The 140,954-nt window shown below is 43.2% G+C and overlaps 7 protein-coding genes and 3 long non-coding RNA genes across 46 annotated transcripts in view; all 10 read left to right on the top strand.

Moving 5' to 3' along the window:
- Positions 1 to 15,554, top strand: part of LOC115148712 (uncharacterized) — a 229,906-nt gene extending 214,352 nt beyond the window's left edge. For 2 of the 6 annotated variants that reach the window (XM_029690856.1, XM_029690855.1), the window contains exons 3-12: positions 5,594 to 5,679; positions 12,049 to 12,110; positions 12,188 to 12,262; positions 12,395 to 12,433; positions 12,545 to 12,619; positions 12,928 to 13,029; positions 13,120 to 13,254; positions 13,445 to 13,732; positions 13,889 to 14,031; positions 14,747 to 15,554. In XM_029690856.1, the coding sequence (XP_029546716.1) occupies positions 5,658 to 5,679; positions 12,049 to 12,110; positions 12,188 to 12,262; positions 12,395 to 12,433; positions 12,545 to 12,619; positions 12,928 to 13,029; positions 13,120 to 13,254; positions 13,445 to 13,732; positions 13,889 to 14,031; positions 14,747 to 14,792 (987 nt within the window). In that variant the 5' untranslated portion in view covers positions 5,594 to 5,657 and the 3' untranslated portion in view covers positions 14,793 to 15,554. Of the gene's footprint in view, positions 1 to 5,593; positions 5,680 to 5,914; positions 5,949 to 11,970; positions 12,111 to 12,187; positions 12,263 to 12,394; positions 12,434 to 12,544; positions 12,620 to 12,927; positions 13,030 to 13,119; positions 13,255 to 13,444; positions 13,733 to 13,888; positions 14,032 to 14,746 lie in introns of those variants that run through there. The other 4 variants (XM_029690859.1, XM_029690854.1, XM_029690858.1 and 1 more) reach the window with 4 other exon arrangements.
- Positions 15,555 to 15,841: 287 nt separating this feature from the next.
- Positions 15,842 to 33,247, top strand: LOC115148732 (Meckel syndrome type 1 protein-like). 5 transcript variants are annotated; one of them, XR_003866737.1, is made up of 12 exons: positions 15,842 to 15,982; positions 16,191 to 16,312; positions 16,471 to 16,529; positions 16,658 to 16,792; positions 17,209 to 17,306; positions 17,473 to 17,601; positions 17,730 to 18,007; positions 18,241 to 18,295; positions 25,258 to 25,343; positions 31,760 to 31,821; positions 31,899 to 31,973; positions 32,106 to 32,136. XR_003866737.1 is itself a non-coding variant. In XM_029690918.1 (7 exons), exons 1-7 carry the CDS (start codon positions 15,906 to 15,908, stop codon positions 17,854 to 17,856), a joined length of 747 nt encoding a protein of 248 aa, XP_029546778.1. In that variant the 5' UTR covers positions 15,842 to 15,905; the 3' UTR covers positions 17,857 to 18,224. The 5 variants fall into 5 exon arrangements, 1 of the variants encoding a protein (XP_029546778.1); XR_003866739.1 differs by lacking the exons at positions 31,760 to 31,821; positions 31,899 to 31,973; positions 32,106 to 32,136 and adding an exon at positions 25,514 to 25,553; XR_003866738.1 differs by lacking the exons at positions 31,760 to 31,821; positions 31,899 to 31,973; positions 32,106 to 32,136 and adding an exon at positions 25,507 to 25,543.
- Positions 33,248 to 35,444: 2,197 nt separating this feature from the next.
- On the top strand, positions 35,445 to 44,648 carry LOC115148730 (Meckel syndrome type 1 protein-like). Of its 9 annotated transcripts, none has more exons than XM_029690912.1 (13): positions 35,445 to 35,746; positions 35,955 to 36,076; positions 36,238 to 36,296; positions 36,429 to 36,563; positions 36,980 to 37,077; positions 37,237 to 37,365; positions 37,494 to 37,599; positions 41,793 to 41,856; positions 41,994 to 42,177; positions 42,909 to 42,942; positions 43,411 to 43,471; positions 43,705 to 43,823; positions 43,973 to 44,648. In XM_029690912.1, the coding sequence occupies exons 1-8, from the start codon at positions 35,670 to 35,672 to the stop codon at positions 41,817 to 41,819; spliced, it is 753 nt and encodes a 250-aa protein (XP_029546772.1). In that variant the 5' UTR covers positions 35,445 to 35,669; the 3' UTR covers positions 41,820 to 41,856; positions 41,994 to 42,177; positions 42,909 to 42,942; positions 43,411 to 43,471; positions 43,705 to 43,823; positions 43,973 to 44,648. The 9 variants fall into 9 exon arrangements, with proteins under 9 accessions (XP_029546772.1, XP_029546771.1, XP_029546773.1 ...); XM_029690911.1 differs by lacking the exon at positions 42,909 to 42,942 and adding an exon at positions 42,782 to 42,849; XM_029690913.1 differs by lacking the exons at positions 42,909 to 42,942; positions 43,411 to 43,471.
- A 12,140-nt stretch (positions 44,649 to 56,788) lies between these two features.
- LOC115148717 (uncharacterized) lies at positions 56,789 to 70,069 on the top strand. Of its 3 annotated transcripts, XM_029690876.1 has the most exons (9): positions 56,790 to 57,222; positions 61,545 to 61,605; positions 61,683 to 61,757; positions 61,839 to 61,913; positions 62,222 to 62,323; positions 62,414 to 62,548; positions 62,732 to 62,835; positions 67,714 to 67,916; positions 69,295 to 70,069. In XM_029690876.1, the coding sequence occupies exons 1-9, from the start codon at positions 57,179 to 57,181 to the stop codon at positions 69,321 to 69,323; spliced, it is 828 nt and encodes a 275-aa protein (XP_029546736.1). In that variant the 5' UTR covers positions 56,790 to 57,178; the 3' UTR covers positions 69,324 to 70,069. The 3 variants fall into 3 exon arrangements, with proteins under 3 accessions (XP_029546734.1, XP_029546736.1, XP_029546735.1); XM_029690874.1 differs by lacking the exon at positions 69,295 to 70,069 and having other exon boundaries at positions 56,789 to 57,222; positions 67,714 to 68,822; XM_029690875.1 differs by lacking the exon at positions 69,295 to 70,069 and having other exon boundaries at positions 62,747 to 62,835; positions 67,714 to 68,822.
- A 7,244-nt stretch (positions 70,070 to 77,313) lies between these two features.
- Positions 77,314 to 80,275, top strand: LOC115148736 (uncharacterized). Its single transcript, XM_029690921.1, has 9 exons — positions 77,314 to 77,345; positions 77,423 to 77,497; positions 77,630 to 77,668; positions 77,780 to 77,854; positions 78,163 to 78,264; positions 78,355 to 78,489; positions 78,680 to 78,967; positions 79,124 to 79,266; positions 79,980 to 80,275. The coding sequence occupies exons 5-9, from the start codon at positions 78,184 to 78,186 to the stop codon at positions 80,023 to 80,025; spliced, it is 693 nt and encodes a 230-aa protein (XP_029546781.1). The 5' UTR covers positions 77,314 to 77,345; positions 77,423 to 77,497; positions 77,630 to 77,668; positions 77,780 to 77,854; positions 78,163 to 78,183; the 3' UTR covers positions 80,026 to 80,275.
- An 819-nt stretch (positions 80,276 to 81,094) lies between these two features.
- Positions 81,095 to 138,695, top strand: mks1 (MKS transition zone complex subunit 1). 10 transcript variants are annotated; one of them, XM_029690848.1, is made up of 19 exons: positions 113,555 to 113,869; positions 114,078 to 114,199; positions 114,333 to 114,388; positions 114,520 to 114,654; positions 115,087 to 115,184; positions 115,351 to 115,479; positions 115,608 to 115,654; positions 132,736 to 132,793; positions 132,923 to 133,031; positions 134,941 to 134,997; positions 135,199 to 135,241; positions 135,348 to 135,410; positions 135,584 to 135,654; positions 135,745 to 135,814; positions 137,398 to 137,505; positions 137,612 to 137,745; positions 137,845 to 137,927; positions 138,150 to 138,247; positions 138,380 to 138,695. In XM_029690848.1, exons 1-19 carry the CDS (start codon positions 113,793 to 113,795, stop codon positions 138,481 to 138,483), a joined length of 1,662 nt encoding a protein of 553 aa, XP_029546708.1. In that variant the 5' UTR covers positions 113,555 to 113,792; the 3' UTR covers positions 138,484 to 138,695. The 10 variants fall into 10 exon arrangements, with proteins under 10 accessions (XP_029546707.1, XP_029546708.1, XP_029546706.1 ...); XM_029690847.1 differs by lacking the exons at positions 113,555 to 113,869; positions 115,351 to 115,479; positions 115,608 to 115,654 and adding exons at positions 81,095 to 81,263; positions 132,457 to 132,585 and having other exon boundaries at positions 132,689 to 132,793; XM_029690846.1 differs by lacking the exons at positions 115,351 to 115,479; positions 115,608 to 115,654 and adding an exon at positions 132,457 to 132,585 and having other exon boundaries at positions 132,689 to 132,793.
- LOC115148740 (Meckel syndrome type 1 protein-like) lies at positions 81,977 to 111,425 on the top strand. 8 transcript variants are annotated; one of them, XR_003866744.1, is made up of 9 exons: positions 81,977 to 82,091; positions 82,508 to 82,605; positions 82,765 to 82,893; positions 83,022 to 83,127; positions 87,196 to 87,259; positions 87,388 to 87,572; positions 88,177 to 88,244; positions 89,118 to 89,236; positions 89,386 to 90,009. XR_003866744.1 is itself a non-coding variant. In XM_029690931.1 (7 exons), exons 1-5 carry the CDS (start codon positions 82,008 to 82,010, stop codon positions 89,136 to 89,138), a joined length of 438 nt encoding a protein of 145 aa, XP_029546791.1. In that variant the 5' UTR covers positions 81,977 to 82,007; the 3' UTR covers positions 89,139 to 89,156; positions 89,189 to 89,236; positions 89,386 to 90,009. The 8 variants fall into 8 exon arrangements, 4 of the variants coding, with proteins under 4 accessions (XP_029546791.1, XP_029546789.1, XP_029546788.1 ...); XR_003866743.1 differs by having other exon boundaries at positions 87,378 to 87,572; XR_003866745.1 differs by adding an exon at positions 88,825 to 88,884 and having other exon boundaries at positions 87,196 to 87,572.
- Positions 111,441 to 111,962, top strand: LOC115148745 (uncharacterized). Its single transcript, XR_003866749.1, has 2 exons — positions 111,441 to 111,611; positions 111,768 to 111,962. It is a non-coding gene; the product is annotated as an uncharacterized LOC115148745 (long non-coding RNA).
- On the top strand, positions 120,475 to 122,436 carry LOC115148744 (uncharacterized). 2 transcript variants are annotated; one of them, XR_003866747.1, is made up of 4 exons: positions 120,475 to 120,832; positions 121,394 to 121,454; positions 121,688 to 121,806; positions 121,956 to 122,436. It is a non-coding gene; the product is annotated as an uncharacterized LOC115148744 (long non-coding RNA). The 2 variants fall into 2 exon arrangements; XR_003866748.1 differs by lacking the exon at positions 121,394 to 121,454 and having other exon boundaries at positions 120,481 to 120,832.
- LOC115148743 (uncharacterized) lies at positions 127,709 to 129,468 on the top strand. The gene is made up of 6 exons (XR_003866746.1): positions 127,709 to 127,767; positions 127,872 to 127,910; positions 128,022 to 128,096; positions 128,405 to 128,731; positions 128,913 to 129,200; positions 129,357 to 129,468. It is a non-coding gene; the product is annotated as an uncharacterized LOC115148743 (long non-coding RNA).
- Positions 138,696 to 140,954: the final 2,259 nt, after the last annotated feature.

The following is a 140,954-nucleotide window of genomic DNA, read 5'->3' as shown; positions in this document are numbered from 1 at the left end:
GTAAGGGGTCAGACTTGACCCCGTCGACCATGACGGCCTGAGTTCTATCTTTAAGATAGTCATAAAACCATCGGCAGGCATCAGTGCCCACTCCTATCGATGACAGCTTACTCAAAAGGATAGCATGGTCTACAGTGTCAAAAGCTTTTGACAAATCTACAAACAACGCAGCACAGTGCTTTCTATCATCTAAGGCATTTGCAATATCATTTACAACAAGCATAGTGGCCGATGTGGTACTGTGTTTAGATCTAAAACCAGAATGATTGGTGCTAAGAATACTGTTAGCAGAAAGAAAAGACTGTAACTGTTTGTTGACTATAGATTCTAGGATCTTTGCCAGACAAGGGAGCCTAGAGATGGGTCGATAGTTATCCAAATCACTACCGTCACCTCCCTTATGTAATGGCAGAAGAAAAACTGCTTTCCACACCTTAGGGATATTTCCTGTGCTTAATGTTAGATTAAAAATGTGTGTCACTGAACCAGCAATGATAGGTGCAGCACACTTAAGTAAGAACGGGTCTAAATTGTCAGCGCCTAAGGATTTCTTAGTATCAATGGCACACAGGGCAGCTAGAACCTCTGCTTCGGTTATTTTCTGGAAACTAAAAACAGGGTTACCATTTTTCAGAATAACGGTTGAAAAGCAAGACGAAAAATCAACTAACTGGCCAGTACCACAGTGGCCACTTTTCCTTTCAAATAAAAAACCAGCAGAGATGAAATGCTTATTAAAAGCATCACAAATATAATTTTTTTCACTTAGGATACAGGAATCTGAGGTATTTGCTTAGGAAGAGAAACAGCAGAATTCCCCCGTTTCAGTGAATTAACGGTTTTCCAGAATTTTGCAGGATCTCCTGCAGAATCTGTCATAGCATTAAGGAAGTAATTTGATTTTGCCTTTTTGACAGCTGCAGTACATTTATTTCTCAATTGCCTAAAAAACAGCCAATCAGCTGGAGTACCTGTTTTCCTCGCCAAGGCCCAGGCCCGATTCTTTTGCAGGAAATGACCTGACAATTCAGGAGAGAACCAAGAACTGGTTCGGTTTCTTACTCTGTGATTCTTAAGCGGGGCATGTTTATCAGACATAGAGGTAACAACGGAAGAGAAAAAAGCAAGGGCTAAAACCGGGTCCAGAAAGCAGCAAGTGTTAGTCGAGGTAAAAGAGGTAATATGTACATGTAGGTGGAGGTAAAGTGACTATGCATAGATAATAAACAGAGAGTAGCAGCAGCTTAAAACAGTGGGGGGGGGGGGGGGCAAAAAGTCTGGGTAGCCATTTGATTAGCTGTTAAGGAGTCTTATGGGTTCGGGGTAGAAGCTGTTAAGAAGTCTTTTGGACCTAAACTTGGTGCTCCAGTACCGCTTGCCGTGCAGTAGCAGAGAGGACATTCTATGACAAGGGTGGCTGGAGTCTTTGATCGTTTTTAGGGCCTTCTTCTGACACCGCCTGATATAGAGGTCCTGGATGGCAGGAAGCTTGGCTCCAGTGATGTACTGGGCCGTACGCACTACCCTCTGTAGTGCCTTGCGGTCAAAGTCAGAGCAGTTGCCATACCAGGCAGTGATTCAACCAGTCAGGATGCTCTCGATGGTGCAGCTGTAGAATTCTTTGAGGATCTGAGGACCCATGCCAAATCTTTTCAGTCTCTTGTGGGGGAATAGGCTTTGTTGTGCCCTCTTCACGACTCTTGGTGTGTTTGGACCATGATAGTTTGGTGATGTGGACACCAAGGAACTTGAAGCTCTCAACCTGCTCCACTACAGCCCTGTCGATGAGAATGGGGGCGTGCTTGGTCCTCCATTTCCTGTAGTCCACGATCATCTCCTTTGTCTTGATCACATTAAGGGAGAGGTTGTTGTCCTTGCACCACATGGCCAGGTCTCTGACCTCCCAATAGGCTGTCTTGTCGGTGATCAGGCCTACCACTGTTGTGTCATTGGCATACTTAATGATGGTGTTGGTGTCATGCCTGGCCATGCAGTCATTAGTGAAAAGGGAGTACAGGAGGGGTGGTATGCAAATTGGAGTGGGTCTTGGGTTTCTGGGATAGTGGTATTGATGTGAGCCATGACCAGCCTTGCAAAACACTTCATGGCTACAGACGTAAGTGCTACGGGTCGGTAGTCATTTAGGCAGGTTACCTTAGTGTTCTTGGGCACAGGAACTATGGTGGTCTGCTTGAAACATGTTGGTATTACAAACTCAGTCAGGCACAGGTTGAAAATGTCAATGAAGACACTTGCCAGTTGGTCAGCACATGCTCAGACTACACGTCCTGGTAATCCGTCTGGCTCTGTGGCCTTGTTTAATGGTCTTACTCACATCGGCTACAGAGGGCGTGATCACACAGTCGTCTGGAAGAGCTGATGCTGTCATGCATGTTTCAGTGTTGCTTGCCTCGACGCGAGCATAGAAGTAATTTAGCTTGTCTGGTAAGCTCGTGTCACTGGGCAGCTCGCGGCTGTGCATCTCTTTGTAGTCTGTAATAGTTTGCAAGCCCTGCCGCATCCGACGAGTGTCGGAGCCAGTGTAGTACGATTCAATCTTAGTCCTGTATTGATGCTTTGCCTGTTTGATGGTTCATCATAGGGCATAGCAGGAGTTCTTATAAGCTTCCGGGTTATAGTCTCGCTCCTTGAAAGCGGAAGTTCTACCCTTTCAGCTCAGTGCGGATGTTGCCTGTAATCAATGGCATCTGGAAAGGGTATGTACGCACAGTCACTTTGGGGACGATTGCCTCGATGCACTTATTGATGAAGTCAGTGACTAATGTGGTGTGCTCCTCAATGCCATCGGAAGAATCCTGGAACATATTCCAGTCTGTGGAAGCAGAACAGTCCTGTAGCTTAGCATCAGCTTCATCTGACCACTTTGTTTACTGACCGAGTCACTGGTGCTTCCTGATTTAGTTTTTGCTAGTAAGCAGGAACCAGGAGAATAGAATTATGGTCAAATTTGCCAAATGGAGGGAGAGTTTTGTACGCGTCTCAGTGTGTGGAGTAAAGGTGGTCTAGAGTTTTTTTCCCCTCTGGTTGCACATGTGACATGCTGGTATAAATTAGGTAAGACGGATTTAAGTTTCCCTGCATTAAAATCCCCTGGCCACTAGGAGCACCGCCTCTGGATGAGCGTTTTCCTGTTTGGTTATGGCCGTGTTTAGCTCATTGAGTGCGTTCTTCGTGCCAGCATCGGTTTGTGGTGGTAAATAGACAGCTACGAAGAATATAGATGAAAACTCTCTTGGTAAATAGTGTGGTCTACAGCTTATCATGAGATACTCTACTTCAGGTGAGAAAAACCTTGAGACTTCCTTAGATTTCGTGCACCAGCTGTTGTTTACAAATACACATAGACCGCCACCCCTTGTCTTACCAGAGGCGGCTGTTCTATCCTGCCGAATAAGCGTAAAACCCGCCAGTTGTATGTTATTCATGTCATTGTTCAACCACGTCTCGATGAAACATAAGATATTACAGTTTTTAATGTCCCGTTGGTAGGATATATGTGCTCGTAGTTTGGCTATTTTATTATCCAATGATTGTACGTTGGCTAATAGGACCGATGGTAAAGGCAGATTACCCACTCGCCATCAGATCCTTACAAGGGACCAAGACCTACATCCCTTATATCGCTGTCTCTTTCTCCTGCGAATGATGGGGATGAGGGCCTTGTCGGGTTTCTGGAGTAAATCCTTCGCGTCCAACTCGTTAAAGAAAAAATCTTCTTCCAGTACGGGATGAGTAAACGCTGTCCTGATATCGAGAAGCTCTTTTCGGTCATAAGAGACGGTGGCAGAAACATTATGTACAAAATAAGTTACAAATAACGCGACAAAACACACACAATAGCAGCCATCTCCTCCAGCGCCATTATTGTTGAGTTTGTGGTGGTTCTTTGGTTCTTTGACTTTTCTATAGGCGACTACTTGGACTAGACGCTGTCCTATCTGTTGGACTATGGTACTTATCTGGCCTATTAGCACTGCATCATCATTGGGTTTAGGAGTGGAGGTGCTAACAACCTGGGGCCTAGGTGAGTTGACTGCATGATGACCATGAGAAGCTGCATTGTCCCCACTGACTAAAGGAACTTCCCGTGCAATTTCACTACCATTGACATCACCACACACACTAGGACTACCAGTTGGGAAAGGAATAGGTAACCCCAACACACCCCTTCCCCTACCAACTTTGACAGTTGTAAGCAGATCTGAACAACCAATACGGTCGAAACTCATTGTAGTAGCTCAAAATGAAAGTAAAAAAAAAAATGTATAGTACGACAGAAATAACTGAGACAGAGGACAGTGTTGCATCAACGTTACAGCTTGTTGCGTTTCTTCTCGCCAACTAACAAAATGTGGAACAAGGGAAGCGGTCTGAATACTTTCCGAATGCACTGTACACAATCCATGTCTCAATGCTTAAAAATCCTTCTTTAATCTGTCTCCTCCCCTTCATCTACACTGATTTGAAGTGGATTTAACAAGTGACATCAATAAGGGACCCTAGCTTTCAACTGGATTCACCTGGTCCCGTGTGGCTCAGTTGGTAGTGCATGATGTTTGCAATGCCAGGGTTGTGGGTTCGATTCCCACGGGGGACCAGTACGGAGAAAAAATGTATGCATTCACTACTGTAAGTCGCTCTGGATAAGAGCGTCTGCTAAACGACTAAAATGTAAATGTCATGGAAAGAGCATGTGTTCTTAATGTTTTGTATACTCAGTGTATGTTCAGACTAAACAAGAGATTTACTGCTCACTAAGTTCACTGCTACCTCCAGCAGCATTATTTATTTCCTGACCAGTCATGTGAAAAGTCTGAGTTTTGGAGAAATCTTTTGCAATAGCGCTCAGGTTTACTTAACCATTGGAACGATTCATTTCCATTATCTGATAGAATCAGCCCCATAAGGAATTCATTTGACTGATTTCCTTATATGAACTGTAACTCAGTAAAATCTTTGAAATTATTGCGTGTTGCGTTTATTTTTGTTCAGTATCCATTAATGTAGAAGTGTTCAGAAACATATTCTATTCTCATTTACAATAAAAGTGACTCCAAAATGGCACAATACATTATTTACCATTCATTTCTATTGGGCACAACATCATCTGAAACAACCAAAACAAGCTTGATGTAGTCATTGCATGCTAGGAATATGGGTCCAAATACTAAACTTTTGACTACTTTAATACACATAAGTGAATTTGTCCAAATACTTATGACTCCTTGAAATGGGGGGACTAGATACATAAAGTGCTTTCATTTCTAAACGGTTAAACAGATATGCATGAAAAAGATGACATTTTGTACTTTCAACTCATATGAAACATTTGATCTCAAATCCAAAAAAGCTTGAGTATAGAGCCAAATTAAAAGTTTTAGCTTCACTGTCCAAATAAATACGTAGGGGAGTGTATCTATGACTTTGATAAGGTCCAATATTTGATACTGCCAGTGCCTATAATTCGTATTGCCTTGAGAACCTGCAGACTTGAAGAGAATGTATTTTGTATCAGTTAAATTATTCAAATGAATTGTTTAGTCAGGCTAATAGTTATATTTTTCATGCTCAGGTGTATGTGCAGCATCTCCTGAAGAAGAACAAGGAACATCTGTGGAAGCTGATCCATACTGACAATGCTCACATCTACATTTGTGGGTAAGAACCATTTCAGACCACCTGCATATTGTGGTGACGAGCTTAAAGTTTTCTTTACTGAACATCGTTTTCACTTGTCTGACCGCTTGCATGATGACGAGTTTCTCACACTTCTGGCCTAACTGGGTGATGTTTTTTCTTACCTGAATGATCTGAATCTAAGATTACAGGGACTCTCTGTAACTATTTTCTGGGTGCTGGACAAAATTGAGGCTATGATTAAGAAGTTGGCGCTCTTCTCTGTCTGCATTAACAAGGACAACACACAGGTATTTCCATCATTGTATGATTTTTTTGTGTGCAAATGAACTCAAGCTTACGGACAATGTCAAATGTGATATAGCGAAGCACCTGAGTGAGTTGGGTGCGCAATTATGCAGGTACTTTCCCGAAACGGATGACACAAACAACTGGATTCGTTATCCCTTTCATGCCCTGCCTCCAGTCCACTTACCGATATCTGAACAAGAGAAATTGCAACAACCGGTTCTGTGAAAATTGAATTTAATCGGAAGCCACTGCCAGATTTCTGGATTGGGCAGTGCTCAGTGTATCCTGCCTTGGCAAATCGCGCTGTTAAGACACTGATGCACTTTGCAACCACGTACCTATGTGAGATTGGATTCTCGGCCCTCACTAGCATGAAAAGTAAATACAGGCACAGACTGTGTGTGGAAAATTAAGACAGATTCTCCAATACAACCCAACATTGTAGAATTATGTGCATCCTTTGAAGCACACCTCATTAACCTGTGGTGAGTTATTCACAATTTTCAATGAACAAATAAAGAGCAAAATGATTTATTATTATTATATTATTATTTGTGCCCTGGTTCTATAAGAGCTCTTTGTCACTTCCCACGAGCCAGGTTGTGACAAACTCACACTCATTCTTATGTTTAATAAATATATCGTATAGTGTGTGTGTGGCAGGCTTACAGTGATGGCAAAAAAAAAACATTTGAGAGTGCGCTGACCCTGGTGCTAGAGGGGGTACGCAGCTGGAGGTTGAATGTTTGAAGGGGTACGGGACTATAAAAAGTTTGGGAACCACTGCCCAAGATGTTAACCTATTTCATTTGGGTGAGGGGTGGAGGAGGGTGAGATTTGGTCCACATTCTCCTTTAAGGTTATAGGAAAAAAATGTATCTCTATTTTGGAATAAACCAATAGATTTTTTTTATCAAATTAAGAGTGGAGGCAGACCTTTGTTGTTTCCCATCAGATTAGAAAAGTTGGAGATAATATACATTAAATGTTACACATTGCTTTTGTAGACCCACTCCAATTTGCATACCCCCCAAACAGATCCACAGATGATGAAATCTCTATTGCACTCCACACTGCCCTTTCCCACCTGGACAAAAGGAACACCTACGTGAGAATGCTATTCATTGACAACAGCTCAGCGTTCAACACCATAGTACCCTCAAAGCTCATCACTAAGCTAAGGATCTTGGGACTAAACACCTCCCTCTGCAACTGGATCCTGGACTTCCTAACAGGCCGCCCCCAGGTGGTGAGGGTAGGTAGCAACACATCTGCCACGCTGATCCTCAACACTGGAGCCCCTCAGGGGTGCGTGCTCAGTCCCCTCCTGTACTCCCTGTTCAACCACGACTGCGTGGCCATGCACGACTCCAACACCATCATTAAGTTTGCAGTGGTAGGCCAAATCACCGACAACGACGAGACAGCCTATAGGGAAGAGGTCAGAGACCTGGCCGGAGTGGTGCCAGAATAACAACCTATCCCTCAACGTAACCAAGACTAAGGAGATGATTGTGGACTAGAGGAAAAGGAGGATCGAGCACGCCCCCATTCTCATCAATAGGGCTGTAGTGGAGCAAGTTGAGAGCTTCAAGTTCCTTGGTGTCCACATCACCAACAAACTAGAATGGTCCAAACACACCAAGACAGTCATGAAGAGGGCACGACAAAGCCTATTCCCCTTCAGGAAACTAAAAAATTTTGGCATGGGTCCTGAGATCCTCAAAAGGTTCTACAACTGCAACTTCGAGAGCATCCTGACTGGTTGCATCACTGCCTGGTACGGCAATTGCTCGGCCTCCAACCGCAAGGCACTACAGAGGGTACTGCGCACGGCCCAGTACATCACTGGGGTTAAGCTGCCTGCCATCCAGGACCTCTATACCAGGCGGTGTCAGAGGAAGGCCCTAAAAATTGTCAGAGACCCCAGCCACCCCAGTCATTGACTGTTCTCTCTACTACCGCATGGTAAGCGGTACCGGAGCGCCAAGTCTTGGACCAAAAGGCTTCTCAACAGTTTTTTCCCCCAAGCCATAAGACTCTTGAACAGGTAATCAAATGGCTACCTGGACTATTTGCATTGTGTGCCCCCCCCAACCCCTCTATTACACTGCTGCTACTCTCCGTCTCTCATCATATATGCATACCTTCATATACATACCACCTCAATCAGCCCGACTAACCGGTGCCTGTATATAGCCTCACTACTCTATATAGCTTCGCTACTGTTATTTTTCACTGTTGTTTTATTTCTTTACTAATCTATTGTTCACCTAATACCTTTTTTTTTACTTAAAAATTGCACTGTTGGTTAGAGCCTGTAAGTAAGCATTTCACTGTAAGGTCTACTACACCTGTTGTATTCGGCACACGTGACAAACTTATTTGATTTGTAAGTGGAAGTAGGCAAAAACAGAGGTGATTATGATATGAAATATTGCTTCAGGACATCTTTCATGCTGTGAAGAGCCGTCTTGTATATTAACTCATTTCAAATGTAAGGTATTGAAAGCATTCCATATTTGCTGTCTGTAAATGTATTTACAAAATTCAACGTGGCTGCATATTCAGATGCTCTAGGAAGGATGTGTAAATACAGACAGCAGAGTAAGATTAGAGTAAAATATACATACTTGTAGCACATTCATATTGTACAATGTATTGTTCAATTTGTACATTTAAATTGCAGTAACTATTCAGTCATTGAGCCTTGTTTTTCATTGGTTCATTAAAGTATAGGTCTTTGATTAAGTGGTGGTAAACTGTAAAAATGGTGTTCCTTTGAACTTTTTCTCTTGCATTACTGATATCGAATGACGTGTTCCATCATGACCTGTTACGTGACTCTTACCACTTGATCCAGTTGTTTATGCAAAATAGCTATTTGTATATAAACGGTATAACTTAAACATGCATTTGTAAAGAAATAATAATCATTGATTTGCTATACTTAGTCTTGGTTGTAATTTATAGCTTCTCTTTACTGTGCACAACGACCAATTATTATTTATATATTTTTTTGTACTTTTATCAATTTTTCTCCCCAATTTTCAATTGGTAGTTACAGTCTTGTCCCATCGCTGCAACTCCCCTATGGACTCGGGAGAGGTGAAGGTCAAGAGCCATGCATCCTCCGAAATAGGACCATGCTAAGCTGCACTGCTTCTTGCTACACTGCTCGCTTAACCCGGAAGCCGCACCAATGTGTTGGAGGAAAAACCGTCCAGCTGGTGACCAAACTCAGCGGGGCCATTTGTGCGCCGCCTCATGGGACTCCCAGTCACGGCCGGCTGTGACACAGCCTGAGATCGAACTTGGGTCTGTAGTGACACCTCAAGCACTGCGATGCAGTGCCTTAGACCGCTGCGCCACTCGGGAGGCCCAGCTACCTAATTTTCTAAAGATTACATCCTAATCTGCTCTTGTAGCCCACACTCTTGATAAACTCAACTACTGCTCCCTGCTCCAGAATTTGACTTTACCCAAATCTATGCTTGAGGCCATATCCATGGTTGTGAACATAATGACCTGAGAACTAAACAGGGCTCCCCTGTGTATATGTAACAGTATACCTTCCTCGCCTCTACCTGGGCTCAAACCAGGGACACTCTGCACACATCGACAACAGCCACCCTTGAAGCATCGTTACCCATCACTCCACAAAAGCCGCGGACCCTGCAGAGCAAGGGGAACAACTACTTCAAGGTCTCAGAGCGAGTGACATCACCGATTGAAACGCTATTAGCGCGCACCACCACTAACTAGCTAGCCATTTCACATCGGTTACATATAGTAGGAGTGGGCCCAGCCTTCAAATGTCTTTGGTGTGGTATCGGTAGCCTGTAGTTTGGAGGAAACTGGAGCGTAGGCTTGGACTGGGTAGGAATGATTCTGCAACCAAAGAGAATGTGGAGAGATTACAGAGAGCTTATCTAACTAAACAGTGATTCTCTATCTAATCATGGGGACCACTAGGTGCCTATTGTACAGTATTCAATTACAGCTGAGGATCATCTATTGAAACTGCTCCTCATTATACTGTAGTACATCATGTACTCTGGCTTGCACCCAGCAATCATGTTAATTTAATGACCTCTCGTCTTATAGGATAAATGATGCGTCTAGTGCTTTCTCAGTTCTCTTCCTTCTCTATTGATGCAGGGTCATACAGGACATCAATGTTCAGGGGCACAACTTTCACTGGGAACAGGGAGACATGCCCCCCTCCCCCACATTCTGAAATTGCATTTTTGCCCCCCCCCGATTTATCATTGAAAGGTGATACAAAACGAGGCAAAAGTGTGCTTTAGGGCCATGAGGACGCGGTTGGGAAGGCTGTTTGGAGTATTTGTCCAACCGGATGAAAAAAGAAAAACACTTCTAAAACCAAAGTTGTCCCTCAGCAGCCTGAAAGGCATCTTCTTGTCCAGCACTGATGCCCTAGCATCAGACATGTCTAGAAGTGGGTGCCAGCCCTTTCCATGTTTCCCCAGAGCAAGATAAGGAGAATGTGTGACACAGTGATGGTAGATTTTCCTAACCAAACATCCCATTATGTACAGCATGATGACTCAACACAAATTTCAAGTATATCATTTATTTTTATTTAAACTTTATTTAACTAGGCAAGTCAGTTAAGAACAAATTCTTATTTACAATGACGGCCTACCCTGGCCAAACCCGGACAGCGCCGGGCCGATTGTGCACCGTCCGATGGGATTCCCAATCACGGCCGGATGTGATACAGCCTGGATTCGAACCAGGGACTGTAGACTGAGATGCAGTGCCTTAGACCACAGCGCCGCACATAAACATATTACAACTTAACTACACTACTAAGCACCCTTAAAGCTGTGACATACTGCAGTGTATCATGGTTATTTTCAACCACAATAAGGTTGGAGTAAGGATAGAGATCCCCCCTGCGATGATGGGGTTGCAGAGGAAGACAGTGTGTGGATTAAAACTGAAATGATCGGGTTGACAGACATCAGCGGCATTGATGTGTTCTGCTCTAGCTTGCTGCTGTAGCCTACTGGCACCATATGTTACGTCATTAACGTTAACTACAAGTTGTAGCAAGCTAGATAACGTTACAACAGTCCCATTCAAAGTAGCTAGCTAGCTACCGAGCATATGATTCTTAAATCACTCAGTCCCTCCTTGCTAACGTACCATGCCCATTGGCAAAAACTGTAGTTCCAAGACTTTAGACATTCTCTGATAAACCGAAATATGTAGTGACAGTAAACAAAACAAATGATACTATAATGACAGCAACAATGCCACTTTTTAACCAAAACAAATGTACTGGACTTCCGCATTTGGATGAATCACTTTCACAACCACAAAGTTACTGTTGCGCAGATCATGAAGTGCGCTAAGGCAGTGCTGCATTTAAAGACACTTCCACCTGCTGGCTTGTGCCTGAAATGTGATGACCAAAGAGTCCTCAACAGCTCATTTGAGTTAGATAGAAAGCTAGATAGATATATTTGATTTGACAGTTTAATAAAATAATAAAACCGTTTAATTAAATAAAACGTGTCAGGCCAGGGACAACACAATAAAGTAAACGGCTTCCATTGTGGTCCCTTAATGTTACTCAAAGTAAAACAATAATAAAAAAATATTTGGCAAGGAATGGTTTCTTCCTATTGATATCATGTTGGCCTATCTATGTAAAACGTCCAACCAACCATCGATACAACCATTACTCAGTCATTAGGATATAATAAGCACATCACGTTCGTTATTGAGCTACAACCAGTGAGAAGATGCGACCACCAGTCCGGCTCCAAACAAGCTTTTTTCTTGTGACGTATTATGCGCGGTCATAAAGCTGTGACATAAAATGACGTAGCCATGCATTAATTCACTACATAAACTGTGTTCAGATTTGATTTAATCTACAATCGTTTTCTTCACTCAGGTTGTTGCAGGTAATCTTTGGCCTTTTGGGGCACCTCCTTCCAAACATATATATATATATATATATATATATAGGGAATAGGGCGCCATTTGGAATGCCATCTTTGTGTGTGTGTGTGAGTCAGGATGTGTTTTGTGTCAATCAATTGATGGAAATGTTTCCCTCAGAAAGAAAGATGGACCGTAATGATGAGAGAATCAAAAGAGCTTTAAGACGCCGCCCTTATGTGGTAAATATCAAATATTTGTTTGTTTTGTCCTGTTTTTGTTATATTATCACATTCTAAATTGAGTGTTGTGTTGACAGTTGAAACCAGTGAGGGTGAACACCCCTGATTCCGTGTTGTGGCCAACCGGCAAGGTGCACAGAAGGCCAAAGCCTGTAAGTCATATCCGACCTGAAACAATAACACATACACATTAGTTATGCATTCTGCATGTACAAACTGCAGTTATCAGAATGAAAGCAAATGCAGAAATCCCTATCTAACCACATTGAATGCTGTCTTGACAGTCTACTTCAGTGCAGACCCCTCAGATCCACAAAAGGCCTGTAAGTCACATTCATATTCAACCACATAACAGTACTTATATTATTTATTGATACACAATTCAAGGCCAAAATGAGCAAAGCAGTGTTGAATTCATTCTTTACTGTTAACAGCCAATCATTGTGAGCTATGGGCAGGACCAAACATCTGGGGATGGATGGAGCATCAATCCAGAGCCTCTCAGCCAGGTCATCTCTGCTGTTCCCATAGAGACACAACAGATAGATCAATCTGTTGATTCATATGGCCATTTTGGGTGGCTTGGTTGAATTGACAATCATCCATTCTAGATGCTAAAGAATCCTATACTATGGAAGGTCTTTAGACCCACCCCTAATGTTATGGGAGTTGCATTTATTGCATTTTCAGTTACCCATGTATTACTCACTACTTGTAAAACCATGTTGGATTGCCTACATATTCTACATTTCCTTGAGGGTCAATGCCAGTGTATTCTATGGCTGCCATGAGTACATGCCTTTCTCTGTCTCCTCAGTCTGGAAGGGTGACTCGGCTGATGGAGAGAAAATATGATGTGACCTCATCCTCCAGTTCTGATGACTTTTCCATCTACTCCTTCACTGACTGTGAATCGGAGGTAAAAGAGTTGTACCCTACCGTCCATGTCTTTGTTCAGTGACATCACTGTGAGGAGGATGGTCTCTGACTAGTTGACTCTGATACACAGTGTGATGATGAGGATCATGAAAGGAGGACACCACCGCTGAAAGTTGAGGATGGAAAGGTGACCAAGCTTGACGTGAAGGTTATGGACGAGGATGATGATCTGTCTCTCCACTCCTTCGATGAGTCAGACTTCCTGGTAAGTTCTGCATATTATTTTTTTTTATATATAGATATATATACATGGGGGATTGGAAATGATGCAGACAATTACTTATTGAGTGTAGTCATGTATCTGCAATATGTATAGAGTAGTTATAAAGTATTTCTACAGATTGTGTTGAACATAGCACTTTCCTGATATGTTACTTTACTTTCTGGTCCTACAGAGCCCAGGGAAGGACTCAGGTCCTGTATCTGTCAAGAATGGTCTCTCTCCTCTTGTGACCTCAGCACACCGGACCCTGGCTGAAGCCCTACGGGCCCTGCCCTCTGCTGTAGGCTCTCCCTACCCAGTAAATGTCCCAAGGCCTCTGACTCCTCTCAGCCCTGTCATTATCGCTCCGCCCCGAACAGAGAACTTCCCATACCGCCACAGCCCTCGCCTGGCTCCCATCACCAACCTGAGCGAGTCCGGCAGGAAGCTGCTCCAGGAAATGGCTGGAGTGGCCCCACAGGTGAGAGGAAATACAAGAAGGGAATATTGGCTGTAAGTCCTTCTATAGTATAGCATAAGTCCTTCTATAGTATAGCATAGCTCTAGGTATCGTAGCTCAAGAGAAGAGAAAACCTATAAGCTTACATTACTTTATCTCCTTGTCCAAAATATTCAGGAAGGGAAGGTCAATAAGAAAAACAAGGGCAAGGCCAAAAAAGTAGTGAAGCAAGAGAAGGCCAGTAAGATGCAACAGATGGGAAATGTTGGAGAAAGTAAGGAGGAGGACAAGAAAGAGGAAAAGAAGAGTCTGGGGAAGAGGTGAGGAAATAGAGGAGGGAGAAGTGGAACATAACCAGGGAATACTAGACTAGAGAATTAGAGAAATAGAATGAGGTAGCAGAGAAAGAGCAGATATCTGATGTGTAAGTGCAAACTTACGCAATAAGGCACGAGGAGGTGTGGTATATGGCCAATATATCATGGCTAAGGGCTGTTCTTATGCACAACGCAACACGGAGTACCTGGATACAGCCCTTAGCCGTGGTATATTGGCCATATACCACAAACCCCCGAGGTGCCTTATTGCTATTATTAGCTGGTTACCAACGTAATTAGAGCAGTAAAAATACATGTTTTTGTCACACCCGTGGTATATGGTCTGTTATAAACTGGGTGGTTCGAGCCCTGAATGCTGATTGGCTGACAGCCGTGGTGTATCAGACCGTATACCACAGGTATGACAAAGCATTTATTTTTACTGCTCTAATTACGTTGGTAACCAGTTCATAATAGCAAAAAGAAACCTTGGGGGTTTGTGGTATATGGCCATTATACCACGGCTAAGGGCTGTATCCAGGCACTCCGTGTCGTGTTGTACCTAAGAACAGCCCTTAGGTGTGGTATATTGACCATATAACACACCCCCTCGTGCCTTATTGCTTAAATATACCACGGCTGTCAGCCAATCAGCATTCAGGGATCGAACCACCCAGTTTATAATACTATTTATTCTCCTGTGGTTTTTGATTGACAGGTTTCTTCAGTGGCTGCTGCCCAAACTGAGATGTTCAAAGAAATAATGGCCAACTATTACTTCTACCACACACACACACACACACACACACACACACACACACACACACACAGATTTTGAGTATTGGTTATTCCTACAACACACACTAACATAATTTCAGAGAGAGGAACTATGATTAGCAAAATACATATATTGGTCTCATTCTTATATTTTGAGACATGCAGCATTATAAAAAAAAAAACGATATTGGTCTCCATCCAGCCTATGATAATGAGTTGGATTTACATGCTTAGGCTTGGAAATATATCCAGGAGAAGCAGGGTCAACACCTCTACTCATGTCATAAGTGCCATGACATCTTTAGTAACCACAGAGAGATAAGACCTCTGTCTCCACAGTCTCATCCAAAGAACAGCACCAACCTTAGGGCAGTGTCACTGGTATCCTTGGACCAAAGTGAAGAGGTGAGGGCCCCTTACTGGTCTCCTTGCAATATCTGGTCTCCCACACAGAGATGGAAATCTACACCTGTTTAGACCCTGGAGGATATGGCTTCAGATGAAAGACAGCAGAGAGATGCAGAACGTAGAAGCTTCAAACACTGTGATATGCAAATTCAGGACCATTGTACACTGAAGTGGAGCATGCATCTGGTCTGAAGCATGTCAAAAGAGTGCAAATGAACTGGGACTGGAGGACTGCATCACATTTAAACTAAATTAGCATGTATCTGATTTAGCTACACTCATCTGTACTTGAATTGTGCTGTTTGAAACGTGTATTTCCAATAAAGCTTTTTAAATTGCAATTATTTGTGTCAGACAGATTTTTCTCTTAATTAAATACATCAGGGGTTCTTAAACTTTTTACAGCAAGGGAATATTATTGTACTGATATTACCTTACCTGTTATCAGTGGGGGGGTTTATTCTGCTGCTCTGGACTGGATCCCACGGTAGGTGGCGGTAGTGAACCAATAAATAGTTGGATTGCTCGCCAGAAACCCAACCAGGCAGGCAGACTGTTGTTACCATGCAACGAGCAGACGCTTGTGAAAAGTACTAGCTACAAAATTGTCTCAATTGCTTGCTGCGCGTTTGTGTGTATGTTGCTAATCTAGCTAGTTAGCTAGCCATCAATAAAGTTCCTAACGTTACAACATGGCAGATGGCTGGAGCACCGACACCGGAGAGGCTGCCTATCGTTCCCGAGATGCTGTCAAAAACCTTACAATTAAGTAAGTTGCAGTTGGCCTTTGTGTGGCTTTTATTCCTTGCATTGCCATAAAAGCAAGACAATGTCGTTAGCTAACGTTAGCTCTCAAAGCAGATGATGATAAACACCCAGTATATTGCTTGACCTGATCCCTGAGTTTGCCATGAAAACATGTTATTTAGCTAGCTAGAATCCTGTTTACCTTGTTTATATTTACAATGGTGTTACAGGATCCATATTCAGAGATTCACCTCCACAGCAGCCCTCTCCCAACACCTTCAGCAGCAGGTTTTGACTCAACAGGAGAGGAGAGGCATTGAGCTGGACACCCTCAACTCACAGGCTCAATCAGGTATTAACACTGTTTTGAAACAGAAAGATGTTAGATGTTTTGAAACAGAAAGATGTTAGATGTTTTGATACAGAAAGATGTTAGATGCTTCTTAGTTGAGTAGATGTTATTTTCGTGGTGGCTAGATATGGACCAGAACATCTTGGTTTTGTTTTCAGCCGGAGATGATGATGAGGAGGAGTTGGTGGTAGGCTGGCAGGAGAAGCTGTTCAGTCAGGTAGGTCCTCTACCAGTGTCCTTATAACAAATAAGACTTTACTGTTTAGGATAGTTTGATTTTGCATAGTAAGTTGTGTGTGTGTGTGTGTGTGTGTGTGTGTGTAATATGAAGTGGTTTTGTTCCAGAGTGAGTCAGTATACCAGACTCCACTGGAGAGACAGTACCACACAGAGATCATGGCTCTGGGGCGGACCAGGGGCAGACGGAACCGCAGGATTTTCACCTACACCGATTCTGACTGCTACACCAATTGGGAAGGGGTGGGTTTCTACTGAATCTCCATTTCTGTAACGGTTCCATAACCACAGACGCTGGGAGACAGGAAGCAAGTACAGGGTGAGGATTTATTAATAAATAGACATGAAACTAAAGAAGAACAGAGTCTGGACAAGAGAAATAAAACGACATCAATGTAGACAAGGGAATGAAACTGAGGAAGTGACAGATATAGGGGAGGCAATCAATGACGTGATCCAGGTGAGTCCGATGAAGCGCTGGTGCGCGTAACGATGGTGACAGGTGTGCGTAATGATGAGCAGCCTGGCGACCTCGTGCTCCAGAGAGGGGGAGCGGGAGCAGACGTGACAATTTCATTATTCAAAACAAAGAATTTACCTTGTTTCTGTCCCAAAGAAACGTTAGTGTTTTAAACTTGTTTTTGATATACTCATTACAGGATTCCCAGAGTATGGTGAGGCAGGTCAAGTCCAACCCTACCTTCCTGGCACATAGGATGGCCAATGTCAGACACAGACGACAGGACAGACAGCCAGTGTAGGTCCCTGTTACTCACCAAAGTGAATTATTATTAAAGTGAATGTAATTGAAGCAACATTGATGTGTGATGTGCTGCTTTGAAGACAAACAGTGTACCGGTATGTTCATATTACACCATACCCTTTTATGCAAAACGTGTTTGTGGTATTCTGTTGGTCTGCAGTGACAGCACCTTCCCCAAGTCCAGGCTGATTTCCTGGGAGCCCTCGGAGGACTTTGTGAAGACCAGCCACGTGGTCAACACACCTGTACAGACCATGCACATCATGGGGGACCTGGGACCACCGGGCAAGTGAGTAGCACAAGGGGAAAAACCACTATGTAGCCTATGCACTTATTACACTGCTTTGTATGTAATAACTTTGAAGTACATTCCAATTCAGGAATTGAAAAGTGGCATTGTATTCTTGTATTCCTCAGACTTGGCCAAAAGGAGAAGGAATGCTTGTTGTGCACGATAAGAGCAGATGGAAATGAAGTGGTTACCATCAAACCAGACTTCAACAAAGGCAAGGAGCCCTGCAGGCCAGTGACCCGCACCCGCTGAAGTCAAAATGCTTTACCCCTAGCTCAAATAAGGGTCACTGACTTGGTAGCAGAATTCATACAGTACAAGCCATTTACTGTGTTATGATGCTGTGTGTTTGCACTCAAGGTTGAGACGGAGGGGGAGGAATAGCAACAGTGCATATATAGACGTGAGTGACTGAGTGTGTAGTGTTATTCACTGTTGGTGCACTGTAATAATACTTGTATTGTAGTTCACCCCAAAATCAAAACTTGGCAGATGTTTTTGTAACCCAAAGTGGCCTAATGTCAGATTTGTCCTTATGCATGTACATACAGTAAACTGATGAAATATTATTATAGCCTTTCAGGCAGGTTAGTCTTTTCTATGATGATGACCTCTCCTCTGTTTTTCTCCTTTCAGCATTATGTACGTCATAAAGACTACCTCAACAGCTTGTTTGGCCAGGACTGAAATGGTATGTATGTAGTTTGTGACAGATCCTTAACACAAGTTGTTTAATCAGAAAAGGTCATCTCAAATACAATTTTATTTGTCACATGCACCGAATACAACAGGTGTAGTAGACCTTACAGTGAAATGCTTATTTACAAGCCCTTAACCAACAATGCAGTTTAAGAAAAATAAGTGTTAAGTAAAAAATAGATAATTAAAATAAAAGTAACAAATAATTAGAGAGCAGCAGTAAAATAACAATTGCGAGGCTATATACAGGCTTTACCGGTACAGAACCAATGTATGGGGGCACCGTTTTTTTTTTTTATATCTTTATTTTAACAGGGAAAACAGACTGAGACCTGGATCTCTTTTACGGCTGTGCCCTGTGTAAACATGTTGACATGTACAGTTTTAGGCATACAGACAAGAACATTTCAAACATACAAAACAAAGACACAATTCAACAGAAACAATCACAGACAACATCATATTGATCCTCCATAACATTTTTGAAATGGGTAAGGGACACCAGAGTGTCTAACTTAAGTTGGATCTGCAGTTTGTTCCATAAATAAGGTGCAAAGGAACTAAAGGCAGTCCTACCCAACTCTGTGGAGACCGCAGGAGTCTCTAATGTAATCCACATCTGTGATCTGGTTTTAAAATGTGTATATCTAGTGGAAATTAATGATGATATATATGGAGGTAGTTTTAAAAGAAGTGCTTTATAAATAAACAAGAGAGCATGTTGCTCTCGCCTCACAGATAGAGAGGCCCAACCCACATGTGTATATAGGATACAGTGATGAGTTTTGTAACTATCACCTGTGATAAACCTGAGTGCACAATGGTAAATAGCATCCAGTGGTTTTAATGTGTTTGCCGATGCATGCATATAGATAATATCACCATAATCTAAAACGGACATAAAAGTAGCCTGCACAATTTGTTTTCTATTTACGGAGGACAGACAAGCCCTGTTTCTGTAAAGGAACCCTATCTTGAATTTGAGCTTTTTTCCCAATTCAGTAACATGTTTTTTAAAAGAAAGCCTATCATCTAACCATACCCCTAAATATTTATATGCAGAGACCTGTTTTGATTTGAGTACCATCCAAGCTAGTGATTACAAAAGTGTTTCTAACTGAGAGTTTAGACCTAGAAAAAAACATGACATTTGTTTTCTTAGCGTTTAAAACAAGTTTAAGCTGTAAAAGAGACCCCTGTAGTATCCTAAAATCAGACTCCAACTGCATTAAAGCTTGGTCCGCTGTTGGAGCAATAGAGTACATCACTGTGTCATCTGCATATAAATGGAATTTACAATATCTGACATCATCACCAATGTTGTTTATATAAAGTGAGAACAATAGTGGGCCAATTATTGAATCCTGAGGGACCCCTTTAAGTAACTGTAAGGGGTCAGACTTGACCCCGTCGACCATGACGGCCTGAGTTCTATCTTTAAGATAGTCATAAAACCATCGGCAGGCATCAGTGCCCACTCCTATAGATGACAGCTTACTCAAAAGGATAGCATGGTCTACAGTGTCAAAAGCTTTTGACAAATCTACAAACAACGCAGCACAGTGCTTTCTATCATCTAAGGCATTTGCAATATCATTTACAACAAGCATAGTGGCCGATGTGGTACTGTGTTTAGATCTAAAACCAGAATGATTGGTGCTAAGAATACTGTTAGCAGAAAGAAAAGACTGTAACTGTTTGTTGACTATAGATTCTAGGATCTTTGCCAGACAAGGGAGCCTAGAGATGGGTCGATAGTTATCCAAATCACTACCGTCACCTCCCTTATGTAATGGCAGAAGAAAAACTGCTTTCCACACCTTAGGGATATTTCCTGTGCTTAATGTTAGATTAAAAATGTGTGTCACTGAACCAGCAATGATAGGTGCAGCACACTTAAGTAAGAACGGGTCTAAATTGTCAGCGCCTAAGGATTTCTTAGTATCAATGGCACACAGGGCAGCTAGAACCTCTGCTTCGGTTATTTTCTGGAAACTAAAAACAGGGTTACCATTTTTCAGAATAACGGTTGAAAAGCAAGACGAAAAATCAACTAACTGGCCAGTACCACAGTGGCCACTTTTCCTTTCAAATAAAAAACCAGCAGAGATGAAATGCTTATTAAAAGCATCACAAATATAATTTTTTTCACTTAGGATACAGGAATCTGAGGTATTTGCTTAGGAAGAGAAACAGCAGAATTCCCCCGTTTCAGTGAATTAACGGTTTTCCAGAATTTTGCAGGATCTCCTGCAGAATCTGTCATAGCATTAAGGAAGTAATTTGATTTTGCCTTTTTGACAGCTGCAGTACATTTATTTCTCAATTGCCTAAAAAACAGCCAATCAGCTGGAGTACCTGTTTTCCTCGCCAAGGCCCAGGCCCGATTCTTTTGCAGGAAATGACCTGACAATTCAGGAGAGAACCAAGAACTGGTTCGGTTTCTTACTCTGTGATTCTTAAGCGGGGCATGTTTATCAGACATAGAGGTAACAACGGAAGAGAAAAAAGCAAGGGCTAAAACCGGGTCCAGAAAGCAGCAAGTGTTAGTCGAGGTAAAAGAGGTAATATGTACATGTAGGTGGAGGTAAAGTGACTATGCATAGATAATAAACAGAGAGTAGCAGCAGCTTAAAACAGTGGGGGGGGGGGGGTGCAAAAAGTCTGGGTAGCCATTTGATTAGCTGTTAAGGAGTCTTATGGGTTCGGGGTAGAAGCTGTTAAGAAGTCTTTTGGACCTAAACTTGGTGCTCCAGTACCGCTTGCCGTGCAGTAGCAGAGAGGACATTCTATGACAAGGGTGGCTGGAGTCTTTGATCGTTTTTAGGGCCTTCTTCTGACACCGCCTGATATAGAGGTCCTGGATGGCAGGAAGCTTGGCTCCAGTGATGTACTGGGCCGTACGCACTACCCTCTGTAGTGCCTTGCGGTCAAAGTCAGAGCAGTTGCCATACCAGGCAGTGATTCAACCAGTCAGGATGCTCTCGATGGTGCAGCTGTAGAATTCTTTGAGGATCTGAGGACCCATGCCAAATCTTTTCAGTCTCTTGTGGGGGAATAGGCTTTGTTGTGCCCTCTTCACGACTCTTGGTGTGTTTGGACCATGATAGTTTGGTGATGTGGACACCAAGGAACTTGAAGCTCTCAACCTGCTCCACTACAGCCCTGTCGATGAGAATGGGGGCGTGCTTGGTCCTCCATTTCCTGTAGTCCACGATCATCTCCTTTGTCTTGATCACATTAAGGGAGAGGTTGTTGTCCTTGCACCACATGGCCAGGTCTCTGACCTCCCAATAGGCTGTCTTGTCGGTGATCAGGCCTACCACTGTTGTGTCATTGGCATACTTAATGATGGTGTTGGTGTCATGCCTGGCCATGCAGTCATTAGTGAAAAGGGAGTACAGGAGGGGTGGTATGCAAATTGGAGTGGGTCTTGGGTTTCTGGGATAGTGGTATTGATGTGAGCCATGACCAGCCTTGCAAAACACTTCATGGCTACAGACGTAAGTGCTACGGGTCGGTAGTCATTTAGGCAGGTTACCTTAGTGTTCTTGGGCACAGGAACTATGGTGGTCTGCTTGAAACATGTTGGTATTACAAACTCAGTCAGGCACAGGTTGAAAATGTCAATGAAGACACTTGCCAGTTGGTCAGCACATGCTCAGACTACACGTCCTGGTAATCCGTCTGGCTCTGTGGCCTTGTTTAATGGTCTTACTCACATCGGCTACAGAGGGCGTGATCACACAGTCGTCTGGAAGAGCTGATGCTGTCATGCATGTTTCAGTGTTGCTTGCCTCGACGCGAGCATAGAAGTAATTTAGCTTGTCTGGTAAGCTCGTGTCACTGGGCAGCTCGCGGCTGTGCATCTCTTTGTAGTCTGTAATAGTTTGCAAGCCCTGCCGCATCCGACGAGTGTCGGAGCCAGTGTAGTACGATTCAATCTTAGTCCTGTATTGATGCTTTGCCTGTTTGATGGTTCATCATAGGGCATAGCAGGAGTTCTTATAAGCTTCCGGGTTATAGTCTCGCTCCTTGAAAGCGGAAGTTCTACCCTTTCAGCTCAGTGCGGATGTTGCCTGTAATCAATGGCATCTGGAAAGGGTATGTACGCACAGTCACTTTGGGGACGATTGCCTCGATGCACTTATTGATGAAGTCAGTGACTAATGTGGTGTGCTCCTCAATGCCATCGGAAGAATCCTGGAACATATTCCAGTCTGTGGAAGCAGAACAGTCCTGTAGCTTAGCATCAGCTTCATCTGACCACTTTGTTTACTGACCGAGTCACTGGTGCTTCCTGATTTAGTTTTTGCTAGTAAGCAGGAACCAGGAGAATAGAATTATGGTCAAATTTGCCAAATGGAGGGAGAGTTTTGTACGCGTCTCAGTGTGTGGAGTAAAGGTGGTCTAGAGTTTTTTTCCCCTCTGGTTGCACATGTGACATGCTGGTATAAATTAGGTAAGACGGATTTAAGTTTCCCTGCATTAAAATCCCCTGGCCACTAGGAGCACCGCCTCTGGATGAGCGTTTTCCTGTTTGGTTATGGCCGTGTTTAGCTCATTGAGTGCGTTCTTCGTGCCAGCATCGGTTTGTGGTGGTAAATAGACAGCTACGAAGAATATAGATGAAAACTCTCTTGGTAAATAGTGTGGTCTACAGCTTATCATGAGATACTCTACTTCAGGTGAGAAAAACCTTGAGACTTCCTTAGATTTCGTGCACCAGCTGTTGTTTACAAATACACATAGACCGCCACCCCTTGTCTTACCAGAGGCGGCTGTTCTATCCTGCCGAATAAGCGTAAAACCCGCCAGTTGTATGTTATTCATGTCGTTGTTCAACCACGTCTCGATGAAACATAAGATATTACAGTTTTTAATGCCGTTGGTAGGATATATGTGCTCGTAGTTTGGCTATTTTATTATCCAATGATTGTACGTTGGCTAATAGGACCGATGGTAAAGGCAGATTACCCACTCGCCATCAGATCCTTACAAGGGACCAAGACCTACATCCCTTATATCGCTGTCTCTTTCTCCTGCGAATGATGGGGATGAGGGCCTTGTCGGGTTTCTGGAGTAAATCCTTCGCGTCCAACTCGTTAAAGAAAAAATCTTCTTCCAGTACGGGATGAGTAAACGCTGTCCTGATATCGAGAAGCTCTTTTCGGTCATAAGAGACGGTGGCAGAAACATTATGTACAAAATAAGTTACAAATAACGCGACAAAACACACACAATAGCAGCCATCTCCTCCAGCGCCATTATTGTTGAGTTTGTGGTGGTTCTTTGGTTCTTTGACTTTTCTATAGGCGACTACTTGGACTAGACGCTGTCCTATCTGTTGGACTATGGTACTTATCTGGCCTATTAGCACTGCATCATCATTGGGTTTAGGAGTGGAGGTGCTAACAACCTGGGGCCTAGGTGAGTTGACTGCATGATGACCATGAGAAGCTGCATTGTCCCCACTGACTAAAGGAACTTCCCGTGCAATTTCACTACCATTGACATCACCACACACACTAGGACTACCAGTTGGGAAAGGAATAGGTAACCCCAACACACCCCTTCCCCTACCAACTTTGACAGTTGTAAGCAGATCTGAACAACCAATACGGTCGAAACTCATTGTAGTAGCTCAAAATGAAAGTAAAAAAAAAAGTATAGTACGACAGAAATAACTGAGACAGAGGACAGTGTTGCATCAACGTTACAGCTTGTTGCGTTTCTTCTCGCCAATTAACAAAATGTGGAACAAGGGAAGCGGTCTGAATACTTTCCGAATGCACTGTACACAATCCATGTCTCAATGCTTAAAAATCCTTCTTTAATCTGTCTCCTCCCCTTCATCTACACTGATTTGAAGTGGATTTAACAAGTGACATCAATAAGGGACCCTAGCTTTCAACTGGATTCACCTGGTCCCGTGTGGCTCAGTTGGTAGTGCATGATGTTTGCAATGCCAGGGTTGTGGGTTCGATTCCCACGGGGGACCAGTACGGAGAAAAAATGTATGCATTCACTACTGTAAGTCGCTCTGGATAAGAGCGTCTGCTAAACGACTAAAATGTAAATGTCATGGAAAGAGCATGTGTTCTTAATGTTTTGTATACTCAGTGTATGTTCAGACTAAACAAGAGATTTACTGCTCACAGCATTATTTATTTCCTGACCAGTCATGTGAAAAGTCTGAGTTTTGGAGAAATCTTTTGCAATAGCGCTCAGGTTTACTTAACCATTGGAACGATTCATTTCCATTATCTGATAGAATCAGCCCCATAAGGAATTCATTTGACTGATTTCCTTATATGAACTGTAACTCAGTAAAATCTTTGAAATTATTGCGTGTTGCGTTTATTTTTGTTCAGTATCCATTAATGTAGAAGTGTTCAGAAACATATTCTATTCTCATTTACAATAAAAGTGACTCCAAAATGGCACAATACATTATTTACCATTCATTTCTATTGGGCACAACATCATCTGAAACAACCAAAACAAGCTTGATGTAGTCATTGCATGCTAGGAATATGGGTCCAAATACTAAACTTTTGACTACTTTAATACACATAAGTGAATTTGTCCAAATACTTATGACTCCTTGAAATGGGGGGACTAGATACATAAAGTGCTTTCATTTCTAAACGGTTAAACAGATATGCATGAAAAAGATGACATTTTGTACTTTCAACTCATATGAAACATTTGATCTCAAATCCAAAAAAGCTTGAGTATAGAGCCAAATTAAAAGTTTTAGCTTCACTGTCCAAATAAATACGTAGGGGAGTGTATCTATGACTTTGATAAGGTCCAATATTTGATACTGCCAGTGCCTATAATTCGTATTGCCTTGAGAACCTGCAGACTTGAAGAGAATGTATTTTGTATCAGTTAAATTATTCAAATGAATTGTTTAGTCAGGCTAATAGTTATATTTTTCATGCTCAGGTGTATGTGCAGCATCTCCTGAAGAAGAACAAGGAACATCTGTGGAAGCTGATCCATACTGACAATGCTCACATCTACATTTGTGGGTAAGAACCATTTCAGACCACCTGCATATTGTGGTGACGAGCTTAAAGTTTTCTTTACTGAACATCGTTTTCACTTGTCTGACCGCTTGCATGATGACGAGTTTCTCACACTTCTGGCCTAACTGGGTGATGTTTTTTCTTACCTGAATGATCTGAATCTAAGATTACAGGGACTCTCTGTAACTATTTTCTGGGTGCTGGACAAAATTGAGGCTATGATTAAGAAGTTGGCGCTCTTCTCTGTCTGCATTAACAAGGACAACACACAGGTATTTCCATCATTGTATGATTTTTTTGTGTGCAAATGAACTCAAGCTTACGGACAATGTCAAATGTGATATAGCGAAGCACCTGAGTGAGTTGGGTGCGCAATTATGCAGGTACTTTCCCGAAACGGATGACACAAACAACTGGATTCGTTATCCCTTTCATGCCCTGCCTCCAGTCCACTTACCGATATCTGAACAAGAGAAATTGCAACAACCGGTTCTGTGAAAATTGAATTTAATCGGAAGCCACTGCCAGATTTCTGGATTGGGCAGTGCTCAGTGTATCCTGCCTTGGCAAATCGCGCTGTTAAGACACTGATGCACTTTGCAACCACGTACCTATGTGAGATTGGATTCTCGGCCCTCACTAGCATGAATAGTAAATACAGGCACAGACTGTGTGTGGAAAATTAAGACAGATTCTCCAATACAACCCAACATTGTAGAATTATGTGCATCCTTTGAAGCACACCTCATTAACCTGTGGTGAGTTATTCACAATTTTCAATGAACAAATAAAGAGAAAAATGATTTATTATTATTATATTATTATTTGTGCCCTGGTTCTATAAGAGCTCTTTGTCACTTCCCACGAGCCAGGTTGTGACAAACTCACACTCATTCTTATGTTTAATAAATATATCGTATAGTGTGTGTGTGGCAGGCTTACAGTGATGGCAAAAAAAAAACATTTGAGAGTGCGCTGACCCTGGTGCTAGAGGGGGTACGCAGCTGGAGGTTGAATGTTTGAAGGGGTACGGGACTATAAAAAGTTTGGGAACCACTGCCCAAGATGTTAACCTATTTCATTTGGGTGAGGGGTGGAGGAGGGTGAGATTTGGTCCACATTCTCCTTTAAGGTTATAGGAAAAAAATGTATCTCTATTTTGGAATAAACCAATAGATTTTTTTTATCAAATTAAGAGTGGAGGCAGACCTTTGTTGTTTCCCATCAGATTAGAAAAGTTGGAGATAATATACATTAAATGTTACACATTGCTTTTGTAGACCCACTCCAATTTGCATACCCCCCAAACAGATCCACAGATGATGAAATCTCTATTGCACTCCACACTGCCCTTTCCCACCTGGACAAAAGGAACACCTACGTGAGAATGCTATTCATTGACAACAGCTCAGCGTTCAACACCATAGTACCCTCAAAGCTCATCACTAAGCTAAGGATCTTGGGACTAAACACCTCCCTCTGCAACTGGATCCTGGACTTCCTAACAGGCCGCCCCCAGGTGGTGAGGGTAGGTAGCAACACATCTGCCACGCTGATCCTCAACACTGGAGCCCCTCAGGGGTGCGTGCTCAGTCCCCTCCTGTACTCCCTGTTCAACCACGACTGCGTGGCCATGCACGACTCCAACACCATCATTAAGTTTGCAGTGGTAGGCCAAATCACCGACAACGACGAGACAGCCTATAGGGAAGAGGTCAGAGACCTGGCCGGAGTGGTGCCAGAATAACAACCTATCCCTCAACGTAACCAAGACTAAGGAGATGATTGTGGACTAGAGGAAAAGGAGGATCGAGCACGCCCCCATTCTCATCAATAGGGCTGTAGTGGAGCAAGTTGAGAGCTTCAAGTTCCTTGGTGTCCACATCACCAACAAACTAGAATGGTCCAAACACACCAAGACAGTCATGAAGAGGGCACGACAAAGCCTATTCCCCTTCAGGAAACTAAAAAATTTTGGCATGGGTCCTGAGATCCTCAAAAGGTTCTACAACTGCAACTTCGAGAGCATCCTGACTGGTTGCATCACTGCCTGGTACGGCAATTGCTCGGCCTCCAACCGCAAGGCACTACAGAGGGTACTGCGCACGGCCCAGTACATCACTGGGGTTAAGCTGCCTGCCATCCAGGACCTCTATACCAGGCGGTGTCAGAGGAAGGCCCTAAAAATTGTCAGAGACCCCAGCCACCCCAGTCATTGACTGTTCTCTCTACTACCGCATGGTAAGCGGTACCGGAGCGCCAAGTCTTGGACCAAAAGGCTTCTCAACAGTTTTTTCCCCCAAGCCATAAGACTCTTGAACAGGTAATCAAATGGCTACCTGGACTATTTGCATTGTGTGCCCCCCCCAACCCCTCTATTACACTGCTGCTACTCTCCGTCTCTCATCATATATGCATACCTTCATATACATACCACCTCAATCAGCCCGACTAACCGGTGCCTGTATATAGCCTCACTACTCTATATAGCTTCGCTACTGTTATTTTTCACTGTTGTTTTATTTCTTTACTAATCTATTGTTCACCTAATACCTTTTTTTTTACTTAAAAATTGCACTGTTGGTTAGAGCCTGTAAGTAAGCATTTCACTGTAAGGTCTACTACACCTGTTGTATTCGGCACACGTGACAAACTTATTTGATTTGTAAGTGGAAGTAGGCAAAAACAGAGGTGATTATGATATGAAATATTGCTTCAGGACATCTTTCATGCTGTGAAGAGCCGTCTTGTATATTAACTCATTTCAAATGTAAGGTATTGAAAGCATTCCATATTTGCTGTCTGTAAATGTATTTACAAAATTCAACGTGGCTGCATATTCAGATGCTCTAGGAAGGATGTGTAAATACAGACAGCAGAGTAAGATTAGAGTAAAATATACATACTTGTAGCACATTCATATTGTACAATGTATTGTTCAATTTGTACATTTAAATTGCAGTAACTATTCAGTCATTGAGCCTTGTTTTTCATTGGTTCATTAAAGTATAGGTCTTTGATTAAGTGGTGGTAAACTGTAAAAATGGTGTTCCTTTGAACTTTTTCTCTTGCATTACTGATATCGAATGACGTGTTCCATCATGACCTGTTACGTGACTCTTACCACTTGATCCAGTTGTTTATGCAAAATAGCTATTTGTATATAAACGGTATAACTTAAACATGCATTTGTAAAGAAATAATAATCATTGATTTGCTATACTTAGTCTTGGTTGTAATTTATAGCTTCTCTTTACTGTGCACAACGACCAATTATTATTTATATATTTTTTTGTACTTTTATCAATTTTTCTCCCCAATTTTCAATTGGTAGTTACAGTCTTGTCCCATCGCTGCAACTCCCCTATGGACTCGGGAGAGGTGAAGGTCAAGAGCCATGCATCCTCCGAAATAGGACCATGCTAAGCTGCACTGCTTCTTGCTACACTGCTCGCTTAACCCGGAAGCCGCACCAATGTGTTGGAGGAAAAACCGTCCAGCTGGTGACCAAACTCAGCGGGGCCATTTGTGCGCCGCCTCATGGGACTCCCAGTCACGGCCGGCTGTGACACAGCCTGAGATCGAACTTGGGTCTGTAGTGACACCTCAAGCACTGCGATGCAGTGCCTTAGACCGCTGCGCCACTCGGGAGGCCCAGCTACCTAATTTTCTAAAGATTACATCCTAATCTGCTCTTGTAGCCCACACTCTTGATAAACTCAACTACTGCTCCCTGCTCCAGAATTTGACTTTACCCAAATCTATGCTTGAGGCCATATCCATGGTTGTGAACATAATGACCTGAGAACTAAACAGGGCTCCCCTGTGTATATGTAACAGTATACCTTCCTCGCCTCTACCTGGGCTCAAACCAGGGACACTCTGCACACATCGACAACAGCCACCCTTGAAGCATCGTTACCCATCACTCCACAAAAGCCGCGGACCCTGCAGAGCAAGGGGAACAACTACTTCAAGGTCTCAGAGCGAGTGACATCACCGATTGAAACGCTATTAGCGCGCACCACCACTAACTAGCTAGCCATTTCACATCGGTTACATATAGTAGGAGTGGGCCCAGCCTTCAAATGTCTTTGGTGTGGTATCGGTAGCCTGTAGTTTGGAGGAAACTGGAGCGTAGGCTTGGACTGGGTAGGAATGATTCTGCAACCAAAGAGAATGTGGAGAGATTACAGAGAGCTTATCTAACTAAACAGTGATTCTCTATCTAATCATGGGGACCACTAGGTGCCTATTGTACAGTATTCAATTACAGCTGAGGATCATCTATTGAAACTGCTCCTCATTATACTGTAGTACATCATGTACTCTGGCTTGCACCCAGCAATCATGTTAATTTAATGACCTCTCGTCTTATAGGATAAATGATGCGTCTAGTGCTTTCTCAGTTCTCTTCCTTCTCTATTGATGCAGGGTCATACAGGACATCAATGTTCAGGGGCACAACTTTCACTGGGAACAGGGAGACATGCCCCCCTCCCCCACATTCTGAAATTGCATTTTTGCCCCCCCCAGATTTATCATTGAAAGGTGATACAAAACGAGGCAAAAGTGTGCTTTAGGGCCATGAGGACGCGGTTGGGAAGGCTGTTTGGAGTATTTGTCCAACCGGATGAAAAAAGAAAAACACTTCTAAAACCAAAGTTGTCCCTCAGCAGCCTGAAAGGCATCTTCTTGTCCAGCACTGATGCCCTAGCATCAGACATGTCTAGAAGTGGGTGCCAGCCCTTTCCATGTTTCCCCAGAGCAAGATAAGGAGAATGTGTGACACAGTGATGGTAGATTTTCCTAACCAAACATCCCATTATGTACAGCATGATGACTCAACACAAATTTCAAGTATATCATTTATTTTTATTTAAACTTTATTTAACTAGGCAAGTCAGTTAAGAACAAATTCTTATTTACAATGACGGCCTACCCTGGCCAAACCCGGACAGCGCCGGGCCGATTGTGCACCGTCCGATGGGATTCCCAATCACGGCCGGATGTGATACAGCCTGGATTCGAACCAGGGACTGTAGACTGAGATGCAGTGCCTTAGACCACAGCGCCGCACATAAACATATTACAACTTAACTACACTACTAAGCACCCTTAAAGCTGTGACATACTGCAGTGTATCATGGTTATTTTCAACCACAATAAGGTTGGAGTAAGGATAGAGATCCCCCCTGCGATGATGGGGTTGCAGAGGAAGACAGTGTGTGGATTAAAACTGAAATGATCGGGTTGACAGACATCAGCGGCATTGATGTGTTCTGCTCTAGCTTGCTGCTGTAGCCTACTGGCACCATATGTTACGTCATTAACGTTAACTACAAGTTGTAGCAAGCTAGATAACGTTACAACAGTCCCATTCAAAGTAGCTAGCTAGCTACCGAGCATATGATTCTTAAATCACTCAGTCCCTCCTTGCTAACGTACCATGCCCATTGGCAAAAACTGTAGTTCCAAGACTTTAGACATTCTCTGATAAACCGAAATATGTAGTGACAGTAAACAAAACAAATGATACTATAATGACAGCAACAATGCCACTTTTTAACCAAAACAAATGTACTGGACTTCCGCATTTGGATGAATCACTTTCACAACCACAAAGTTACTGTTGCGCAGATCATGAAGTGCGCTAAGGCAGTGCTGCATTTAAAGACACTTCCACCTGCTGGCTTGTGCCTGAAATGTGATGACCAAAGAGTCCTCAACAGCTCATTTGAGTTAGATAGAAAGCTAGATAGATATATTTGATTTGACAGTTTAATAAATAATAAAACCGTTTAATTAAATAAAACGTGTCAGGCCAGGGACAACACAATAAAGTAAACGGCTTCCATTGTGGTCCCTTAATGTTACTCAAAGTAAAACAATAATAAAAAAATATTTGGCAAGGAATGGTTTCTTCCTATTGATATCATGTTGGCCTATCTATGTAAAACGTCCAACCAACCATCGATACAACCATTACTCAGTCATTAGGATATAATAAGCACATCACGTTCGTTATTGAGCTACAACCAGTGAGAAGATGCGACCACCAGTCCGGCTCCAAACAAGCTTTTTTCTTGTGACGTATTATGCGCGGTCATAAAGCTGTGACATAAAATGACGTAGCCATGCATTAATTCACTACATAAACTGTGTTCAGATTTGATTTAATCTACAATCGTTTTCTTCACTCAGGTTGTTGCAGGTAATCTTTGGCCTTTTGGGGCACCTCCTTCCAAACATATATATATATATATATATATATATATATATATATATATATATATATATATATATATATATATATATATATATAGGGAATAGGGCGCCATTTGGAATGCCATCTTTGTGTGTGTGTGTGAGTCAGGATGTGTTTTGTGTCAATCAATTGATGGAAATGTTTCCCTCAGAAAGAAAGATGGACCGTAATGATGAGAGAATCAAAAGAGCTTTAAGACGCCGCCCTTATGTGGTAAATATCAAATATTTGTTTGTTTTGTCCTGTTTTTGTTATATTATCACATTCTAAATTGAGTGTTGTGTTGACAGTTGAAACCAGTGAGGGTGAACACCCCTGATTCCGTGTTGTGGCCAACCGGCAAGGTGCACAGAAGGCCAAAGCCTGTAAGTCATATCCGACCTGAAACAATAACACATACACATTAGTTATGCATTCTGCATGTACAAACTGCAGTTATCAGAATGAAAGCAAATGCAGAAATCCCTATCTAACCACATTGAATGCTGTCTTGACAGTCTACTTCAGTGCAGACCCCTCAGATCCACAAAGGCCTGTAAGTCACATTCAAATTCAACCACATAACAGTACTTATATTATTTATTGATACACAAATCAAGGCCAAAATGAGCAAAGCAGTGTTGAATGCATTCTTTACTGTTAACAGCCAATCATTGTGAGCTATGGGCAGGACCAAACATCTGGGGATGGATGGAGCATCAATCCAGAGCCTCTCAGCCAGGTCATCTCTGCTGTTCCCATAGAGACACAACAGATAGATCAATCTGTTGATTCATATGGCCATTTTGGGTGGCTTGGTTGAATTGACAATCCATTCTAGATGCTAAAGAATCCTATACTATGGAAGGTCTTTAGACCCACCCCTAATGTTATGGGAGTTGCATTTATTGCATTTTCAGTTACCCATGTATTACTCACTACTTGTAAAACCATGTTGGATTGCCTACATATTCTACATTTCCTTGAGGGTCAATGCCAGTGTATTCTATGGCTGCCATGAGTACATGCCTTTCTCTGTCTCCTCAGTCTGGAAGGGTGACTCGGCTGATGGAGAGAAAATATGATGTGACCTCATCCTCCAGTTCTGATGACTTTTCCATCTACTCCTTCACTGACTGTGAATCGGAGGTAAAAGAGTTGTACCCTACCGTCCATGTCTTTGTTGAGTGACATCACTGTGAGGAGGATGGTCTCTGACTAGTTGACTCTGATACACAGTGTGATGATGAGGATCATGAAAGGAGGACACCACCGCTGAAAGTTGAGGATGGAAAGGTGACCAAGCTTGACGTGAAGGTTATGGACGAGGATGATGATCTGTCTCTCCACTCCTTCGATGAGTCAGACTTCCTGGTAAGTTCTGCATATTATTTTTTTATATATATATATATATATATATATATACATGGGGGATTGGAAATGATGCAGACAATTACTTATTGAGTGTAGTCATGTATCTGCAATATGTATAGAGTAGTTATAAAGTATTTCTACAGATTGTGTTGAACATAGCACTTTCCTGATATGTTACTTTACTTTCTGGTCCTACAGAGCCCAGGGAAGGACTCAGGTCCTGTATCTGTCAAGAATGGTCTCTCTCCTCTTGTGACCTCAGCACACCGGACCCTGGCTGAAGCCTACGGGCCCTGCCCTCTGCTGTAGGCTCTCCCTACCCAGTAAATGTCCCAAGGCCTCTGACTCCTCTCAGCCCTGTCATTATCGCTCCGCCCCGAACAGAGAACTTCCCATACCGCCACAGCCCTCGCCTGGCTCCCATCACCAACCTGAGCGAGTCCGGCAGGAAGCTGCTCCAGGAAATGGCTGGAGTGGCCCCACAGGTGAGAGGAAATACAAGAAGGGAATATTGGCTGTAAGTCCTTCTATAGTATAGCATAAGTCCTTCTATAGTATAGCATAGCTCTAGGTATCGTAGCTCAAGAGAAGAGAAAACCTATAAGCTTACATTACTTTATCTCCTTGTCCAAAATATTCAGGAAGGGAAGGTCAATAAGAAAAACAAGGGCAAGGCCAAAAAAGTAGTGAAGCAAGAGAAGGCCAGTAAGATACAACAGATGGGAAATGTTGGAGAAAGGAAGGAGGAGGACAAGAAAGAGGAAAAGAAGAGTCTGGGGAAGAGGTGAGGAAATAGAGGAGGGAGAAGTGGAACATAACCAGGGAATACTAGACTAGAGAATTAGAGAAATAGAATGAGGTAGCAGAGAAAGAGCAGATATCTGATGTGTAAGTGCAAACTTACGCAATAAGGCACGAGGAGGTGTGGTATATGGCCAATATATCATGGCTAAGGGCTGTTCTTATGCACAACGCAACACGGAGTACCTGGATACAGCCCTTAGCCGTGGTATATTGGCCATATACCACAAACCCCCGAGGTGCCTTATTGCTATTATTAGCTGGTTACCAACGTAATTAGAGCAGTAAAAATACATGTTTTTGTCACACCCGTGGTATATGGTCTGTTATAAACTGGGTGGTTCGAGCCCTGAATGCTGATTGGCTGACAGCCGTGGTGTATCAGACCGTATACCACAGGTATGACAAAGCATTTATTTTTACTGCTCTAATTACGTTGGTAACCAGTTCATAATAGCAAAAAGAAACCTTGGGGGTTTGTGGTATATGGCCATTATACCACGGCTAAGGGCTGTATCCAGGCACTCCGTGTCGTGTTGTACATAAGAACAGCCCTTAGGTGTGGTATATTGACCATATAACACACCCCCTCGTGCCTTATTGCTTAAATATACCACGGCTGTCAGCCAATCAGCATTCAGGATCGAACCACCCAGTTTATAATACTATTTATTCTCCTGTGGTTTTTGATTGACAGGTTTCTTCAGTGGCTGCTGCCCAAACTGAGATGTTCAAAGAAATAATGGCCAACTATTACTTCTACCACACACACACACACACACACACACACACACACACACACACACACACACACACACACACACACACACACACACACACACACACACACCACACACAGATTTTGAGTATTGGTTATTCCTACAACACACACAAACGTAATTTCAGAGACAGGAATTATGATTAGCAAAATACATATATTGGTCTCATTCTTATATTTTGAGACATGCAGCAATATAAAAAAAAAAAAACGATATTGGTCTCCATCCAGCCTATGATAATGAGTTGTATTTACATGCTTAGGCTTGGAAATATATCCAGGAGAAGCAGGGTCAACACCTCTACTCATGTCATAAGTGCCATGACATCTTTAGTAACCACAGAGAGATAAGACCTCTGTCTCCACAGTCTCATCCAAAGAACAGCACCAACCTTAGGGCAGTGTCACTGGTATCCTTGGGCCAAAGTGAAGAGGTGAGGGCCCCTTACTGGTCTCCTTGCAATATCTGGTCTCCCACACAGAGATGGAAACCTACACCTGTTTAGACCCTGGAGGATATGGCTTCAGGTGAAAGACAGCAGAGAGATGCAGAATGTAGAAGCTTCAAACACTGTGATATGCAAATTCAGGACCATTGTACACTGAAGTGGAGCATGCATCTGGTCTGAAGCATGTCAAAAGAGTGCAAATGAACTGGGACTGGAGGACTGCATCACATTTAAACTAAATTAGCATGTATCTGATTTAGCTACACTCATCTGTACTTGAATTGTGCTGTTTGAAACGTGTATTTCCAATAAAGCTTTTTAAATTGCAATTATTTGTGTCAGACAGATTTTTCTCTTAATTAATTACATCAGGGGTTCTTAAACTTTTTACAGCAAGGGAATATTATTGTACTGATATTACCTTACCTGTTATCAGTGGGGGGGTTTATTCTGCTGCTCTGGACTGGATCCCACGGTAGGTGGCGGTAGTGAACCAATGAATAGTTGGATTGCTCGCCAGAAACCCAACCAGGCAGGCAGACTGTTGTTACCATGCAACGAGCAGACGCTTGTGAAAAGTACTAGCTACAAAATTGTCTCAATTGCTTGCTGCGCGTTTGTGTGTATGTTGCTAATCTAGCTAGTTAGCTAGCCATCAATAAAGTTCCTAACGTTACAACATGGCAGACGGCTGCAGCACCGACACCGGAGAGGCTACCTATTGTTCCCGAGATGCTGTTAAAAACCTTACAATTAAGTAAGTTGCAGTTGGCCTTTGTGTGGCTTTTATTCCTTGCATTGCCATAAAAGCAAGACAATGTCGTTAGCTAACGTTAGCTCTCAAAGCAGATGATGATAAACACCCAGTATATTGCTTGACCTGATCCCTGAGTTTGCCATGAAAACATGTTATTTAGCTAGCTAGAATCCTGTTTACCTTGTTTATATTTACAATGGTGTTACAGGATCCATATTCAGAGATTCACCTCCACAGCAGCCCTCTCCCAACACCTTCAGCAGCAGGTTTTGACTCAACAGGAGAGGGGAGGCATTGAGCTGGACACCCTCAACTCACAGGCTCAATCAGGTATTAACACTTTTTTGAAACAGAAAGATGTTAGATGTTTTGAAACAGAAAGATGTTAGATGTTTTGATACAGAAAGATGTTAGATGCTTCTTAGTTGAGTAGATGTTATTTTCGTGGTGGCTAGATATTAAGGACCAGAACATCTTGGTTTTGTTTTCAGCCGGAGATGATGATGAGGAGCAGTTGGTGGTAGGCTGGCAGGAGAAGCTGTTCAGTCAGGTAGGTCCTCTACCAGTGTCCTTATAACAAATAAGACTTTACTGTTTAGGATAGTTTGATTTTGCATAGTAAGTTGTGTGTGTCTGTGTGTCTGTGTCTGTGTGTGTGTAATATGAAGTGGTTTTGTTCCAGAGTGAGTCAGTATACCAGACTCCACTGGAGAGACAGTACCACACAGAGATCATGGCTCTGGAGCGGACCAGGGGCAGACGGAACCGCAGGATTTTCACCTACACCGATTCTGACTGCTACACCAATTGGGAAGGGGTGGGTTTCTACTGAATCTCAATTTCTGTAACGGTTCCATAACCACAGACGCTGGGAGACAGGAAGCAAGTACAGGGTGAGGATTTATTAATAAATAGACATGAAACTAAAAAAGAACAGAGTCTGGACAAGAGAAACAAAACGACATCAATGTAGACAAGGGAATGAAACTGAGGAAGTGACAGATATAGGGGAGGCAATCAATGACGTGATCCAGGTGATTCCGTTGAAGCGCTGGTGCGCGTAACGATGGTGACAGGTGTGTGTAATGATGAGCAGCATGGCGACCTCGTGCTCCAGAGAGGGGGAACGGGAGCAGACGTGACAATTTCATTATTCAAAACAAAGAATTTACCTCGTTTCTGTCCCAAAGAAACGTTAGTGTTTTAAAGCTGTTTTTGAAATAATCATTACAGGATTCCCAGAGTATGGTGAGGCAGGTCAAGTCCAACCCTACCTTCCTGGCACATAGGATGGCCAATGTCAGACACAGACGACAGGACAGACAGCCAGTGTAGGTCCCTGTTACTCACCAAAGTGAATTATTATTAAAGTGAATGTAATTGAAGCAACATTGATGTGTGATGTGCTGCTTTGAAGACAAACAGTGTACCAGTATGTTCACATTACCCTTGTATGCTAAATGTGTTTGTGGTATTCTGTTGGTCTGCAGTGACAGCACCTTCCCCAAGTCCAGGCTGATTACCTGGGAGCCCTCGGAGGACTTTGTGAAGACCAGCCACGTGGTCAACACACCTGTACAGACCATGCACATCATGGGGGACCTGGGACCACCGGGCAAGTGAGTAGCACAAGGGGAAAAACCACTATGTAGCCTATGCACTTATTACGCTGCTTTGTATGTAATAACTTTGAAGTAGATTCCAATTCAGGAATTGAAAAGTGGCATTGTATTCTTGTATTCCTCAGACTTGGCCAAAAGGAGAAGGAATGCTTGTTGTGCACGATAAGAGCAGATGGATATGGAGTGATTACCACCAAACCAGACTTCAACAAAGTTGTTTCATTAGCAAAGGTAATGTTAAATCTGATTTTATTTGTCACAGAATACAACAAGTGTAGACCTTATATTGAAATGCTTATTTCCGAGCCCTTATCCAACAAAGCAGTTTAAGAAAAATAAGTGTTAAGTAAAAAATTTGTATTTTGGACCTAGAATTGGCGCTCCGGTACCGCTTGCCGTGCGGTAGCAGAGAGAACATTCTATGACTAGGGTGTCTTGAGTCTTTGACAATTTTTAGGGCCTTATTCTGACAACGCCTGGTATAGAGGTCCTGGATGGCAGGAAGCTTGGCCCCGGTGATGTACTGGGACATACTCACTACCCTCTGTAGTGCCTTGCAGTCAAAGTCTGAGCAGATGCCATACCAGGCAGTGATTTAACCAGTCAGGGTGCTCTCGATGGTGCAGCTGTAGAATTTTTTTGAGGATCTGAGAACCCATGAGAAATCTTTTCAATCTCTTGTGGGGGAATAGGCTTTGTCTTGCCCCCTTCACGACTGTCTTGGTGTGTTTGGACCATGATACTTTGGTGATGTGGACACCAAGGAACTTGAAGCTCTGAACCGGCTCCACTACAGCCCCGTCGATAAGAATGGGGGCGTGCTCAGTCCTCCTTGTCCTGTAGTCCACAATCATCTCCTTTGTCTTGATCACATTGAGGAAGAGGTTGTTGTCCTTGCACCACATTGTCAGGACTCTGACCTCCTCCTTATAGGCTTTCTCGTTTTTGTCGGTGAATCAGGCCTACCACTGTTGTCATCGGCAAATGTAATGATGGTGTTGGAGTCGTGCCTGGCCGTCCAGTCATGAGTGAACAGGGAGTACAGGAGGGGACTGAGCATGCATCCTAGAAGTGCCCCCGTGTTGAGGATCAGTGTGGCGGATATGTTGTTTCCTACCCTTACCACCTGGGGGCGGCCCGTCAGGATTTCCAGGATCCAGTTGCAGAGTGCGGTGTTTAGTCCCAGGGTCCTTAGCTTAGTGATGAGCTTTAAGGGCACTGTGGTGTTAAATGCTGAGATGTAGTCAATGAATAGCATTCTCACATAGGTGCTCCTTTTGTCCATGTGTGAAAGGGCAGTGTGGAGTGCAATAGAGATTGCATCATCTGTTGGGGCGGTATGCATATTGGAGTGGTTCTAGGGTTTCTGGGATAATGGTGGTGATGTGAGCCATGGCCAGCCTTTCAAAGCACTTCATGGCTACAGATGTGAGTGCTACGGGTCGGTTGTCATTTAGGCAGGTTATTTTAGTGTTCTTAGGCACAGGGACTATGCTGGTCTGCTTGGAACATGTTGTTATTACAGACTCTGACAAGGAGAGTTTGAAAATGTCAGTGAAGACACTTGCCAGTTGGTCAGAGCATGCTCGGAGTACACAGCCTGGTAATCTATCTGGCCCTGCGGCCTTATGAATTTTGACCTGTTTAAAGGTCTTACATCCGCTGCGGAGAGCATGATCACACAGTCGTCCGGAACAGCTGATGCTCTCATGCATGTTTCAGTGTTACTTGCCTTGAAGCGAGCATAGAAGTTATTTAGCTCGTCTGGTAGGCTCGTGTCACTGGGCTGCTCTCGGCTGTGTTTCCCTTTGTAGTCTGTAATAGTTGGCAAGCCCTGCCACATCCGATGAGCGTCGGAGCCGGTGTAGTACGATTCAATCTTAGTCCTGTATTGACACTTTGCCTGTTTGATGGTTCGTCGGCGGGCATAGCGGGATTTCTTATAAGCTTCCGGGTTAGTCCCGCTCCTTGAAAGCGGAAGCTCTACCCTTTAGCTCTGTGCGGATGTTGCCTGTAATCCATGGCTTCTGGTATGGGTATGTACGTATAGTCATTGTGGGGACGACGTCATCGATGCACATATTGATGAAGCCAGTGATTGATGTGGTGTACTCCTCAATGCCATCGGATTAATCCCAGGAACATATTCCAGTCTGTGCAAGCAAAACAGTCCTGTAGTTTAGCATCTGCTTCATCTGACCACTTTTTTTTATAGACTGAGTCACTGATGCTTCCTGCTTAAAACATTTTTGTAAGCAGGAATCAGGAGGATAGAATTATGGTCAGATTTGCCAAATGGAGGGCGAGGGAGGGCTTTGTACGCATCTCTGTGTGTGGAGTATAGGTGGTCTAGAGTTAGTTCTTCCCCCCCCTCTGGTTGCACATTTAACATGCTGGTTGAAATTAGGTCAAACTGATTTAAGTTTCCCTCCATTAATGTCCCCGGCCACTAGGAGCGCCGCCGCTGGATGAGCGTTTTCCTGTTTGCTTATGATGGTATACAGCTCATTGAGTGCGGTCTTAGTGCCAGCATCGGTCTGTGGTGGTGGCTATGAAAAATATAGATGAAAACTTTCTAGGTAGATAGTGATGTCTGCAGCTTATCATGAAATACTCTAGCTCAGGCGAGCAAAACCTTGAGACTTCCTTAGATATCGTGCACCAGCTGTTATTTACAATATACATAGACCGTCACCCCTTGTCTTACCAGAGGCTGCTGTTCTATCCTCCCGATAGTGCATAACCCGCCAGCTGTATGTTATTAATGACGTCGTTCAGCCATGACTCTGTGAAACATAAGATATTACAGTTTTTAAGGTCCCGTTGGTAGGATATACGTGCTTTTAGTTCGTCCCATTTATTTTCCAGCTATTGTACGTTGGCTAACAGTACGGATGGCAAAGGCAGATTAGCCACTCTTTGCCTGATCCTCACATGGCACCCCGATCTCCTGCGAATCTGTCTTTTTTTCCTACGAATGACAGGGATGAGGGCCTGTTCAGGTGTCTGGAGTAAATCCCTCTCGTCTGACTCATTAAAGAAAAATTATTCATCCAATTCAAGGTGGGTAATCGCTGTTCTGATGTCCAGAAGCTCTTTTCAGTCATAAGAGACGGTAGCAGCAACATTATGTACAAAATAAGTTTCAAACAATGTGAAAAAACAAACAAAATAGCACGGTTGGTTAAGAGCCAATAAAACGGCAGCCATCCTCTCCGGCGCCAGTACAATTTATTAGTCCATGTTACGGGGAACAAAGGGAATTTGGTTTTCTGAAGGGTTTGGTCACAGATCTGCCAGTTCAGATCAAATCCCACGTTTTGTTGCCTGACTCAGGACTCAAACCAGTGACCATTAAGTTACTGGACTAATTCTCTATCTTCCACCTTCTAACACTTTTTTTTATTTCACCTTTATTTAACCAAGTAGGCTAGTTGAGAACAAGTTCTCATTTACAACTGCGACCTGGCATGGGCTTCCTAGGCAAAGTTCCCTTTACACTATCCCATGTGCGTGTCTCATGATCTGGTAATGAGGTAGTCCTGCCTGCAAGTTTAAAATCAGTGTCACCCTCAGCTCAAGAGGGCATTACATCTTGGTCTAATGGTCAAGACACTGGTTTTTCCCATGGGAGGCCCGGGTACAGATCCTGCCCATGAAATGTGCACACCCCTCCCAAAGCACAATTCCACTGCTTCCACCAATGTAGTGTTTTTTTTGTTGCAAACAGCAATGTCTAAAAACAGCAATGTCTAAAAACCAGGTCTCCCTGCCCGTAGGCAAACAAATATATTTTTTGTAAATTCAGGCGGTCGCCCCAAACAGGTTTTGAAGCTGGGTCCATCAACTGTCAAGTCAACAGCTATGCCAAGATGTCCAAACCTCAAGATGAGGTTGCTCGGTGTTGAATTAAGATTGCTACATTATCTCCTTCCTTGGGAGAGCATTCTTTACAGCAAGTTTCTCACGTGTACACACATCTTTGATGGCTTCACAGTCACTATCCCACTACTGATTCAGATGTAACAAATTTGGGCGTAGCTCCAACTGGGACTTGAACCCCGGTCCAGCGACTAGCAAGCCAACACTTTATCCATTACACCAAGAGATCAGAAGGTGCTAAGTGTTGGGTTAAGCTTGCTACAATATATTCTTATATAGGGCAATGTGTGATCTAGGTGAGGCAGCATTGCCACTAGTGCTCCTGACACAGCCAAACACAATTTTTACCTTCTTAACCTTAACTAACCTAAAGTCAAATACATTTATACAAACCACCATGTGAGCAGCAAATTGAGCAGCAAATTTAGGGTTAATGGAGTGAAGTGGGTGATGGTAGGACCACCAGTATGAACTATGTCTATGAATGCATTACAAACACGGACAAATGCTCTTTATCAACACCATCTTTTCTGTGAAACTAGATATCAGCAATCAATCAACGAGACTAATGAAATGGAGCAAATGAAGACATTAGAACTGCTAAAGGTAATATATTATATTCTGAAACCAATTTCTTACTGGTAGATTTTGTACATGATCTGTCATTCCTGAGAGCGACGCTCTCTCTCCTCCCCTTCCCCCCCCCATCTCTCTTTTATGTGCTGGGGCGAAGTTTCCCCTAGATACAGATCTAGGATCAGCTTCCCCTTCCCAAACCTAACAAGGACCATTAGTGGGGGGAATTCAAACCTGATCCAAAGCCAGGGTCTATTTGGGGATCTTGTCCCATCCCCCAGAACTCTACATGTGGATGCGGCTTTCTCCAGCTCACCATGCTCACAAAGAAAACAGCAGTGTATTTCAGCTGTAAGTATTTTGAAATTACTAGCGATATTATTTTAAATTAATTTACCTAGCTTTGTTATTATTCAACAATAACTAGGCCAATGTAGCTGTAGCGGGTTACATTTCGTCGATGCATGGAAAAGTATTAGCTATGTTAAAGCATTATGTTAGCTAGCTAGCAGCTAGCTAGCGAGCCATTTTTCCTGGCTATACTGATAGGTTAATTAGCCAGCTAGCTGCTAAATGTTGCTGGAGTAGACATTAATACATTTCGGAATGGATTATTATTGCATTGCTTATCTTTGTTATGATGTCTTAGATGTTCTCATATGAAATAATTTTGTGTTGTGCATAATGTTAAAAAACTCCATAGGAGTAATGTTAAACTAGCTACTGGTAGCTAGTTATATTCTGATGCAAATGTGGTCCTAGCTCGGTAGCTTTCCTGTGGCAGGCCGAGTTATTTGCACTAGTCACAATGTGAGACATTTTGTTTAGCAGTGATTTTATTTTGAAATGGCAGCTAGGGATAGGCATTTGGAATATTTCACTATTCAAATATGGATATCCGGATGGTCCAAATACATTTTTTTTTTTTTGTGAAAACATGTTTTGTTTGCCTCAGGTCTGGCAGAGACAGTGCGGTGCTAGAAGGGAAGGCTTGATTGGGAGAGACAGTTGTTGCTGCCATAGGTAATCTGTCATACTATACATTATTAATGACATGTCTATTTTAAAAACGTTATCGTCAGAACACGGATAAAAGCAAGAATCTCTCGTGCCAAGGTATGTAGCCAACCGTCAACCACCCGTTCATTTCCTGCATTTTAAAGTGGCAATCGGCAGTTGCAAAATCCATTTTTGGACCTGCAATTTAATGATATTGATTCTTGAAGAATATAACTTATAAATGCCTCATGAGCTTAGTTCAACTGTTGTACCCCATCAGAACTCAACATATAAGCTTGTTTTACTCCAATGTGGGTAAACAAAGTAAATGTAAACAAACACTATATAGCATCAAAACATGGATCAATCCACTAATGGGGGGGAAATGTAGCCTCAAAACTAGCTGTTATTGGCAGAGAGATTTCAAACTTTTTGTTATTGGTCTATTAACTTAGACCACCTGGTGATGTCACCAAGCAAGCCAAAACTCCACCAATGCAAAACCTGCTGATTTAGAATGTCTTATGTAGATTGAAAATACAATCAGCAACTATCAGGAAGTTACACTGATACATTTTTTTATAGTTTCATCAGCTGTTGTACAAATATGATACAAAACACCAGCTGAGTGACACCGGCTGCATCAGTGAGTATGAACCTGACAGCTAAAACTCGAGTGACAGCTGTTCAGAACTGACTTAGCCTGGTAAATTTGTGACGGTAGACACCGGCTGATTTCGTAAAGCAAGGGAACAGCCGCAGTCCACCGTCAAACTTACCAGGCTGAGTGATTACTGAACAAAAATGTAATGTCGTTGCTTGCTAATATGTGGATTTGTTGTTACTCTTATGTATGTTCCATCTTTTTGTGTTTTTCAGGAAAGCCTGGGAAAGAACTGAAAAAACACACTAAAGAGTCAAGACAGACACCAGAAAGAGGCCCAAGAAGACTTGGAAGCAGGATCAGAGGACAGCAAGAGATGTTCAGAACTCACTCGGTAAGTTGGTGAGGGTACACTTTGAGACTGCTTACCTGACACGGGGGAAGTCTTTTCTTTTTATCTCCTCTCCCTTACCTTCCCTATGCCCCTCTCCCCTATTGTGTTGGACCATCATGTGTTTTAATCTTTTCTTTGTTTGCGATTAGGTTTGGAGAATGACTTCTCAACCCAAGAGGCCCAAGAGCAGCTGTGAGAAAGCATCAGTTTGGAAGCATTTGGGAAAATGTAAAGTGCTGAAGAAGGTTCCCGGCAAAGAGGATTGCCTGTTATGGGTCAGAGCCAGCTCTCAAAAACAGAACATGGAAAGACATAAAAACCTGGTGCACAACACAATGCAAACAGAAAAGGCTCTCCGCAGCCAGTAAAAGGCTAGCATGCCACGAAGCTGAAGTTCATACAGGTGAATGGGAGAGTTGTAAAAGACATAGCTCCAAAATGCAGGTCCTAGTTGAGCTCGTGAGCTAGTTCAGGTCTTTTTTGCATTTTTTGGGTTTTGTGGTGCAAACTTTAGTGTGTCGAGCATAACACGTCAACCCCGTTACCAATAGATAAAAAGGCAAGACATTTTTTAGCAATTTCATTTTTTGTCTGAAACTTCAAATTCAAAGCTTCCGTTCCCCTTGTCACAAGGGATTTATGCATGATTTGATATGAAACCCTGCCTCCCGAGTGGCACAGTGGACTTAGGCGCTGCATCGCAGTTGCTAGCTGTGCCGCTATAGATCCTGGTTCGGCTGCGACCCGGAGACCCATGGGTTGGCGCACAATTGTCCCAGCGTCGTCCTGTTTAGGGGAGGGTTTGTCCGGCAGGGATGTCCTTGTCCCATTGCGCTCTAGCAACTCCTGTGGCGGGCCGGGCGCATGCATGCTGACACGGTCGCCAGGTGTATGGTGTTTCCTCCGACACATTGGTGTGGCTGGCTTCCAGGTTAAGCGGGCATTGTGTCAGGAAGCAGTCTAGCTTGGCAGGGTCGTGTTTCAGAGGACCCATGGCTCTCTACCTTCGCCTTTCCCGACTCTGTAGGGAGTTGCAGCGATGAGACAAGACTGTAACTACCAATTGGATACCACGAAAATTGGGATGATAAAGGGGTTAAAATATATAATATGAAACCCTGTTATACTTTATTTGGCACTTAATAGGCACTTATTGTAGTCATTTTTTAAATGTAATCTCTTCAGATGGGAAACCGTTTTTTATTTTCATTTTTATACATTTGAATATGGTCTTTATAACAGAAGGTAAAATTAGGTTAACTTTTATTTATGAATATAAATTGGCAATATTCTAGTGGCCAATCTTCGTTGCAATAGGCCCATGAAATAATATCAGCTTTTATGATGCTGGTAAAGATAGTACCTTTACAGACGGCCCCTAACTGTGCAGTATAGCCTATAGGTTATACACTGAGTGTATAAAATAATAAGGACACCTTCCTAATATTTAGTTAGCCCCCCACCCCCTTTTGTCCTCAGAACAGCTTCAATTTATCGGGGCATGGATTCTACAAGGTGTTGAAAGCGTTCCACAGGGATGCAGGCCCAGGTTGAAGCCAATGCTTCCCACAGTTGTCAAGTTGGCTGGATGTCCTTTGGTTGGTGGAACATGAGCGTGAAAAACCCATCAGTGTTGCAGTTCTTGACACAAACCGGTGTGCCTGGCACCTACTACCATACTCCGTTCAAAGGTACTTAAATCTTTTGTCTTCACCCTCTGAATGGCAGACATACACTATCCATGTCTCAATTGTCTCCAGGCTTAAAAATCATTCTTTAACCTGTCCTGTCCCCTTCATCTACAAGTGACATCAATAAGGGATCATAGCTTTCACTTGGATTCACCTGGTCAGTCTGTCATGGAAATAGCAGGTGTCTTTAATGCTTTGTACGCTTAGTGTAAATTTCACAATAATTATACATTTTTGGATTTTGTTATGTAGCCTATTGTTGTCACTTTATTGAACCTGCCTGCAATTCACCCGCCTGGGGACTGCGGGTTATGAGACAATCCCGGCATCACTAGCTTGCATGTTCTGCAGCCTTGTAAAGATAGGGAGAGGATGACTGGGATGCAGTTTGGCATTTATTGTCATGAATCTTGCCCTGGCGGCAGTTCTGCAAAGTGGTCACAAGCTGGCACAGGCATAAAGCAATAATATCTGATTTTTAACCTAACCCTAACCACACTGCTAATCCTTACCTTAAATTAAGTCCATAAAACACAATTATTTTCCACAAATATTTAAGATATAGCCAATTTTGGCTTTGCAGCTGCCATATCTAGAGGAAATTGCGCAGTTCTGCCTCCAGAGCAGTATTCATGACAAACGTCAAGCTGCGACTGGGAGAGGGAATGTAAAATCGGTAACGAAATTGTTTTGACAGTTAACATACTTTTTATTATGAAAAGTACAATATATCCATGTACACATCAGATAGCTGCTCTTTCTCTGCTACCTCATTCTATTTCTCTAGTCTAGTATTCCCTGGTTATGTTCCTCGTCTTCCTCCTCTATTTCCTCACCTCTTCCCCAGACTCTTCTTTTTCTTGTCCTCCTCCTTACTTTCTCCAACATTTTCCATCTGTTGCATCTTACTGGCCTTTTCTTGCTTCTCTACTTTTTTGGCTTTTTTGGACAAGGAGATAAAGTAATGTAAGCTTATGGGTTCTCTTCTCTTGAGCTACTATATCTAGAGCTATACTATACTATAGAAGGACATATGGCCAATATACCCTTCTTGTATTTCCTCCCACCTGTGGGGCCACTCCTGCCATTTCCTAGAGCCGCTTCCTGCCGGTCTGGCCCAGGTTGGTGATGGGGGCCAGGCGAGGCATGTGGCGGTATGGGAAGTTCTCTGTAGCGGACGGAGTGATAATGACAGGGCTGAGAGGAGTCCGAGGCCTTGGGACATTCTCTGGGGAGGGAGGTGCCACAGCAGAGGGCAGGGCCACAGCAGAGGGCAGGGCCACAGCAGAGGGCAGGGCCACAGCAGAGGGCAGGGCCACAGAAGAGGGCAGGGCCCGTAGGGCTTCAGCCAGGGTCCGGGGTGCTGAGGTCACAAGAGGAGAGAGGCCAGTGTTGCCAGACACAGGACCAGAGACCTTCCCTGGGCTTTGTAGGACCAGAAAGTAAAGTAAAATATCAGGACAATGCTACGTTAAAAACAATCTGTACATATACTTTATAACTAAACTATACACATTGCAGATACATGACTACACTCAATAAGTAGGAGTAACTTACAAAGCTCTGGACATTGTTATTTTTTTATGACTTGAGGAGACTGTTCTCGGCTATACTGGTTTGCATTTCTGCCATGCTGTCTATATTTTCGGCCATCTCTCCAGTGCATTTCTTGAATGCCACTTTCAACGCCCAGTCATTCAGCCAACTGTCCAGGTCTACTGCCTTCAGATCACCTTCGCTGCAGTTTCTCTTCATCTCTTGGATCAGTGCCCTCACCTGCTCGCCCATCCTCTTGAGCTGCCTAGCCACGTCTTCGTCCCTCAGTCTCTCCTTCCTCCTCCCCATCCACTTCGCAATCCATCCTCTACAGCATCCCTCATTCTTCTTCTGCCTCTCTTGGTTGATGTCCTGACCGTCATTGAGCGTCTCCAGGTTGAGTTCTATTGAGGTCAGGTTTTCTTTGATCCTCCTCAGGCTCTCCTCTTTGATGTTGGTCCACTCTGTCTGCTTGTCCAGCTGATGCCTGCAGGGCCGGACAGTGGGGACCACCTCCATCTGGCATGACACCTTCTTCAGGGCACTCACAGAGGCAGGGAGGAGGATGTTGAACTTGGCCACAATAATCTCTACAGACATGGGGTCAAACCGTTGAGATGTGACACACAAATTTAAAAGATGCCTACCAGTCGATGGTCCTTCAGTGGTCCTTGTGGTTCCTTTGGAGGCTCTGGACTGTCCTCAGAAGAGGCATCATTGCCATCATCAAGCTGTGTGTCAGAGAGCTAGCTGGTCATAGTCAATTCTCCACATTCACTGAGAGGTGCTCAAAAATGTGTGTGGGGGAGGAGATAGACAGGTTATCATCATCTACCATATCCCTCACTTCAAGCTTTGTCACCTTCCATTCTCAACTTTCAGCGGTGGTGTCCTCCTTTCATGATCCTCATCATCACACTGTGTATCAGAGTCAACTAGTCAGAGACCATCCTCCTCACAGTGATGTCACTCAACAAATACATGGACGGTAGGGTACAACTCTTTTACCTCCGATTCACAGTCAGTGAAGGAGTAGATGGAAAAGTCATCAGAACTGGAGGATGAGATCACATCATATTTTCTCTCTATCAGCCGAGTCACCCTTCCAGACTGAGGAGACAGAGAAAGGCATGTACTCATGGCAGCCATAGAATACACTGGCATTGACCCTCAAGGAAATGTAGAATATGTAGGCAATCCAACATGGTTGTACAAGTAGTGAGTAATACATGGGTAACTGAAAATGCAATAAATGCAACTCCCATAACATTAGGGGTGGGGCTAAAGACCTTCCATAGTATAGGATTCTTTAGCATCTCGAATGGATGATTGTCAATTCAACCAAGCCACCCAAAATGGCCATATGAATCAATAGATTGATCTATCTGTTGTGTCTCTATGGGAACAGCAGAGATGACCTGGCTGAGAGGCTCTGGATTGATGTTCCATCCATCCCCAGATGCCTGGTCCTGCCCATAGCTCACAATGATTGGCTGTAAACAGTAAAGAAGGAATTAAACACTACTTTACTCATTGCAGAATGCATAACTAATGTTCGTGTGTTATTGATTTCAGTTCGGATATGACTTAAAGGCTTTGTTCTTCTGTGCATCTTGCCGGTTGGCCACATCACAGAATCAGGGGTGTTCACCCTCACTGGGTTCAACCGTCAACACATCACTCAATTTAAAAGGTGATAATATAACAAAGACAAAACAGATAAGTATTGTATATTTACTACATAAGGACGGCGTCTTAAAGCTCTTTTGATTCTCTCATTATTACAATCCATTGCTTTCTGAGGGAAACATTTCCATCAATATTGTGTGTGTGTGTGTGTGTGTGTGTGTGTGTGTGTGTGTGTGTGTGTGTGTGTGTGTGTGTATACACAGCTTTGGATAACATTAAGAGACCCTTGGAAAATGATCAGTTTCTCTGGTTTTACTATTTATAGGTATGTGTTTGGGTAAAATGAACATTTTTGTTTTCTTCTATAAACTGCTGACATTTCTCCCAAATTCCAAATAAAAATATTGTAATTTAGAGCATTTATTTGCAGAAAATGACAACTAATCAAACTAACAAAAAAGATGCAGTTGTCAGACCTCGAATAATACAAATATTTTAACTTAGGAAGAGTTCTGAAATCAATATTTGGTGGATTAACCCTGATTTTCAATCACAGCTTTCATGCGTCTTGGCATGCTCTCCACCAGTCTTTTACGTTGGAGTTGGGTGACTTGATGCCATCCTGGCGCAAATATTCAAGCATCTCGGCTTTGTTTGATAGCTTGTGACCATCCATCTTCCTCTTGATCACATTCCAGAGGTTTTCAATGGGGTTCAGGTCTGGAGATTGGGCTGGCCATGACAGGGTCTTGATCTGGTGGTCCTCCATCCACACCTTGATTGACTTAGCTGTGTGGCATGGAGCATTGTCCTACTGGAAAAAGCAATCCTCAGAATTGGGGAACATTGTCTGAGCAGAAGGAAGACCTCTTTTTGCAGGTCATTTGATATCATCCTACAGTTGTTGAGTGACATTCGAATGAGTTGGCAGTCATCCCAGTCAGTGGAGAGTTGTTTTCACCCTCTGCCAGTCTGTAGCTTTGTTGTCCCCAATGTCTGCTGCTTGGCCTTGTTCTTTTACCTTTATTTAACTTGGCAAGTCAGTTAAGAACAAATTCTTATTTTCAATGACAGCCTAGGAACAGATTTTTACCTTGTCAGCTCAGTAATTCAATCTTGTAACCTTCCGGTTACTAGTCCAACGCTCTAACCACTAGGCTACCTGCCACCCCTATGAACCACTGTCTTTGAAATTTTAAGGATGGAAGCAACCTGATGCTCACTGTATCCCTCTGCCAGTAAAGCCAGAATTGAACCCTTTTTTTCCTTAATCAAAACTTTCCTTTTCAACTCTTTTGACATGGTCAATAGTTATTTTTAGCTTCCAATTACTTTTGAGGTACTACTAGCACTGTGTTTGCCATCCAGCTGTTCCTATTGCAAGAGGATAATGATGACCACAGCAGTGGTTTTTATACTTTTCCTCGTTAAATAAGATTTGGTTCAGGTGATCACCTGATCAGTACCTCATTCAGCAGAATGAGGTGTGCCTGTGTTGGAAATCAACAGACACTGGAATGGAATGGCTGCCATACATGTAGAGATGCTGATTTAAGAAACATTTGCAGTGGTCTCTTTAGTTTTTTTACAGAGTTGTGTGTATATGTGGTACCCTGTATATATTATACCGGTTGGGAAGGCTGTGCACCAAAAGGCCAAAGGTTACCTGCAACAACCTGAGTGAAGAAAGAGATTGTACAGATGAAATCAAATCGGAACACAGTTTATGTAGTGAATTAATGCTTGGTTACATCATAATACGTCACAGCTTCATGACTGCATAATACATCGTAAGAAAAAGGCTTGTTTGGAGCCTAACTGGTGGTATTGTCTTCTCACTGGTTGTAGCTAGATGAATAACGAAATGATGTGCATATTTCCTACTGACTGAGTAATGGTTGTATCGATGGTTGGTTGGACGTTTTACATAGATGGCCAAGAGGATATCAATAGGAAGAAACCATTCCTTGACATTTTTGTTTTCATTTTGCACATTGAGTAACCAGCATTAAGGGACCACAATGGAAGTTGTTGACTTTATTGTGTTGTCCCTGACACGTTTTATTTTATTAAACTGTTTTATTATTTTACTAAACTGTCATATATCTATCTCGCTTTCTATCAAACTCAAATGAGCTGTTGAGGACTCTGATCATCACATTTCAGGCACAAGCCAGCAGGTGGCAGTGTCTTTAAATGCAGCACTGCCTTAGTGCACTTCATGATCTGCGCATTAAATAACTTTGGTTGTGAAGGTGATTAATAAAAATAAATAAAAAGAATGTGATTAATCCAAATGCGGAAGTCCATTACATTTGCTTTGGTTTAGCAATCTATCAACTCCCTCCCTGTCTTAGCTAAAGTGCTGTGCAATATTGGAGGACAGGTGTCGTAACTGAAATGTTTGTATTGTGCTTGATTATCCACTGGTATCAGTTTGACAAATGTACTGAGCATCAAATCAGTTTTGAAAGATGTTGTGGTGGAAGAATTTGGGGTGAGCTGTTGTAACTTCTCAAGGGATATGTTCTGTGTTGGACTGTGATGTTATGTGTTTCATAGACTACTTGTATGTCTGCACCCTAACACAAGGCCATTGTGTTCCAGAACTATTGATGTATAGAAGAACTGTTGTGTAAACAATATGATTGTATTATCACCTCCCACTATATAAGGGACATGTAACCATTTCTTCCTTGCTGTGAAATTAGAGGTGGATCTCCTCTGCAGCTGCTTGTATTAAATATGTTTATTATATTGTTAAATAGTCTCTGCCTTAATCTTTGGATCGAATTTTCCACAACTGTGGTTCAGAGGTTCAAGAGTTTTACTCCTGAGTTGAGGCTAACGAGTGGCATTGTTGCTGTTATTATTGTGTAATTTGTTTTCTTTATTGTCATTACATATTTCAGGTTATCAGAGGATGCCTTCAGTCTTGGAACTACAGTTTTTGGCAATGGGCATGGTAAATTAGCAAGGAGGGACTGGGTGATTTAAGAATCATATGCTCGGTAGCTAGCTAGCTACTTTGTATGGGACTGTTGTAACGTTATCTAGCTTGCTACAACTTGTAGCTAACGTTAATGACGTAACATATTGTGCCAGTAGGCTACAGCAGCAAGCTAGAGCACAACACATCAATGCCGCTGATGTCTGTCAAGCCGTTAATTTCAGTTTTAATCCTCTCCTCTTCCTTTGCGGTCCACAAGCTCATCACATACTCCTTCCACCACAAGACAGTGACCCAGCTACTCTTCAGCATTGGGGTTCTGGTGCTCCTCTGGTGGGATTGAGAAGAGTGTGGACACTGTTTGGTTCCTCCTCATGTTTCAGCTGCTCTCTATCAGCGCAGGGGTATTGTACACCATCCTGGGGCTGGTAGTGTTAGGTGCATCTGCCCGGAATCAAGTGGAGGGGTTAGTTCCTGTATCCCTCTCCCATATGGGTAAGAGCTTTGTTTTGGGGGTCAGCGTACCCATGTTAGCCCTGCCCTGGCTGTTTCTGCTCATCATAATATTGTTGGTCCCACACACTGTCTTACTCTGCAATGTTATCATCACAGGGCAGGATCTGTATCCTTACTCCAAATAACTGATGCACTCTGCGGTCGCCAGTTTCCTCCAACACATTGGTGCGGCTGGCTTCTGTGTGAAGAAGCAGTGTGGCTTGGCAGGGTTGTGTTTCGGAGGACGCATGGCTCTCGACCTTTGCCTTTTCCAAGTCCGTAGGGGAGTTGCAGAGATGGGACAAGACTGTAACTACCAATTGGATATCACGAAAAATGTATCAAAGCACCAAAACATTTTTATAATAATTGGTCGTTGTGCACAGTAAAGAGAAGCCATAAATTACTACCTATTTTGCATAAACAACTGGATCAAGTGGTAAAAGTCATGTAACAGGTCATGATGGAACACGTCATTCGAAATCAGTAATGCAAGAGAAAAAGTTCAAAGGCACACAAATGAACATGAACCCTGCCATATCACTACTGTCTTGATTTGCACGCTTTGTACAAAATAATACAATGCAGTACTACAGGATATTTCTTAACGTAGCTCTTTATTAGCTAGCTACAACTTGCATGTTCACTTATCTCCAACCATGATCAATTGACCATGACCTAACCCTCTGGGTGGTGTTAACCAATCATAGCAAAGTATGATACGGCGGTAAAATGCATCCAATTATAAGTCAGTATGTTTACACATATGAATATTCCAACTACAATAGTTTAGGGGTTTCTCTATTAAAAGAAACACCAAAAGGACTGCTGAACATCACCCTTATATCATCCACTTCATTCCATTTCATATAGTTAATGTTCAGCAGAACCTCAAGTTGAAGTAAATATTTTGTATTGGACCTCCAACCATCAGCATAGAAAGACACCTAGATAAAATACTTACTGAGTGGTATAGTAGTAGGTGCCAGGTGCATTGGGTTGACTGTGTCAAGAACTGCAACGCTACTGGGTTTTTCACGCTCAACAGTTTCCCGTGTGTATCAAGAATGGTCCACCACCCAAAGGACATCCAGACAACTTGACTACTGTGGGAAGCATTGGAGACAACATGGGCCAGCATCTCTGTGGAACACTTTCAACACCTTGTAGAGTCCATGCCTGATTAATTGAGGCTGTTCTTAATATTGGTGAGGTGTTCCTAATGTTTTGTATACTACAACCAGAGGTAGTGATTATCAGAACACACATAAATGACAGTTAATAGACGTTTTCATGTTGTACTGGAAGTACACATACAACCAACACATATTGCATTGCCTATATGCTGTGGTAGTGTCCATTTAAACGTAACTAGTTGGCACTAAGCCTTAGACTGAGAGCGTGAGAAAAAAAACACCTGGACACTTTTACAGTTTACCACCACTTAATCTAAGACCTATTCTTTAATGAACCGATGAAAAACAAGGCTCAATTACTAAATAGTTACTGCAATTTAAATGTACACATTTAACAATACATGGTACAATATGAATGTGCTACAAGTATGTATATTTTACTCTAATCTTACTCTTCTCTCTGTATTTACACAACCTTCCTAGGGCATCTGAATAGGCAGCCATGTTGGATTTTGTAAATACATTTACAGACTGCAAATATAGAATGCTTTCAATGCCTTACATTTGAAGACTTAATATACAAGATAAAACGCCTTGTGGGGATCTTCACAGCATGATACACGTCCTGATGACATATTTAATTTCATAATCACCTCTGTTTTTGCCTAGTTTCACTTACAATTGTACAATCGAATTTGCGAATATACAATTAGCCTCATAATTCAGTTTGCGATGATGATCCGCTCAGCAAAGTCAGCCATAACTTAAAATCAACTTTAATATGGAGAAGTCAACGTACAAGTGTAAGTAGAAACAAATGTAAATTAAAAAAACTCCAAATCCCCAAAATGGGAGAATGAAACAATATTTATATTTTTGAGAGTGTGGGAATGGTCCGTGGACACTTAAGGGACAGTCATGTCAAGTGTGTTTCATTTGGTGATCTCATGAAGGACAGGAAACACACATAACTGTATCTCTTAAAGTGTACATTTCCCAGCTGTCAGTTTTACAGCTGAATGTTGTATAAGATGAATGAATAAGTATCAGAATACTTTTGAAAAGATAACAATGTGATTTAGTCTTCCAAATCAGAATGGGTTGTTTTATGGTAATTTATGCACAGTCAGTAGCCACGCCCAGGTGACCACAAACATGATGAGACGGCCCCTTTTCTACCCAAGTATAAAAGCCCCCGTGACGCAATTCACACCAGACCAGGCAAACCACGGTGTAAGCTAAGGTTGTGTAACAGTGTAGGTTCCGTCCCTCTCTTCGCCCCAGCCTGGGCTCGAACCAGGGACCCTTGCACACATCGGCACTTGCGACGCAAGGGGAAACCCTACTTCAAGTCTCAGAGCGAGTGACATCACCGATTGAAATGCTACTAGCGCGCACCACCGCTAACTAACTAGCCATTTCACATCGGTTACAGTTGCAAATGGTTGAATTTCTAAGACCATACAGCGTGTAGCGTTGGCTACACGGCTAGAAATGGTTAAACTCGAAAACATTGCCACAGAAGGAACAAATGTTATAGGAGGCCTTTTCAGTCTGCAGCTGGAAATGTACGTAGCCTAGGACGAAGAATACCAACAACCGCCGAAACATCTATTCTATGCGACAACATGGGTATGCCTGACGTATCCACTAGGAACGCAACCAGAGACTTTTCTGTCGACTCCCTCCAGCAGATGTACCGGCGACAACAGAGAGAAACCACAACATGTATGAACTAATTGTGAGTGTGTTTTATGTAATTCTGTGATTGATTAAGTTAGTAAATAAATCATTAAGCCAATTTGTATATTGCTGATTCATGATTCTATGCTAGGGTTTGTGCAGATATCCAAGGGTTTGCAACATTCAGTAATGACACTGATGAGGTAATAAAATTCATTAATAAGCGACTATTTTGAGAAGATATGAAAATATCTGAGGAGTTATACTTGGGAAATTGACACTAATTTTTCCATGGTGCCCCGACTTCCTCGTTAAAGTTACATGATTAGTTTTATCGCGTAGTAAAATTACACAGAATGGATTTGATAATATACAGTCTTCACATTTAATGATAGTCAACGACACGAAAGCATATAACTTTCCTTACATCACACTTATACATTGCAATTTCCGATTTACCTGATACAGTAGGATGGCTAACATTCGATGTCTGCGAAGACGTTGTCTTCTAGCCAAGACATGAAATGCAATCATAATTGATTAGCGCATAAGGCACACACAACAGTTCCATGATGACTGAAAACACAACCATGGGATGAACAGCTGACACATTTCCGGGCGGTCCATTTAACATTGAATAATTCTTCCCTCGCCCCTTGCCCTGCAAGTGTCAACTCATCAGCCGTCATGAAACGTCATCAGAAGTGTCCACTTTATGTGAGGGCTGAGGGGAGAAGGTGTGTATTTTAAGTGTTTGGAATGCAGCCCTGGTGTGTTGTATTGGGATTGTGCCACAGAGCATTATGGGGGTTCTATGTGGTGACAAATGTAGTGAAGTTGTTGGATAGAGATTAAAAGTGAAGAATGATAGTTGAGCATTTTTTTATTAATATTATTCAATTCAAATTCGTTTTTTCAAATTACAGAAGAGCGAGGAGGTATATTACACATTATTTTCATGGTTTTAGAACTTTATTTTTGTGTGTTGTTAACAGGGCAAATTTAAATAAATTACAGGAACTCCAGTAGCTAGCTAGCTAACGTTACCAGCGCGAGTGTGCAGTTATCTCCTCCAGAATGGTAGAATGGCCAACACTGCCGAAAATGTTGTGGATTGTTTTGGTTGAAGAACCCCTTTCATTCTCTGGGGTACACGGAAAAGGTGCGAATTAAAAGCGAGGGTCGACCTCTGCTTGAGATCAGTTTCATGAAGAAGGTGAGGGCGTTCAATACTAACTGGTATCAAAAGTATTTCTGGTTAATAGGGAGCCTTTCATCAAGTCTCCCGTATTGCCTGCATACAGCCTATACACCCTGTCATCCGATCAGGGTAAACTAATTGGTAACATGTATTTATAGTCCATTTGTGTCAGGAGAAAATGTGATCAAATTTAGTATATATAATCAAAATTGGGCTGGCTAGGCTGCCTATACGTTTTTAATACAAAAGGATTAACTGGAATTAATCAATGAACATAATAGTGATGACAGATGTGAGTTCATTTTTTGTAAGGCCAACAGTTGCATAGGCCTGCATGATGCAAACATGCATAAAGCAAGCTCAGCCCTGTGAGTTATATTGTCTATCAGTTCTTGTCTATGTGTTTGGGTAGAGGAAATCCCCCTCCTAATCTAGTCTAAATATAATTTATATGAACAAATATAAGGTAGCTGCAGTTTGACAGGGTTTGCATCCCCCCCAGGGCCAGGTGTATTTTTTGTTTTTAACCATTTGACCTGATTAGGAAAAACTGGTCCCAGCATAGCCCATATAAAACCTTTTTACAAGTGATTAATCACTGTCATACCTTATAGGTGTAGTAGGATGTCCCTTGGGGGTATCCGTACCTATGTATGACTTGCGTGGGTTAGGTTAATAAACAGACTGGAGCTAGAACCTCGTTGTCGCGGCTCCTTATTTTAGATTATACTACATGGTGTCAGAAGTGGTTTAAATAATCACATAAACGTGAAGGACGTACCAAGTAAAATATACATTTAGGCTGTTTCAAAGCAGGGAGGGCAGTGTTGGAGATAAAACAACGCATATCATTATTTTGCTAGCTAACTAGCAAGGACGAAGTTACTGCTAAGCAACATGTTGCAAGAGGAAGAAACTGGCGGGATTTCAGGGTTTCCGACTCCAAGTTCAACGGGTTCTGGCGCAAACACGGACAGGCCAGTGGCTAGAGTGCTGACGGATTTCTGATTAGTCCCCCGGAGAATGTTGTTTGTATGGACATTCAAAACTGGCCGAAATGGATCAGGCGCTTTGAAAGGTACAGGGTAGCATCAGGCTTAAACGTGAAAAATGAGGCATTTCAAGTTAATACACTGATCTACTCTATGGGTGATGAAGCCGAGGAGATATTAAATGCTTCAACTTTGACTGAGGAAGAGAAACTTACCTACAGTGCCGTTAAAGACTGTTTTGAAACGCATTTTGTAGGGAGACACAACATTATATTTGAGAGAGCTAGGTTGAATATGCGCAAACAGGAGCAGGGTGAAACCACCGACAGTTTTATGACAGCTGTTCACAAACTAGCAGAACATTGTCAGTTTGGCGCGCTCAGGGAAGAGCTGATCCGAGATCGGATTGTAGTGGGAATAAGAAATATCACTTTCTGAAAAGTTACAGTTGGATTCCCAGTTCACCTTGTCCAAAGCTGTAAACCAGGTTAGGCAGAGTGAGACAGTAAAAAGATAGCAGCTCCTTGCAGAGCGAAGAGAGTGAGGAAATAAATGCATTTTCATACGGAGCTAAAAAAACGGAGGGGAACACAGAAACACGTGGAGAAAACAATCACAGACAGCACCAGTAGCTAGTTCAAGTGTTTGTCGCAAATGTGGGAAATCCCCTTTCCACAGATGGAAAGATTGCCCAGCAAAGGATGCGGAATGCAGGAAATGTCACAGGAGAGGACACTTTTTAGCTGTCTGTCGATTTAAAACAAATGCATGAGGTCTCAGAGGAGGTACAGCAGGACAGCATCTTTCTGGGAGAAGTAAAGGAAAACAATGCTGGCTGGCATTCAGACATTACACTCAATGGGGAGGTTGTGTCATTTAAACTAGACACTGGGGCAGCAGTGACAGCTATCCCAACTAGGCTGTATAGCTATAGCAGAGATGGCCCTTTGCTCTCTACAAACAAAAAACTGTACTGGCCCAGTAATAAGATTTTACCAGTGGTAGGGCACTTTGTGATTAAACTGGAGAGTAAAGACAAAAGTGCCATCCAGCCTGTCTTTGTCATTGACTCTCTAGCCAAACCGTTGCTGGGGCTGCCAGCAATTGAAGCATTGCAACTCATTGAGAGAGTGAGCGAACTGGAGGATCCAGGTGAGGTTTTCAAAAAGAAATTCCCAAAAGTGTTTTCTGGTCTAGGAAGGATAGAAGGTGACTACAAAATCCACCTGAAAGAGGATGCTGTCCCCTATGCCCTTACCACCCCCCACCGTGTGCCTATCCCTTTATTGGCCAGAGTAAAGGAAGAGTTGGGGAGGATGGAAGAAATTGGGGCGGTGTCTAAAATAGAGAGTCCCACAGACTGGTGTGCAGGGATGGTAGTGGTCCCAAAAGCCAATGGGGACATAAGGATCTGTGTGGACATGACTAACTTGAATGAGGCACTCTGCAGAGAGACACACATCTTACCATCAGTGGAGCAGTCACTGGCTCAGTTGGATGGCTCACAAGTCTTCACAAAGCTGGATGCCCGCTCAGGTTTCTGGCAGATACCGTTGTCATCAGAGAGTATGGCACTCACAACGTTTATAACACCGTTTGGCCGTTACTGTTTTAATGTTTTGCCATTTGGAATCGCTTCCGGTCCTGAGCATTTCCAAAGACGCATGTCCCAGCTGTTGGATGGGCTGAGTGGCGTCATAGTCCACGCGGACGATGTGCTCGTGTGTGGAAGGGACAGAGCAGAACATGATGTAAGGCTCACAGCAGTTCTGACCAGACTCCAGGAGACTGGCCTGACACTCAATGAAAAATGCACTTTTGCACAGTCAGAGGTCTTGTTCTTGGGACACAAAATCAGTGCAGCTGGAATAGAGCCGGACCCGGAGAAGATCAGTGCCATCACAGATATGCCCAGACCCCAGAATGTGGCTGAAGTCAGGACCTTCTTAGGCATGGCCACATATGTGGGTAAGTTCCTCCCACAGTTCTCAGATACAACCAAACCTCTGAGAGACTTACTAGCCAAAGAGAATGACTGGTCATGGGGTCACATGCAACAGGTAGCGTTTGACAAAATCAAAGGAGACCTGGCCTCAGAGAGTGCTGGCCCAGTACCGTCCCCACGCTAAGACAAAAGTATCAGCAGATGCATCATCCTTTGGGCTAGGGGTGGTCCTCACACAGATGCAGGACAACATGGAGTGGCGTCCAATAGCATACATCTCCCGAAGCTTATCCGACACAGCAAAGGTATGCTCAAGTGGAGAAGGAGGCGTCGGCTATCACATGGGCATGTGAAAGGCTCAGCCAATACCTTATTGACCTGCAGTTTACAGCAGAGACTGACCACAAACCACTGTTGGCTCTGTTAGGGACAAAAGCACTGGACGACTTGCCTCCAAGAGTTCTGCGCTTCCGCCTCAGATTACTGGAGGTTCACCTACAAGATGGTGTATGTGCCAGGGAAGGCACTGATCACAGCAGATGCACTCTCCAGGGCCCCAATTAAACGCCCATTATCAGAGGAGGAGCAATGTCTAGAGGGTGATGTACAGGTGTCCATTAATGCAGTAAGGGACAGCCTACCTGCATCTCAGACCAAACTGCAGCAGATTGCAGAAGAGCAACAACGAGACCACATCTGCCGACAGTGCAGCAGTGCAAAAGGGGATGGCCCAGGCAGGAGAAACTGCCTCAGCTGCTGAAGCCCTATTGGATGCACCAAAGTGACTTCCACTGTAATGGAGACCTTCTCATGAAAGGACAACGGATAGTTATCCCAGAGACTCTACAACCAGAAATGCTAGACAGAGTGCATGATGGACACATGGGGATAACCAAATGCAGACTGAGGGCTCAACAGTCAGTGTGGTGGCTTGGTCTGAGTACTCTGATTGCCAAGCTGGTGGCCCAGTGTGAGGTCTGTACAAAATGTCAACCTTGTCGTCCGGAGCCAATGATGGCAACGGAGCTGCCAAAACGGCCATGGCAAAAGGTAGGGGCAGATATGTTCTATTGGAAAAATGACACTTATCTGCTAGTGGTAGATTACTACTCAAGATACATTGAAATAGCAAAGACACCCATAACCACATCAGCTTGTGTTATCAATGGATTAAAGTCAATTTTTTTCCAGGCAAGGGGTCGCTGAGGTCCTGGTTACAGATAACGCTCCCCAGTTCTCTGCAAGCTCCTTTTCTGCTTTTGCCGCAGAATATGACTTCATACATGTGACCAGTAGCCCCTACCATGCACAGAGTAATGGTGAGGCAGAGAGAGCTGTGAAAACAGTCAAGGGACTGCTGAAAAAGAACAAGGATCCATACAGGGCTCTGTTAGCTTACAGAGTTACACCACTGCATCATGGGCTGTCGCCTGCCGAGCTCCTGATGGGCAGGAGGTTTCGTTCCCCATTGCCTGTCTCGCCGGCTCAGCTTAAACCCCGATGGCCTAACAGGAAGGCCTTCGCTGAGAGGGACAAACGGCTGAAACAAACGTAAACTGGAGACTAATCGGAGACACCGTGCTAAGGAGAGGCCAGAGCTGACCGAAGGTCAACGTGTGTGGATTACAAACCCAGACACCAGCAATAGTGCTGAGGAAAGAGGATGCCCCACGCTCCTATGTGGTGGACACAGACTCAGAAGAGGTACGAAGGAACAAAACACACCTCAGAGCTCTTCCAGATCTACCAGCCACAGACTGATGCCACAGAAAATGCACAAAAAGAGGGTGAAGGAGAGAGAATGCTCACAGAGCCACAAGCGCGGCCAAAAAGGGATGTGAAGCCACCAGATTGGCTGAAAGACTATGTTACGTGACGAGAAAACATACTGTTGGGGACCATACCCAGCAAAAAGAGACTGTACCTAAGTTAATGTTCATACTCTGTGATTTAATGCTTTCATTCTGTTTCAGGATGTGAAGTAGCATGTTAGAGAATAATACTGGTTTCCAAATTGCATTTCAGTTATGCTTCAGTGGTTATGCATGTTGAGTTGTTGTTCATGGGAGAGGGGAAGATGTAGTAGGATGTCCCTTGGGGGTATCCGTACCTATGTATGACATGCGTGGGTTAGGTTAATAAACAGACTGGAGCTAGAACCTCGTTGTCGCCGCTCCTTATTTTAGATCATACTGCAATAGGGTCCAGAGTTTTCCTAGTTAGATTAACATAGAAGGAAAAACTCCAGGTCTCTGGGTAAAAATGTCCCCACCTCTCTGGGACCTATTGTGCCACCAGTCTACTTGCAGTTGTCAGTTATTGTCCAGTATGTGGATGATCAGGGCTTTATTCAGGAACGTTTCTTGGGCTACTTTGTGCAAAGCTGTCATCAAAGCAAAGGGTGGCTATTTTAAGAATCTCAAATATAAAATAAACGTACATTTATGGAAATCTTTCCCTCAGAAAGAAGATGGACCGTAATGATGAGAGAATCAAAAGAGCTTTAAGACGCCGCCCTTATGTGGTAAATATAAAATATGTATTTGTTTTGTCCTTTTTTTGTTATTTTATCACCTTTAAAATTGAGTGTTGTGTTGACAGTTGAAACCAGTGAGGGTGAACACCCCTGATTCCGTGTTGTGGCCAACCGGCAAGGTGCACAGAAGGCCAAAGCCTGTAAGTCATATCCGACCTAAAAACAATAACACATAAACAAATGAGCAAAACAGTGTTTAATTAATTCTTTACTGTTTACAGCCAATCATTGTTTGCTATGGGCAGGACCAAACATCTGGGGATGGATGGAGCATCAATCCAGAGCCTCTCAGCCAGGTCATTTCTGCTGTTCCCATAGAGACACAACAGATAGATCAATCTGTTGATTCATATGGCCATTTTGGGTGGCTTGGTTGAATTGACAATCATCCATTCGAGATGCTAAAGAATCCTATACTATGGAAGGTCTTTAGACCCACCCCTAATGTTATGGGAGTTGCATTTATTGCATTTTCAGTTACCCATGTATTACTCACTACTTGTACAACCATGTTGGATTGCCTACATATTCTACATTTCCTTGAGGGTCAATGCCAGTGTATTCTATGGCTGCCATGAGTACATGCCTTTCTCTGTCTCCTCAGTCTGGAAGGGTGACTCGGCTGATGGAGAGAAAATATGATGTGACCTCATCCTCCAGTTCTGATGACTTTTCCATCTACTCCTTCACTGACTGTGAATCGGAGGTAAAAGAGTTGTACCCTACCGTCCATGTCTTTGTTGAGTGACATCACTGTGAGGAGGATGGTCTCTGACTAGTTGACTCTGATACACAGTGTCATGATGAGGATCATGAAAGGAGGACACCACCGCTGAAAGTTGAGGATGGAAAGGTGACCAAGCTTGAAGTGAGTGATATGGTAGAGGACGACGATCTGTCTCTCCACTCCTACGACGAGTCAGACTTCCTGGTTAGTTCTGCATATTAAAACAATAAATATATATGCATGGGGGATTGGAAATGATATAGACAATTGTATTGATAGATCTCAAAATGTATCTGCAATATTAAAGTTGATCTACCCCCCCCCCCCACACACACACATTTTTGAGTAACTCTTGCTGAATGTGGAGAATGGACTATGACCAGCTAGCTCTCTGACACACAGCTTGATGATGGCAATGATGCCAGTCCAGAGCCTCCAAATAAACCACAAGGACCACTGAAGGACCATCGACTGGTAGGCATCTTTAAAATGTGTGTGTTTGTGTCACATCTCAATGGTTTGACCCTATGTCTGTAGAGATTATTGTGGCCAAGCCCAACATCCTCCTCCCTGCCTCTGTGAGTTCACTGAATAAGGTGTCATGCCAGATGGAGGTGGTCCCCACTGTCCGGCCCTGCAGGCAGCAGCTGGACAAGAAGACACAGTGGACCAACACCAACGAGGAGAGCCTGAGGAGGATCAAAGAAAACCTGACCTCAATAGAACTCAACCTGGAGGAAGGCCTGGAGACGCTCAATGACGGTCAGGACATCAACCAAGAGAGGCAGAAGAAGAATGAGGGATGCTGTAGCGGATGGATTGCGAAGTGGATGGAGAGGAGGAAGGAGAGACTGAGGGATGAAGACGTGGCTAGGGAGCTCAAGAGGATGGGCGAGGAGGTGAGGGCACTGATCCAAGAGATGAAGAGAAACTGCAGTGAAGGTGATCTTAAGGCAGTAGACCTGGACAGTTGGCTGAATGACTTGGATGTTGAAAGTGGCATTCAAGAAATGCACTGGAGAGATGGCCGAAAATATAGACAGCATGGCAGAAATGCAGACCAGTATAGCCGAGAACAGTCTCCTCAAGTCATAAAAAAATAACAATGTCCAGAGCTTTGTAAGTTGCTCCTACTTATTGAGTGTAGTCATGTATCTGTAATGTGTTTAGTTATAAAGTATGAAGTATTTTTGCATCTGAGCTCCTAGAGTGTGCGGCTCTCCCTTATTTTCAAGTTTTCTACTCCGCTAGCCAGCACCTCGCCTTAATAGGTGTGCGTTTCTTTTTCTTCTAGATTGTTCTGTTACCCAGTAAACAGCACCCTACCGACAAAAAAGCTCTAAAACGATGCCGAATGATAATTATTTTCCTGACACTGGTCACAGACCCATACAAGATTACTTTGAATATAGCCAAAGGGAGCGTGACAAGATCATTGTTTCAGAGTCCCTTTTTGACATGCCGGGAGGTAATTGTGACCTCTCGAAAGAACTTACATTTATCTAAGCGCCAGACGAGAACACATCTACATATAGTCACTCTTAGTGATTACGTACGTCAAGGCATTATTCCACGGGGGACTCAGGTGGCAAAAAGAACCATCATTGGGACAACGCACAGATGATTTCTGTGAGCGCTGGTGTGCCATCCTGAACAAATGCTCTATTGATTTGATGACATTAATTGTTGACCAGTTGAAAAGGGATTTTAGTGAAATGGATAACACGATTAAAGAGAAACGCACAGCTCTACAAATAGCTGTTAATGATGATGGCATATTCAATGAACTGATGAAAACTAACCAAGCGCTCCAGGACAAGGTGTCTACAGAAATAAAGGAACTTAAAATCAAGAAATTCAACCAAGACAAAACAGACAAGGCCGAGGATAAAGTCTACTTCTGGAGAAACCCTGACAGAGGAGGTCCTGCTCCTCCTCTCCATGACCAACACTCTACAACCAGCGCCTCATCGGCTTCCAGTGGCGGTTTTTTATTCAACGAGAGACTGGGCCGACGGAAGGGCGGCGCATCGACGAGATGCCGCACCCGACGGGGTAAGAAGAAACAACTATCAGAGGCAGAGGAGACCGTTCACACGGTCCCAGAACCCACGGGACTGAGTGTCTTTAATTTATCAAGCAAGATATTGAGCCCTGCCCATGTCTCTTTGCTTAATAAACAGTTATCTTTTGTGCCTACAACCCAGTGTAACAATTTTGATGTTAAGGTAGACATGTTTAAGTTTTTTAGAAATATCCATTGAAGGGAATACTTTAGCTCCCCTAATCCTGACACTTCTATTGAACCAGTAGGTTACTCACCTCTACATACTCCGACTCCTTTTAGAAGCAAGAGTTATTTTATACCTCCAGCCAATCGCAATCACTCTATTGAGACATATTGCAGACTTGTTGAAAAAGATGTTGCTCATCTCCTTCAGAACAAACAGGAGTTCAAATCTTTCTATAATTTACCTAAGGATGAAAAACAAGCTTTGCTTGATTTACAATCCGATACGTCAGTCCTTATTCGTCCTGCTGATAAGGGTGGGTCGGTGGTACAATCTGATACGTCAGTCCTTATTCGTCCTGCTGATAAGGATGGGTCGGTGGTACAATCTGATACGTCAGTCCTTATTCGTCCTGCTGATAAGGGTGGGTCGGTGGTACAATCTGATACGTCAGTCCTTATTCGTCCTGCTGATAAGGGTGGGTCGGTGGTACAATCTGATACGTCAGTCCTTATTCGTCCTGCTGATAAGGGTGGGTCGGTGGTACAATCTGATACGTCAGTCCTTATTCGTCCTGCTGATAAGGGTGGGTCGGTGGTACAATCTGATACGTCAGTCCTTATTCGTCCTGCTGATAAGGATGGGTCGGTGGTACAATCTGATACGTCAGTCCTTATTCGTCCTGCTGATAAGGATGGGTCGGTGGTACAATCTGATACGTCAGTCCTTATTCGTCCTGCTGATAAGGGTGGGTCGGTGGTTCAATCTGATACGTCAGTCCTTATTCGTCCTGCTGATAAGGGTGGGTCGGTGGTTCAATCTGATACGTCAGTCCTTATTCGTCCTGCTGATAAGGGTGGGTCGGTTGTACTCATGGATAGGACAGCTTATGTAAATGAGTGTCACAGACAGCTACTTGACAACACCTTTTACAAGAAACTCAGAAGTGACCCTACTTCCCAATTTCAGAATACTATCTTTACTGTCCTAGATGGGTATTTAAATTCTGCGCAGATAACCAAAAAAGAACATGACTTTCTGGCTATTCAACACCCTAAAATTGCCACTTTCTATACTTTGCTGAAATTACACAAGAATGTTACAAAACCTCCAGGGCGCCCTATTGTAGCGGGCATTGACGCAGTAACGGCTCCTCTATCTACTTTTGTTGACTTTTTTATTAGATAATTCGCAGAACAGCTCCCCTCCTTTGTAAAGGACACCAGCAGTATGATCTCTATCATTGAATCTCTTGATCCTCTCCCTGAGAATACCTTGTTTGTTACTTTTGATGTTGAGTCGTTATACACAAATATTCCACACGAGGGCGGTATTGAAGCCATGGAACATTTTCTTCTGCAACGTGACCCTAATGAACTACCTTCCAGTGCCTGCATTATAACATTGGCTGAAATAGTACTCACACATAACTATTTCATGTTTCTAAATGATTTCTTAATTCAGACGAAGGGTACTGCTATGGGATCCCCCATGGCTCCTAACTATGCTAATTTGTATGTGGGTTACATGGAGAAACAGCCCATTTTCAACCCTCTCAAAAATGTTTTCTTGCCTAACATCATTATTTGGAAACGGTATATTGATGATATTTTTGTTCTATGGAGGGGTGATGCAGAACTGCTCCAGGCATTCCATGCTTTTCTTAACTCCTGTTCTGAGCATCTGAGATTTACTATGCAATCTGATACACATCAAATCAGTTTTCTTGATTTTCTGATCTTGTGTGAAAATAATGTTCTATATACTGATCTTTACAGGAAACCTACTGATCGTAACAGTTTGTTGAGGGCTGACAGTTGTCACCCACTTCCCTTGAAAAATAGTTTGCCCTACAGCCAATTCTGTCGAATCAAAAGAATTTGTAAAAAACAATCAGATTTCGACAGAAATATGGCTGAGACGCACAGAAAGTTCAAGGAGAGGGGGTACAAAAATGATCAGATTAATATTGCCATTGAGAAAATTCAAAACAAAACGAGACATGACCTTTTTCCAGGACAGTCTCGCAAAAAGACGCATTCTTGCGTTCTAACTACCCGCTATTCAAAGCGCTCTGAACAAATTAAGGGAATCGTTCTCAAACATTGGCACATTCTAAAATCCGATGATAGTCTCGGTAATGTGTTTTCGGACCTTCCCTTGGTCGTATTCTCGCGGGGCAGAAATCTCAGAGACCAATTGATACACTCTGATTTACCACCCCAAGATATTCCTGAACAACGTCTATTTGCGCCCCTACTGGATGGAAATTACAAGTGTAATGGCTGTGCTCAATGCAATGGCACTTATAAATGTAGATCCTTCAAACACCCCCAAACAGGGAAATCGATCCCAATCAAAGGTGTTATCACGTGCTCCACTAAGGCAGTTATTTATCTTATAACTTGTCCTTGTGGCAAAAATTATGTGGGTAAAACAAAGCGTGAATTAAAAGTACGTATCTCAGAGCATCGTAGCACCATTAGGTGCAAAAACTCGACTTACCCAGTTGCGGCCCACTTTATGGAAGCAAACCACTCGATTTCGTCTCTGCGTTACACTGGCATCGAACATGTCACCCTCCCTAGGAGAGGGGGGGACCTTGATAATTTATTGTTAAAACGAGAGGCTGCCTGGATCTTTAATTTAAAGACTCTTGCTCCCTTCGGTCTCAACGTAGACTTTGATCTGAAGCCATTCTTGTGATTATTGTGACTTTGCCATTGTAATTGTTTGTAAGCTTGTGTAGTCTAAAATGTATCTATGATCGTATGCTATCCATTTGTTCTTTTGTATGTTCTTTGTATGCCATTTTTATATTTCAGAGTTAACCAATGATATTTGGCCATGATTACAGACACCTGTGTGTCTTCTGACACTATATAAACGAGTCATCTCGCAGTGTTTGTGATGATACCCTGATGAAGACAGCTTGGCTGTCGAAACGTTGGATATTACATTTTTGCATCTGAGCTCCTAGAGTGTGCGGCTCTCCCTTATTTTCAAGTTTTCTACTCCGCTAGCCAGCACCTCGCCTTAATAGGTGTGCGTTTATTTTTCTTCTAGTTATAAAGTATATCTACAGATTGTTTTTAACATAGCACTTTCCTGATATTTGACTTGTTTCTGGTCCTACAGAGCCCAGGGAAGGTCTCTGGTCCTGGCTGAAGCCCTACGGGCCCTGCCCTCTGCTGTGGCCCCTCCCTCCCCAGAGAATGTCCCGAGGCCTCTGACTCCTCTCAGCCCTGTCATTATTGCTCTACCCACTACAGAGAAGTTCCCATACCGCCGTAGCTCTCGGCTGGCCCCCATAACCAACCTGAGTGAGACCGTCCCCACAGGTGAGAGGAAATACAAGAAGGGAATATTGGCCGTAAGTCCTTCTATAGTATAGCATAAGTCCTTCTATAGTATAGCATAGCTCTAGGTATCGTAGCTCAAGAGAAGAGAAAACCTATAAGCTTACATTACTTTTTCTCCTTGTCCAAAATATTCAGGAAGGGAAGGTCAATAAGAAAAACAAGGGCAAGACCAAAAAACTGTCAGGATTCACCTAGGGGTCATGATTTGGGGCTCTACAAATGTTTGATGTATTAGAGTAATTGATTATGCTTATGTTGTAACCCCTCCCCTTCTATTAATATAAGACCCCTCCCTCCTTACATTTATAGGGTCCTAGACTACAGATTAACAATATATATATTCAATATATAGTTTTAGAATTCTTCCACAGTTTGCTCTTTCTTTCTCTCTCTTATAATGTGTGACTGAGACAGAACTGCAGGGGAGTGTGGGAGATAAGAGACTACTCAGTCATTCCACAATAAATCAACTTTGGGGAGGGGACATTTATTGTCTAGCTTTTAGATAACACTGAAACTCTATGTTTGTATAGCTACGGATGCAGGGTTTTGGTCTCATGAGTAAAATGGTAATGACGTAGTCAGTGACATCACTAAGGCGGGACTTCGGTTTAATAAAACAACTTGAGACCTTTTGTTTGATGCAGAACTTACTCTGCAACATTCGTGCTATGTTCCTGTTTGTCAACTTCTGTCTGCAATTGCTTTAAAAGGTTTTTGAATTATTTAATTAAAGATATTGTCATAATGCTAATTTCACCAATGAGCCAATGATGATTGACAAGGAGGAAAGGAACGAACCTAACAAAACTAGTGAAGCAAGAGAAGGCCAGTAAGATGCAACAGATGGGAAATGTTGGAGAAAGTAAGGAGGAGGACAAGAAAGAGGAAAAGAAGAGGTGAGGAAATAGAGGAGGGAGAAGTGGAACATAACCAGGGAATACTAGACTAGAGAATTAGAGAAATAGAATGAGGTAGCAGAGAAAGAGCAGCTATCTGATGTTTAAGTGCAAACTTACGCAATAAGGCACGAGGAGGTGTGGTATATGGCCAATATATCATGGCTAAGGGCTGTTCTTATGCACAACGCAACACGGAGTACCTGGATACAGCCCTTAGCCGTGGTATATTGGCCATATACCACAAACCCCGAGGTGCCTTATTGCTATTATTAGCTGGTTACCAACGTAATTAGAGCAGTAAAAATAAATGTTTTGTCATACCTGTGGTATACGGTCTGTTTTAAACTGGGTGGTTCGATCCCTGAATGCTGAATGGCTGTCAGCCAATCAGCATTCAGGGATCGAACCACCCAGTTTATAATACTATTTATTCTCCTGTGGTTTTTGATTGACAGGTTTCTTCAGTGGCTGCTGCCCAAACTGAGATGTTCAAAGAAATAATGGCCAACTATTACTACTGCTTCCACACACACACAGATTTTGAGTATTGGTTATTCCTACAACACACACAAACGTAATTTCAGAGACAGGAATTATGATTAGCAAAATACATATATTGGTCTCATTCTTATATTTTGAGACATGCAGCAATATAAAAAAAAACGTTATTGGTCTCCATCCAGCCTATGATAATGAGTTGGATTTACATGCTTAGGCTTGGAAATATATCCAGGAGAAGCAGGGTCAACACCTCTACTCATGTCATAAGTGCCATGACATCTTTAGTAACCACAGAGAGATAAGACCTCTGTCTCCACAGTCTCATCCAAAGAACAGCACCAACCTTAGGGCAGTGTCACTGGTATCCTTGGACCAAAGTGAAGAGGTGAGGGCCCCTTACTGGTCTCCTTGCAATATCTGGTCTCCCACACAGAGATGGAAATCTACACCTGTTTAGACCCTGGAGGATATGGCTTCAGATGAAAGACAGCAGAGAGATGCAGAACGTAAAAGCTTCAAACACTGTGATATGCAAATTCAGGACCATTGTACACTGAAGTGGAGCATGCATCTGGTCTGAAGCATGTCAAAAGAGTGCAAATGAACTGGGACTGGAGGACTGCATCACATTTAAACTAAATTAGCATGTATCTGATTTAGCTACACTCATCTGTACTTGAATTGTGCTGTTTGAAACGTGTATTTCCAATAAAGCTTTTTAAATTCCAATTATTTGTGTCTGACAGATTTGTCTTAATTAAATACATCAGGGGTTCTTAAACTTTTTACAGCAAGGGAATATTATTGTACTGATATTACCTTACCTTTTATCAGTGGGGGGTTTTTATTCTGCTGCTCTGGACTGTATCCCACGGTAGGTGGCGGTAGTGAACCAATAAATAATTGGATTGCTCGCCAGAAACCCAAGAAGGCAGGCAGAGACTTTTGTTACCATGCAATGAGGAGATGCTTGTGAAAAATACTAGGTACAAAATTGGCTGCTGAATACATAGTGTGCGTGTGTGTATGTTGCTGGTATCTGTACTGATGTTGCAAAAGCCATGACAGGGAGACATAGTGCAGTGGTAACGCGCGTGCAAGCAGTTGCTCCCGACACCACTTGGGTACACTGCAGCATCCACCAAGAGGCTCTTGCTGCCAAAGGAATGCATGACAGCTTGAAAGACATTTTGGACACTACAGGGCAAATGGTTAACTTTGTTAAAGCAAGGCCTCTGAACTCGTGTACTTTCTGTATGATTTTTTTGTGTGCAATTGAACTCAAGCTTATGGACAATGTCAAATGTGATATAGCGAAGCACCTGAGCGAGTTGGGTGCGCAATTAAGCAGGTACTTTCCCGAAACAGATGACAAATAACTGGAATCGTTATCCCTTTCATGCCCTGCCTCCAGTCCACTTACCGATATCTGAACAAGAGAAATTGTAACAACCGGTTCTGTGAAAATTGAATTTAATCAGAAGCCACTGCCAGATTTCTGGATTGGGCAGCGCTCAGTGTATCCTGCCTTGGCAAATCGCGCTGTTAAGACACTGATGCACTTTGCAACCACGTACCTATGTGAGAGTGGATTCTCGGCCCTCACTAGCATGAAAACTAAATACAGGCACAGACTGTGTGTGGAAAATGATTTAAGACTGAGACTCTCTCCAATACAACCCAACATTGCTGAGTTATGTGCGTCCTTTCAAGCGCACCCTTGTCATTAACCTGTGGTGAGTTATTCACAATTTTCGATGAACAAATAAAGTTTTATATATAAGATGTCTAAATAATGAGCAAAATTATTGATTATTATTATATTATTATTTGTGCCCTGGTTCTATAAGAGCTCTTTGTCACTTCCCATGAGCCAGGTTTTGACAAACTCACACTCATTCTTATGTTTAATAAATATATCGTATAGTGTGTGTGTGGCAGGCTTACAGTGATGGCAAAAAAACACATTTGAGAGTGCGCTGACCCTGGTGCTAGAGGGGGTACGCAGCTGGAGGTTGAATGTTTGAAGGGGTACGGGACTATAAAAAGTTTCTGAACCACTGCCCTAGATGTTAACCTATTTCATTTGGGTGAGGGGTGGAGGAGGGTGAGATTTGGTCCACATTCTCCTTTAAGGTTATAGGAAAAAAATGTATCTCTATTTTGGAATAAACCAATAGATTTTTTTTATCAAATTAAGAGTGGAGGCAGACCTTTGTTGTTTCCCATCAGATTAGAAAAGTTGGAGATAATATACATTAAATGTTACACATTGCTTTTGTAGACCCACTCCAATTTGCATACCCCCCAAACAGATCCACAGATGATGAAATCTCTATTGCACTCCACACTGCCCTTTCCCACCTGGACAAAAGGAACACCTACGTGAGAATGCTATTCATTGACAACAGCTCAGCGTTCAACACCATAGTACCCTCAAAGCTCATCACTAAGCTAAGGATCTTGGGACTAAACACCTCCCTCTGCAACTGGATCCTGGACTTCCTAACAGGCCGCCCCCAGGTGGTGAGGGTAGGTAGCAACACATCTGCCACGCTGATCCTCAACACTGGAGCCCCTCAGGGGTGCGTGCTCAGTCCCCTCCTGTACTCCCTGTTCAACCACGACTGCGGGGCCATGCACGACTCCAACACCATCATTAAGTTTGCAGTGGTAGGCCAAATCACCGACAACGACGAGACAGCCTATAGGGAAGAGGTCAGAGACCTGGCCGGAGTGGTGCCAGAATAACAACCTATCCCTCAACGTAACCAAGACTAAGGAGATGATTGTGGACTAGAGGAAAAGGAGGATCGAGCACGCCCCCATTCTCATCAATGGGGCTGTAGTGGAGCAAGTTGAGAGCTTCAAGTTCCTTGGTGTCCACATCACCAACAAACTAGAATGGTCCAAACACACCAAGACAGTCATGAAGAGGGCACGACAAAGCCTATTCCCCTTCAGGAAACTAAAAAGTTTTGGCATGGGTCCTGAGATCCTCAAAAGGTTCTACAACTGCAACTTCGAGAGCATCCTGACTGGTTGCATCACTGCCTGGTACGGCAATTGCTCGGCCTCCAACCGCAAGGCACTACAGAGGGTAGTGCGCACGGCCCAGTACATCACTGGGGTTAAGCTGCCTGCCATCCAGGACCTCTATACCAGGCGGTGTCAGAGGAAGGCCCTAAAAATTGTCAGAGACCCCAGCCACCCCAGTCATTGACTGTTCTCTCTACTACCGCATGGTAAGCGGTACCGGAGCGCCAAGTCTTGGACCAAAAGGCTTCTCAACAGTTTTTTCCCCCAAGCCATAAGACTCTTGAACAGGTAATCAAATGGCTACCTGGACTATTTGCATTGTGTGCCCCCCCAACCCCTCTTTTACACTGCTGCTACTCTCCGTCTCTCATCATATATGCATACCTTCATATACATACCACCTCAATCAGCCCGACTAACCGGTGCCTGTATATAGCCTCACTACTCTATATAGCTTCGCTACTGTTATTTTTCCCTGTTGTTTTATTTCTTTACTAATCTATTGTTCACCTAATACCTTTTTTTTTTACTTAAAAATTGCACTGTTGGTTAGAGCCTGTAAGTAAGCATTTCACTGTAAGGTCTACTACACCTGTTGTATTCGGCACACGTGACAAACTTATTTGATTTGTAAGTGAAAGTAGGCAAAAACAGAGGTGATTATGATATGAAATATTGCTTCAGGACATCTTTCATGCTGTGAAGAGCCGTCTTGTATATTAACTCATTTCAAATGTAAGGTATTGAAAGCATTCCATATTTGCTGTCTGTAAATGTATTTACAAAATTCAACGTGGCTGCATATTCAGATGCTCTCGGAAGGATGTGTAAATACAGAGAGCAGAGTAAGATTAGAGTAAAATATACATACTTGTAGCACATTCATATTGTACAATGTATTGTTCAATTTGTACATTTAAATTGCAGTAACTATTCAGTCATTGAGCCTTGTTTTTCATTGGTTCATTAAAGTATAGGTCTTTGATTAAGTGGTGGTAAACTGTAAAAATGGTGTTCCTTTGAACTTTTTCTCTTGCATTACTGATATCGAATGACGTGTTCCATCATGACCTGTTACGTGACTCTTACCACTTGATCCAGTTGTTTATGCAAAATAGCTATTTGTATATAAACAGTATAACTTAAACATGCATTTGTAAAGAAATAATAATCATTGATTTGCTATACTTAGTCTTGGTTGTAATTTATAGCTTCTCTTTACTGTGCACAACGACCAATTATTATTTATATATTTTTTTGTACTTTTATCAATTTTTCTCCCCAATTTTCAATTGGTAGTTACAGTCTTGTCCCATCGCTGCAACTCCCCTATGGACTCGGGAGAGGTGAAGGTCAAGAGCCATGCATCCTCCGAAATAGGACCATGCTAAGCTGCACTGCTTCTTGCTACACTGCTCGCTTAACCCGGAAGCCGCACCAATGTGTTGGAGGAAAAACCGTCCAGCTGGTGACCAAACTCAGCGGGGCCATTTGTGCGCCGCCTCATGGGACTCCCAGTCACGGCCGGCTGTGACACAGCCTGAGATCGAACTTGGGTCTGTAGTGACACCTCAAGCACTGCGATGCAGTGCCTTAGACTGCTGCGCCACTCGGGAGGCCCAGCTACCTAATTTTCTAAAGATTACATCATAATCTGCTCTTGTAGCCCACACTCTTGATAAACTCAACTACTGCTCCCTGCTCCAGAATTTGACTTTACCCAAATCTATGCTTGAGGCCATATCCATGGTTGTGAACATAATGACCTGAGAACTAAACAGGGCTCCGCTGTGTATATGTAACAGTATACCTTCCTCGCCTCTACCTGGGCTCAAACCAGGGACACTCTGCACACATCGACAACAGCCACCCTTGAAGCATCGTTACCCATCACTCCACAAAAGCCGCGGACCCTGCAGAGCAAGGGGAACAACTACTTCAAGGTCTCAGAGCGAGTGACATCACCGATTGAAACGCTATTAGCGCGCACCACCACTAACTAGCTAGCCATTTCACATCGGTTACATATAGTAGGAGTGGGCCCAGCCTTCAAATGTCTTTGGTGTGGTATCGGTAGCCTGTAGTTTGGAGGAAACTGGAGCATAGGCTTGGACTGGGTAGGAATGATTCTGCAACCAAAGAGAATGTGGAGAGATTACAGAGAGCTTATCTAACTAAACAGTGATTCTCTATCTAATCATGGGGACCACTAGGTGCCTATTGTACAGTATTCAATTACAGCTGAGGATCATCTATTGAAACTGCTCCTCATTATACTGTAGTACATCATGTACTCTGGCTTGCACCCAGCAATCATGTTAATTTAATGACCTCTCGTCTTATAGGATAAATGATGCGTCTAGTGCTTTCTCAGTTCTCTTCCTTCTCTATTGATGCAGGGTCATACAGGACATCAATGTTCAGGGGCACAACTTTCACTGGGAACAGGGAGACATGCCCCCCTCCCCCACATTCTGAAATTGCATTTTTGGCCCCCCCAGATTTATCATTGAAAGGTGATACAAAACGAGGCAAAAGTGTGCTTTAGGGCCATGAGGACGAGGTTGGGAAGGCTGTTTGGAGTATTTGTCCAACCGGATGAAAAAAGAAAAACACTTCTAAAACCAAAGTTGTCCCTCAGCAGCCTGAAAGGCATCTTCTTGTCCAGCACTGATGCCCTAGCATCAGACATGTCTAGAAGTGTGTGCCAACCCTTTCCATGTTTCCCCAGAGCAAGATAAGGAGAATGTGTGACACAGTGATGGTAGATTTTCCTAACCAAACATCCCATTATGTACAGCATGATGATGACTCAACACAAATTTCAAGTATATCATTTATTTTTATTTAAACTTTATTTAACTAGGCAAGTCAGTTAAGAACAAATTCTTATTTACAATGACGGCCTACCCTGGCCAAACCCGGACAGCGCCGGGCTGATTGTGCACCGTCCTATGGGATTCCCAATCACGGCCGGATGTGATACAGCCTGGATTTCAACCAGGGACTGTAGACTGAGATGCAGTGCCTTAGACCACATGGCCGCACATAAACATATTACAACTTAACTACACTACTAAGCACACTTAAAGCTGTGACATACTGCAGTGTATCATGGTTATTTTCAACCACAATAAGGTTGGAGTAAGGACAGAGATCCCCCCTGCGATGATGGGGTTGCAGAGGAAGACAGTGTGTGGGACCAAAAGTGTTACGATGACCAGAAACAGCCAGGGCTAACATGGGTACACTGACCCCAAAAAGAAAGCCCTCAACCATAACCACTGTGGCCATACACATAAGGGAGAGAGATACAGGAACTAACCCCTCCACTTGATTCTGGGCAGATGCACCTAACACTACCAGCCCCAGGAGGGTGTACAACACCCCTGTGCTGATAGAGAGCAGCTGAAACATGAGGAGGAACCAAACAGTGTCCACACTCTTCTCAATCCCACCAGAGGAGCACCAGAACCCCAATGCTGAAGAGTAGCTGGGTCACTGTCTTGTGGTGGAAGGAGTATGTGATGAGCTTGTGGACCGCAAAGGAAGAGGAGAAGATTAAAACTGAAATTATCGGGTTGACAGACATCAGCGGCATTGATGTGTTGTGCTCTAGCTTGCTGCTGTAGCCTACTGGCACCATATGTTATGTCATTAACGTTGGCTACAAGTTGTAGCAAGCTAGATAACGTTACAACAGTCCCATACAAAGTAGCTAGCTAGCTACCGAGCATATGATTCTTAAATCACCCAGTCCCTCCTTGCTAACGTACCATGCCCATTGGCAAAAACTGTAGTTCCAAGACTTTAGACATCCTCTGATAAACCGAAATATGTAGTGACAGTAAACAAAACAAATGATACTATAATGACAGCAACAATGCCACTTTTTAGCCTGAACTCAGTAGTAAAACTCTTGAACCTCTGAACCACATCTTTCTAAACTATTCGGGTGATCATGTTGATGCTCAGTGCATACTTGTCAAACTACTAGAGGATATTCAAGCACAATACAACATGTCAGTTACGACACTTTTCCTCCAATATTGCACAACACTTTAGCCAAGACTTGAGTAGCTAGCTTGCTAAACCAAAACAAATGTACTGGACTTCCACATTTGGATGAATCACTTTCACAACCACAAAGTTACTGTTGCGCAGATCATGAAGTGCGCTAAGGCAGTGCTGCATTTAAAGACACTTCCACCTGCTGGCTTGTGCCTGAAATGTGATGACCAAAGAGTCCTCAACAGCTCATTTGAGTTAGATAGAAAGATAGATAGATATATTTGATTTGACAGTTTAATAAAATAATAAAACCGTTTAATTAAATAAAACGTGTCAGGCCAGGGACAACACAATAAAGTAAACGGCTTCCATTGTGGTCCCTTAATGTTACTCAAAGTAAAATAATAAAAAAATATTTGTCAAGGAATGGTTTCTTCCTATTGATATCATGTTGGCCTATCTATGTAAAACGTCCAACCAACCATCGATACAACCATTACTCAGTCATTAGGATATAATAAGCACATCACGTTCGTTATTGAGCTACAACCAGTGAGAAGATGCGACCACCAGTCCGGCTCCAAACAAGCTTTTTTCTTGTGACGTATTATGCGCGGTCATAAAGCAGTGATATAAAATGACGTAGCCATGCATTAATTCACTACATAAACTGTGTTCAGATTTGATTTAATCTACAATCGTTTTCTTCACTCAGGTTGTTGCAGGTAATCTTTGGCCTTTTGGGGCACCTCCTTCCCAATATATATATATATATATATATATATTATATAGGGAATAGGGCGCCATTTGGAATGCCATCTATGTGTGTGTGTGTCTGTGTGTGAGTCAGGATGTGTTTTGTGTCAATCAATTGATGGAAATGTTTCCCTCAGAAAGAAAGATGGACCGTAATGATAAGAGAATCAAAAGAGCTTTAAGACGCCGCCCTTATGTGGTAAATATCAAATATGTGTTTGTTTTGTCCTGTTTTTGTTATATTATCACATTTTAAATTGAGTGTTGTGTTGACAGTTGAAACCAGTGAGGGTGAACACCCCTGATTCCGTGTTGTGGCCAACCGGCAAGGTGCACAGAAGGCCAAAGCCTGTAAGTCATATCCGACCTGAAACAATAACACATACACATTAGTTATGCATTCTGCATGTACAAACTGCAGTTATCAGAATGAAAGCAAATGCAGAAATCCCTATCTAACCACATTGAATGCTGTCTTGACAGTCTACTTCAGTGCAGACCCCTCAGATCCACAAAAGGCCTGTAAGTCACATTCAAATTCAACCACATAACAGTACTTATATTATTTATTGATACACAATTCAAGGCCAAAATGAGCAAAGCAGTGTTGAATTCATTCTTTACTGTTAACAGCCAATCATTGTGAGCTATGGGCAGGACCAAACATCTGGGGATGGATGGAGCATCAATCCAGAGCCTCTCAGCCAGGTCATCTCTGCTGTTCCCATAGAGACACAACAGATAGATCAATCTGTTGATTCATATGGCCATTTTGGGTGGCTTGGTTGAATTGACAATAATCCATTCTAGATGCTAAAGAATCCTATACTATGGAAGGTCTTTAGACCCACCCTTAATGTTATGGGAGTTGCATTTATTGCATTTTCAGTTACCCATGTATTACTCACTACTTGTAAAACCATGTTGGATTGCCTACATATTCTACATTTCCTTGAGGGTCAATGCCAGTGTATTCTATGGCTGCCATGAGTACATGCGTTTCTCTGTCTCCTCAGTCTGGAAGGGTGACTCGGCTGATGGAGAGAAAATATGATGTGACCTCATCCTCCAGTTCTGATGACTTTTCCATCTACTCCTTCACTGACTGTGAATCGGAGGTAAAAGAGTTGTACCCTACCGTCCATGTCTTTGTTGAGTGACATCACTGTGAGGAGGATGGTCTCTGACTAGTTGACTCTGATACACAGTGTGATGATGAGGATCATGAAAGGAGGACACCACCGCTGAAAGTTGAGGATGGAAAGGTGACCAAGCTTGACGTGAAGGTTATGGACGAGGATGATGATCTGTCTCTCCACTCCTTCGATGAGTCAGACTTCCTGGTAAGTTCTGCATATTAAAAAAAATTATATATATATATATATACATGGGGGATTGGAAATGATGCAGACAATTACTTATTGAGTGTAGTCATGTATCTGCAATATGTATAGAGTAGTTATAAAGTATTTCTACAGATTGTGTTGAACATAGCACTTTCTTGATATGTTACTTTACTTTCTGGTCCTACAGAGCCCAGGGAAGGACTCAGGTCCTGTATCTGTCAAGAATGGTCTCTCTCCTCTTGTGACCTCAGCACCCCAGACCCTGGCTGAAGCCCTACGGGCCCTGCCCTCTGCTGTAGGCTCTCCCTACCCAGTAAATGTCCCAAGGCCTCTGACTCCTCTCAGCCCTGTCATTATCGCTCCGCCCCGAACAGAAAACTTCCCATACCGCCACAGCCCTCGCCTGGCTCCCATCACCAACCTGAGCGAGTCCGGCAGGAAGCTGCTCCAGGAAATGGCTGGAGTGGCCCCACAGGTGAGAGGAAATACAAGAAGGGAATATTGGCTGTAAGTCCTTCAATAGTATAGCATAAGTCCTTCTATAGTATAGCATAGCTCTAGGTATCGTAGCTCAAGAGAAGAGAAAACCTATAAGCTTACATTACTTTATCTCCTTGTCCAAAATATTCAGGAAGGGAAGGTCAATAAGAAAAACAAGGGCAAGGCCAAAAAAGTAGTGAAGCAAGAGAAGGCCAGTAAGATACAACAGATGGGAAATGTTGGAGAAAGTAAGGAGGAGGACAAGAAAGAGGAAAAGAAGAGTCTGGGGAAGAGGTGAGGAAATAGAGGAGGGAGAAGTGGAACATAACCAGGGAATACTAGACTAGAGAATTAGAGAAATAGAATGAGGTAGCAGAGAAAGAGCAGCTATCTGATGTGTAAGTACAAACTTACGCAATAAGGCACGAGGAGGTGTGGTATATGGCCAATATATCATGGCTAAGGGCTGTTCTTATGCACGACGCAACACGGAGTACCTGGATACAGCCCTTAGCCGTGGAATATTGGCCATATACCACAAACCCGAGGTGCCTTATTGCTATTATTAGCTGGTTATCAACGTAATTAGAGCAGTAAAAATACATGTTTTTGTCACACCCGTGGTATATGGTCTGTTATAAACTGGGTGGTTCGAGCCCTGAATGCTGATTGGCTGACAGCCGTGGTGTATCAGACCGTTTACCACAGGTATGACAAAGCATTTATTTTTACTGCTCTAATTACGTTGGTAACCAGTTCATAATAGCAAAAAGAAACCTTGGGGGTTTGTGGTATATGGCCATTATACCACAGCTAAGGGCTGTATCCAGGCACTCCGTGTCGTGTTGTACATAAGAACAGCCCTTAGGTGTGGTATATTGACCATATACCACACCCCCTCGTGCCTTATTGCTTAAGTATACCACGGCTGTCAGCCAATCAGCATTCAGGGATCGAACCACCCAGTTTATAATACTATTTATTCTCCTGTGGTTTTTGATTGACAGGTTTCTTCAGTGGCTGCTGCCCAAACTGAGATGTTCAAAGAAATAATGGCCAACTATTACTTCTACCACACACACACACACACACACACACACACACACACACACACACACACACACACACACACACACACACACACACACACACACACACACACACAGAGATTTTGAGTATTGGTTATTCCTACAACACACACAAACGTAATTTCAGAGACAGGAATTATGATTAGCAAAATACATATATTGGTCTCATTCTTATATTTTGAGACATGCAGCATTATAAAATAAAAATCGATATTGGTCTCCATCCAGCCTATGATAATGAGTTGGATTTACATGCTTAGGCTTGGAAATATATCCAGGAGAAGCAGGGTCAACACCTCTACTCATGTCATAAGTGCCATGACATCTTTAGTAACCACAGAGAGATAAGACCTCTGTCTCCACAGTCTCATCCAAAGAACAGCACCAACCTTAGGGCAGTGTCACTGGTATCCTTGGGCCAAAGTGAAGAGGTGAGGGCCCCTTACTGGTCTCCTTGCAATATCTGGTCTCCCACACAGAGATGGAAATCTACACCTGTTTAGACCCTGGAGGATATGGCTTCAGATGAAAGACAGCAGAGAGATGCAGAACGTAGAAGCTTCAAACACTGTGATATGCAAATTCAGGACCATTGTACACTGAAGTGGAGCATGCATCTGGTCTGAAGCATGTCAAAAGAGTGCAAATGAACTGGGACTGGAGGACTGCATCACATTTAAACTAAATTAACATGTATCTGATTTAGCTACACTCATCTGTACTTGAATTGTGTTGTTTGAAACGTGTATTTCCAATAAAGCTTTTTAAATTGCAATTATTTGTGTCAGACAGATTTTTGTCTTAATTAATTACATCAGGGGTTCTTAAACTTTTTACAGCAAGGGAATATTATTGTACTGATATTACCTTACCTGTTATCAGTGGGGGGGTTTATTCTGCTGCTCTGGACTGGATCCCACGGTAGGTGGCGGTAGTGAACCAATAAATAGTTGGATTGCTCGCCAGAAACCCAACCAGGCAGGCAGACTGTTGTTACCATGCAACGAGCAGACGCTTGTGAAAAGTACTAGCAACAAAATTGTCTAAATTGCTTGCTGCGCGTTTGTGTGTATGTTGCTAATCTAGCTAGTTAGCTAGCCATCAATAAAGTTCCTAACGTTACAACATGGCAGATGGCTGGAGCACCGACACCGGAGAGGCTGCCTATCGTTCCCGAGATGCTGTCAAAAACCTTACAATTAAGTAAGTTGCAGTTGGCCTTTGTGTGGCTTTTATTCCTTGCATTGCCATAAAAGCAAGACACTGTCGTTAGCTAACGTTAGCTCTCAAAGCAGATGATGATAAACACCCAGTATATTGCTTGACCTGATCCCTGAGTTTGCCATGAAAACATGTTATTTAGCTAACTAGAATCCTGTTTACTTTGTTTATATTTACAATGGTGTTACAGGATCCATATTTAGAGATTCACCTCCACAGCAGCCCTCTCCCAACACCTTCAGCAGCAGGTTTTGACTCAACAGGAGAGGGGAGGCATTGAGCTGGACACCCTCAACTCACAGGCTCAATCAGGTATTAACACTGTTTTGAAACAGAAAGATGTTAGATGTTTTGAAACAGAAAGATGTTAGATGCTTCTTAGTTGAGTAGATGTTATTTTCGTGGTGGCTAGATATGGACCAGGACATCTTGGTTTTGTTTTCAGCCGGAGATGATGAGGAGGAGTTGGTGGTAGGCTGGCAGGAGAAGCTGTTCAGTCAGGTAGGTCCTCTACCAGTGTCCTTATAACAAATAAGACTTTACTGTTTAGGATAGTTTGATTTTGCATAGTAAGTTGTGTGTGTGTGTGTGTGTGTGTGTGTGTGTGTGTGTGTGTGTGTGTGTGTGTGTGTGTGTGTGTGTGTGTGTGTGTAATATGAAGTGGTTTTGTTCCAGAGTGAGTCAGTATACCAGACTCCACTGTAGAGACAGTACCACACAGAGATCATGGCTCTGGAGCGGACCAGGGGCAGACGGAACCGCAGGATTTTCACCTACACCGATTCTGACTGCTACACCAATTGGGAAGGGGTGGGTTTCTACAGAATCTCCATTTCTGTAACGGTTCCATAACCACAGACGCTAGGAGACAGGAAGCAAGTACAGGGTGAGGATTTATTAATAAATAGACATGAAACTAAAAAAGAACAGAGTCTGGACAAGAGAAACAAAACGACATCAATGTAGACAAGGGAATGAAACTGAGGAAGTGACAGATATAGGGGAGGCAATCAATGACGTGATCCAGGTGAGTCCGTTGAAGCGCTGGTGCGCGTAACGATGGTGACAGGTGTGCGTAATGATGAGCAGCCTGGCGACCTCGTGCTCCAGAGAGGGGGAGTGGGAGCAGACGTGACAATTTCATTATTCAAAACAAAGAATTTACCTTGTTTCTGTCCCAAAGAAACGTTAGTGTTTTAAAGCTGTTTTTGATATAATCATTACAGGATTCCCAGAGTATGGTGACGCAGGTCAAGTCCAACCCTACCTTCCTGGCACATAGGATGGCCAATGTCAGACACAGACGACAGGACAGACAGCCAGTGTAGGTCCCTGTTACTCACCAAAGTGAATTATTATTAAAGTGAATGTAATTGAAGCAACATTGATGTGTGATGTGCTGCTTTGAAGACAAACAGTGTACGGGTATGTTCACATTACCCTTGTATGCAAAATGTGGTTGTGGTATTCTGTTGGTCTGCAGTGACAGCACCTTCCCCAAGTCCAGGCTGATTACCTGGGAGCCCTCGGAGAACTTTGTGAAGACCAGCCACGTGGTCAACACACCTGTACAGACCATGCACATCATGGGGGACCTGGGACCACCGGGCAAGTGAGTAGCACAAGGGGAAAAACCACTATGTAGCCTATGCACTTATTACGCTGCTTTGTATGTAATAACTTTGAAGTAGATTCCAATTCAGGAATTGAAAAGTGGCATTGTATTCTTGTATTCCTCAGACTTGGCCAAAAGGAGAAGGAATGCTTGTTGTGCACGATAAGAGCAGATGGATATGGAGTGATTACCATCAAACCAGACTTCAACAAAGTTGTTTCATTAGCAAAGGTAATGTTAAATCTGATTTTATTTGTCACAGAATACAACAAGTGTAGACCTTATATTGAAATGCTTATTTCCGAGCCCTTATCCAACAATGCAGTTTAAGAAAAATAAGTGTTAAGTAAACAATTTGTATTTTGGACCTTGACTTGGCGCTCCGGTACCGCTTGCCGTGCGGTCGCAGAGAGAACATTCTATGACTAGGGTGGCTTGAGTCTTTGACAATTTTTAGGGCCTTATTCTGACAACGCCTGGTATAGAGGTCCTGGATGGCAGGAGGCTTGGCCCCGGTGTTGTACTGGGACATACTCACTACCCTCTGTAGTGCCTTGCAGTCAAAGTCTGAGCAGATGCCATACCAGGCAGTGATTTAACCAGTCAGGGTGCTCTCGATGGTGCAGCTGTAGAATTTTTTTGAGGATCTGAGAATCCATGAGAAATCTTTTCAATCTCTTGTGGGGGAATAGGCTTTGTCTTGCCCCCTTCACGACTGTCTTGGTGTGTTTTGACCATGATACTTTGGTGATGTGGACACCAAGGAACTTGAAGCTCTGAACCTGCTCCACTACAGCCCCGTCGATAAGAATGGGTGTGTGCTCAGTCCTCCTTGTCCTGTAGTCCACAATCATCTCCTTTGTCTTGATCACATTGAGGAAGAGGTTGTTGTCCTTGCACCACATTGTCAGGACTCTGACCTCCTCCTTATAGGCTTTCTCGTTTTTGTCGGTGAATCAGGCCTACCACTGTTGTCATCGGCAAACTTAATGATGGTGTTGGAGTCGTGCCTGGCCGTGCAGTCATGAGTGAACAGGGAGTACAGGAGGGGACTGAGCATGCATCCTAGAAGTGCCCCCTTGTTGAGGATCAGTGTGGCGGATATGTTGTTTCCTACCCTTACCACCTGGGGGCGGCCCGTCAGGAAGTCCAGGATCCAGTTGCAGAGGGCGGTGTTTAGTCCCAGGGTCCTTAGCTTAGTGATGAGCTTTGAGGGCACTGTGGTGTTAAATGCTGAGATGTAGTCAATGAATAGCATTCTCACATAGGTGCTCCTTTTGTCCATGTGTGAAAGGGCAGTGTGGAGTGCAATAGAGATTGCATCATCTGTTGGGGCGGTATGCAACTTGGAGTGGGTCTAGGGTTTCTGGGATAATGGTGGTGATGTGAGCCATGGCCAGCCTTTCAAAGCACTTCATGGCTACAGATGTGAGTGCTACGGGTCGGTTGTCATTTAGGCAGGTTACTTTAGTGTCCTTAGGCACAGGGACTATGGTGGTCTGCTTGAAACATGTTGGTATTACAGACTCTGACAAGGAGAGGTTGAAAATGCCAGTGAAGACACTTGCCAGTTGGTCAGAGCATGCTCGGAGTACACGGCCTGGTAATCTATCTGGCTCTGCGGCCTTATGAATGTTGACCTGTTTAAAGGTCTTACATCGGCTGCGGAGAGCATGATCACACAGTCGTCCGGAACAGCTGATGCTCTCATGCATGTTTCAGTGTTACTTGCCTTGAAGCGAGCGTAGAAGTTATTTAGCTCGTCTGGTAGGCTCGTGTCACTGGGCTGCTCTCGGCTGTGCTTCCCTTTGTAGTCTGTAATAGTTGGCAAGCCCTGCCACATCCGATGAGCGTCGGAGCCGGTGTGGTACGATTCGATCTTAGTCCTGTATTGACACTTTTCCTGTTTGATGGTTCGTCGGAGGGCATAGCGGGATTTCTTATAAGCTTCCGGGTTAGTCCCGCTCCTTGAAGCGGAAGCTCTACCCTTTAGATCTGTGCGGATGTTGCCTGTAATCCATGGCTTCTGGTATGGGTATGTGCGAGCAAAACAGTCCTGTAGTTTAGCATCTGCTTCATCTGACCACTTTTGCTTCCTGCTTAAAACATTTTTGTAAGCAGGAATGAGGAGGATAGAATTATGGTCAGATTTGCCAAATGGAGGGCGAGGGAGAGCTTTGTACGCATCTCTGTGTGTGGAGTATAGGTGGTCTAGAGTTAGTTTTTTTCCCTCCCTCTGGTTGCACATTTAACATGCTGGTTGAAATTAGGTCAAACTGATTTAAGTTTCCCTCCATTAATGTCCCCGGCCACTAGGAGCACCGCCGCTGGATGAGCGTTTTCCTGTTTGCTTATGGCGGTATACAGCTCATTGAGTGCGGTCTTAGTGCCAGCATCGGTCTGTGGTGGTGGCTATGAAAAATATAGATGAAAACTTTCTAGGTAGATAGTGTGGTCTGCAGCTTATCATGAGATACTCTAGCTCAGGCGAGCAAAACCTTGAGACTTCCTTAGATATCGTGCACCAGCTGTTATTTACAATATACATAGACCCCTACCCCTTGTCTTACCAGAGGCTGCTGTTCTATCCTCCCGATTAGTGTATAACCCGCCAGCTGTATGTTATTAATGACGTCGTTCAGCCACGACTCTGTGAAACATAAGATATTACAGTTTTTAAGGTCCCGTTGGTAGGATATACGTGCTTTTAGTTCGTCCCATTTATTTTCCAGCTATTGTACGTTGGCTAACAGTACGGATGGCAAAGGCAGATTAGCCACTCTTTGCCTGATCCTCACATGGCACCCCGATCTCCTTCTGCGAATCTGTCTTTTTTTCCTACGAATGACAGGGATGAGGGCCTGTTCAGGTGTCTGGAGTAAATCCCTCTCGTTTGACTCATTAAAGAAAAATTATTCATCCAATTCAAGGTGGGTAATCGCTGTTCTGATGTCCAGAAGCTCTTTTCGGTCATAAGAGACGGTAGCAGCAACATTATGTACAAAATAAGTTTCAAACAATGTGAAAAAACAAACAAAATAGCACGGTTGGTTAAGAGCCAATAAAACGGCAGCCATCCTCTCCGGCGCCAGTACAATTTATTAGTCCAAATTACGGGGAACAAAGGGAATTTGTTTTTCTGAAGGGTTTGGTCACAGATCTGCCAGTTCAGATCAAATCCCACGTTTTGTTGCCTGACTCAGGACTCAAACCAGTGACCATTAAGTTACTGGACTAATTCTCTATCTTCCACCTTCTAACACTTTTTTTTATTTCACCTTTATTTAACCAAGTAGGCTAGTTGAGAACAAGTTCTCATTTACAACTGCGACCTGGCATGGGCTTCCTATGCAAAGTTCCCTTTACACTATCCCATGTGCGTGTCTCATGATCTGGTAATGAGGTAGTCCTGCCTGCAAGTTTAAAATCAGTGTCACCCTCAGCTCAAGAGGGCATTACATCTTGGTTTAATGGTCAAGACACTGGTTTTTCCCATGGGAGGCCCGGGTACAGATCCTGCCCATGAAATGTGCACACCTCTCCCAAAGGACAATTCCACTGCTTCCACCAATGTTGTGTTTTTTTTGCAAACAGCAATGGCGTAATGCCCCTTCTGTCTCAAAACCGGGTCTCCTTGCCCGTAGGCAAACAAATATATTTTAGTGAATTCATGCGGTCGCCCCAAACAGGTTTTGAACATGGGTCCATCAACTGTCAAGCCAAAACCTTAAGTGCTACGCCAAGATGTCCAAACCTCAAGATGAGTTTGCTCGGTGTTGGATTAAGGTTGCTACATTACCTCCTTCCTTTGGGAGAGCATTCCCCCACACTTCTTTATAGCAAGTCTCTCACGTGTACACACATCTTAGATGGCTTCACAGTCACTATCCCACTTCTGATACCAATGTAACAAATTTGGGGGTAGCTCCAACTGGGACTCGAACCCCGGTCCAGCGACTAGCAAGCCAACACCTTATCCATTACACCAAGAGATCAGAAGGTGGTAAGTGTTGGGTTAAGCTTGCTACAATATATACTTATATAGGGCAATGTGTGATCTGGGTGAGGCAGCATTGCCACTAGAGCTCCCGACACAGCCTAACACAATCTTTACCTTCTTAACCTTAACTAACCTAAAGTCAAATAGATTTAGACAAACCACCATGTGAGCAGCAAGTTTAGGGTTAATGGAGTGAAGTGGGTGATGGGTAGGACCACCAGTATGAACTATATGTCTATGAATGCATTACAAACACAGATGGATGCTCTTTATCAACACCATCTTTTCTGTGAAACTAGATATCGGCAATCAATCAACAAGACTAATGAAATGGAGCAAATGAAGACATTAGAACTGCTAAAGGTAATATATTATATTCTGAAACCAATTTCTTACTGGTAGATTTTGTACGTGTCCTGTCATTCCTGAGAGCGACGCTCTCTCTCCTCCCCCCTTCTCTCTTTTATGTGCTGGGGCTAAGTTTCCCCTAGATACAGATCTAGGATCAGCTTCCCCTCCCCAAACCTAACAAGGATCATTAGCGGGGGGGAATTCAAACCTGATCCAAAGCCAGGGTCTATTTGGGGATATTGTCCCATCCCCCAGAACTCTACATGTGGATGCGGCTTTCTCCAGCTCACCATGCTCACAAAGAAAACAGCAGTGTATTTCAGCTGTAAGTATTTTGAAATGACTGGCGATATTATTTTAAATGAATTTACCTAGCTTTGTTATTATTCAACAATAACTAGGCCAATGTAGCTGTAGCGACCTACATTTCGTCGATGCATGGAAAAGTATTAGCTATGTTGAAGCATTATGTTAGCTAGCTAGCAGCTAGCTAGCGAGCCATTTTCCCTGGCTATACTGATAGGTTAATTAGCCAGCTAGCTGCTAAATGTTGCTGGAGTAGACATTAATACATTTCGGAATGGATTATTATTGCATTGCTTATCTTTGTTATGATGTCTTAGATGTTCTCATATGAAATAATTTTGTGTTGTGCATAATGTTAAAAAACTCCATAGGAGTAATGTTAAACTAGCTACTGGTAGCTAGCTACATTCTGATGCAAATGTGGTTCTAGCTCGGTAGCTTTGCTGTGGCAGGCCGAGTTATTTGCACTAGTCACAATGTGAGACATTTTGTTTAGCAGTGATTTTATTTTGAAATGGCAGCTAGGGATAGGCATTTGAAATATTGCACTATTCAAATATGGATATCCGGATGGTCCAAATACATTTCTTTTTTTTTGTGAAAACATGTTTTGTTTGCCTCAGGACTGGCAGAGACAGTGCGGTGCTAGAAGGGAAGGCTTGATTGGGAGAGACAGTTGTTGCTGCCATAGGTAATCTGTCATACTATACATTATTAATGACATGTCTATTTTAAAATGGTTCTCGTCAGAACACGGATAAAAGCAGGAATCTCTCGTGCCAAGGTATGGAGCCAACCGTCAACCACCCCCTCATTTCCTGCATTTTGAAGTGGCAATCGGCAGTTGCAAAATCCATTTTTGGACCTGCAATTTAGTGATATTGATTCTTGAAGAATATAACTTATAAATGCCTCATTAGCTTAGTTCAACTGTTGTACCCCATTCAACTGTTGTACCCCATCAGAACTCCACATATAAGCTTGTTTTACTCCAATGTGGGTAAACAAAGTAAATGTAAACAAACACTATATAGCCTGAAAACATGGATCAATCCACTAATGGGAGGGAAATGTAGCTTCAAAACTAGCTGTTATTGGCAGAGAGATTTCAAACTTTTTGTTATTGGTCTATTAACTTAGACCACCTGGTGATGTCACCAAGCAAGCCAAAACTCCACCAATGCAAAACCTGCTGATTTAGAATGTCTTATGTAGATTGTATTTTCAATCAGCAACTATCAGGAAGTTACACTGATACATTTTTTTTATAGTTTCATCAGCTGTTGTACAAATATGATACAAACACCAGCTGAGTGACACCGGCTGCATCAGTGAGTATGAACCTGACAGCTAAAACTCGAGTGACAGCTGTTCAGAACTGACTTAGCCTGGTAAATTTGTGACGGTAGACACCGGCTGATTTCGTAAAGCAAGGGAACAGCCGCAGTCCACCGTCAAACTTACCAGGCTGAGTGATTACTGAACAAAAATGTAATGTCGTTGCTTGCTAATATGTGGATTTGTTGTTACTCTTATGTATGTTCCATCTTTTTGTGTTTTTCAGGAAAGCCTGGGAAAGAACTGAAAAAACACACTAAAGAGTCAAGACAGACACCAGAAAGAGGCCCAAGAAGACTTGGAAGCAGGATCAGAGGACAGCGAGGGATGTTCAGAACTCACTCGGTAAGTTGGTGAGGGTACACTTTGAGACTGCTTACCTGACACGGAGGAAGTCTTTTCTTTTTATCTCCTCTCCCTTACCTTCCCTATGCCCCTCTCCCCTATTGTGTTGGACCATCATGTGTTTTAATCTTTTCTTTGTTTGCGATTAGGTTTGGAGAATGACTTCTCAACCCAAGAGGCCCAAGAGCAGCTGTGAGAAAGCATCAGTTTGGAAGCATTTGGGAAAATGTAAAGTGCTGAAGAAGGTTCCCGGCAAAGAGGATTGCCTGTTATGGGTCAGAGCCAGCTCTCAAAAACAGAACATGGAAAGACATAAAAACCTGGTGCACAACACAATGCAAACAGAAAAGGCTCTCCGCAGCCAGTAAAAGGCTAGCATGCCACGAAGCTGAAGTTCACACAGGTGAATGGGAGAGTTGTAAAAGACATAGCTCCAAAATACAGGTCCTAGTTGAGCTCGTGAGCTAGTCCTGCTCTTTTTTGCAATTTTTTGTTTTGTGGTGCAAAACTTAGTGTGTCGAGCTTAACACGTCAACCCCGTTACCAATAGATAAAAAGGCTAGACATTTTTTAGCAATTTCATTTTTTGTCTGAAACGTCCAATTCAAAAGCTTGTCACAAGGGATTTATGCATGATTTAATATGAAACCCAGCCTCCCGAGTGGCACAGTGGACTTAGGCGCTGCATCGCAGTTGCTAGCTGTGCCGCTATAGATCCTGGTTCGGCTGCGACCCGGAGACCCATGGGTTGGCGCACAATTGTCCCAGCGTCGTCCTGGTTAGGAGAGGGTTTGTCCGGCAGGGATGTCCTTGTCCCATTGCGCTCTAGCAACTCCTGTGGCGGGCCGGGCGCATGCATGCTGACACGGTCGCCAGGTGTATGGTGTTTCCTCCGACACATTGGTGTGGCTGGCTTCCGGGTTAAGCGGGCATTGTGTCAGGAAGCAGTGTAGCTTGGCAGGGTCGTGTTTAAGAGGACCCATGGCTCTCTACCTTCGCCTTTCCCGACTCCGTAGGGAGTTGCAGCGATGAGACAAGACTGTAACTACCAATTGGATACCACGAAAATTGGGGAGATAAAGGGGTTAAAATATATAATATGAAACCCTATTATACTTTATTTGGCACTTAATAGGCACTTATCGTAGTCATTTTTTAAATTTAATCTCTTCAGATAGGAAACCGTTTTTTATTTTCATTTTTATTCATTTGAATATGGTCTTTATAACAGAAGGTAAAATTAGGTTAACTTTTATTTATGAATATAAACTGGCAATATTCTAGTGGCCAATCTTCGTTGCAATAGGCCCATGAAATAATATCAGCTTTTATGATGCTGGTAAAGATAGTACCTTTACAGACGGCCCCTAACTGCGCAGTATAGCCAATAGGTTATACACTGAGTGTACAAAATAATAAGGACACCTTCCTAATATTTAGTTAGCCCCCCCACCCCCTTTTATCCTCAGAACAGCTTCAATTTATCGGGGCATGGATTCTACAAGGTGTTGAAAGCGTTCCACAGGGATGCAGGCCCAGGTTGAAACCAATGCTTCCCACAATTGTCAAGTTGGCTGGATGTCTTTTGGTTGGTGGAACATGAGCGTGAAAAACCCATCAGTGTTGCAGTTCTTGACACAAACCGGTGTGCCTGGCACCTACTACCATACTCCGTTCACAGGTACTTAAATATTTTGTCTTGCCTGTTCACCCTCTGAATGGCAGACATACACTATCCATGTCTCAATTGTCTCCAGGCTTAAAAATCATTCTTTAACCTGTCCTGTCCCCTTCATCTACAAGTGACATCAATAAGGGATCATAGCTTTCACTTGGATTCACCTGGTCAGTCTGTCATGGAAATAGCAGGTGTCTTTAATGCTTTGTACGCTTAGTGTAAATTTCACAATAATTATACATTTTTTGGATTTTGTTATGTAGCCTATTGTTGTCAATTTATTGAACCTGCCTGCAACCCACCCGCCTGGGGACTGCGGGTTATGAGACAATCCCGGCATCACTAGCTTGCATGTTCTGCAGCCTTGTAAAGATAGGGAGAGGATGAGTGGGATGCAGTTTGGCATTTATTGTCATGAATCTTGCCCTGGCGACAGTTCTGCAAAGTGGTCACAAGCTGGCACAGGCATAAAGCAATAATATCTGATTTTTAACCTAACCCTAACCACACTGCTAATCCTTACCTTAAATTAAGTCCATAAAACACAATTATTTTCCACAAATATTTAAGATATAGCCAATTTTGGCTTTGCAGCTGCCATATCTAGAGGAAATTGCACAGTTCTGCCTCCAGAGCAGTATTCATGACAAACGTCAAGCTGCGACTGGGAGAGGGAATGTAAAATCGGTAACGAAATTGTTTTGACAATTAACATACTTTTTATTATGAAAAGTACAATATATCCATGTACACATCAGATAGCTGCTCTTTCTCTGCTACCTCATTCTATTTCTCTAGTCTAGTATTCCCTGGTTATGTTCCTCGTCTTCCTCCTCTATTTCCTCACCTCTTCCTCAGACTCTTCTTTTTCTTTTCCTCCTCCTTACTTTCTCCAACATTTTCCATCGGTTGCATCTTACTGGCCTTTTCTTGCTTCTCTGCTTTTTTGGACAAGGAGATAAAGTAATGTAAGCTTATGGGTTCTCTTCTCTTGAGCTACTATATCTAGAGCTATGCTATACTGTAGGAGGATATATGGCCAATATACCCTTCTTGTATTTCCTCCCACCTGTGGGGCCACTCCTACCATTTCCTGGAGCCGCTTCCTGCCGGTCTGGCCCAGGTTGGTGATGGGGGCCAGGCGAGGCATGTGGCGGTATGGGAAGTTCTCTGTAGCGGACGGAGTGATAATGACAGGGCTGAGAGGAGTCCGAGGCCTTGGGACATTCTCTGGGGAGGGAGGGGCCACAGCAGAGGGCAGGGCCCGTAGGGCTTCAGCCAGGGTCCGGGGTGCTGAGGTCACAAGAGGAGAGAGGCCAGTGTTGCCAGACACAGGACCAGAGACCTTCCCTGGGCTTTGTAGGACCAGAAAGTAAAGTAAAATATCAGGACAATGCTACGTTAAAAACAATCTGTACATATACTTTATAACTAAACTATACACATTGCAGATACATGACTACACTCAATAAGTAGGAGTAACTTACAAAGCTCTGGACATTGTTATTTTTTTATGACTTGAGGAGACTGTTCTCGGCTATACTGGTTTGCATTTCTGCCATGCTGTCTATAATTTCGGCCATCTCTCCAGTGCATTTCTTGAATGCCACTTTCAACGCCCAGTTATTCAGCCAACTGTCCAGGTCTACTGCCTTCAGATCACCTTCGCTGCAGTTTCTCTTCATCTCTTGGATCAGTGCCCTCACCTGCTCGCCCATCCTCTTGAGCTCCCTAGCCACGTCTTCGTTCATCAGTCTCCTTCCTCCTCCCCATCCACTTCGCAATCCATCCTCTACAGCATCCCTCATTCTTCTTCTGCCTCTCTTGGTTGATGTCCTGACCGTCATTGAGCGTCTTCAGGCCCCGTTTGAGTTCTATTGAGGTCAGGTTTTCTTTAATCCGCCTCAGGCTCTCCTCTTTGATGTTGGTCCACTCTGTCTTCTTGTCCAGCTGATGCCTGCAGGGCCTGACAGTGGTGACCACCTCCATCTGGCATGACACCTTCTTCAGGGCACTCACAGAGGCAGGGAGGAGGATGTTGAACTTGTCCACAATAATCTCTACAGACATGGGGTCAAACCGTTGAGATGTGACACACACACACAAATTTAAAAGATGCCTACCAGTCGATGGTCCTTCAGTGGTCCTTGTGGTTCATTTGGAGGCTCTGGACTGTCCTCAGAAGAGGCATCATTGCCATCATCAAGCTGTGTGTCAGTGAGCTAGCTGGTCATAGTCCATTCTCCACATTCACTGAGAGGTGCTCAGAAATGTGTGTGGGGGAGGAGATAGACAGATCATCCTCGTCCATATCCCTCACTTCAAGCTTTGTCACCTTTCCATTCTCAACTTTCAGTGGTGGTGTCCTCCTTTCATGATCCTCATCATCACACTGTGTATCAGAGTCAACTAGTCAGAGACCATCCTCCTCACAGTGATGTCACTCAACAAAGACATGGACGGTAGGGTACAACTCTTACCTCCGATTCACAGTCAGTGAAGGAGTAGATGGAAAAGTCATCAGAACTGGAGGATGAGATCACATCATATTTTCTCTCTATCAGCCGAGTCACCCTTCCAGACTGAGGAGACAGAGAAAGACATGTACTCATGGCAGCCATAGAATACACTGGCATTGACCCTCAAGGAAATGTAGAATATGTAGGCAATCCAACATGGCTGTACAAGTAGTGAGTAATACATGGGTAACTGAAAATGCAATAAATGCAACTCCCATAACATTAGGGGTGGGGCTAAAGACCTTCCATAGTATAGGATTCTTTAGCATCTCGAATGGATGATTGTCAATTCAACCAAGCCAACCAAAATGGCCATAGATCAATCTCTTGATTCATATCTGTTGTGTCTCTATGGGAACAGCAGAGATGACCTGGCTGAGAGGCTCTGGATTGATGTTCCATTCATCCCCAGATGTTTGGTCCTGCCCATAGCTCACAATGATTGGCTGTAAACAGTAAAGAAGGAATTAAACACTGCTTTGCTTATTGCAGAATGCATAACTAATGTGCATGTGTTATTGATTTCAGTTCGGATATGACTTAAAGGCTTTGTTCTTCTGTGCATCTTGCCGGTTGGCCACATCACAGAATCAGGGATGCTAACCCTCACTGGATTCAACCGTCAACACATCACTCAATTTAAAAGGTGATAATATAACAAAGACAAAACAGATAAGTATTGTATATTTACCATATAAGGGCGGCGTCTTAAAGCTCTTTTGATTCTCTCATTATTACAATCCAATGCTTTCTGAGGGAAACATTTCCATCAATATTGGATATATATATCTATATATATGTGTGTGTGTGTGTGTGTGTGTGTGTGTGTGTGTGTGTGTGTGTGTGTGTGTATGTATGTATACTCAGCTTTGGATAACATTAAGAGACCCTTGCAAAATTGTCAGTTTCTCTGGTTTTACTATTTATAGGTATGTGTTTGGGTAAAATGAAAATTTTTGTTTTCTTCTATAAACTGCTGACAACATTTCTCCCAAATTCCAAATAAAAATATTGTCATTTAGAGCATTTATTTGCAGAAAATGACAAGTGATCAAAAAAGATGTAGTTGTCAGACCTCGAATAATACTAATATTTTAACTTAGGAAGAGTTCTGAAATCAATATTTGGTGGATTAACCCTGATTTTCAATCACAGCTTTCATGTGTCTTGGCATGCTCTCCACCAGTCTTTTACGTTGGTGTTGGGTGACTTGATGCCATCCTGGCGCAAAAATTCTTTGTTTGATAGCTTGTGACCATCCATCTTCCTCTTGATCACATTCCAGAGGTTTTCAATGGGGTTCAGGTTTGGAGATTGGGCTGGCCATGACAGGGTCTTGATCTGGTGGTCCTCCATCCACACCTTGATTGACTTAGCTGTGTGGCATGGAGCATTGTCCTACTGGAAAAAGCAATCCTCAGAGTTGGGGAACATTGTCTGAGTAGAAGGAAGACCTCTTTTTGCAGGTCATTTGATATCATCCTACAGTTGTTGAGTGACATTCGAATGAGTTGGCAGTCATCCCAGTCAGTGGAGAGTCGTTTTCACCGTCTGCCAGTCTGTAGCTTTGTTGTCCCCAATGTCTGCTGCTTGGCCTTGTTCTTTTACCTTTATTTAACTTGGCAAGTCAGTTAAGAACAAATTCTTATTTTCAATGACAGCCTAGGAACAGATTTTTACCTTGTCAGCTCAGTGATTCGATCTTTCTACCCTCCAGTTACTAGTCCAACACTCTAACCACTAGGCTACCTGCCACCCCTATGAACCACTGTCTTTGAAATTTTAAGGATGGAAGCAACCTGATGCTCACTGTATCCCTCTGCCAGTAAAGCCAGAATTGAACCCTTCTTTTCCTCAATCAAAACTTCCCTTTTCAACTCTTTTGACATGGTCAATAGTTATTTTTAGCTTCCAATTACTTTTGAGGTACTACTAGCACTGTGTTTGCCATCCAGCTGTTCCTATTGCAAGAGGATAGTGATGACCACAGCAGTGGTTTTTATACTTTTCCTCGTTAAATAAGGTTTGGTTCAGGTGATCACCTGATCAGTACCTCATTCAGCAGAATGAGGTGTGCCTGTGTTGGAAATCAACAGACACTGGAATGGAATGGCTGCCATACATGTAGAGATGCTGATTTAAGAAACATTTGCAGTGGTCTCCTTTAATGTTTTCAGAGCTGTATGTGTATGTGTGGTACCCTGTCTATATTATACAGGTTGGGAAGGCTGTGCACCAAAAGGCCAAAGGTTACCTGCAACAACCTGAGTGAAGAAAGAGATTGTACAGATTAAATAAAATCTTAATGTATTGAATTAATGCTTGGTTACATCATAATACGTCACAGCTTCATGACTGCATAATACATCGTAAGAAAAAGGCTTGTTTGGAGCCTAACTGGTGGTATTGTCTTCTCACTGGTTGTAGCTAGATGAATAAAGAAATGATGTGCATATTTCCTACTGACTGAGTAATGGTTGTATCGATGGTTGGTTGGATGTTTTACATAGATGGCCAAGAGGATATCAATAGGAAGAAACCATTCCTTGACATTTTTGTTTTCATTTTGCACATTGAGTAACAAGCATTAAGGGACCACAATGGAAGTCGTTGACTTTATTGTGTTGTCCCTGACACATTTTATTTTATTAAACTGTTTTATTATTTTACTAACTGTCAAATATATCTATCTCGCTTTCTATCAAACTCAAATGGGCTGTTGAGGACTCTGATCATCACATTTCAGGCACAAGCCAGCAGGTGGCAGTGTCTTTAAATGCAGCACTGCCTTAGTGCACTTCATGATCTGCGCATTAAATAACTTTGGTTGTGAAGGTGATTAATAGAAATAAATAAAAAGAATGTGATTAATCCAAATGCGGAAGTCCATTACATTTGCTTTGGTTTAGCAATCTATCAACTCCCTCCCTGTCTTAGCTAAAGTGCTGTGCAATATTGGAGGACAGGTTTCGTAACTGAAATGTTTGTATTGTGCTTGATTATCCACTGGTATCAGTTTGACAAATGTACTGAGCATCAAATCAGTTTTGAAAGATGTTGTGGTGGAAGAATTTGGGGTGAGCTGTTGTAACTTCTCAAGGGATATGTTCTGTGTTGGACTGTGATGTTATGCGTTTCATAGACTACTTGTATGTCTGCACCCTAACACAAGGCCATTGTGTTCCAGAACTATTGATGTATAGAAGAACTGTTGTGTAAACAATATGATTGTATTATCACCTCCCACTATATAAGGGACATGTAACCATTTCTTCCTTGCTGTGAAATTAGAGGTGGATCTCCTCTGCTGCTGCTTGTATTAAATATGTTTATTATATTGTTAAATAGTCTCTGCCTTAATCTTTGGATCAAATTTTCCACAACTGTGGTTCAGAGGTTCAAGAGTTTTACTCCTGAGTTGAGGTTAACGAGTGTCATTGTTGCTGTTATTATAGTGTAATTTGTTTTCTTTATTGTCATTACATATTTCAGGTTATCAGAGGATGCCTTCAGTCTTGGAACTACAGTTTTTGGCAATGGGCATGGTAAATTAGCAAGGAGGGACTGGGTGATTTAAGAATCATATGCTCGGTAGCTAGCTAGCTACTTTGAATGGGACTGTTGTAACGTTATCTAGCTTGCTACAACTTGTAGCTAACGTTAATGACGTAACATATGGTGCCAGTAGGCTACAGCAGCAAGCTAGAGCACAACACATCAATGCCGCTGATGTCTGTCAAGCCGTTAATTTCAGTTTTAATCCTCTCCTCTTCCTTTGTGGTACACAAGCTCATCACATACTCCTTCCACCACAAGACAGTGACCCAGCTACTCCTCAGCTTTGGGGTTCTGGTGCTCCTCTGGTGGGATTGAGAAGAGTGTGGACACTGTTTGGTTCCTCCTCATGTTTCAGCTGCTCTCTATCAGCACAGGGGTGTTGTACACCATCCTGGGGCTGGTAGTGTTAGGTGCATCTGCCCAGAATCAAGTGGAGGGGTTAGTTCCTGTATCCCTCTCCCGTATGGTTAAGAGCTTTGTTTTGGGGGTCAGCGTACCCATGTTAGCCCTGCCCTGGCTGTTTCTGCTCATCATAATATTGTTGGTCCCACACACTGTCTTCTTCTGCAATGTCATCATCACACTCCAAATAACTGATGCACTCTGCGGTCGCCAGTTTCCTCCAACACATTGGTGTGGCTGGCTTCTGTGTGAAGAAGCAGTGTGGCTTGGCAGGGTTGTGTTTCGGAGGAAGCATGGCTCTCGACCTTTGCCTTTTCCAAGTCCGTAGGGGAGTTGCAGAGATGGGACAAGACTGTACCTACCAATTGGATATCACGAAAAATGTATCAAAGCACCAAAACATTTTTATAATAATTGCTCGTTGTGCACAGTAAAGAAAAGCAATAAATTACTACCTATTTTGCATAAACTACTGGATCAAGTGGTAAAAGTAATGTAACAGGTCATGATGGAACACGTTATTCGATATCAGTAATGCAAGAGAAAAAGTTCAAAGGCACACAAATGAACATGAACCCTGCCATATCACTACTGTCTTGTTTTGCACGCTTTGTACAAAATAATACAATGCAGTATTTCTTAACGTAGCTCTTTATTAGCTAGCTACAACTTGCATGTTCACTTATCTCCAACCATGATCAACTGACCATGACCTAACCCTCTGGGTGGTCTTAACCAATCATAGCACAGTACGATACGGCGGTAAAATGCATCCAATTATAATTCAGTATGTTTACACATATGAATATTACAACTACAATAGTTTAGGGGTTTCTATATTAAAAGAAACACCAAAAGGACTGCTGAACATCGCCCTTATATCATCCACTTCATTCCATTTCATATAGTTAATGTTCAGCAGAACCTCAAGTTGAAGTAAATATTTTGTATTGGACCTCCAACCATCAGCATAGAAAGACACCTAGATAAAATACTTATTGAGTGGTATAGTAGTAGGTGCCAGGTGCATTGGGTTGACTGTGTCAAGAACTGCAACGCTACTGGGTTTTTCACGCTCAACAGTTTCCCGTGTGTATCAAGAATGGTCCACCACCCAAAGGACATCCAGACAACTTGACTACTGTGGGAAGCATTGGAGACAACATGGGCCAGCATCTCTGTGGAACACTTTCAACACCTTGTAGAGTCCATGCCTGATTAATTGAGGCTGTTCTTAATATTGGTGAGGTGTTCCTAATGTTTTGTATACTACACACCAGAGGAAGTGATTATCAGAACACACATAAATGACAGTTAATAGACGTTTTCATGTTGTACTGAAAGTGCACATATAACCAACACATATTGCATTGCCTTTATGCTGTGGTAGTGTCCATCTAATCGTAACTAGTTGGCACTAAGCCTTAGTCTGAGAGCGTGAGAAAAAAAACACCTGGACACTTTTACAGTTTACCGCCACTTAATCTAAGACCTATTCTTTAATGAACCGATGAAAAACAAGGCTCAATTACTAAATAGTTACTGCAATTTAAATGTATAAATTTAACAATACATGGTACAATATGAATGTGCTACAAGTATGTATATTTTACTCTAATCTTACTCTTCTCTCTGTATTTACACAACCTTCCTAGGGCATCTGAATAGGCAGTCATGTTGAATTTTGTAAATACATTTACAGATTGCAAATAAAGAATGCTTTCAATGCCTTACATTTGAAGACTTAATATACAAGATAAAATGCCTTGTGGGGATCTTCACAGCATGATACACGTCCTGATGACATATTTAATTTCATAATCACCTCTGTTTTTGCCTAGTTTCACTTACAATTGTACAATCGAGTTTGCGAATGTACAATTAGCCCCATAATTCAGTTTGCGATGATGATCCGCTCAGCAAAGTCAGCCAAAACTTAAAACCAACTTTAATATGGAGAAGTCAACGTACAAGTGTAAGTAGAAACAAATGTAAATAAAAAAACTCCTAATCCCCAAAATGGGAGAATGAAACAATATTTCTATTTTTGAGAATGTGGGAATGGTCCATGGACACTTAAGGGACAGTCATGTCTAGTGTGTTTCATTTGGTGATCTCATGAAGGACAGGAAACACACATAACTGTATCTCTTAAAGTGTACATTTCCCAGCTGTTAGTTTTACAGCTGAATGTTGTATAAGATGAATGAATAAGTATCAGAATACTTTTGAAAAGATAACAATGTGATTTAGTCTTCTAAATCAGAATTGGTTGTTTTATGGTATTTATGCACAGTCAGTGGCCACGCCCAGGTGACCACAAACATGAGACGGCCCCTTTTCCCTCCAGCAGATGGACCGGCGACAACAGAGAGAAACAACAACATGTTAAGTAACCCATGTATGAACTAATTGTGAGTGAGTTTTATGTAATTCTGTGATTGATTAAGTTAGTAAATAAATCATTAAGCCAATTTGTATATTGCTGATTCATGATTCTATGCTAGGGTTCGTGCAGATATCCAAGGGTTTGCGACATTCAGTAATGACACTGATGAGGCAATAAAATTCATTAATAAGCGACTATTTTGATAAGATATGAAAATATCTGAGGAGTTATATTTGGGAAATTGACACTATAATTTTTCCGTGGTGCCCCGACTTCCTCGTTAAAGTTACATGATTAGTTTTATCGCGTAGTAAAATTACACATAGAGAATGGATTTGATAATATACAGTCTTCACATTTAATGATAGTCAACGACACGAAAGCATATAACTTTCCTTACATCACACTTATACATTGCAATTTTCGATTTACCTGATACAGTAGGATGGCTAACATTCGATGTCTGCGAAGACGTTGTCTTCTAGCCAAGACATGAAATGCAATCATAATTGATTAGCGCATAAGGCACACACAACAGTTCCATGATGACTGAAAACACAACCATGGGATGAACAGCTGACACATTTCCAGGCGGTCCATTTAACATTGAATAATTCTTCCCTCGCCCCTTGCCCTGCAAGTGTCAACTCATCAGCCGTCATGAAACGTCATCAGAAGTGTCCACTTTATGTGAGGGCTGAGGGGAGAAGGTGTGTATTTTAAGTGTTTGGAATGCAGCCCTAGTGTGTTGTATTGGGATTGTGCCACAGAGCATTATGGGGGTTCTATGTGGTGACAAATGTAGTGAAGTTGTTGGATAGAGATTAAAAGTGAAGAATGATAGTTGAGCATTTTTTTGTTATATTATTCAATTCAAATTCGTTTTTTCAAATTACAGGAGAGCGAGGAGGTATATTTCAAAATATTTTCTTGGTTTTAGAACTTTATTTTTGTGTGTTGTTAGCAAGGCAAATTGTAATAAATTACAGGAACTCCAGTAGCTAGCTAGCTAACGTTACCAGCGCGAGTGTGCAGTTATCTCCTCCAGAATGGTAGAATGGCCAACACTGCCAAAAATGTTGTGAATTGTTTTGGTTGAAGAACCCCTTTCATTCTCTGGGGTACACGGAAAAGGTGCGAATTAAAAGCGAGGGTCGACCTCTGCTTGAGATCACTTTCATGAAGAAGGTGAGGGCGTTCAATACTATATGGTATCAAAAGTATTTCTGGTTAATAGGGAGAAACTGCCTCTCATGAGGACCGCCACAGGAAAGGAAGACACAGAGTTACCTCTGCTGCAGAGGATAAGTTCATTAGAGGTACCAGCCTCAGAAATTGCAGCCCAAATAAATGCTTTACAGAGTTCAAGTAACAGACACACCTCAACATCAACTGTTAAAAGTAGACTGTATGAATCAGGCCTTCATGGTGTAATTGCTGCAAAGAAACCACTACTAAAGGACACCAATAATAAGAAGAGACTTGCTTGGGCCAAGAAACACGAGCAATGGACATTAGACTGGTGGAAACTTGTCCTTTGGTCTGATGAGTCCAAATTGAAGATTTCTTTTGTTCCAACTGCCGTGTCTTTGTGAGACGCGGTGTGGGTGAACGGATGATCTCCGCATGTGTCTTTCCCACCGTAAAGCATGGAGGAGGAGGTGTTATGGTGTGGGAGGGATTTGCTGGTGACGCTGTCTTTGATTTATTGAGAATTCAAGGCACACTTAACCAGCATGGCTACCACAGCATTCTGCAGCGATATGCCATTCCATCTGACTTGGGCTTAGTGGGACGATCATTTGTTTTTCACCAAGACAATGACCCAACATCTCCATGCTGTGTAAGGGCTATTTTACCAAGAAGAAGAGTGATGGAGTGCTGTATCAGATGACCTGGCCTCCACAATCCTTGACCTCAACCAAGTTGAGATGGTTTGGGATGAGTCAGACTGCAAAGTGAAGGAAAAGCAGCCAACAAGTGCTCTTCATATGTGGGAACTCATTCAAGACTGTTGTAAAAGCATTCCAGGTGACGTTGGTTGAGAGAATACCAAGAGTGTGATAAGCTGTCATCAAAGCAAAGGGTGGCTATTTGAAGAATCTCAAATATAAAATATATTTACATTTATTTAACACTTTTTATGGGGTTACTACATTATTCGATATGCGTTATTTCATAGTTTTGATGTCTTCACTATTATTCTACAATGTAGAAAATAGTAAAAATAAAGAAACACCCTTGAATGAGTAGCTGTTCTATAACTTTTAACCGGTAGTGTATATACAGGGTGTGTGTGAATGTGTCAGGATGTGTTTTGTGTCAATCAAATTGATGGAAATGTTTCCCTCAGAAAGCAAGATGGATCGTAGTGATGAGAGAATCAAAAGAGCTTTAAGACGCCACCCTTATGTTATATATATCAAATATGTATTTGTTTTGTCCTTTTTTTGTTATATTATCACCTTTTAAATTGAGTGTTGTGTTGACAGTTGAAACCAGTGAGGGTGAACACCCCTGATTCCGTGATGTGGCCAACCAGCAAGATGCACAGAAGAACAAAGCCTGTAAGTCATATCCGACCTAAAAACAATAACAGATAAACATTAGTTATGCATTCTGCAATGAGTAAAGCAGTGTTTAATTCGTTCTTTACTGTTTACAGCCAATTATTGTGAGCTGTGGGCAGGACCAGGCATCTGGGGATGTATGGAACATCAATCCAGAGCCTCTCAGCCAGGTCATCTCTGCTGTTCCCATAGAGACACAACAGATAGATCAATCTGTTGATTCATATGGCCATTTTGTTGGCTTGGTTGCATTGACAATCATCCATTCGAGATGCTAAAGAATGCTATACGATGGAAGGTCCTTGAGAGTCAATGCCAGTGTATACTATGGCTGCCATGAGTACATGCCTTTCTGTCTCCTCAGTCTGGAAGGGTGACTTGTCTGATAGAGAGAAAATATGATGAGGTGAACTCATCCTCCAATTCTGAATGGACTATGACCAGCTAGCTCTCTGACACACAGCTCGATGATGGCAATGATGCCTCTACTGAGGACAGTCCAGAGCCTCCAAAGGAACCACAAGGACCACTGAAAGACCATCGACTGGTAGGCATCTTTTTAGTGTGTGTGTGTGTGTGTCACATCTCAATGGTTTGACCCTATGTTTGTAGATATTATTGTGGCCATGTTCAACATCCTCCTCCCTGCCTCTGTGAGTTCACTGAATAAGATGTCACACCAGATTGAGGTTGTCCCCAAGGTCCGGCCCTGCAGGCAGCAGCTGGACAAGAAGACAGAGTGGACCAACACCAACAAGGAGAACCTGAGGAGGATCAAAGAAAACCTGACCTCAATAGAACTCAACCTGGAGGAAGGCCTGGAGACGCTCAATGACGGTCAGGACATCAACCAAGAGAGGCAGAAGAAGAATGAGTGATGCTGTAGAGGATGGATTGCGAAGTGGATGGGGAGGAGGAAGGAGAAACTGAGGGATGAAGACGTGGCTAGGGAGCTCAAGAGGATGGGTGAGGAGGTGAGGGCACTGATCCAAGAGATGAAGAGAAACTGCAGTGAAGGTGATCTTAAGGCAGTAGACCTGGACAGTTGGCTGAATGACTTGTAGGTCGAAAGTGGCATTCAAGAAATGCACTGGAGAGATGGCCGAAATTATAGACAGCATGGCAGAAATGCAGACCAGTATAGCCGAGAACAGGCTCTTCAAGCCATAAAAAAAGAACAATGTCCAGAGCTTTGTAAGTTACTCCTACTTATTGAGTGTAGTCATGTATCTGCAATGTGTTTAGTTATAAAGTATATCTACAGATTGTTTTTAACATAGCACTTTCCAGATATTTGACTTGTTTCTGGTCCTACAGAGCCCAGGGATGGTCTCTGGTCCTGTGTTTGGCAACACTGGCCTCTATCCTCTTGTGACCTCAGCACCCCGGACCCTGGCTGAAGCCCTACGGGCCCTGCCCTCTGCTGTGGCCCCTCCCTCCCCAGAGAATGTCCCGAGGCCTCTGACTCCTCTCAGCCCTGTCTTTATTGCTCTACCCACTACAGAGAAGTTCCCATACCGCCGTAGCTCTCGGCTGGCCCCCATAACCAACCTGAGTGAGACCGGCCCCACAGGTGAGAGGAAAAACAAGAAGGGTATATTGGCCATAAGTCCTTCTATAGTATAGCATAGCTCTAGATATAGTAGCTCAAGAGAATATACCCCATAAGCTTACATTACTTTTTCTCCTTGTCCAAAATATTCAGGAAGGGAAGGTCAATAAGAAAAACAAGGGCAAGGCCAAAAAAGTAGTGAAGCAAGAGAAGGCCAGTAAGATGCAACAGATGGGAAATGTTGGAGGAAGTAAGGAGGAGGACAAGAAAGAGGAAAAGAAGAGGTGAGGAAATAGAGGAGGGAGAAGTGGAACATAACCAGGGAATACTAGACTAGAGAATTAGAGAAATAGAATGAGGTAGCAGAGAAAGAGCAGATATCTGATGTGTAAGTGCAAACTTACGCAATAAGGCACGAGGAGGTGTGGTATATGGCCAATATATCATGGCTAAGGGCTGTTCTTACGCACGACGCAACACGGACTACCTGGATACAGTCCTTAGCCATGGTATATTGGCCAAACCCCCAAGGTGTTTTATTGCTATTAACTGGTTACCAATGTAATTAGAGCAGTAAAAATAAATGTTTTGTCATTCCCTCGTTTGCTAAGTCAAACGACACCGCTGGTCCTGCTCACATTGCCCTACCTTATGCTTTGACCTCTTTCTCCCCTCTCTCTCCAGATGAAATCTTGCGACTTGTGACGGCCGGCCACCCAACAACCTGCCCGCTTGACCCTATTCCCTCCTCTCTTCTCCAGACCATTTCCGGAGACCTTCTCCCTTACCTCACCTCGCTCATCAACTCATCCTTGACCGCTGGCTACGTCCCTTCCGTCTTGAAGAGAGCGAGAGTTGCACCCCTTCTCAAAAAACCTACACTCGATCCCTCCGATGTCAGCAACTACAGACCAGTATCCCTTCTTTCTTTTCTCTCCAAAACTCTTGAGCGTGCCGTCCTTGGCCAGCTCTCTTGCATTCTCTCTCAGAATGACCTTCGTGATCCAAATCAGTCAGGTTTCAAGACTGGTCATTCAACTGAGACTGCTCTTCTCTGTGTCTCGGAGGCTCTCCGCACTGCTAAAGCTAACTCTCTCTCCTCTGCTCTCATCCTTCTAGACCTATCTGCTGCCTTTGATACTGTGAACCATCAGATCCTCCTCTCCACCCTCTCCGAGTTGGGCATCTCCGGCGCGGCTCACTCTTGGATTGCGTCCTACCTGACAGGTCGCTCCTACCAGGTGGCGTGGCGAGAATCCGTCTCCGCACCACGTGCTCTCACCACTGGTTTCCCCCAGGGCTCAGTTCTAGGCCCTCTCCTATTCTCGCTATACACCAAGTCACTTGGCTCTGTCATATCCTCACATGGTCTCTCCTATCATTGCTACGCAGACAACACACAATTAATCTTCTCCTTTCCCCCTTCTGATAACCAGGTGGCGAATCGCATCTCTGCATGTCTGGCAGACATATCAGTGTGGATGACGGATCACCACCTCAAGCTGAACCTCGGCAAGACGGAGCTGCTCTTCCTCCCGGGAAGGACTGCCCGTTCCATGATCTCGCCATCACGGTTGACAACTCCATTGTGTCCTCCTCCCAGAGTGCTAAGAGCCTTGGCGTGACCCTGGACAACACCCTGTCGTTCTCCGCTAACATCAAGGCGGTGACCCGATCCTGTAGGTTCATGCTCTACAACATTCGCAGAGTACGACCCTGCCTTACACAGGAAGCGGAGCAGGTCCTAATCCAGGCATTTGTCATCTCCCGTCTGGATTACTGCAACTCGCTGTTGGCGGGGCTCCCTGCCTGTGCCATTAAACCCCTACAACTCATCCAGAACACCGCAGCCCATCTGGTGTTCAACCTTCCCAAGTTCTCTCATGTCACCCCGCTCCTCCGCACACTCCACTGGCTTCCAGTTGAAGCTCGCATCTGCTACAAGACCATGGTGCTTGCCTACGGAGCTGTGAGGGGAACGGCACCTCCGTACCTTCAGGCTCTGATCAGTCCCTACATCCAAAGAAGGGCACTGCGTTCATCCACCTCTGGCCTGCTCGCCTCCCTACCTCTGCCGAAGTACAGTTCCCGCTCAGCCCAGCCCTGAGCTGTAAGTAGTTAAGGAAAGAAAAACGGAATACATCAGTGTCATATAAATTGCCTGATTTATCAAGGTTGTATAAATCAAGAGTGCCAAAATAAATAAAGATTTGATTTGAAGAGATTTGTCTACCGTATGTGTAGAACAACACAAAGTACAAGCCAAAAGGAGTGGTCTTATAATCAACTGACAATCAAAACCTCCTTGTATTGATTTGACCTTGAACATTCAGTCTGATTGACACTTCAAACCAAAATCATCAGTGAAGAAACCGTGTACCTTTTAAGTACTGCCTCAGTAACAAGTTCAGCTTGACAAGTTCAGCTTGACCAAAATCACCTAATGGGATTTTTTTTTTAAAAGACATTCCAAAATGTTTATTTAAATGTTCTTTTATTTTTCTGTCTTATTGGATCATGTTGTCAGGCATGGTTTGTATGACAGATGTTATTTCTATGTAAAATATTCTGTAACAAGTGTTGTTTTTGTGCTCAATGGTGGATCAATTCATAATCATTTAAGAGATGTGTGCACAAACACCAGCTCATTGGCCAGCTCCTGCATGAAGGGCAGGTGGGACGCTACGAGCTGGTGAAACCTCAGGCCTCACACTGACTGGATATGTCATAGCTCCAACAATACTTACCACAACAACAACAAAAATCACACCTGATCAACATTTCAATGTATAACAAATGAGAGAGCTCTGTCATTCAATGAGTTTTCTATGTCATCAATCTGTCAATAAAGACACAGGTGCACCTGGGTGAACCATCACAGACTCGGGCATGTTTGCTGTGAAACTCTGGGGGGCACTGACAGACAGACTGGAGAGAATGTTGAGCCACTGGGCCCCAGTGAGTTCTGGATTGAGAGGCAGATGTCTGCCAATGACTGTGTCCATGACTATGTCCATGACCTTGACTGTGGCTGCAGCTGTGTTCATGTTCGTGACTTTACCCAAAGCTATGCTTGAGGACATATCCATGGTTGTGACCATAATAACCTGAGAACTGAACAGGGCTCCCCTGTGTATAGTAGGAGTGGGCCCAGCCTTCAAATGTCTTTGGTGTGGTATCAGTAGCCTGTAGGTTGGAGGAAACTGGAGCGTAGGCTTGGACTGGGTAGAAATGATTCTGCAACCAAAGAGAATGTGGAGAGATTACAGAGAGCTTATCTAACTAAACAGTAATTCTCTATCTAATCATGGGGACCACTAGGTGCCTATTGTACAGTATTCAATTACAGCTGAGGATCATCTATTGAAACTGCTCATTATACTGTAGTACATCATGTACTCTGGCTTGCACCCAGCAATCATGTTCATTTAATGACCTCTCGTCTTATAGGATAAATGATGCGTCTAGTGCTTTCTCAGTACTCAGGGTGGGTGGACCGTCTTCCTTCTCTATTGATGCAGGGTCATACAGGACATCAATGTTCAGGGGCACAACTTTCACTGGGGACAGGGAGACATGCCCCCCTCCCCCACATTCTGAAATTGCATTTTTGTCCCCCCCCAGATTTATCATTGAACGGTGATACAAAACGAGGCAAAAGTGTGCTTTAGGGCCATGAGGACGCGGTTGGGAAGTCTGTTTGGAGTATTTGTCCAACCGGATGAAAAAAGAAAAACACTTCTAAAACCAAAGTTGTCCCTCAGCAGCCTGAAAGGCATCTTCTTGTCCAGCACTGATGCCCTAGCATCAGACATGTCTAGAAGTGGGTGCCAGCCCTTTCCATGTTTCCCCAGAGCAAGATAAGGAGAATGTGTGACACAGTGATTTTCCTAACCAAACATCCCATTATGTACAGCATGATGACTCAACACAAATTTCAAGTATATCATTTATTTTTATTTAACCTTTATTTAACTAAGCAAGTCAGTTAAGAACAAATTCTTATTTACAATGACGGCCTACCCTGGCCAAACCCGGACAGCGCTGGGCCAATTGTGCACCGTCCGATGGGATTCCCAATCACAGCCGGATGTGATACAGCCTGGATTCGAACCAGGGACTGTAGACTGAGATGCAGTGCCTTAGACCACAGCGCCGCACATAAACATATTACAACTTAACTACACTACTAAGCACACTTAAAGCTGTAACATACTGCAGTGTATCATGGTTATTGTCAACCACAAGGTTGGAGTAAGGATGGAGATCCCCCCTGCGATGATGGGGATGCAGAGGAAGACAGTGTGTGGGACCAAAAGTGTTACGATGACCAGAAACAGCCAGGGCTAACATGGGTACACTGACCCCAAAAAGAAAGCCCTCAACCATAACCACTGTGGCCATACCCATAAGGGAGAGAGATACAGGAACTAACCCCTCCCCTTGATTTTTGGCAGATGCACCAAACAGTACCAGCCCCAGGAGGGTGTACAACACCCCTGTGCTGATAGAGAGCAGCTGAAACACGAGGAGGAACCAAACAGTGTCCACACTCTTCTCAATCCCACCAGAGGTGCACCAGAACCCCAATGCTGAAGAGTAGCTGGGTCACTGTCTTGTGGTGGAAGGAGTATGTGATGATCTTGTGTACCGCAAAGGAAGAGGAGAGCATTAAAACTGAAATTATCGGGTTGACAGACATCAGCGGCATTGATGTGTTGTGCTCTAGCTTGCTGCTGTAGCCTACTGGCACCATATGTTACGTCATTAACGTTAGCTACATGTTGTAGCAAGCTAGATAACGTTACAACAGTCCCATACAAAGTAGCTAGCTAGCTACCGAGCATATGATTCTTAAATCACTCAGTCCCTCCTTGCTAACGTACCATGCCCATTGGCAAAAACTGTAGTTCCAAGACTTTAGACATCCTCTGATAAACCGAAATATGTAGACAGTAAAAACAAATGATACTATAATGACAGCAACAATGCCACTTTTTAGCCTGAACTCAGTAGTAAAACTCTTGAACCTCTGAACCACATCTTTCTAAACTATTCGGGTGATCATGTTGATGCTCAGTGCATACTTGTCAAACTACTAGAGGATATTCAAGCACAATACAACATGTCAGTTACGACACTTTTCCTCCAATATTGCACAACACTTTAGCCAAGACTTGAGTAGCTAGCTTGCTAAACCAAAACAAATGTACTGGACTTCCGCATTTGGATGAATCACTTTCACAACCACAAAGTTACTGTTGCGGAGATCATGAAGTGCGCTAAGGCAGTGCTGCATTTAAAGACACTTCCACCTGCTGGCTTGTGCCTGAAATGTGATGACCAAAGAGTCCTCAACAGCTCATTTGAGTTAGATAGAAAGCTAGATAGATATATTTGATTTGACAGTTTAATAAAATAATAAAACCGTTTAATTAAATAAAACGTGTCAGGCCAGGGACAACACAATAAAGTAAACGGCTTCCATTGTGGTCCCTTAATGTTACTCAAAGTAAAACAATAATAAAAAAATATTTGTCAAGGAATGGTTTCTTCCTATTGATATCATGTTGGCCTATCTATGTAAAACGTCCAACCAACCATCGATACAACCATTACTCAGTCATTAGGATATAATAAGCACATCACGTTCGTTATTGAGCTACAACCAGTGAGAAGATGCGACCACCAGTCCGGCTCCAAACAAGCTTTTTTCTTGTGACGTATTATGCGCGGTCATAAAGCTGTGATATAAAATGACGTAACCATGCATTAATTCACTACATAAACTGTGTTCAGATTTGATTTAATCTACAATCGTTTTCTTCACTCAGGTTGTTGCAGGTAATCTTTGGCCTTTTGGGGCACCTCCTTCCAAACATATATATATATATATATAGGGAATAGGGCGCCATTTGGAATGCCATCTTTGTGTGTGTGTGTGAGTCAGGATGTGTTTTGTGTCAATCAATTGATGGAAATGTTTCCCTCAGAAAGAAAGATGGACCGTAATGATGAGAGAATCAAAAGAGCTTTAAGACGCCGCCCTTATGTGGTAAATATCAAATATTTGTTTGTTTTGTCCTGTTTTTGTTATATTATCACATTTTAAATTGAGTGTTGTGTTGACAGTTGAAACCAGTGAGGGTGAACACCCCTGATTCCGTGTTGTGGCCAACCGGCAAGGTGCACAGAAGGCCAAAGCCTGTAAGTCATATCCGACCTGAAACAATAACACATACACATTAGTTATGCATTCTGCATGTACAAACTGCAGTTATCAGAATGAAAGCAAATGCAGAAATCCCTATCTAACCACATTGAATGCTGTCTTGACAGTCTACTTCAGTGCAGACCCCTCAGATCCACAAAAGGCCTGTAAGTCACATTCAAATTCAACCACATAACAGTACTTATATTATTTATTGACACACAAATCAAGGCCAAAATGAGCAAAGCAGTGTTGAATGCATTCTTTACTGTTAACAGCCAATCATTGTGAGCTATGGGCAGGACCAAACATCTGGGGATGGATGGAGCATCAATCCAGAGCCTCTCAGCCAGGTCATCTCTGCTGTTCCCATAGAGACACAACAAATAGATCAATCTGTTGATTCATATGGCCATTTTGGGTGGCTTGGTTGAATTGACAATCATCCATTCGAGATGCTAAAGAATCCTATACTATGGAAGGTCTTTAGCCCCACCCCTAATGTTATGGGAGTTGCATTTATTGCATTTTCAGTTACCCATGTATTACTCACTACTTGTACAACCATGTTGGATAGCCTACATATTCTACATTACCTTGAGGGTCCATACCAGTGTATTCTATGGCTGCCATGAGTACATGCCTTTCTCTGTCTCCTCAGTCTGGAAGGGTGACTCGGCTGATGGAGAGAAAATATGATGTGATCTCATCCTCCAGTTCTGATGACTTTTCCATCTACTCCTTCACTGACTGTGAATCGGAGGTAAAAGAGTTGTACCCTACCGTCCATGTCTTTGTTGAGTGACATCACTGTGAGGAGGATGGTCTCTGACTAGTTGACTCTGATACACAGTGTGATGATGAGGATCATGAAAGGAGGACACCACCGCTGAAAGTTGAGGATGGAAAGGTGACCAAGCTTGACGTGAGGGTTATGGATGATGATCTGTCTCTCCACTCCTTCGATGAGTCAGACTTCCTGGTAAGTTCTGCATATTAAATTTGTTTATATATATATATATATATATATATATATATATATATATATATATATATACACACATGGGGGATTGGAAATGATGCAGACAATTACTTATTGAGTGTAGTCATGTATCTGCAATATGTATAGAGTAGTTATAAAGTATTTCTACAGATTGTGTTGAACATAGCACTTTCCTGATATGTTACTTTACTTTCTGGTCCTACAGAGCCCAGGGAAGGACTCAGGTCCTGTATCTGTCAAGAATGGTCTCTCTCCTCTTGTGACCTCAGCACACCGGACCCTGGCTGAAGCCCTACGGGCCCTGCCCTCTGCTGTCGGCTCTCCCTACCCAGTAAATGTCCCAAGGCCTCTGACTCCTCTCAGCCCTGTCATTATCGCTCCGCCCCGAACAGAGAACTTCCCATACCGCCACAGCCCTCGCCTGGCTCCCATCACCAACCTGAGCGAGTCCGGCAGGAAGCTGCTCCAGGAAATGGCTGGAGTGGCCCCACAGGTGAGAGGAAATACAAGAAGGGAATATTGGCCGTAAGTCCTTCTATAGTATAGCATAAGTCCTTCTATAGTATAGCATAGCTCTAGGTATCGTAGCTCAAGAGAAGAGAAAACCTATAAGCTTACATTACTTTATCTCCTTGTCCAAAATATTCAGGAAGGGAAGGTCAATAAGAAAAACAAGGGCAAGGCCAAAAAAGTAGTGAAGCAAGAGAAGGCCAGTAAGATGCAACAGATGGGAAATGTTGGAGGAAGTAAGGAGGAGGACAAGAAAGAGGAAAAGAAGAGTCTGGGGAAGAGGTGAGGAAATAGAGGAGGGAGAAGTGGAACATAACCAGGGAATACTAGACTAGAGAATTAGAGAAATAGAATGAGGTAGCAGAGAAAGAGCAGCTATCTGATGTGTAAGTGCAAACTTACGCAATAAGGCACGAGGAGGTGTGGTATATGGCCAATATATCATGGCTAAGGGCTGTTCTTATGCACAACGCAACACGGAGTACCTGGATACAGCCCTTAGCCGTGGTATATTGGCCATATACCACAAACCCCCGAGGTGCCTTATTGCTATTATTAGCTGGTTATCAACGTAATTAGAGCAGTAAAAATACATGTTTTTGTCACACCCGTGGTATATGGTCTCTTATAAACTGGGTGGTTCGAGCCCTGAATGGTGATTGGCTGACAGCCGTGGTGTATCAGACCTTATACCACAGGTATGACAAAGCATTTATTTTTACTGCTCTAATTACGTTGGTAACCAGTTCATAATAGCAAAAAGAAACCTTGGGGGTTTGTGGTATATGGCCATTATACCACGGCTAAGGGCTGTATCCAGGCACTCCGTGTCGTGTTGTGCCTAAGAACAGCCCTTAGGTGTGGTATATTGACCATATACCACACCCCCTCGTGCCTTATTGCTTAAATATACCACGGCTGTCAGCCAATCAGCATTCAGGGATCGAACCACCCAGTTTATAATACTATTTATTCTCCTGTGGTTTTTGATTGACAGGTTTCTTCAGTGGCTGCTGCCCAAACTGAGATGTTCAAAGAAATAATGGCCAACTATTACTTCTAACACACACACACACACACACACACACACACACACACACACACACACACATACACACAGATTTTGAGTATTGGTTATTCCTACAACACACACAAACGTAATTTCAGAGACAGGAATTATGATTAGCAAAATACATATATTGGTCTCATTCTTATATTTTGAGACATGCAGCAATATAAAAAAAAAACGTTATTGGTCTCCATCCAGCCTATGATAATGAGTTGGATTTACATGCTTAGGCTTGGAAATATATCCAGGAGAAGCAGGGTCAACACCTCTACTCATGTCATAAGTGCCATGACATCTTTAGTAACCACAGAGAGATAAGACCTCTGTCTCCACAGTCTCATCCAAAGAACAGCACCAACCTTAGGGCAGTGTCACTGGTATCCTTGGGCCAAAGTGAAGAGGTGAGGGCCCCTTACTGGTCTCCTTGCAATATCTGGTCTCCCACACAGAGATGGAAATCTATACCTGTTTAGACCCTGGAGGATATGGCTTCAGATGAAAGACAGCAGAGAGATGCAGAACGTAAAAGCTTCAAACACTGTGATATGCAAATTCAGGACCATTGTACACTGAAGTGGAGCATGCATCTGGTCTGAAGTATGTCAAAAGAGTGCAAATGAACTGGGACTGGAGGACTGCATCACATTTAAACTAAATTAGCATGTATCTGATTTAGCTACACTCATCTGTACTTGAATTGTGCTGTTTGAAACGTGTATTTCCAATAAAGCTTTTTAAATTGCAATTATTTGTGTCAGAAAGATTTTTGTCTTAATTAAATACCTCAGGGGTTCTTAAACATTTTACAGCAAGGGAATATTATTGTACTGATATTACCTTACCTGTTATCAGTGGGGGGTTTATTCTGCTGCTCTGGACTGGATCCCACGGTAGGTGGCGGTAGTGAACCAATAAATAGTTGGATTGCTCCCCAGAAACCCAACCAGGCAGGCAGACTGTTGTTACCATGCAACGAGCAGACGCTTGTGAAAAGTACTAGCTACAAAATTGTCTAAATTGCTTGCTGCGCGTTTGTGTGTATGTTGCTAATCTAGCTAGTTAGCTAGCCATCAATAAAGTTCCTAACGTTACAACATGGCAGACGGCTGCAGCACCGACACCGGAGAGGCTGCCTATCGTTCCCGAGATGCTGTTAAAAACCTTACAATTAAGTAAGTTGCAGTTGGCCTTTGTGTGGCTTTTATTCCTTGCATTGCCATAAAAGCAAGACACTGTCTTTAGCTAACGTTAGCTCTCAAAGCAGATGATGATAAACACCCAGTATATTGCTTGACCTGATCCCTGAGTTTGCCATGAAAACATGGCATTTAGCTAGCTAGAATCCTGCTTACCTTGTTTATATTTACAATGGTGTTACAGGATCCATATTCAGAGATTCACCTCCACAGCAGCCCTCTCCCAACACCTTCAGCAGCAGGTTTTGACTCAACAGGAGAGGGGAGGCATTGAGCTGGACACCCTCAACTCACAGGCTCAATCAGGTATTAACACTGTTTTGAAACAGAAAGATGTTAGATGTTTTGAAACAGAAAGATGTTAGATGCTTCTTAGTTGAGTAGATGTTATTTTCGTGGTGGCTAGATATGGACCAGAACATCTTGATTTTGTTTTCAGACGGAGATGATGAGGAGGAGTTGGTGGTAGGCTGGCAGGAGAAGCTGTTCAGTCAGGTAGGTCCTCTACCAGTGTCCTTATAACAAATAAGACTTTACTGTTTAGGATTGTTTAATTTTGCATAGTAAGTTTGTGTGTGTGTGTGTGTGTGTGTGTGTGTGTGTGATATGAATTGGTTTTGTTCCAGAGTGAGTCAGTATACCAGACTCCACTGGAGAGACAGTACCACACAGAGATCATGGCTCTGGAGCGGACCAGGGGCAGACGGAACCGCAGGATTTTCACCTACACCGATTCTGACTGCTACACCAATTGGGAAGGGGTGGGTTTCTACTGAATCTCCATTTCTGTAACGGTTCCATAACCACAGACGCTGGGAGACAGGAAGCAAGTACAGGGTGAGGATTTATTAATAAATAGACATGAAACTAAAGAAGAACAGAGTCTGGACAAGAGAAACAAAACGACATCAATGTAGACAAGGGAATGAAACTGAGGAAGTGACAGATATAGGGGAGGCAATCAATGACGTGATCCAGGTGAGTCCGATGAAGCGCTGGTGCGCGTAACGATGTTGACAGGTGTGCGTAATGATGAGCAGCCTGGCGACCTCGTGCTCCAGAGAGGGGGTGCTCCAGAGAGGGGGAGCGGGAGCAGACGTGACAATTTCATTATTCAAAACAAAGAATTTACCTTGTTTCTGTCCCAAAGAAACGTTAGTGTTTTAAAGTTGTTTTTGATATACTCATTACAGGATTCCCAGAGTATGGTGAGGCAGGTCAAGTCCAACCCTACCTTCCTGGCACATAGGATGGCCAATGTCAGACACAGACGACAGGACAGACAGCCAGTGTAGGTCCCTGTTACTCACCAAAGTGAATTATTATTAAAGTGAATGTAATTGAAGCAACATTGATGTGTGATGTGCTGCTTTGAAGACAAACAGTGTACCGGTATGTTCATATTACACCATACCCTTTTATGCAAAACGTGTTTGTGGTATTCTGTTGGTCTGCAGTGACAGCACCTTCCCCAAGTCCAGGCTGATTTCCTGGGAGCCCTCGGAGGACTTTGTGAAGACCAGCCACGTGGTCAACACACCTGTACAGACCATGCACATCATGGGGGACCTGGGACCACCGGGCAAGTGAGTAGCACAAGGGGAAAAACCACTATGTAGCCTATGCACTTATTACGCTGCTTTGTATGTAATAAGTTTGAAGTAGATTCCAATTCAGGAATTGAAAAGTGGCATTGTATTCTTGTATTCCTCAGACTTGGCCAAAAGGAGAAGGAATGCTTGTTGTGCACGATAAGAGCAGATGGATATGGAGTGATTACCATCAAACCAGACTTCAACAAAGTTGTTTCATTAGCAAAGGTAATGTTAAATCTGATTTTATTTGTCACAGAATACAACAAGTGTAGACCTTATATTGAAATGCTTATTTCCGAGCCCTTATCCAACAATGCAGTTTAAGAAAAATAAGTGTTAAGTAAACAATTTGTATTTTGGACCTTGACTTGGCGCTCCGGTACCGCTTGCCGTGCGGTCGCAGAGAGAACATTCTATGACTAGGGTGGCTTGAGTCTTTGACAATTTTTAGGGCCTTATTCTGACAACGCCTGGTATAGAGGTCCTGGATGGCAGGAGGCTTGGCCCCGGTGTTGTACTGGGACATACTCACTACCCTCTGTAGTGCCTTGCAGTCAAAGTCTGAGCAGATGCCATACCAGGCAGTGATTTAACCAGTCAGGGTGCTCTCGATGGTGCAGCTGTAGAATTTTTTTGAGGATCTGAGAATCCATGAGAAATCTTTTCAATCTCTTGTGGGGGAATAGGCTTTGTCTTGCCCCTTTCACGACTGTCTTGGTGTGTTTTGACCATGATACTTTGGTGATGTGGACACCAAGGAACTTGAAGCTCTGAACCTGCTCCACTACAGCCCCGTCGATAAGAATGGGTGCGTGCTCAGTCCTCCTTGTCCTGTAGTCCACAATCATCTCCTTTGTCTTGATCACATTGAGGAAGAGGTTGTTGTCCTTGCACCACATTGTCAGGACTCTGACCTCCTCCTTATAGGCTTTCTCGTTTTTGTCGGTGAATCAGGCCTACCACTGTTGTCATCGGCAAACTTAATGATGGTGTTGGAGTCGTGCCTGGCCGTGCAGTCATGAGTGAACAGGGAGTACAGGAGAAGACTGAGCATGCATCCTAGAAGTGCCCCCTTGTTGAGGATCAGTGTGGCGGATATGTTGTTTCCTACCCTTACCACCTGGGGGCGGCCCGTCAGGAAGTCCAGGATCCAGTTGCAGAGGGCGGTGTTTAGTCCCAGGGTCCTTAGCTTAGTGATGAGCTTTGAGGGCACTGTGGTGTTAAATGCTGAGATGTAGTCAATGAATAGCATTCTCACATAGGTGCTCCTTTTGTCCATGTGTGAAAGGGCAGTGTGGAGTGCAATAGAGATTGCATCATCTGTTGGGGCGGTATGCAACTTGGAGTGGGTCTAGGGTTTCTGGGATAATGGTGGTGATGTGAGCCATGGCCAGCCTTTCAAAGCACTTCATGGCTACAGATGTGAGTGCTACGGGTCGGTTGTCATTTAGGCAGGTTACTTTAGTGTTCTTAGGCACAGGGACTATGGTGGTCTGCTTGAAACATGTTGGTATTACAGACTCTGACAAGGAGAGGTTGAAAATGTCAGTGAAGACACTTGCCAGTTGGTCAGAGCATGCTCGGAGTACACGGCCTGGTAATCTATCTGGCTCTGCGGCCTTATGAATGTTGACCTGTTTAAAGGTCTTACATCGGCTGCGGAGAGCATGATCACACAGTCGTCCGGAACAGCTGATGCTCTCATGCATGTTTCAGTGTTACTTGCCTAGAAGCGAGCGTAGAAGTTATTTAGCTCGTCTGGTAGGCTCGTGTCACTGGGCTGCTCTCGGCTGTGCTTCCCTTTGTAGTCTGTAATAGTTGGCAAGCCCTGCCACATCCGATGAGCGTCGGAGCCGGTGTAGTACGATTCGATCTTAGTCCTGTATTGACACTTTGCCTGTTTGATGGTTCGTCGGAGAGCATAGCGGGATTTCTTATAAGCTTCCGGGTTAGTCCCGCTCCTTGAAGCGGAAGCTCTACCCTTTAGATCTGTGCGGATGTTGCCTGTAATCCATGGCTTCTGGTATGGGTATGTGCGAGCAAAACAGTCCTGTAGTTTAGCATCTGCTTCATCTGACCACTTTTGCTTCCTGCTTAAAACATTTTTGTAAGCAGGAATGAGGAGGATAGAATTATGGTCAGATTGGCCAAATGGAGGGCGAGGGAGAGTTTTGTACGCATCTCTGTGTGTGGAGTATAGGTCGTCTAGAGTTAGTTTTTTTCCCTCCCTCTGGTTGCACATTTAACATGCTGGTTGAAATTAGGTCAAACTGATTTAAGTTTCCCTCCATTAATGTCCCCGGCCACTAGGAGCGCCGCCGCTGGATGAGCGTTTTCCTGTTTGCTTATGGCGGTATACAGCTCATTGAGTGCGGTCTTAGTGCCAGCATCGGTCTGTGGTGGTGGCTATGAAAAATATAGATGAAAACTTTCTAGGTAGATAGTGTGGTCTGCAGCTTATCATGAGATACTCTAGCTCAGGCGAGCAAAACCTTGAGACTTTCTTAGATATCGTGCACCAGCTGTTATTTACAATATACATAGACCCCCTACCCCTTGTCTTACCAGAGGCTGCTGTTCTATCCTCCCGATAGTGTATAACCCGCCAGCTGTATGTTATTAATGACGTCGTTCAGCCACGACTCTGTGAAACATAAGATATTACAGTTTTTAAGGTCCCGTTGGTAGGATATACGTGCTTTTAGTTCGTCCCATTTATTTTCCACCTATTGTACGTTGGCTAACAGTACGGATGGCAAAGGCAGATTAGCCACTCTTTGCCTGATCCTCACATGGCACCCCGATCTCCTTCTGCGAATCTGTCTTTTTTTCCTACGAATGACAGGGATGAGGGCCTGTTCAGGTGTCTGGAGTAAATCCCTCTCGTCTGACTCATTAAAGAAAAATTATTCATCCAATTCAAGGTGGGTAATCGCTGTTCTGATGTCCAGAAGCTCTTTTCGGTCATAAGAGACGGTAGCAGCAACATTATGTACAAAATAAGTTTCAAACAATGTGAAAAAAACAAACAAAATAGCACGGTTGGTTAAGAGCCAATAAAACGGCAGCCATCCTCTCCGGCGCCAGTACAATTTATTAGTCCAAATTACGGGGAACAAAGGGAATTTGTTTTTCTGAAGGGTTTGGTCACAGATCTGCCAGTTCAGATCAAATCCCACGTTTTGTTGCCTGACTCAGGACTCAAACCAGTGACCATTAAGTTACTGGACTAATTCTCTATCTTCCACCTTCTAACACTTTTTTTTATTTCACCTTTATTTAACCAAGTAGGCTAGTTGAGAACAAGTTCTCATTTACAACTGTGACCTGGCATGGGCTTCCTAGGCAAAGTTCCCTTTACACTATCCCATGTGCGTGTCTCATGATCTGGTAATGAGGTAGTCCTGCTTGCAAGTTTAAAATCAGTGTCACCCTCAGCTCAAGAGGGCATTACATCTTGGTTTAATGGTCAAGACACTGGTTTTTCCCATGGGAGGCCCGGGTACAGATCCTGCCCATGAAATGTGCACACCTCTCCCAAAGGACAATTCCACTGCTTCCACCAATGTTGTGTTTTTTTTGCAAACAGCAATGGCGTAATGCCCCTTCTGTCTCAAAACCGGGTCTCCTTGCCCGTAGGCAAACAAATATATTTTAGTGAATTCATGCGGTCGCCCCAAACAGGTTTTGAACATGGGTCCATCAACTGTCAAGCCAACACCTTAAGTGCTACGCCAAGATGTCCAAACCTCAAGATGAGTTTGATCAGTGTTGGATTAAGGTTGCTACATTACCTCCTTCCTTTGGGAGAGCATGCCCCCACACTTCTTTATAGCAAGTCTCTCACGTGTACACACATCTTAGATGGCTTCACAGTCACTATCCCACTTCTGATACCTATGTAACAAATTTGGGGGTAGCTCCAACTGGGACTCGAACCCCGGTCCAGCGACTAGCAAGCCAACACCTTATCCATTACACCAAGAGATCAGAAGGTGGTAAGTGTTGGGTTAAGCTTGCTACAATATATACTTATATAGGGCAATGTGTGATCTGGGTGAGGCAGCATTGCCACTAGAGCTCCCGACACAGCCTAACACAATCTTTACCTTCTTAACCTTAACTAACCTAAAGTCAAATAGATTTAGACAAACCACCATGTGAGCAGCAAGTGTAGGGTTAATGGAGTGAAGTGGGTGATGGGTAGGACCACCAGTATGAACTATATGTCTATGAATGCATTACAAACACAGATGGATGCTCTTTATCAACACCATCTTTCTGTGAAACTAGATATCGGCAATCAATCAACAAGACTAATGAAATGGAGCAAATGAAGACATTAGAACTGCTAAAGGTAATATATTATATTCTGAAACCAATTTCTTACTGGTAGATTTTGTACGTGTCCTGTCATTCCTGAGAGCGACGCTCTCTCTCCTCCCCCCTTCTCTCTTTTATGTGCTGGGGCTAAGTTTCCCCTAGATACAGATCTAGGATCAGCTTCCCCTCCCCAAACCTAACAAGGATCATTAGCTGGGGGGAATTCAAACCTGATCCAAAGCCAGGGTCCATTTGGGGATCTTGTCCCATCCCCCAGAACTCTACATGTGGATGCGACCTTCTCCAGCTCACCATGCTCACAAAGAAAACAGCAGTGTATTTCAGCTGTAAGTATTTTGAAATGACTGGCGATATTATTTTAAATGAATTTACCTAGCTTTGTTATTATTCAACAATAACTAGGCCAATGTAGCTGTAGCGACGTACATTTCGTCGATGCATGGAAAAGTATTAGCTATGTTGAAGCATTGTGTTAGCTAGCTAGCAGCTAGCTAGCGAGCCATTTTTCCTGGCTATACTGATAGGTTAATTAGCCAGCTAGCTGCTAAATGTTGCTGGAGTAGACATTAATACATTTCGGAATGGATTATTATTGCATTGCTTATCTTTGGTATGATGTCTTAGATGTTCTCATATGAAATAATTTAGTGTTGTGCATAATGTTAAAAAACTCCATAGGAATAATGTTAAACTAGCTACTGGTAGCTAGCTACATTCTGATGCAAATGTGGTTCTAGCTCGGTAGCTTTGCTGTGGCAGGCCGAGTTATTTGCACTAGTCACAATGTGAGACATTTTGTTTAGCAGTGATTTTATTTTGAAATGGCAGCTAGGGATAGGCATTTGAAATATTGCACTATTCAAATATGGATATCCGGATGGTCCAAATACATATTTTAATTTTTTTGTGAAAACATGTTTTGTTTGCCTCAGGACTGGCAGAGACAGTGCGGTGCTAGAAGGGAAGGCTTGATTGGGAGAGACAGTTGTTGCTGCCATAGGTAATCTGTCATACTATACATTATTAATGACATGTCTATTTTAAAATGGTTCTCGTCAGAACACGGATAAAAGCAGGAATCTCTCGTGCCAAGGTATGTAGCCAACCGTCAACCACCCCCTCATTTCCTGCATTTTGAAGTGGCAATCGGCAGTTGCAAAATCCATTTTTGGACCTGCAATTTAATGATATTGATTCTTGAAGAATATAACTTATAAATGCCTCATGAGCTTAGTTCAACTGTTGTACCCCATCAGATCTCAACATATAAGCTTGTTTTACTCCAATGTGGGTAAACAAAGTAAATGTAAACAAACACTATATAGCATCAAAACATGGATCAATCCACTAATGGGAGGGAAATGTAGCCTCAAAACTAGCTGTTATTGGCAGAGAGATTTCAGACTCTTTGTTATTGGTCTATTAACTTAGACCACCTGGTGATGTCACCAAGCAAGCCAAAACTCCACCAATGCAAAACCTGCTGATTTAGAATGTCTTATGTAGATTGAAAATACAATCAGCAACTATCAGGAAGTTACACTGATAATTTTTTTAATAGTTTCATCAGCTGTTGTACAAATATGATACAAAACACCAGCTGAGTGACACCGGCTGCATCAGTGAGTATGAACCTGACAGCTAAAACTCGAGTGACAGCTGTTCAGAACTGACTTAGCCTGGTAAATTTGTGACGGTAGACACCGGCTGATTTCGTAAAGCAAGGGAACAGCCGCAGTCCACCGTCAAACTTACCAGGCTGAGTGATTACTGAACAAAAATGTAATGTCGTTGCTTGCTAATATGTGGATTTGTTGTTACTCTTATGTATGTTCCATCTTTTTGTGTTTTTCAGGAAAGCCTGGGAAAGAACTGAAAAAACCCACTAAAGAGTCAAGACAGACACCAGAAAGAGGCCCAAGAAGACTTGGAAGCAGGATCAGAGGACAGCGAGGGATGTTCAGAACTCACTCGGTAAGTTGGTGAGGGTACACTTTGAGACTGCTTACCTGACACGGAGGAAGTCTTTTCTTTTTATCTCCTCTCCCTTACCTTCCCTATGCCCCTCTCCCCTATTGTGTTGGACCATCATGTGTTTTAATCTTTTCTTTGTTTGCGATTAGGTTTGGAGAATGACTTCTCAACCCAAGAGGCCCAAGAGCAGCTGTGAGAAAGCATCAGTTTGGAAGCATTTGGGAAAATTTAAAGTGCTGAAGAAGGTTCCCGGCAAAGAGGATTGCCTGTTATGGGTCAGAGCCAGCTCTCAAAAACAGAACATGGAAAGACATAAAAACCTGGTGCACAACACAATGCAAACAGAAAAGGCTCTCCGCAGCCAGTAAAAGGCTAGCATGCCACGAAGCTGAAGTTCACACAGGTGAATGGGAGAGTTGTAAAAGACATAGCTCCAAAATGCAGGTCCTAGTTGAGCTCGTGAGCTTGTTCTGCTCTTTTTTGCATTTTTTTGTTTTGTGGTGCAAAACTTAGTGTGTCGAGCATAACACGTCAACCCCGTTACCAATAGATAAAAAGGCTAGACATTTTTTAGCAATTGCATTTGTCGTCTGATACTTCCAATTAAAAAAGCTTCCATTCCCCTTGTCACAAGGGATTTATGCATGATTTAATATGAAACCCAGCCTCCCAAGTAGCGCAGTGGCAAGGTTGCTGGCTCTGCAGCTATAGATCCTGGTTCGAGTACAGGTTCTGACACAGCCGGCTGCAACCCGGAGACCCATGGGTTGGCGCACATTTGTCTAAGCATCGTCCTGGTTAGGGGAGGGTTTGTCCGGCAGGGATGTCCTTGTCCCATTGCGCTCTAGCAACTCCTGTTGCAGGGAACATTGAGAGACAGAATAACAACAAAAAAATCCTGAAAAACACATGTTAAAAATGTTATGCGTTGATTTGCATTTTAATGAGGGAAATAAGTATTTGACCCCTCTGCAAAACATGACTTAGTACTTGGTGGCAAAACCCTTGTTGGCAATCACAGAGGTCAGACGTTTCTTCTAGTTGGCCGCCAGGTTTGCACACATCTCAGGAGGGATTTTGTCCCACTCCTCTTTGCAGATCTTCTCCAAGTCACGAAGGTTTCGAGGCTGACGTTTGGCAAGTCGGACCTTCAGCTCCCTCCACAGATTTTCTATGGGATTAAGGTCTGGAGACTGGCTAGGCCACTCCAGAACCGTGCTTCTTCTTGAGCCACTCCTTTGTTGCCTTGGCCGTGTGTTTTGGGTCATTGTCATGCTGGAATACCCATCCACGACCCATTTTCAATGCCCTGGCTGAGGGAAGGAGGTTCTCACCCAAGATTTGACAGTACATGGCCCCGTCCATCGTCCCTTTGATGCGGTGAAGTTGTCCTGTCCCCTTAGCAGAAAAACACCCCCAAAGCATAATGTTTCCACCTCCATGTTTGACGGTGGGGATGGTGTTCTTGGTGTCATAGGCAGCATTCCTCCTCTTCCAAACACGGCGAGTTGAGTTGATGCCAAAGAGCTCCATTTTGGTCTCATCTGACCACAACACTTTCACCCAGTTGTCCTCTGAATCATTCAGATGTTCATTGGCAAACTTGACGGGCATGTATATGTGCTTTCTTGAGCAGGGGGACCTTGAGGGCGCTGCAGGATTTCAGTCCTTCACGGCGTAGTGTGTTACCAATTGTTTTCTTGGTGACTATTGTCCCAGCTGCCTTGAGATTATTGACAAGATCCTCCCGTGTAGTTCTGGGCTGATTCCTCACCGTTCTCATGATCATTGCAACTCCGAGGTGAGATCTTGCATGGAGCCCCAGGCCGAGGGAGATTGACAGTTTTTTTGTGTTTCTTCCATTTGCGAATAATCGCACCAACTCTTGTCACCTTCTCACCAAGCTGCTTGGCGATAGTCTTGTAGCCCATTCCAGCCTTGTGTAGGTCTACAATCTTTTCCCTGACATCCTTGGAGAGCTCTTTGGTCTTGGCCATGGTGGAGAGTTTGGAATCTGATTGATTGATTGATTCTGTGGACAGTTGTCTTTTATACAGGTAACAAACTGAGATTACGAGCACTCCCTTTAAGAGTGTGCTCCTAATCTCAGCTCGTTACCTGTATAAAAGACACCTGGGAGCCAGAAATCTTTCTGATTGAGAGGTGGTCAAATACTTATTTCCCTCATTAAAATGCAAATCAATTTATAACATTTTTGACATGCATTTTTCTGGATTTGTTTGTTGTTATTCTGTCTCTTACTGTTCAAATAAACCTACCATTAAAATTATAGACTGATCATTTTTGTCAGTGGGCAAACGTACAAAATCAGCAGGGGATCAAATACTTTTTTCCCTCACTAATATATATATATATATAATTTGAAACCCTGTTATACTTTATTTGGCACTTAATATGCACTTATTGTAGTCATTTTTTTTAATTTAATGTCATTCAATGAGTTTTCTATGTCATCAATCTGTCAATGAAGACACAGGTGCCCCTGGGTGAACCATCACAGATCTTGGCAGTGAATCGGGCATGTTTGCTGTGAAACTCTGGGGGGCACTGACAGACACAGACTGGAGAGAATGTTGATAATGTAGATGTAGATGTTGAGCCACTGGGCCCCAGTGACTGCTGGATTGAGAGGCAGATGTCTGCCAATGACTGTGTCCATGATTATGTCCTTGACTATGGCTGCAGCTGTGTTCATGTTCGTGACTTTACCCAAAGCTATGCTTGAGGGCATATCCATGGTTGTGAACATAATAACCTGAGAACTAAACAGGGCTCCCCTGTGTATAGTAGGAGTGGGCCCAGCCTTCAAATGTCTTTGGTGTGGTCTCGGTAGCCTGTAGGTTGGAGGAAACTGGAGCGTAGGCTTGGACTGGGTAGGAATGATTCTGCAACCAATGAGAATGTGGAGAGATTACAGAGAGCTTATCTAACTAAACAGTGATTCTCTATCTAATCATGAGGACCACTAGCTGCCTATTGTACAGTATTCAATTACAGCTGAGGATCATCTATTGAAACTGCTCCTCATTATACTGTAGTACATCATGTACTCTGGCTTGCACCCAGCAATCATGTTAATTTAATGACCTCTCGTCTTATAGGATAAATGATGCGTCTAGTGCTTTCTCAGTACTCAGGGTGGGTGGACCGTCTTCCTTCTCTATTGATGCAAGGTCATACAGGACATCAATGTTCAGGGGCACAACTTTCACTGGGGACAGGGAGACATGCCCCCCTCCCCCACATTCTGAAATTGCATTTTTGTCCCCCCCCCAGATTTAGCACTGAAAGGTGATACAAAACGAGGCAAAAGTGTGCTTTAGGGCCAAGAGGACACGATTGGGTAGGCTGTTTGGAGTATTTGTCCAACCGGATGAAAAAAGAAAAACACTTCTAAAACCAAAGTTGTCCCTCAGCAGCCTGAAAGGCATCTTCTTGTCCAACACTGATGCCCTAGCATCAGACATGTCTAGAAGTGGGTGCCAGCCCTTTCCATGTTTCCCCAGAGCAAGATAAGGAGAATGTGTGACACAGTGATGGTAGATTTTCCTAACCAAACATCCCGTTATGTACAACATGATGACTCAACACAAATTTCAAGTATATCATTTATTTTTATTGAACCTTTATTTAACTAGGCAAGTCAGTTAAGAACAAATTCTTATTTACAATGACGGCCTACCCTGGCCAAACCCGGACAGCGCTGGGCCGATTGTGCACCGTCCTATGGGATTCCCAATCATGGCCGGATGTGATTCAGCCTGGATTCGAACCAGGACCTGTAGACAAAGATGCAGTGCCTTAGACCACAGCGCCGCACATAAACATATTAAAGCTTAACTACACAACTAAGCACACTTAAAGCTGTGACATACTGCAGTGTATCATGGTTATTTTCAACCACAATAAGGTTGGAGTAAGGATAGAGATCCCCCTGCGATGATGGGGTTGCAGAGGAAGACAGTGTGTGGGACCAAAAGTGTTACGATGACCAGAAACAGCCAGGGCTAACATGGGTACACTGACCCCAAAAAGAAAGCCCTCAACCATAACCACTGTGGCCATACACATAAGGGAGAGATACAGGAACTAACCCCTCCACTTGATTCTGGGCAGATGCACCAAACAGTACCAGCCCCAGGAGGGTGTACAACACCCCTGTGCTGATAGAGAGCAGCTGAAACATGAGGAGGAACCAAATAGTGTCCACACTCTTCTCAATCCCACCAGAGGAGCACCAGAACCCCAATGCTGAAGAGTAGCTGGGTCACTGTCTTGTGGTGGAAGGAGTATGTGATGAGCTTGTGTACCGCAAAGGAAGAGGAGAGCATTAAAACTGAAATTATCGGGTTGACAGACATCAGCGGCATTGATGTGTTGTGCTCTAGCTTGCTGCTGTAGCCTACTGGCACCATATGTTACGTCATTAACGTCAGCTACAAGTTGTAGCAAGCTAGATAACGTTACAACAGTCCCATACAAAGTAGCTAGCTAGCTACCGAGCATATGATTCTTAAATCAATCAGTCCCTCCTTGCTAACGTACCATGCCCATTGGCAAAAACTGTAGTTCCAAGAGTTTAGACATCCTCTGATAAACCGAAATATGCAGACAGTAAACAAAACAAATGATACTATAATGACAGCAACAATGCCACTTTTTAGCCTGAACTCAGGAGTAAAACTCTTGAACCTCTGAACCACATCTTTCTAAACTATTCGGGTGATCATGTTGATGCTCAGTGCATACTTGTCAAACTACTAGAGGATATTCAAGCACAATACAACATGTCAGTTACGACACTTTTCCTCCAATATTGCACAACACTTTAGCCAAGACTTGAGTAGCTAGCTTGCTAAACCAAAACAAATGTACTGGACTTCCGCATTTGGATGAATCACTTTCACAACCACAAAGTTACTGTTGCGCAGATCATGAAGTGCGCTAAGGCAGTGCTGCATTTAAAGACACTTCCACCTGCTGGCTTGTGCCTGAAATGTGATGACCAAAGAGTCCTCAACAGCTCATTTGAGTTAGATAGAAAGCTAGATAGATATATTTGATTTGACAGTTTAATAAAATAATAAAACCGTTTAATTAAATAAAACGTGTCAGGCCAGGGACAACACAATAAAGTAAACGGCTTCCATTGTGGTCCCTTAATGTTACTCAAAGTAAAATAATAAAAAAATATTTGGCAAGGAATGGTTTCTTCCTGTTTACATTTACATTTACAATTAAGTCATTTAGCAGACGCTCTTATCCAGAGCGACTTACAAATTCCTGTTGATATCATGTTGGCCTATCTATGTAAAACGTCCAACCAACCATCGATACAACCATTACTCAGTCATTAGGATATAATAAGCACATCACGTTCGTTATTGAGCTACAACCAGTGAGAAGATGCGACCACCAGTCCGGCTCCAAACAAGCTTTTTTCTTGTGACGTATTATGCGCGGTCATAAAGCTGTGATATAAAATGACGTAGCCATGCATTAATTCACTACATAAACTGTGTTCAGATTTGATTTAATCTACAATCGTTTTCTTCACTCAGGTTGTTGCAGGTAATCTTTGGCCTTTTGGGGCACCTCCTTCCCAACATATATATATATATATATATATAGGGAATAGGGCGCCATTTGGAATGCCATCTTTGTGTGTCTGTGTGTGAGTCAGGATGTGTTTTGTGTCAATCAATTGATGGAAATGTTTCCCTCAGAAAGAAAGATGGACCGTAATGATGAGAGAATCAAAAGAGCTTTAAGACGCCGCCCTTATGTGGTAAATATCAAATATTTGTTTGTTTTGTCCTGTTTTTGTTATATTATCACATTTTAAATTGAGTGTTGTGTTGACAGTTGAAACCAGTGAGGATGAACACCCCTGATTCCGTGTTGTGGCCAACCGGCAAGGTGCACAGAAGGCCAAAGCCTGTAAGTCATATCCGTTATGCATTCTGTATGTACAAACTGCAGTTATCAGAATGAAAGCAAATGCAGAAATCCCTATCTAACCACATTGAATGCTGTCTTGACAGTCTACTTCAGTGCAGACCCCTCAGATCCACAAAAGGCCTGTAAGTCACATTCAAATTCAACCACATAACAGTACTTATATTATTTATTGATACACAATTCAAGGCCAAAATGAGCAAAGCAGTGTTGAATTCATTCTTTACTGTTAACAGCCAATCATTGTGAGCTATGGGCAGGACCAAACATCTGGGGATGGATGGAGCATCAATCCAGAGCCTCTCAGCCAGGTCATCTCTGCTGTTCCCATAGAGACACAACAAATAGATCAATCTGTTGATTCATATGGCCATTTTGGGTGGCTTGGTTGAATTGACAATCATCCATTCGAGATGCTAAATAATCCTATACTATGGAAGGTCTTTAGACCCACCCCTAATGTTATGGGAGTTGCATTTATTGCATTTTCAGTTACCCATGTATTACTCACTACTTGTACAACCATGTTGGATTGCCTACATATTCTACATTTCCTTGAGGGTCAATGCCAGTGTATTCTATGGCTGCCATGAGTACATGCCTTTCTCTGTCTCCTCAGTCTGGAAGGGTGACTCGGCTGATGGAGAGAAAATATGATGTGATCTCATCCTCCAGTTCTGATGACTTTTCCATCTACTCCTACACTGACTGTGAATCGGAGGTAAAAGAGTTGTACCCTACCGTCCATGTCTTTGTTGAGTGACATCACTGTGAGGAGGATGGTCTCTGACTAGTTGACTCTGATACACAGTGTGATGATGAGGATCATGAAAGGAGGACACCACCGCTGAAAGTTGAGGATGGAAAGGTGACCAAGCTTGACGTGAGGGTTATGGACGAGGATGATGATCTGTCTCTCCACTCCTTCGATGAGTCAGACTTCCTGGTAAGTTCTGCATATAAAAAAAATGTATATATATACATGGGGATTGGAAATGATGCAGACAATTACTTATTGAGTGTAGTCATGTATCTGCAATGTGTATAGAGTAGTTATAAAGTATTTCTACAGATTGTGTTGAACATAGCACTTTCCTGATATGTTACTTTACTTTCTGGTCCTACAGAGCCCAGGGAAGGTCTCAGGTCCTGTATCTGTCAAGAATGGTCTCTCTCCTCTTGTGACCTCAGCACACCGGACCCTGGCTGAAGCCCTACGGGCCCTGCCCTCTGCTGTAGGCTCTCCCTACCCAGTAAATGTCCCAAGGCCTCTGACTCCTCTCAGCCCTGTCATTATCGCTCCGCCCCGAACAGAGAACTTCCCATACCGCCACAGCCCTCGCCTGGCTCCCATAACCAACCTGAGCGAGACTGGCAGGAAGCTGCTCCAGGAAATGGCTGGAGTGGCCCCACAGGTGAGAGGAAATACAAGAAGGGAATATTGGTCATAAGTCCTTCTATAGTATAGCATAAGTCCTTCTACAGTATAGCATAGCTCTAGATATAGTAGCTCAAGAGAAGAGAAAACCCATAAGCTTACATTACTTTATCTCCTTGTCCAAAATATTCAGGAAGGGAAGGTCAATAAGAAAAACAAGGGCAAGGCCAAAAAAGTAGTGAAGCAAGAGAAGGCCAGTAAGATGCAACAGATGGGAAATGTTGGAGAAAGTAAGGAGGAGGAAAGAAAGAGGAAAAGAAGAGTTTGAGGAAGAGGTGAGGAAATAGAGGAGGGAGAAGTGGTATATCAGACCGTATACCACAGGTATGACAAAGCATTTAATTTTACTGCACTAATTACATTGGTAACCAGTTCATAATAGCAAAAAGAAACCTTGGGGGTTTGTGGTATATGGCCATTATACCACGGCTAAGGGCTGTATCCAGGCACTCCATGTCGTGTTGTGCTTAAGAACAGCCCTTAGGTGTGGTATATTGACCATATACCACACCCCCTCGTGCCTTATTGCTTAAATATACCACGGCTGTCAGCCAATCAGCATTCAGGGATCGAACCACCCAGTTTATAATACTATTTATTCTCCTGTGGTTTTTGATTGACAGGTTTCTTCAGTGGCTGCTGCCCAAACTGAGATGTTCAAAGAAATAATGGCCAACTATTACTTCTACCACACACACACACACACACACACACACACACACACACACACACACACACACACACACACACATACACACACACACACACACAGATTTTGAGTATTGGTTATTCCTACAACACACACAAACGTAATTTCAGAGACAGGAATTATGATTAGCAAAATACATATATTGGTCTCATTCTTATATTTTGAGACATGCAGCAATAGTAAATAATAAAAAACGATATTGGTCTCCATACAGCCTATGATAATGAGTTGGATTTACATGCTTAGGCTTGGAAATATATCCAGGAGAAGCAGGGTCAACACCTCTACTCATGTCATAAGTGCCATGACATCTTTAGTAACCACAGAGAGATAAGACCTCTGTCTCCACAGTCTCATCCAAAGAACAGCACCAACCTTAGGGCAGTGTCACTGGTATCCTTGGGGCAATGTGAAGAGGTGAGGGCCCCTTACTGGTCTCCATGCAATATCTGGTCTCCCACACAGAGATGGAAACCTACACCTGTTTAGACCCTGGAGGATATGGCTTCAGATGAAAGACAGCAGAGAGATGCAGAACGTAAAAGCTTCAAACACTGTGATATGCAAATTCAGGACCATTGTACACTGAAGTGGAGCATGCATCTGGTCTGAAGCATGTCAAAAGAGTGCAAATGAACTGGGACTGGAGGACTGCATCACATTTAAACTAAATTAGCATGTATCTGATTTAGCTACACTCATCTGTACTTGAATTGTGCTGTTTGAAACGTGTATTTCCAATAAAGCTTTTTAAATTCCAATTATTTGTGTCTGACAGATTTGTCTTAATTACATCAGGGGTTCTTAAACATTTTACAGCAAGGGAATATTATTGTACTGATATTACCTTACCTGTTATCAGTGGGGGGGTTTATTCTGCTGCTCTGGACTGGATCCCACGGTAGGTGGCGGTAGTGAACCAATAAATAGTTGGATTGCTCCCCAGAAACCCAACCAGGCAGGCAGACTGTTGTTACCATGCAACGAGCAGACGCTTGTGAAAAGTACTAGCTACAAAATTCTAGCAAGTAAATTGCCTGCTGCTAACCATATTTCTGCTAGATACATAGCGCGCGTGTGTATGTGGCTAGGTAAGCTAACGTTAGCTTCCTATTTGGCTAAGAATAATATTTATTAAGCCACCAACTGCAGCATAGCTAGCTAGCTAGCAGGCATCAAGAAATAAGTTCCCAACGTAACAACATGGCAGACGGCTGGAGCACCGACACAGGAGAAGCTGTCTATCGTTCCAGGGATGCTGTCAAAAACCTTAAAGTGAAGTAAGTTGCAGTCAGCTTTTGTGTGTCTTTTATTCCTTACATTGCCATACAAGCAAGACACTGTCGTAAGCTAATGACGTTAGCTCTCAATGCAGATGATGAACACCCAGTAACGGTGACTAACCACAATCCGCGCTTGACCTGATCCCTGAGTTTGCCATGAAAACATGGCATTTAGCTAGCTAGAATCCTGTTTACTTTGTTTATATTTACAATGGTGTTACAGGATCCATATTCAGAGATTCACCTCCACAGCAGCCCTCTCCCAACACCTTCAGCAGCAGGTTTTGACTCAACAGGAGAGGGGAGGCATTGAGCTGGACACCCTCAACTCACAGGCTCAATCAGGTATTAACACTGTTTTGAAACAGAAAGATGTTAGATGTTTTCAAACAGAAAGATGTTAAATGCTTCTTAGTTGATTAGATGTTATTTTCGTGGTGGCTAGATATGGACCAGAACATCTTGATTTTGTTTTCAGCCGGAGATGATGAGGAGGAGTTGGTGGTAGGCTGGCAGGAGAAGCTGTTCAGTCAGGTAGGTCCTCTACCAGTGTCCTTATAACAAATAAGACTTTACTGTTTAGGATAGTTTGATGTTGCATAGTAAGTTGTGTGTGTGTGTGTGTGTGTGTGTGCGCGCAGTATGAAGTGGATTTGTTCCAGAGTGAGGCAGTATGCCAGACTCCACTGGAGAGACAGTACCACACAGAGATCATGGCTCTGGAGCGGACCAGGGGCAGACGGAACCGCAGGATTTTCACCTACACCGATTTTGACCGTTTCACCAATTGGGAAGGGGTGGGTTTCTACAGAATCTCCATATCATTGATGTTTTTCAAAACAATCCATCCTGGACAGATGTAATTCCTCAAGAGAAGTGGGTTGTCCAGTATTGTAGTAGCATTTACCTCGTTTCTGTCCCAAAGAAACGTTAGTGTTTTAAAGCTGTTTTTGATATACTCATTACAGGATTCCCAGAGTATGGTGACGCAGGTCAAGTCCAACCCTACCTTCCTGGCACATAGGATGGCCAATGTCAGACACAGACGCCAGGACAGACGCCCAGTGTAGGTCCCTGTTACTCACCAAAGTTAATTATTATTATTATTATTATTAAAGTGAATGGAAATTGAACCAACTTTGAAGCATGATGTGCTGCTTTGAAGACAGTGTACCGGTATGTTCACATTACACCATACCCTTGTTTGCAAAATGTGTTTGTGGTATTCTTTTGGTCTGCAGTGACAGCACCTTCCCCAAGTCCAGGCTGATTACCTGGGAGCCCTCGGAGGACTTTGTGAAGACCAGCCACGTGGTCAACACACCTGTTCAGACCATGCACATCATGGGGGACATGGGACCACTGGGCAAGTGAGTAGCACAAGGGGAAAAAACACTGCTTTGTATGTAATAACTTTGAAGTAGGTTCCAATTCAGGAATTGAAAAGTGGCATTGTATTCTTGTATTCCTCAGACTTGGCCAAAAGGAGAAGGAATGCTTGTTGTGCACGATAAGAGCAGATGGAAATGGAGTGATTACCATCAAACCAGACTTCAACAAAGGCAAGGAGCCCTACAGGCAAGTGACCCGCACCTGCTGAAGTGAAAATGTTTTACCCCTAGCTCAAATAAGGGTCACTTACTTGGTAGCAGAATTCATACAGTACAAGCCATTTACTGTGTTATGATGCTGTGTGTTTGTGCCCAGAGTTGAGACGGAGGGGGAGAAGAGGGAGGTGTGGCGTCTAACCCTGGAGAACGTGTCAGAAGGCATAAGACCAGAGGAGAAGGAACGGGAACAGCGCATGTATAAAGACGTGAGTGACTGAGTGTGTAGTGTTATTCACTGTTGGTGCACTGTAATAATACTTTTATTGTAGTTCACCCCAAAATCAAAACTTGGCACATGTTTTTGTAACCCAAAGTGGCCTAATGTCAGATTTGTCCTTATGCATGTACATACAGTGAGGGGAAAAAGTATTTGATCCCCTGCTGATTTTGTACATTTGCCCACTGACAAAGAAATGATCAGTCTATAATTTTAATGGTAGGTTTATTTGAAAAGTGAGAGACAGAATAACAACAAAAAAATCCTGAAAAACGCATGTCAAAAATGTTATAAATTGATTTGCATTTTAATGAGGGAAATAAGTATTTGACCCCTCTGCAAAACATGACTTAGTACTTGGTGGCAAAACCCTTGTTGGCAATCACAGAGGTCAGACGTTTCTTGTAGTTGGCCACCAGGTTTGCACACATCTCAGGAGGGATTTTGTCCCACTCCTCTTTGCAGATCTTCTCCAAGTCACTAAGGTTTCGAGGCTGACGTTTGGCAAGTCGGACCTTCAGCTCCCTCCACAGATTTTCTATGGGATTAAGGCCTGGAGACTGGCTAGGCCACTCCAGGACCGTGCTTCTTCTTGAGCCACTCCTTTGTTGCCTTGGCCGTGTGTTTTGGGTCATTGTCATGCTGGAATACCCATCCACGACCCATTTTCAATGTCCTGGCTGAGGGAAGGAAGTTATCACCCAAGATTTGATGGTACATGGCCCCGTCCATCGTCCCTTTGATGCGGAGAAGTTGTCCCGCCCCTTAGCAGAAACCCCCCCCCCCCCCCAAAAAAAATGTATGAAAATATATGCATTCACTACTGTAAGTCGCTCTGGATAAGAGCGTCTGCTAAATGACTAAAATGTATAATGTTTCCACCTCCATGTTTGACGGTGGGGATGGTGTTCTTGGGGTCATAGGCAGCATTCCTCCTCCTCCAAACACGGCGAGTTGAGTTGATGCCAAAGAGCTCCATTTTGGTCTCATCTGACCACAACACTTTCACCCAGTTGTCCTCTGAATCATTCAGATGTTCATTGGCAAACTTCAGACGGGCATGTATATGTGCTTTCTTGAGCAGGGGGACCTTGCGGGCGCTGCAGGATTTCAGTCCCTCACGGCGTAGTGTGTTACCAATTGTTTTCTTGGTGACTATGGTCCCAGCTGCCTTGAGATCATTGACAAGATCCTCCCGTGTAGTTCTGGGCTGATTCCTCACCGTTCTCATGATCATTGCAACTCCACGAGGTGAGATCTTGCATGGGGCCCCAGGCCAAGGGAGATTGACAGTTCTTTTGTGTTTCTTCCATTTGCGAATAATCGCACCAACTGTTGTCACCTTCTCACCAAGCTGCTTGGCGATGGTCTTGTAGCCCATTCCAGCCTTGTGTAGGTCTACAATCTTGTCCCTGACTTCCTTGGAGAGCTCTTTGGTCTTGGCCATGGTGGAGAGTTTGGAATCTGATTGATTTATTGCTTCTGTGGACAGGTGTCTTTTATACAGGTAACAAGCTGAGATTAGGAGCACTCCCTTTAAGAGTGTGCTCCGAATCTCAGCTCGTTACCTGTATAAAAGTCACCTGGGAGCCAGAAATCTTTCTGATTGAGAGGTGGTCAAATACTTATTTCCCTCATTAAAATGCAAATCAATTTATAATATTTTTGACATGCGTTTTTTGTTGTTGTTATTCTGTCTCTCACTGTTCAAATAAACCTACCATTAAAATTATAGACTGATAATTTCTTTGTCAGTGGGCAAACGTACAAAATCAGCAGGGGATCAAATACTTTTTTCCCTCACTGTACAGTACACTGATGAAATATTATTATAGCCTTTCATGCAGGTTAGAGTCTTTTCTATGATGATGACCTCTCCTGTCTTTTTCTCCTTTTAGCTTTATGTACGTCATAAAGACTACCTCAACAGCTTGGTTGGCCAGGACTTTGAAATGGTATGTATGTATGTAGTTTGTGACAGATCCTTAACACAAGTTGTTTAATCAGCAAAGGTAATCTGCAGTATTAGCTCAGTATTTGGTCATTCAATTAAGCACTAATGCTCAGAAACCCATACATTTCAGGGTTTTGGTGATACGCCAAGTCAATGTATGAAATGATGGGATGGATTAAATCTATGTGTTTGTGTCCTTCAGCCACCCCCTGGAATTCTGCGTCTGTTGGTGAATGGAGAAATAGGTAAGTCATGGGAGAGACAGTTATAATATGACTTTTCAATATACTGTATTTTAAAATAGTCACTTCCTTAGGTCTCCTGTAGTGACCATTTCTCTGCTCTCTCCAGACTCAGCCAAAGGCTTTGAATATGACAACTTATACGTCCACTTTTTCCTGGAGCTGCCCCACAGTGAGTCAAAATAAACTATCACCTTTATAGAGAAAAATATCCCACTTACACATATTGTCAATATACTGTATGTCTTTTACATCTTTAACTAAATTCCTGTCTCTTTAGAGAATATAGCTGGTTGTTTTTAACAAGTTGTTTTCAGCTAACCCTACCTTCCCTGTTCTGCCTAGATTGGTCCACTCTGCCATTCCACTCTCTCTCTGGAGTGACTCAGACATGTCGCACAAAGACCATAGGAAAGGTGGGGACATACTTCCGGTCTTCACATTAATCTCTGTTCTTATTAGAGACATAGGCAAACATCCTGAACATGCTTTTATTGTGCTTGCAGGACGACGTGGCTTTCTTCAGCTACCCTTTCAGCTTTGAGGCATTCTTCAGGAGAGAGGATGAGACAGAGGGTGAATTTGCATTGTATTCCCTCTTTCCATATTTTGTTACATTACAGCCTTAATCTAAAATGGGTTAAATATTTTTTCCCCTAATCGATCTACACACAATTACCCCATAATGACAAAGTGGAAACCGATCCTATTCATATCCTTTGCTATGAGACTCGTAATTGTGTTCAGGTGCATCCTGTTTCCATTGATCGTCCTTGAGCTGTTTCTACAACTTGATTGGAGTCCACCTGTGGTAAATTCAATTTATTGGACATGATTTGGAAAGGCACACATCTGTCTATATATGGTCCCACAGTTGACAGTGCATGTCAGGGCAAAAACCAAGCCATAAGGTCGACGGAATTGTCCGTAGAGCTCAGACACAGGATTGTGTCGAGGCACAGATCTGGGGAAGGGTACCAAAACATTTCTGCAGCATTTAAGGTCCCCAAAAACACAGTGGCATCCATCATTGTTAAATGGAAGAAGTTTGGAACCCCCAAACTCTTCCTAGAGCTGGCCGCCCGGCCAAACTGAGCAATCGGGGACGAAGAGCCTTGGTCAGGGAGGTGACCAAGAACCCTATGGTCACTGACAGAGCTCCAGAGTTCCTCTGTGGAGATGGGAGAAACTTCCAGAAAGACAACCATCTCTGCAGCACTCCCCCTATCGGACCTTTATGGTAGAGAGGCCAGACGGAAGCCACTCCTCAGCCCACTTAGAGTTTGCACCTAAAGGCACCTAAAAGACTCTAAGAGCATGAGAAACAAGATCCTCTGGTCTGATGAGACCAAGATTCAACTCTTTGGCCTGAATGCCAAGCGTCATGCCTGGAGGAAACCAGGCACCGCTCATCACCTGGCCAAGCGTAGTGGTGGCAGCATCATGCTGTGGGGCTGTTTTTCAGCGTCAGGGACTGGGAGACTAATCAGGCTTGAGGGAAAGATGAATGGAGCAAAGTACAGAGATCCTTGATGCAAACCTGCTCCAGAGCACTCAGGACCTCAGACTGGGCAAAGGTTCATCTTCCAACAGGACAACGACCCTGAGCACACAGCCAAGACAACGCAGGAGTGGCTTTGGGACAAGTCTCTGAATGTCCTTGAGTGGCCCAGCCAGAGCCCGGACTTGAACCCAATCGAACATCTTTGGAGAGACCAGAAAATAGCTGTGCAGCAACGCTCCCCATTCAACCTGACAGAGCTTGAGAGGATCTGCAGAGAAGAACGGGAGAAACTCCCCAAATACAGGTGTACCAAGCTTGTAGCATCATACCCAAGAAGACTCGGCTGTAATCGCTGCCAAAGGTGTTTAAACAACGTACTGAGTAAAGGGTCTGAATACTTATGTAAATGTGATATTTTTTATTTCATTTATTTAGAAACATTTCTAAATCCCTGTTTTTACTTTGTCATTATGGGGTATCGTGTATAGATTGTTGAGGTGAGAAACAAAATAAATATTTAGTTTATATTGTATTCCTAAACATAATTATCATAAAATTGTATTTGTACCATGCATTTTCAGGGCTCCATGCATTTTATCATAGCATAACTTCATATGGCATTTCTTTCATTTCCCTGCAAATTATTTTGTCATAGAATCCCTCCCCCAATGGCCAGTTCTATACTTCAAAGTCCTCTCCCTGGACTTCTGGCAGCGCTACAGAAATGAAGGCTATGGCTACCTGGTCATTCCTTCCACCCGTGGTAAGATGTGTATAGAGCATGGTGTTGTTCAATGACAGTCAGAATTGTTTTCTGAAAGTAGCGTAAATGATGATCTACTCTGGCTGTGTGTGTCTGTATCCCATAGGGAAGCATACAATAACATGTCATACGTGGAGACCGCTCCAGACGGGAACAGTGTCAGAACTGAGACGCTTCTTCATTGGTGGATCCCCTGAGCTGGAGGACTACAGTTACGTCAGAGTCCCAGGAACCTTCAAGGTACAAAGAAAATACTGCAATTCTCTGAATAAAGTCCTCAAAACACTGACTTCGAAGAGAAGTATTTAAATACAAGTCTAGCTAACGCTGTCTGTGTAGGGAGAGAGGCTGAGTCGCTTTGGCTTCCGCACTCAGACCACAGGCAGCGTCACCTTCAACCTCCATTGTATCCAGCACGCCAGGTGAGTCTGGTTCAAGTCAAGACTTTCTGTTGGTTGCACGGATGAAAATACCACAGTGAATATTTACAGATTATTTATGAGGGGTCCACAGTATTATGTTCTTTTAGTATGGGGTAAAGCAGCAGAATGAAAAAGGTTCAGACTTTTAGAGATCTGGATTCTTTCCATTTGGGGCATATTTTCTCTGTTTGTTTGACATCCCTCTGCTTGTCTTTTGTGAAGGGCATTTGTTGATGCCAGCACCCTGAAGAAGAGGAGGCAGAGTGTTCTGGACCAGCTGGGAGGCTTCAGTCAGCAAGGTTCTGTCTACAATGTCCTGGGTAAGGAATGTAATGCCCAAATACAAATCATTGAGAAAGAATAACAAAATGTCAAGATGCTGGTACACAATATGCTGAGTGAAAGAAAGTACAGTAGTCTGGTAAACAATGGATTTGTGCTCTAATTGGCAGAGGCATTCCAGAGGGCCAGGAGACGGATGCAGGAGGCCAGAGAGAGTCTTCCCAGAGACCTCATAAACACTACAGCCCAACAAAACTCTGAGTCCAATGCATAGACACGTACATGGTTTACATACAGTAGGCAACACCGCGTTCACCTGTAAGAAAATGCTGAGGAAATTCCATCTCCCTGTTCAACAGCCGTCTATGTTTATGTTCTTTAATTTTGTAATTAGTACTATGTATGTACACCTGTATACACTGAGTATATCAAACATTTGGAACACCTTCCTAATATTGAGTTGGACCACTCCCCCCCTTTTACTGAGAACAGCCTCAATTCGTCGAGGCATGGACTCTACAAGGTATTGAAAGCGTTTCACAGAGATGCTGGCCCATGTTGACTCCAATGCTTCCCACAGTTGTGTCAAGATGGCTGGATTTCCTTTGGGTGGTGGACCATTCTTGATACACACGGGAAACTGTTGAGCGTGAAAAACCCAGCAGCGTTGCAGTTCTTGACACAAACCAGTGCGCCTGACACCATTCCCTGTTCAAAGCCACTTAAATTTTTTTGTCTTGCCCATTCACAATCTGAACGGCACACAAATACAATCCATGTCTCAATTGTCTCCAGGCTTAAAACTTCTTCTTTAACCTGTCTCCTCCCCTTCATCTACACTGATTTGAAGTGAATTTAAAAGTAACATCAATAAGGGATCATAGCTTTCACCTTCATTCACCTGGTCAGTCTGTGTCATGGAAAGAGTAGGTGTTCTTAATGTTTTGTATACTAATTGTATATGTGCTTCTGATACAGTATTGTAAGAGTGACTTTATAGCGCGGTGTCAAAGTCTTTTTCATGTTTTGTTGTCATAGTTTGTCAATTGATTTTATAATAAAACTAAGATATACCTATTTTAGATTCACATCTTCAAAAAGTAAAATGTCTGAGGCTTTCTATACCTTCTTTTCCCATGATTTGTATGAAACATTACTCTGCTATCATTTGGTCAATTACATGTTTACCTTTGGGAGAAATGAGATGAGCACAGGTCTACCTAGTAAAGTCCAGGTTGTATCAAGCCTGTACTGGCATAAGATGAGACTCGTCACTCTTCTCCTCTCATCTCTCCTCTTCTCCCCCTACGGTGTGTGCAGCTCACTGCTGAGCGTGTCTCAATCCCATGTGTAGCAAAGTGTCCGAGAGGAGTGAGGGTGCCAGGAAACTGTCAGTGCTGGCGCTCCCCTCTGCCCGTCTGGACGCCTGCTGCACCTGTCTCAGTCACCAGCCCTGCTGGCACCGCCACAGAGTGGCCTGGCGCTGGCCATGGTGTGAACACGGTCTGTCTCCCTCTCCTAAGTAAACTTTATACATTACAAACATCTATAGTTGGTTGTCCTGATGGATACTTGCTAGCAATATAATGCAGGCAGTGACATGTGTATACATTACCAGTCAAAAGTTTGGACAAACCTACTTATTTAAGGGGTTTTATTTTTTTACTATTTTCTACATTGTAGAATAGTGAAGACATCAAAACTATGAAACAACACATATGGAATCATGTAGTAACCAAAACAGTGTTAAACAAATCAAAATATATTTGAGATGTGAGATTCTTCAAAGTAGCCACCCTTTGCCTTGATGACAGCTTTGCACACTCTTGGCATTCTCTCAACCAGCTTCATGAGGTAGTCACCTGGGATGCATTTCAATTAACAGGTGTGCTTTTTTAAAAGTGAATGTGGAATTTCTTTCCTTAATGCATTTAAGCCAATCAGTTGTTGTGACAAGGTAGGAGTGGTATACAGAAGATAGCCCTATTTGGTAAAAGACCAGGTCCATATTATGGCAAGAACAGCTCAAATAACCAAAGAAAAACGAGAGACCAGTCAATCCAGAAAATGTTAAGAACTTTTAAAGTTTCTTCAAGTGCAGTCGCAAAAACCATCAATCGCTGTGAGGAAACTGGCTTTCATGTGGACCGCCACTGGAAAGGAAGACCCAGAGTTACCTCTGCTGCAGAGGACAAGTTCATTAGAGTTACCAGCCTCAGAAATTGCAGCCCAAATACATGCTTCACAGAGTTCAAGTAACAGACGTATCTCAACATCAACTGTTCAGAGGAGACTGCGTGATTCAGACCTTCATGGTTGAATTCCTACAAAAAAAACAGTACTAAAGGACACCAATAAGAAGAAGAGACTTGCTTGGGCCAAGAAACACGAACAATGGACATTCGACTGGTAGAAATCAGAACAAGGACGGATGAGTCCAAATTTTAGATTTTTGGTTCCAACCGCTGTGTCGTTGTGAGACGCAGAGTAGGTGAACGCATGCTCTCCGCATGTGTAGTTCCCACTGTGAAGCATGGAGGAGGAGATGTGATTGTGTGGGGGAGCTTTTTTGTTTTTTTCTCATTCTGGTGTTTTTTATGCTCAGAATTTGCTTAACTGCATCAAAACCTCAGGAAAGGCGGCAGGGTAGTCATGCATTTCTTTCCATCGATTCAAATCCATAAAAAATGTTTTTGAACTCATTGATGCATGGCCTTTTCTGAATCCAGTCACTGTTAATGGACA

The sequence above is a fragment of the Salmo trutta genome, chromosome 15 (genome assembly GCF_901001165.1).
Source record: "Salmo trutta chromosome 15, fSalTru1.1, whole genome shotgun sequence".
NCBI classification, from domain to species: domain Eukaryota; kingdom Metazoa; phylum Chordata; class Actinopteri; order Salmoniformes; family Salmonidae; genus Salmo; species Salmo trutta.
The sequence above is the reverse complement of the archived record's forward strand: the minus strand, read 5'-3'. Positions and strand labels throughout refer to the sequence as shown.

What these genes read in the sequence shown, in the direction of transcription:
- LOC115148717 (XM_029690874.1), top strand. Translation starts at nt 57,179, where the DNA reads ATGGACATTCAAAACTGGCCGAAATGGATCAGGCGCTTTGAAAG. An exon ending in TAAGACGCCGCCCTTATGTG is followed by an intron (nt 61,606 to 61,682) that starts GTAAATATAAAA and finishes TTGTGTTGACAG; the next exon opens with TTGAAACCAGTGAGGGTGAA. An exon ending in TGCACAGAAGGCCAAAGCCT is followed by an intron (nt 61,758 to 61,838) that starts GTAAGTCATATC and finishes TACTGTTTACAG; the next exon opens with CCAATCATTGTTTGCTATGG.
- LOC115148732 (XM_029690918.1), top strand. Translation starts at nt 15,906, where the DNA reads ATGGCAGATGGCTGGAGCACCGACACCGGAGAGGCTGCCTATCGTTCC. An exon ending in CAACTCACAGGCTCAATCAG is followed by an intron (nt 16,313 to 16,470) that starts GTATTAACACTG and finishes TTTTGTTTTCAG; the next exon opens with CCGGAGATGATGATGAGGAG. An exon ending in CGACAGGACAGACAGCCAGT is followed by an intron (nt 17,307 to 17,472) that starts GTAGGTCCCTGT and finishes GTTGGTCTGCAG; the next exon opens with TGACAGCACCTTCCCCAAGT.
- LOC115148730 (XM_029690913.1), top strand. Translation starts at nt 35,670, where the DNA reads ATGGCAGACGGCTGCAGCACCGACACCGGAGAGGCTACCTATTGTTCC. An exon ending in AGGAGAAGCTGTTCAGTCAG is followed by an intron (nt 36,297 to 36,428) that starts GTAGGTCCTCTA and finishes GTTTTGTTCCAG; the next exon opens with AGTGAGTCAGTATACCAGAC. An exon ending in AAGTTGTTTCATTAGCAAAG is followed by an intron (nt 37,600 to 41,792) that starts GTAATGTTAAAT and finishes CTGTGAAACTAG; the next exon opens with ATATCAGCAATCAATCAACG.
- LOC115148740 (XM_029690928.1), top strand. Translation starts at nt 82,008, where the DNA reads ATGGCTCTGGAGCGGACCAGGGGCAGACGGAACCGCAGGATTTTCACC. An exon ending in GCTACACCAATTGGGAAGGG is followed by an intron (nt 82,092 to 82,507) that starts GTGGGTTTCTAC and finishes TAATCATTACAG; the next exon opens with GATTCCCAGAGTATGGTGAC. An exon ending in GACCTGGGACCACCGGGCAA is followed by an intron (nt 82,894 to 83,021) that starts GTGAGTAGCACA and finishes TGTATTCCTCAG; the next exon opens with ACTTGGCCAAAAGGAGAAGG.
- mks1 (XM_029690844.1), top strand. Translation starts at nt 131,136, where the DNA reads ATGGCAGACGGCTGGAGCACCGACACAGGAGAAGCTGTCTATCGTTCC. An exon ending in TTGGCCAGGACTTTGAAATG is followed by an intron (nt 134,998 to 135,198) that starts GTATGTATGTAT and finishes TGTGTCCTTCAG; the next exon opens with CCACCCCCTGGAATTCTGCG. An exon ending in CATTGTATCCAGCACGCCAG is followed by an intron (nt 137,928 to 138,149) that starts GTGAGTCTGGTT and finishes TCTTTTGTGAAG; the next exon opens with GGCATTTGTTGATGCCAGCA.
- LOC115148736 (XM_029690921.1), top strand. Translation starts at nt 78,184, where the DNA reads ATGGAGAGAAAATATGATGTGACCTCATCCTCCAGTTCTGATGACTTT. An exon ending in TCACTGACTGTGAATCGGAG is followed by an intron (nt 78,265 to 78,354) that starts GTAAAAGAGTTG and finishes TCTGATACACAG; the next exon opens with TGTGATGATGAGGATCATGA. An exon ending in TCGATGAGTCAGACTTCCTG is followed by an intron (nt 78,490 to 78,679) that starts GTAAGTTCTGCA and finishes CTGGTCCTACAG; the next exon opens with AGCCCAGGGAAGGACTCAGG.